The sequence below is a fragment of the Carassius auratus genome, unplaced genomic scaffold (genome assembly GCF_003368295.1).
Source record: "Carassius auratus strain Wakin unplaced genomic scaffold, ASM336829v1 scaf_tig00216050, whole genome shotgun sequence".
NCBI classification, from domain to species: domain Eukaryota; kingdom Metazoa; phylum Chordata; class Actinopteri; order Cypriniformes; family Cyprinidae; genus Carassius; species Carassius auratus.
The window spans coordinates 1-118,454 of NW_020528381.1; the positions used below are offsets into that span (position 1 = coordinate 1).

Sequence of the window (118,454 nt, forward strand, 5' to 3'; positions counted from 1 at the left end):
TTCTTGTGGCACTAGAACTGATTTATGACTTCCTGACGGAAATTCAGCTCATGTTTCAATGCACACAGCTCTGAAAGACCTCTTTGATTTGTCTGATTTTGACTCATCCTCTCTGCTAATATATCCCCTTTCGATCGGCGAGGTGTTTAGGTGAAGACATCGTCGATCGCTGGAGAAACAAAGGCAGAAGAAGCAACAAACACAGCAAACAGCAAGACAACACCTCCATGACAGTTACTGTACTGGTGCAGGCATCAGGTTTATTAGGTACACGTGGTTAAGTTCAATTAGTCAATGTAGTTTAGCACATTGAGGATAGTTTAGATCGTCTTGGAAATTGTTTTTATTTTGATTCATCAATCAAATTTGTGGTTAACTTTGTTTGGTTCTTCTAGGTTGTCTTACTTTACATGTTTACCATTAGTTTTCTAGTAATTTCTTTTCAATTCAATGAATTGACCTATCATGCATGGAGCTCCTCTGGCTTCCATTCAGTTTAGAGTGGCTGGCGGATATTAGGTGTTGCGAGTCATCCTAATATCAGACCTTCGACCCTCGCAGGGTGTCTAGGCATTTCACTACTCAGGAAAGAGGGGAAAGGAGAAAGGATAGGTAAAAGAAGAACAAAACAAAACAAGGCTGCTGTGGGTTTTCCTAGCATGTGTTACAACTACTATTGAGCTAGGATGTCAGGTGCCAGCTAGTGTGTCGTGAACCTTAACTTAGTGTCAGGTGTTCTACCTATTGTGAGGATGGCTGCACGTTTCCTCATGGATGGTATGTGTAACTTTGTTACGCTAAAAGTTGGATATTCTACCTGTGGGAAGAAATATGTTTGTTGACTGTGTTATCAGTAAGAATGTGTTTACCTCTGGGTGTAGGTAATGTTGTGTGTTACTGGTGTAGTGCATGTGTGGTCAGATCTGTTCAAGTCTGTGTTGTCTCCCCCTTTTTCTAGCATGTCACTGAAGACTGGCTCTCAGCATCCTTGGCTTGGATGAGGGCGTGTCCCATGGTCTAATGAGGGGTCAGTCCAGCAAGGCAGGAGGTTCTTTGGCAGACAGTCGGAGGCAGTTTTGGCATGGCTGTGTGAAGCTGAGTTGCAAAACTTGTCTCCTATGTTGCATTCTTCTTGTGATGCCTTCTGGCTGTAGCAGACTTTCTGACCTTCTGTGCTCTGGTGGTTGCTGTTGCACAGACAGGGAATTTGGAACTTGGAGTTGGAGTTCATTTGACAGTTTGTTAGTGACTGAGGTGATGTCCTTTAGTACCTCAGATTTTTCATCAACAGTTGGCCGTTAAAGACTTGTTCATTCTGGGTTGTTGTTGAACAGGTGCTTGTCATCTCTGATGTGGTGCACCAGGGGATCACCGGCCTTCCGTCTGTCGCTGGTCACAGCGAGCATGACTCAACTTTGTGGTCATATGCATGTAAATTGTCTTGAAGGAACTCTCTTAGTTGTTCCATGACTTGTTCCGTGTCTTCTAATGGTAAGCGGTTATGTTCTTGTGAGTACTCAGCACTGTGCATGTCTGAGTGGTGCTGAGGTGGGTTTTGTTGTCGCTTACCCACACGAGTTGCTCTTGGATGAGTCAGGTGATTACCTTTGGACATCTGGTTAGGTTTCCAGATGTTATCCTTTTGGTTTCTTGAGAAGCGTGGCTGGTCCCATGAATTTTTCCAGCAGTTGGGCTGAAAGCGGTCGTGGATATGGGCGTCACGTTCTCTGTGCTCTTGATGGAAGACTCTGGTGTTGTGATGCCACTGGGTGTCGTCCAGTGCAAGGCTTGAGTCTTTGTTGACAGAGTTCAAGAGTGTGGATGTTTTGTTACCTTTCTTTGAGGCCAACTTCTGCTTGTTATAGGCCTTCTGTGTTAGGTCACGCAACTGTTGGATGGTCATGGAGTTCGGACAGGCCATGACACCTAGATGGTGACTGACTCCAGGGTGCAGATTTCTTAGGAAGAGGCTTTTGAAGTTCACATCCTCTTCAAGGTCAGGGCTGTTGTGTGCACCAAAGTAGGATTGTCGGAGTCGGTTGTAATAAGCTTGTGGAGTCTCTTGATGACCTTGTTTGGTTTCCAAGGCAGTTAACAGTCCATGTTCAGACTCTGGGTCTGTAAACTCTTTAATCAGGACCTCACGAAGTCGCTGGTAGTTTGACTTTGTTTGACTGGGCTGTCGATCTAGAAAGTTTCGTACCTCGGAGCTGGACGTGGCTCTAAGGAGGTATAACCAGTCTCTGTCAGTCACATGAGGTCTCACTTCCAGGTGAAATTCGATATCTCGCAGGTAAGCTTGGATGTCGGGGCTCTCTGTGGAGTCCGGGTTGAACCTGCTGATGTTTTCAGACAGCTTGTTGAGGTCTTTGATTGTCATCCCGTGTGCAGCTTCAAGGTCTTGGACGGGAGGTTTTCTTTCGTTGGCAGGAAAGGGTTGTGTGGCGAAGGCAGGTGAGGTTTTGGGTTGTGGCCCTTCGCTCCTTTCGTCATATGCTAGTTCTTGGACGTGGGACTCTGCTCTGCTCAGCAGTGATGAGGCTAAGAGATGTTTCTCTTTTCTTGGCTCTAGTTTGTGCTTGTAAGCATTTTGGAGTTCTTTTCTGACCATGTAGAGCTCATCGTTGGTATCGTCTAGTTGTTGGGTCAGATTGTCCATTTCAGTTCTGTACCTTTCAAGGTGGTCTTTCAAAGCACTGATTTCAGAGTTTTTGTTTCTGATGTCTATCTTGGCTTTCTCTAGTAGCTGTTCGGCATACTGGAGTCTGTTTACCAGGTCTTTCTGAGCAGCCGTTGTATGTTGCTGGTCGAGCTGAGCTGCTGCCAGGGCTGCTTGGAGCTTCATAACTTGTTCTGTTGTATCCTGCTCCCTCTCGCTGGGTGCTTTGAGTTGATTTTGAACTTTCACTTCCAGCTTGTCTATGCGACGTTGAGCACGTGTCAGCTCCTCTTGAAGGTGGGTGATGTGCTTGTCGCTCAGTTTCAGCTGGGTTGTGAAGGCATAGCTTAGTGAGCTCGTGATCTTGACTAGCTCCTCGTGGTTGTTGTTCTGGCTTGAATCTTGTGTCAGGAATCTTCTCAGGATTAGGATTATTATTAAAAATAATAACAGTTCAAATGTCTTTGGAGTGAGGCTGTCTGTTATGCCTCTCAGCCAAATGTTCACATCTTCCCCATGGGCAATGGGGTCTGCAGTCTGCGGCATGTTAGCACGCTGGGGAGAAGAAAGACTGACACAGATCTGTGTGGAGTAAAAGCCTATGTGTGGTGGGACAACTAAGTGTTGTATCAGTGATTGTGAACCACTAGTGAAATGTGGTGATGACTGTGTTGGTCTCAGGGTGTCTAAGTAGACTGGAGATGCGAAGACTTTGTCACTCTAATGAGGAAGAGGAAAAGAGAGACAGAGGTGAAAAACAAATTCAAATGACAAGCAAAATTTCTGTTTTTCAAATGAGGAAAATTATTTTTTCCAATTAAATGTTATCAAAAACGTAAATAATATTATTATATTTCTTGCTTTGGACAAAAGAATACAATAATAATTCTGATATCTCTTTTCTTAGTCTGACAGGATTGACACCGTACAACTTTCAGTTGGACCGCTCACCAGGGAGTCAGCGAAGGCGACAGTTGCTCAACACGTATCTCTATTAAATTGATCTCAACGATGGATGAGATGCTAAAACTTGGATTGCGTTTCCAAATGTAGGGAGGTGAGGAAGAACAAGTGAGAGGATGATTACAATCAAATTCATAAGGATGATTCGTCGTCTTTGGCACGATTGTGTATTTACTTCACTTAGAATTGATTGATGGTTCTTACATGTCCTACAAATGTAAAAAGAGAAGAGGAAAGTAAAGGAGAGAGAGGACGGAGATGGTAAGTCTCAGTAGCGGTTATCTCAACTACAAGGAGAGCGTTGTGTTAGTTGCTGCACAACTAATCATACAAAATAAACTTTAAGTGAAAGAGAGTTGTCTTTCTTATTTATTTGAACTCGTAGTGAGGGATAACAATGTCTCCTTTTAGGGCTCAGGTTTGTCGTTCCCAGGCTAGGATACACAAAAGAAATGGTAAGAAATAGGAAAATTAAAAAAAAAATAATAAATGGGCAAAATATGCAAAAATGAAATTAAAAAGAGGAAATCAATACGTAAAACAATAGTGGTTAAGTGTATAACCAAAACAGGAAGAGGGGTAAAACGCATTCAAATAAGTAAAGGTCTGAATAGCATATATTCAGATGGGTAATAAATAAATTAGGAAGAATAAGTTTACTTTAACTTCCAAAGTTCAAGGCTTATTCATTCCTAAAATAATTAGACCCAAAAGAGAATACTAGAAATAAAAGATCATATGAAATGATCTGACAGGGAAATTTTAAATGATTCAAAATAAATTTAATGTTTCAATTAAATTTCAATTTGACAATTAATAATTGTGAGTCAGTATTTCCCTTTCTAGTAAAATGAAAATAAGTGGTCTAGTGAGAAAAGAGAGCGATAAAAAGAAAGAGACTAACAAGTGTTAGTTAAGATGTTTAAAATGGTTAAATCACGTCAGCGTTGCCCAAACACACATTATTCTACCACTGGATGGTAATGCTAACGGCTAACCTTCGAGGCTAGTGGCTTTAGTATAGACTTCAATGTAAATGCAATGGTTTCGTTAGCTTAGCGAAACCGCGGAGTTTGTGCGCTGCGCGTGCACAGTTCAGAGTTGCTCCGGAAGTACGTTAGGCTTCCGGGTCACGGTCGTCACTATGGCAACCAAAACACATTCTAGTGGATTAGCACATGAATCGTTGCATTGTTGCAAATACAGTTAAGCATGTTACATGAAATGTCGGCTCATTTCAACACTGTACAAATAACAACACCGCCTTTCAGTTGGTTTTGCGATGTGGCACTTAAACTCTCAGTTTGTATAGAGTTAAATTTATCTTAATTCAAATAGCAGCTTCCTGCTGTAGTTATTATATCAATCTCAGCAATTTGAATCTCCGTGCCAGTTTTTCTGGACACAAACATAAAAGTTTTCCTTCGCTGTTGGTACACAGTTAAAATTTACTTGATCAAGCTTTTAAAACACTCCCATTCAAATTACTCCCGGACACACGCCGTGTTACGCGAGATTGCATTCACTTTGTGAACGGTGTCACGGGGTGAAGAACCACTCGACAAGAGGTACGTGAAATCAAAAGCCCCGGAGGGTGGGTTTATTGAAAAGTGAAGGGTGCCTGGTGAAGTGTCCTGATCTGCTTTCCGCTGGTTGGTGCTCCCCTTGTGCTCTCCGTGCTCCTCTGTGCCAATCAAGGGGAAAGTGGGTGTCCAGACGTGCTCCAAAGGGTGTGGGCTGTCGGTCACTCGCTGCTTTCTGTGGGGATAGGAGAGAGGGGTTAGTCCAGCTTTGCGTTCTGTTTGAGAACCTCTTCTCAGTGCAACATGTGCTGCTTTTCAATGTGCTGGCTGATGGGGAGCAGCTGTGACCGATCAGCCGGTGACGAGGACGTGCAGGTGTTTTGGTTTGGTTTCCAGGGCGACACTGATTCCTCTGGGAGTGCTCGTCACAACGGATACAAATGGGCAAACATTGTTCTCTAATGTTTAACGTTAACTTAGGGGAGTCGAATATCAAATTTGATTCGGCAGTGGAACACGCACTGGCAATCAAACTATATGAAATATGAATACGGGGACTTTGATAAATAGATTGAGGAACCCGCTCAAAACTATTCTTTATTCACCGATTTATATCCCTTTTGAAACACTAACAGTTTAGCTCCGTTCAGCAAACAGTGACTGAGATAGCGTTTGAGACACTGGAACACGCAGTGAAATCAAATCAGCTATAAAACAAGGCATTACACAAATGAGGAACACGCTCAATTTCTACCTTATTGTACGTTCTCAGATGTTTACTTTTAAGTTCACTTACTGCTGTTAACAACGGGGAGACGGACTCGAGTTAAAGTCTCCTCTAGCTCCTTTCATTCAAGCGGGAGGGTGCGCGCTGCTTACGTCACGCGTCACACACACATACTCAGGTCTCGCATGCTTCTCATCTTTCATTCCTTTAGCAAAATCAAAGATTAAATAACTTGGTTTATGCTCACAATTTAGATTAAACTGCCCGCAATCATTCTCCACCATTATAAATGTAAAGGGAAACAGGTCAATTTAGCTCAAAGGGAATCATTTAAGATTTTAAAGGGAATTTGAACAGAATCACTGTTTCACGGCTGTTCACGGAGACGCGCCTGCGGTTCAGTGAACGAGCCGTTTAACATCAAATCTGCGCTGGATACTAATATCCAAACTATAGTGAAAACTCTATCAATTAGCACAGTAACAAGATCGGCAGTTTAAGACATTAACTTGTAAGCACAAAACACAAGATACTTCTCTTTTCAATATGAATAAGGCTTTATTAGATAAATCTAAGACATATAAACTAATCTAACACATAAACGCACGCACACACATTTTCACACAAGTTGCAGGAAGATCGAAAGTTAGGGAAAGATGAGTTTAAGAGAATGGAAATATGGAATCCCAAGTTTACAGCAATACGTTAAATTGCATAGACATGAACAACCATCAATCACGTAATTAGCCCTTGCATTGAGTTCCTCAATGTGACTAAAATTATATTAGATACACCAGCACAACAAATATCTGGGGATACGTTGCCTTAGTTTCCTGTGAAAGGGACTCCCGTTGAAAGGGGTATCCCGGTGTCGCTGATTGGCTGGAAGTTCAGTTGGCTGAAGTGACGTCTTGGGGAGCCCATGCTTGGGCGTTGGAGTTGGAGTTGTGTGGCTGGTCGGAGTTCAAACGCGCAGACGAGGTCGACGTTACAAAACTTAACTCAGAACACGAAACTCTCAAACGGAAAAGAAAAGAAATAAAGTTTGACGAGACTAGGTTGTGTTCCTTCTCATTGTGGCATAAGTAGCAGCAGGCAGGCACGCTGGAACCGCGCTCGAAGAACCATGATGACTAACCACATGGCTAGATGCTACAAGCTAAAGCTAGGTAGCAAAGCTACAAGCTAAAAGCTAAGAGCAGGCATGACTGATAGCACGAGCAATGCTAGAACTAAAAGCCGACATGGCTAATAGCAGCAGCTAGACTAGAACTAAAAGCAGACTAAAAGCCGACATGGCTAATAGCAGCAGCTAGACTAGAACTAAAAGCAGACTTTCATGGGGTCCAAAGTATTTAAAACTTCCTTGTTGGCCACCCCTCAAATGTTGCCTTGACCAATCAGATATGTTCTTGGGGTGGGTATCATAAATCATTTGTTTATCTTACCAAGCATGTGGTTCTTGCCTCACAGGGTCTAATTTTGGACATGATTCCTATAACATGATTATGATATATTTTACAAATAAATGATTGTCAGGACAATATCAAGCAAGAAAATGCGATTATTTGAATACTAGACATGACTAGGTATCCTATAGTTATCAAAAGACATACACAATAAGTGATTATACATGATAGTCAAATGTGTGGGTTACACGTAAATGAATATGGAGTTAAGCAATGGAATGATTCATTTATAAGTCTTTTTGAGTTCATTCTGGTCCATATATAATGTATAAAAAGCAGTTTCTTTGCCATTCTCTGGCAAAGGGACTTTTCTGTGAAGACAAAGGTTTAAAGCCCCTCCCCCTTAGGAATTTCAGTCTGGTTTCACTGGCTGGGGGGGGGGAAGTCAATGCAAGTATTTAACTTGATCTCCTGGGTTTACATGTGATGTCCAGCGTTGCATTCCAATCACGAACAATAAATTTGACAATCTCTTCTTCTAATTAAAATTGTTAATAATTGTTCTATTGGTGTTAATGTTGAAAGCTGTTGTGTGAACAAGTTGGTTGGTTGGTTATCTTGCTTGGTTCTTGTGGCACTAGAACTGATTTATGACTTCCTGAGGAATTCAGCTCATGTTTCAATGCACACAGCTCTGATAGACTCTTTGATTTGTCTGATTTGACTCATTTCTGCTACAACATATTCCCAAGCATTGTTGTTTTGCTGGTGTTGTCCGATGCAACCATGAACCATGAAATGAATTTGAACATGCTTTTATAACAAGTTAAACGTGCAGTATGGAATTTTTGGCCACCAGGGGTCACTCAATCAAAATAATAACATAAGACGTACTTTGATGACGTCGGGAAAGAGCATAAGGCTCATGGGAGTTATTGTTCATTGGAACATGCGCTATGTCGCTCCCTATCATTCCTCACTCATTCTAACTTAGTATTTTGACAATCACGTCTTTTCGAACGGAGAGATATAGACGGTTTCAACGGCAACAACATAAACAAACGTTACTGTGCATGAGCGCTTTTGTGGACCTAACTTAACTTCCGTTAGACTTCCAAATAGAATCAATAACAACAGCCAAGTCCCTCTAGAGTAGATATTTTTTGATAAGAAACAAAATGTTTGCTGCGTGGATCAGGCGGACTTAATGAAAAGGCAAATTCATTATTTGCCAACAGGAACTGTGTTTTAAAGCAGAGACATAAAGCACGAGAAATAGAGGTTTCTCCAGTAACAGCTGTAAACGAAGCAGAGCTGGTACACTCACACGCTGCTATCAGGCATATAACATGCACGTCTTCCTTCAGAAATACAGCGATATAAAAACACCTGTGCCTCGCTTTGATATTTAAACATATAAATGTAAGGAATTATTATTATTATTAAACGTGCAGTACGTAACGTTACTCATTGAAGCCTTTTTGAAAAAAGATCAGTTTTAAAATTGTGGCGAGTCTCCAAAAATAAATAAATGTATGGGAAACACACCCCACAGCACATCCACCTGAGCCCAACTTCAGTTTACTCATCACCTTGCCTTTAACTGCGTTTGTAGAAGGCACCGCAGCCAGACCGATATACACGACCGTGCGCCCGATGAAACCGTCTATATGAATTATGAGACCCCTATCAAATCAATATTCCATCTAGCTAGTAGTAATATATGTTAAAAAACACGATCGCATTTCGTTAATAATTATAATTACGTTATACTATGATATCGAACAAGTTAGAGAACTGCATTTGAAGCTACTTTATTCAGCTAGATATAGAACAAATGTAGATTTACATGAGAGCTAGTCCGTCTGCGTTTTACACAAGACATCATCGTTTCACAAAATATACGGATAGATACAGTTAGCTGAATGGATGCATACCTGTTTATCAGAATGCAAGCGAGTTCAGCATTTCTCTGTAGTTTCAGCTTGTCACGAAGCTCTCTCTATCTTGGAAATGCAACTCCAATATTTACCCGTGTCTTATGCTTCTCTTGTCCCAAAACCATCTCGGGTCATTCATTTCACCCGTGCGTTTGCGCTTCACAGAACGTGCAGGCAAAGCATAATCATGATCCATAACTAAGTTATTGATTGAGGTTTAAATACGAATATAAATATAAAATATAATAGTCTCAATAAAGGCTACTACTTTTTCTTCTTTGTCTCATCTTTGTTTCTGTTCACCTTTGTATTTGGCGGTTCCGCAGGAAGTTAGATAAACTAGAGGGGTCAAAGTTTATATGACGTCATAGACGGGCGACAAAACTGAAATAAAGAAACGTGCCGTGTCTTCGAATTAAACTATAATTTTCTCCGGATTTGAAAGTTCGTGGAAACTGTCGGGATGATGTAAGTACACAACTAAAAAATATATATAACATAGATATAGTGATTTCTGCTATTTTTAAAGCAGAAAAATTACATATTGCGCCTTTAACGTTACTGCTAAACCCAATCGAAAAATGATTTACATACATTTATGAAATACATCACTTACTTTATGCACTTCTCCAATTATAAATGTATAATAATAGTCCTGTATGCTTCCAGTTAATAAAACACGCTTCTTCGTTTAAGTGGCGATTCAAATAAAATGGCGTCAGCGAGAAGAGTTTTGGCTGGTTGAAGCACACACCAAATAAATGTCCCGGATGTGTAATCACACTACCAGTGTTAATGAGCTCAGACTCTCAGTAGTTTCACCAGCCAGAGTAACCTTTTTTACACCATCAGTGTTAATTCAACACCATAACATTAACACTTCACTCTAGAACACCATAACACCAGGATTTTAACTTTGGTGATTTTGCTGTGTAGCTATATTTATGTATATTTTCATCTGTGTTGTTTTCTTTAATAATTGCACTGTCCATGGAGCGGACCTGACTCACATTTCACTGCTGGTTATATATGCTATATATAATTGTGTTTGTGACGAATAAAAATCTTGAATGATATTATCTGTCAGAAACATTCTCAACTTATGCTAAAAATGGTGCTAAAACATTCATAAGAGCACTAGACAATCATCTATACAGCAATTATTATTAATGAAAACTATAAAAGTAATATGTATTGTTGCATGAAAAATTAGAAACTGATACAATTATCCAACCCATAGTAAGGTATTAACCAATTTTTATACAATAAATAGGGTTTAAAAATGATCATCCCTCCAAAACAGAGAAAACATTTTCCACAAACATCTACATGCCTGTCTCTTTTAAAGGGTCTATGGTGTGTATAATGCATTGTATTTGTAGGAGTTATTATAGCACAATTCTTTAACACCACACTTCCACCTTTCATTCAGTCCAGACAGAGCGGTGGAGTTATGAGATTTTACTGCCAGTTTGAGCGGATCCAACAAGATTTAGTCACAAGCTCTTTTTTTAATACCCATCACTGGCTAAATATTTGTAAAGACAGACAGACATAAAGGGTGACCAATAGCATTATTTTACTGAAGAAGAAGACAGGAACTTCGAGTGTAAGGGCAAAAAGGCCATGTGCTCAGCACAGGTTGAGCCCTACCTGTGCAAATTTAATTGAGAAGTATATTGCCCAATCTTCTGTTATCCATGTAGAATGTCAGTTATTTGGTTATAACTGCAGGGAAAATTAATTGTAATTTTAATTTAATAATAAAATGATCTTCACAATAATAATAATAATAATAATAATAATAATAATAATAATAATAATAATAATAATAGACCTACTAATAAAACCTACATGAATTGGAAATGCCAAATATCTTAACATTGGCAACAACTGATGTTAGTTGTTTTAGAGTAGACAATATCTCTGGCTATCATGGATACCTCATCTTTTGGTGCAGCCCACAAGGAGAGGTTATCATGGGGGCCACCCACTAACGTTACGCCACGGGGCAGACAGCACGCCAAACGCAGTGGCACTGAGAACATTACATTTTAAACACAAAACAATTTAATTATCCAAATGAAATAGGACTAGTCCAATGAATCAAATCTTTCAGTTTGTGATGTGTACCGAACCATTATATGCATCTGTTTGCGTGTGGTACTTACCCAAAAAGGTTATATCCCAGTTATTTCTATCCTTTGCTGTAGTATGTCAGTAGGTAATTTACATTAAATGCTGAGATTTAAATCAGATTACATTTCAAAACACTTATTTTGCCTTTAACTGTAATAATCTAGTGAGATTTTCTGTCAAATAAAATTAACACCCTACTGAAAAGTAGTCCTAATTCTTATAGTGAGAATTCTTCAATCTTTTCACAAGGCTGGCTGTTGTTCAGTGTAGCTGCTCAGAAACAGTCTGTGGAGGGGAAGGGTGCTTTATAATCCCCATTGCAGAGAAAGAGCTCACACGTTGATCCAAAGGAAGCTTTCATGAGCCGATGTGTTGAAAGACTAGAAATATTATTATTGTTTTTGTTGGGGTTATTATTATTATTATTATTATTAGTATTATTGCTGTTAGAATCCACTCAATACCGCTCAAAACTGAGTTTGTATTCAGCGCTAGGGTTCACACACGCCGAATCACATAGTAAACACGATGTAAATAAGAGATGTGGCTTGCAGACACCTTCTTTGTGACGTGAGTTTTAGCAGGAGTGAGGAACTCCTTACATAATGACAGCTACATTAAATTCGGAACGCTCCTTGCGGGTTTATATTTATTTATACAGAACACTGCATTCACAGTTTGTTTTTCATGTTTGCATCGGCCACTTACACACTACAAAGCGTCAGGAGTGTCACAGCATTAAACGACGCACACAATCTTCATGTTTCGTTAGGTTTCTGCAGGCAGAGGCGAGTAGTGCATGGGGACAGTTTGTGCTGCTTGCTTCTTACGCGAACATGTCACACTGTTAACAGGGCACATTCATTACATAGGAAACCGAAAGTGTTTCACTTCATACTTTTACTTTCACTTTTAAAGCTCGATAACTCACATGTCTGAATGTATGCAATTGTTTAACTGTGAGTTCATCTAAAATTTCATTTCTTTAGCACGAGCTTTATAGAGTAAACATAGGTCTTATAGTGTGTTAGAACTGCTGTTTGTATGTGACTGCTGTTATGTTGTAGATTGATGGAAGACAGGTCGAGGCACATGCGACTGAGAGAATGGCTCATAGCTCAGATAGACAGCGCTAAATACGCTGGACTGAGCTGGGAAAATGAGGAGAAAACCATGTTCAGGATCCCCTGGAAACACGCGGCCAAACAGGACTACAGACAGAACCAGGACGCCGCGCTGTTTAAGGTAAACACACGGTAGAGTTTTACCATCAAAGCTACTTTCAACTGAGGCTTTAAATATCTGTCCGAACGGACGAAGCTGATATAGCGCACGGGCTTGATTGCTGGGAAGTTATAAGCTTATATCTATACGTAGCTTTTCATTTGAATCATTCGAAATACATCTCATTGTATCTCCCATTTAAGTTCATTAAAAATTATATATATATATATATATATATATATATATATATATATATATATATATATATATATATATATATATATAGCTGCTATAAACCAGTAATACATTTATTTAGACAGAAAACAGATTAAACACACACACACTCTGTCTCAGGCATGGGCAATGTACAAGGGTAAGTTTCAAGAGGGCAGGGACAAAGCAGACCCCTCTACATGGAAAACGCGTCTGCGCTGTGCCCTCAACAAGAGCACAGACTTCCAGGAGGTTCCTGAGCGCAGTCAGCTCGATATCTCTGAGCCGTACAAGGTCTACCGTGTCCTGGACGACACGGGGAGAGCTGCAGGTACTATGACAGATCTAGACTTGTGTTCCTCAAACCTCACTTCCCCATTCATATAAACATTTACACACAGACACAGTCATACTCAAAACCAGCTTCAAATATAAGCTACTCCTTGTGTCTTCCAGAACCTGCTGGAAATCCAGTCATATCACTGGACAGTGACTGCAGCCAAGCCTTGAGAGAGACACCTCTGCCCATGCAGGTACTGTTCAGTGACAACTCCTGTGGAAATCCCCACACGCACTACACTGACTGCTGGATGACATTTCTTTTTCTGCCCCCTACTGGACGGATTGCGTATGTTTTGTGTGACATGAAATAATCGTTTATTTTCACATCCAGCAGGACAGTTTGCTTGGTGACTCAAACAGAGCTGCTGGATGGAGTGGTTAGTGTTTTACTTTCAATATCAATAACTGACTAAAAACAAACAGACCAACAAAAAGGTTTCTTTGTGAGTTACACTAAGTGTATGTGTGTGTTTGCAGTGAATGGCAGGGCGTATGCTTGTCCCAGTACAGGCACTGACTCCATTCCTCTATACCCGTCTCAGGTCTCCATAACTGGTGAGAGAATTCCTAGCAAGCTCATCCTCTAATGTTCCTCTTTTTATGAAGTACCAACTTGAAACTAGATGTCATTTTACACCTACATTGGGAGGAAAACAATGTTTAACATTAGGTCCGGGCTATTTTTTCATGTGGATGCCTGCAGACTTCCGCCTGGAGGTGACTTTGTTCTATCACGGGATCTTGGTGCAGAAGCTCGTCACTACGTCTCCAGATGGCTGCTTCATTCTGCAGGGCTGCGCTCCAGTTGGGAATGAGCGCATTTATGGGCCCTGTGAAGCCAAGAAGGTCTTCTTCCCCCGTCCAGACATCATACCCCTGCCCCCGGGCATCGCCGAAGCCATGACCCGTCTTCTGCCGCACCTGGAGAAAGGTGTGCTGGTGTGGGTGGCCCCAGACGGTGTGTTCATCAAGCGCTTCTGCCAGGGCCGCGTGTACTGGGACGGCCCTCTGGCAGAGCACAGACAGAAAGCAAACAAACTGGAGAGAGAGAGGACCTGCAAACTCCTGGACATGACCATCTTTTTGCAAGGTGAAGAAGGGAGGGGTATTAGCCTGGCCAAACTAGTGCTTTTTTGCATTTCAGTGATACTTAAGTCCTCACGCTGTTTGTTGTGTTCTTGGCAGAGTTACAAAACCATCGGCAGGGCACTGGTCCTGAGCCACAGTACACAGTGGACCTGTGCTTCGGAGAGGAGTTCCCTGACCCCAGCCAGCCAAAGACCAAGAAGCTCATCACTGCACAAGTGAGTGTTCAGTAGCATTGTATACGCACCAGTTCTACTGCAGCAACTGAAGATGAACTGCGTGTTCGGATGGTAAGCGGTGACTTTCATCGCCTGTGCCACCCTTCACAAGCACATGTATTGAAGCCTATACATTGGCCATGATTTTGCCTAGTTTCGTTTAGTTTATTTGACTAATACAATACTCCACAACTTGTTTGTCCGTGGTAGTACAAGAAAAGACTGAAAATGAACAGCTATGGCAGCAAAACATAAACACAGATAACATCATAAAGAAACTTTTACGGCTCAATCTAAAATATTTAACCCTTTGATGTGCATGATCACAGCAGCTTGATTAGAGTATTAAGTATCAGCGTGTCAACTGCTGAGTTCAGATCTTCTTTCGTGCTTTGGCTGACAGTTTGGTTTATCCTTTTCTGGAAATGGACACCTTTTTTCAGGATTCTTTTCAGTTTATAATTAGTAAAATATACACTGATGTTTATAGAAGAGTTTATAATGATCCCTTTAAAACAAGTTTTATTCACATCATTGTGCATTTTGTAGGCAACTCACAAGTTCACTCTCTATTTTTTTTTTCTCCCAGTCCACTAGTTACTAGGCCTGGGTGACAAAACGGTATCAGTATTTATTGACAATACACCTTCATTGATAACAACAGAAAAAAAAATGTTCAGTATAGCACACAATATAGGTGTGTGCTATCAGTAAATGGAATAAAAAAAAATGAAGCTCTTTTAACTTTACATTGCTTTATTGCAAAACTGCGCAGAACATGCTTTCTGTGTGAATGGCTTGGTTTCGGTTTTAACCTAACCAAGATTAGCACATCTCGTGGGTTCAACTTGACAGGCTAACTAAAACGATAAAGTACAACAATGACACTTACATCATCATCTCCACTGCGTCTCGTGCACCTCTCGTGCAAGTAAAATTACACAAAAATATAGATTTCATTGGACAAAAAAAAAAAAAAAACACTACTAAAGAATAATATGTTATGCATGCCAGGCCAGTAGTTGGCGATCATGAAACACCCTTCAAAAACATTATATGCATGCACATGACATCAACCTTTTTACATATTCACATTTTTGTTGCTTACATAAATATGATAAAGGCAGCACGTTCAAAAGGTTGTAAGCCCCCCAAAACAAAGTTATTGAAGACACCTAAAGTTCACGAACAGAATCACTGAAGGAAAAAAAATTATAATTTGCTTACCATTGTAGTGGTCAGTGTTTGCTTTAGTTGGACTCTTGACCCTTAAAGTTTTAAACACATTTTCTTTAATTATTAGTTGTGATACAGCAGCTAGATAAGCCAAGAAGAAAATGTGACCATGTGGTGTTTTTGCATCATCATTTGGTCTAAGTTGGGTGTGTTTTATCAATGACAGGTGTCGTGTGGTTGGACAGTATATGTTTAGGTGTCTTCAGCATTATCAGAGAAACTGTTAGAAGCCCCACTGATCAAAACCTTTTTAAAAAAGAAAAGTGTTTTCATTTAGGCACACAGACATCAAGAATCAGCATGAGAACCTCAATAATGGTGACCATCAAAAAGCATTTTGCACTGCATTCTGGGTGCCACCAATCAAAACTCAATTTATGGCTCCCATCATGCTTTGCGGCATAAATAAATAATGAGCAACAATTCTATAGTAGCTTGTTTTGTGATTCTTACAGTTCGTCTGAATATGCTGTTTGTCACCATTCTTGAGATTCATACGTTGTTTCTTGATGTCACTGTTTGCCAAAAGACTCTCAATCAGAATTCTTAAACTCTTGATTACACTGAAAATTCCAGGTCTTCTATTGTTGAATTACAGAGCTGATTCAATGAATTTTGAATGTAACTCAGAGATCAGGCTCTGAATGAGTTCAGATATTCAGGTTAGTGATGGGATTTATGGCTCTTTAAGGGGATCCGGATCTTCGCGATCCGTTCCTTTCAAAGAGCCGTTCAAAAGAATGGCTCTTTTGGCTCTTTTTAAATATTTAGTCAGTTTTAAGAAGCCAGCTTGGGAGCATCTCAGTTTATCCTGGAAATAATCACTGGGAGGTATTATGAGGTGAGATTTGTAGTCAAATAATTAAAGCTCAGATATCACACACCAATATCTGAGTTTGAATTATTCTGAAATATTGATTATTACCTCATTTCTCATGTGTCGACTATATTCCATAGGGTTGCACAAATCCCTCTGCTTAGACAGTGACATCATTATTTTGATTTACCTTTAGTACAAAGTGTGTGTGTGTGTGTGTGTGTGTGTGTAAAACTACGTTGACTTATGTTATTCATACAATACCTACTCACAAATAAACATAAAAAACAAAGCCGGCTGCAATGAATTTCTGTGCAAAACAGCTTTTACTACAAACACTTCCACACAAGAACATTGTTATCACACAAGAACATTTTGATAGAAAACTAATTTTTTTTTTAAGTAGATAAAATTAGAATAAATAAAATGGAAATGTCTACATACTACATACTATTACTACTGTAAACTTTGCAAATAGGACATCAGCCCCTTCAAGTCAATGAACAATAACAAAGTGGGCTGCAATGAATGTCTGTGGAAAACAGCTTTTAGTGAAACATTTCTATACAAGTACAGTATCACAAAAGAACATTTTTAATGATTTTAAAATAAGTTTTAAATGAACACAAAATGCAATGTAAATGCATGCACAACTAATAACTAATATCATCACGCTATAAAGGGTTGGCCTGCGCTGGGTGCGCCCCTCCCCCTATAACTGTTCTGTCTCCTGGAGGAGCTCATTTGTATGAACACGCATAGGAAAAAAGAACGATAGAAAGAACGGCTCCTCTCCAGTCGCGACTCGGCTCCCATCGTTCATGTTTATGAGCCGTTCAAAAGAATCGGTTCGTTCGCGAACGTCACAACTCTAATTCAGGTAAAATAAAGATTATGTAAAAGCATAGCCAACACCACCTGATCATCTTTTTTCTCAGCTTGACTAGCTGTTATAACTGAGTTACAACAGCAATGCAAAAAGTAATGTTAAAACATCAAGGGTCAAGAGCACAACTAAAGCAAACACTGACCACTATAATGGTAACCAATAATTCACCCTTTGATTCTGTTTGTGAATTTTAGGTCTTCAATAACTCTGTTTTGGGGGCCTTAAGACACAGACTTTTGAACATGATGCCTTTATCATATTTATGTAAGCAACACAAATGTGAATTTGTAAAAAAATGATGTCATGTGCATGCATATAATGTTTTTGAAGGGTGTTTCATGATCGCCAACTACTGGCCTGGCATCCATAACATAGTATTCTTTAGCATAGTTTTTTTTTGTTTTTTTGTTTTTTTTTTATTGAATAAATATAGAGAATCACTTTTTACAGTGTAGGGTTTTTTTGTTTTTTTGTCCAATGAAATCAATATTTTTGTGTAAATTTTACTTAATTTTTTCATGTTATTCTACTCATTTTGAATGATTATTTCTACTTAATTAACATGTCTTAAATTTAATTAATAATATTGCTTGTAAATTTTTGACACAATTTTATTGAATAAATATAGAGAATCACTTTTTACAGTGCAGAAATGAAATTCAAATTTTTTTATAATTTTCACTAATATGAATTTTTCTCATTCACAATCTCTTAAACACAGACAGGCCACAGCATTCATTTTAACGTGTGCTTTTGTTTTGTGAATTAAATACAGTTTGGATGATTGGCGCTTTGGATTTTTGTATTAAGCTATGCATACATACATGATGGTTTTTTGTTTTCAATAATTACGGATACCGACTGATATTAAACATAATATTGTGTTGTTGTTTTTTTGCTATATCACCCAGCCCTACCAATTCATGCACAGCAAAAAATTAACTCTACTGGGAGTACATGTGAGACCACACTCAAGAGTGTGAAAGTGTTAAATTAGGAGTGTTAAATTAACACTGAAGCTGAGTTAAAGTTAATGTGATAATTAAGTGATGATTGACGAGACCTGATGTTAACATGCAGAATAAACGAAGATGAAAATCACTATGTTTATGTCACCATTATAGTGGTCAGTGTTTGCTTTAGTTGGGCTCTTGACCCTTAAAATGTTGAAGTGAGATTTGGTTTGGCTGTTACAACTGAATTGTAACAAACAAACAAGAAAAAAATCAAAACATGGGCATTTGACCTGAATCACAAAACTCAACTAAAGCCTAAACAGATTTGGTTGACCTCATTGATTATAACAACCCTGTGTATTGTACAGTACCCGCTAATTAAAATTATTTCATGAAAGTTGCTCTGATAATTAAAGAAAAAATCTAGTTTTAGGCACACACATACATCAAAGATTAGTGTTGGAATCTCAACAACGGTGACAAACCACATATTCAGAAAAACAGAACAACTCTAAACATTAGAAAACAAACTACTAAAAGTAACATAAAAAACAAAAATAGAATAGTAAGAATAAAGGAAATTACTGAAACAATTCAGCTAATAATTTATTCATGCCGCAATGCATCATGAGAGTCATGGATTAATTTTGACAGGTGGCACCCATAATGCACTGCAACATGCTTTTTGGATTTTCACCATTGTTGAGATTCACAGGTTGATTCTTGATGTTTGCATGTCTAACTTAAAAGACTCTTTTGAAAGAGTTTTGAGCAAACGACTTTTATGAAATTCCTCAGATTGTATTTAAAATGCTGGAAATACGATGTTGAAGAATCACAGGGCTGCAATAATCAACAATGTAACTTTAACTCAGTAATTCAGGAATAACAATAGTCTTTGCTTGTCCATCAGTTTTATAACTCAGTTATAACTGACAATTAAAATCTGACTTTAAGATTCTGTTGATTCTGCATGTTAACATCAGGTCTCGTCAATAATGGTCAATCATCACTCAATTAATCACTTAATTATCTAATTAACTTTAACTCTGCTTCAGTGTTAATTTAACACTCCTAATTTAACACTTTCACACTCTTGAGTGTGGTCTCACATGTATTCCCAGCAGAGTTAATTTCACTTAGATTTGTTTTCTGTGTGGGTTGTAAATCTGACTGCAGCGCAAACGAACACAGCAGCACATATTACCCTTTAGAGAACAACTGACATTGTCATTATTAAGGAGTTTAAACAACAAAATGCATTTACTTTAATTCACATATTTGAGAATAGGAATATCAGATATTTCACTTTCTTTATGGATCTTATATGTTTTGGTTAACCAGACGTAAACATCTCAGATTTCATTAAAAACATTAAAACCACTTGCTCTAGAAAAGAAAAGCTGTGGACTTTTCTGAACGTGTCCTGTGGAATCTGGCATTAAGGCATTAACAGCAGATCCTTAAAGTCAAGTCAAGTCAAGTCACCTTTATTTATACAGCGCTTTCAACAAAACACATTGCGTCAAAGCACTGAACAACATTCATTAGGAAAACAGTGTGTCAATAATGTAAAATGATAGTTAAAGGCAGTTCATCATTGAATTCAGTGATGTCATCTCTGTTCAGATAAATAGTGTCTGTGCATTTATTTGCAATCAAGTCAATGATATCGCTGTAGATGTAGTGACCCCAACTAAGCAAGCCAGAGGCGACAGCGGCAAGGAACCGAAACTCCATCGGTGACAGAATGGAGAAAAAAACCTTGGGAGAAACCAGGCTCAGTTGGGGGGCCAGTTCTCCACTGACCAGACGAAACCAGTAATTCAATTCCAGACTGCAGCAAAGTCAGATTGTGCAGAAGAATCATCTGTTTCCTGTGTTCTTGTCCTGGTGCTCCTCTGAGACAAGGTCTTTACAGGAGACCTGTATCTGGGGCTCTAGTTGTCCTGGTCTCCGCTGTCTTTCAGGGATGTAGAGGTCCTTTCTAGGTGCTGATCCACCGTCTGGTCTGGATACGTACTGGATCCGGGTGACTGCAGTGACCCTCTGATCTGGAGGCCAGGGTGACCTTGGAAGAAGAAAGAAACAGACTAATATTAGCATAGATGCCATTCTTCTAATGATGTAGCAAGTACATCAAGTCCTGCAAGTTGTGAGTTGGGGCCTCTGTGGATCACATTAACTGGTCCAGCACACCCCTTATATCAGAGCCGGTCTTAAGCTTCTGGGTGCCCTGAGCAAAACTTTGTCAGAAGGCCCATGTGTTCATAAAGTTATTCAGTGAAGAGCTGTGGTTCTCTCGTTTTCTTTTGTTTGATTAACATTAAGTAACTTTAAGACCAGCTGACAGATCAAATAAACACACAAGCAGTCAATTATTTTCCACACTGTTCATGTTCACTTAAAGGTATGGTTCACCCAAAAATTATCATCAATTATGCATTAATAACTCACTCTCATGTCGTTCCAAAACTGTAAGACCTTTGTTCATCTTCAGAACACAAATGAACATATTTCTGATCAGATCCAAGAGCCCTCTGACCCTCCATAAATAGCAACACAACTGCTATGTTCCCAAGTCCAGGAAAGGACATCTGAAAAAAAGTCTATGTAATTTTACAAAGATCAAGGAATACTCTATGATTGCGAAGAAAACTAAACAAAATAAAAAACTTTATTCAACAATTATTCTCATGTACTGAGGCATGCCACCGCAATTTTTGGGTGAACCATCCTTTTAAGACGTAACTGAGTTAAAGTGAAATCCACAAGACATAAAGACAAGACATTTTGACATAAATTTGTGTGTATTTGTCCGTGGAAACTGCGTCTTTTTCACAGCTCAATATGCTTTTAGTACGGAGAACAGAAAAGCATATACTGTACTACAGGGTTCCTCAAATCTTGTCCTGGAGGGCCAATCTGCTGCAGAGTTTAGCTCCAACCTTGATCAAACTCACCTACCTGTGATTTTCTAACATCTAAAAATGTTGATTGGCATTGGTTAGCATGCGCAGGTGTGTTTGTCACTGTAAAGTGATTATTTCTTTAGTAACGGAGTAATCTAACGCATTAATCTAGAGTATAGTTACAAGCCTACGTTACCACTGCATTATATTGCTGACAGAATGCAGTGTTTTATAATCCAGAGATTGTAAAAAGGATGTAGCACAAACACTGATGAGTCAAGTGCCAGTGGATTAGAGACCTGATGCAACAGAGAACAGCGCGTGGGACAAGACTTGATAGAAGAGTGCAGAGACTCGTGTGTGTGCGAGATTCGGGAGAATAAAATGATTCACGGGACTCCAGTAAAATAGAAATATCTAAACATAAAATATATAAAACAAATAAATTGTTACTCATCTATTGCACAAAACCAACATGAACTACACTGTAAAACCCGACAAGTAAACTTAACTCAAAGCGTTTGAGTAAACAGATTGAATTGATTTAAACCATGTAAGTTTAAAAACTTTTCAATTAAGTAATTAAGTGATTAACTAAGTGCTGATTGAGAATTAGTGATGAACAGCTGCTGTTAACAAACAGAATCACTGAAGAAAAGAGAAACACAAGAACTACTACAACTGACTTCAGACACAGACTTAGATGAAATCAACTGAAATAAAATACATGAAATCTCTCAAGATCTGATTAAACAACCCCACAAACAGCATCACCAGCTCCACTTATTAATAACCAGACTGACTTTATTTCTGTCAGACGTCTACAGAAGATCTTATTGAGAATGAACTAAGGTTTAGATGTTGATTTATTGTTTCATTTGAAGTAACCATGTTAGAGATCAGTGTCTGCTTTAGTTGGGCTCTTGACCCTTGATTTCTGTCTTAGTTTATTTTTTCTCTGGCTGTTATAACCATTTGTTTAAAAAAAAAAATGTTTGTTATAACTCAAAAATTACTTATTGCAATGTATAGCTTCTTTTTATGATCTCAACTGAATTAAGTTCAGATTATTTAAATGGTTTAAGGCAATCGGTTTCATGAAACGGTTTGAGTAAATCTAATTTGTCATGTTTTTAAGGATATCTTTTTACTCAAATGGTTTGAGTTAAGTTGCTTGTAGAGTTTTACAGTGTAACGTGGCCACTCCTTCAAATCAAAACAGTTTTTGTCCATTTTTAAAAAAAAAAGAAATTCATTTATTTAGATGCGGAACCGCCGTAACTCTTTAGGCTATGACCACATCAAACGGGAGAATTTTTAGACGTACACTTGAGCTTCACCTCAGCATCAGGCGCGAGTCAAACGAGCGCGGAAAAGCTACAGCAGCCAAATCAGCTTTGGTAGAACAACTGTAAACTGCGGTCTGATGAGATATTGTTAGACTATTTGTCAGTAAAACACACTTTCCTGTCCCATCAGCCATTTTACTGTGCTCACAGCACACTCTTCAACAGTACACAGATATGTGGCGCTCACTCTATATCACTTCATCATAAATAACCCACACAAGAAACTTTGAGCATAGGCTACATACCTCGTTCTGTCATTAGCTATGTCATGAAACCACCAAAAAGATGATTAAAACTATAAACTGCATCAGAGACAATTTATAAGAGACATGCCACTTCCTCAATCCTCCATTCAACTATATAAGGAAAACCCCTAACGGCAAAGATGGCGGTTGTGTGCACATATCTCGCCCCTCCTGCTGGAAAGCCAATCATCTGCTTTTAAAAGTCAAGCTGGGAAACATTTAAGCCTATCGTCTGGTTCCACTGACATACGCGTACAGTTGAGGAACCCTAAGGAACCCCAAGATGGTGTCCGAGTGGCACGACTTGCCTAAAAGGACTTTGACTGCATGTACGCAGCACACAAGAACGTCTCTCAAATGCATGTACTAAAATATATTCTGCAATTCGAGACTGTATGTATTTTTTATTTGTAATTTCATGCACAAATAAATGTGACCACTGCACTTATACTAGAAAATATGTGAAAATGAAAACATTTATATGCATAAAATAACTACTTTTATATTCTGGCATTTATGACTGTTGACTTCGGCCTCTTTAAAATCTTTATCACTATCTGCATGCCTCATTCAGGAGTATGCAATGTTGGAGATCAAGCATTTTGGAGTTTCTAGAAGCTGAATATTATAAACAATAAAGCTATAGTGAGCTCTATCACGAGAGCACATAAGCTTTTGCGTTGAGAACGTTTGGAAGCTGTGACATTACCGTGAGGAAAAAAACATCATCCAAAACAAACCATGGCTTACAGTCAGATTCAGCGTAAATTTATGATCCAGAATCAGATCCAGAGGCTGAAATTGAACGAGAGCAGCAGCAGCAACAACAACGTCTCTATGTAGTATGTACTGAAACTGTATATATTTGCTTAGCGGTTTTGGAAAATGACTAAGTTCCACTTTATGTCGTCTTTTTTTTTCTTTAAATGTGTACAAGGTTTACTTGATGTGCTTACGCGTCGATAGCTGAGTTAACAACACAGAGATATTTGAAGCAGTTTTACTCACCGCCTGCAGTTCCAACACACGATCGTGACCCTTTTTCGTTGGGATTGCATTATCCTTAAGAAATAAACGATACGAAAATCCGGTGTCAAACTGGGCCTTGTTTGTAAAACAAGCATCTTCGAAATGCAGGGAACAAACACAAACACTTGCACAACTCCGTTGATGCTCTGTAAAAATAAACTCCATCCACTGGTCCCTTAATGCTGTTTCTCTTTTGGTAATCTGTGCAGGGTTGTCTTGCCCTGGCAACCAAAAACACACTCCTTTTGTGACATTTGGCGCCGCTCTCGCTCTGATCAGTGAATGTCTGTTGTGCTCTCAGTGCTCTGCTATACGGGAGCGCGCGCTCTTCCGGCAGAAGTGCCTCAGGACCCATATAAGGAAATTCCGCTCCATCTAACGTCACACAGAGCCATACTCGAAAAAAAACTTTCCGAAACTTGTGACAAACCGGAAGAAGTATTTTTGGAACAAAAATACTCCTTCAAACGTACAACTTAGTTTTTGAAACTTTGTCCATGTTTAGCATGGGAATCCAACTCTTTAACCGTGTAAAAAACTCAGTATGCATGAAATAGCATTTTACCCCCCCTTTAAAATACCTGGAGGTGATGATTAATACAAAAATTGTCATATTCACCCAGTATTACTGGATCTAATTTACAAATATCTCAATTACAGTTAAGTAGAAATTAGTTGTACTCAGTTGTGTTTTAGGCAATAAGGGCCCTATAATAAATCTGGCACAATGCGACGCAAGGCGCAGCACAAGTGTGTTTGCTAGTTTCAGTCCGGCGCCATTCATATTTTCCTGTCCAGCACCACGTCCTTTAATTAGCAAATATATATATGCATTCTGTCTTTGCGCTTGCCATGTAATTAGCAAATCTGTCATGGCATGAGCGCAACTGGCTCTTAAAGGGAATGGAAGATGAGACTCTGATTGGTTTATCGCACGTTATGCCCAAAAAACACCCATTACTCATTAAGAGAATAGGGACAACCCATTTAGACCATAATAGCAAAAGTGGATTTGGACACGCCCTGAGTACACCTGCGCAGTGCGTTTTACACTTTGTGTTCTTAAAATAGGGCCTTAAAACAGCCAGCACATTATAATCAAACATATTTTTATATTGAACTAATGAAGATTTCTGTGCCACTCCAGACTGTTTTTTTTATGGGACATAATATATATTTAAAGAGATTATAATTTAATAATAACGTCAGAATTTTTTAATTATATAATATTTCCTTTCCATGATTATTTAAACAGCGAATACATTATATATAGATAGTGGCATTATCACTAACATTAATCTTGAGTTTAAATGGTAACTAATCCCTAAGCCAACTTTTTTTTAGTTAATGATCTGTAAGAATGGGGCTTTATTAGTGCTGTTCATTGATTTGAGTAACTTTTTTGACATTTGAGTATAAAGTGTTTTAATTCTACAATATATTGTGTAAAAATGTATTCAGGTTGAATATAGGGGTGCGCCAATCGTTATGCGCATCTCGTCAGTAAAGCCGGTTCTCTAATCAGCGGTAAATTCCCTCAGGTGCGTGATTTCACATAGAGCAGCTGTCACTACACAGAGCCGTTGTTAACTGAGAAGATGCGCCAATAAACGCTGAAAATGAAGTGGATTTGCGCAGCTTCTCTATTAACAACAGCTCTGTGTAGTAACAGCTGCTCTATGTGAAATCACGCACCTGAGGGAATTTACAGCTGATTAGAGAACCGGCTTTACTGACCAGATGCGCATAACGATCGGCAGATCGTGATCGGAGCACCCCTAGTTGAATGGTGTCTACTGCACTTGATTTTTCCTATTGGATGTTGCGGTGGTACGTGACGTAAGTGGTGGCAGGTGACGTAAGCAGTTTCCAGCTCACCACGCCCTTGGTACGAGCTACCACGCCCTTGGCAGTATAAAAACATCTTGTTCCGTCAAAATCACTGTAGTGAGTCAGGAGTTGTGATTGCGAGTATTGAAAACGATCAGGATAGAGTATTTTAGCATCTATTTAGCATAGCATTAATATAGTTATTTAGATCACTTTGTGTAGCCTATGTAGTTAATTAGCATAGTTGTTAGTGTAACGTTACTATTGTTAAAGCATAGTTAGTTAGTAGCATAGTATTGCATAAGTTAGGATAGCTTCAAGTTGGCGTAGATTTATTTACAGTGGTCAGGATGGTACGTAGGTGAAGTGTGGCTGGTTGTAACAGCACTGCTGGACTGCATATTTTTCCAGGACACTTGAAATTTAAGCGCCAGTGATTGCATGCACTAGGCCTGGAAGACTGTGAGTTCCTGCCTAGAGCTGGAGTGTGCAAACTGTATTTTACGCGGGATTGCTTCTCCAATGCAATGGAGGTGGAAATGGGTTCTCCACACAGCTCGCACTGAAAAGCGATGCAGTGCCTTAATCAGAGACTGGCCTCATTCTCTCTTGTGTGGCTGCTTCGCTAGCATCGTCGATCGCAATGCGGAGATAAGACCGCAGTTTGAGCCAGCAGCTAGAATTGATAGGCTCAGGCCCTGGCCCTGTGTCCACAGACACCTCGACATCATCCACTTCAGGTGAAGGTGGGGGAGAAAATTCCTCTACTTCAAATGAACGCTCTGTTGCAAAGCTACTTTCTGCACTACAGTCACTCTCTATTTTAGCAACTCTGACGGCAACTATCAATCAGTCTGTCACTGCAGGTCTCAGGTTCACGCCCCACCCACTCAGCCCCGCCCTCGGTTCATCCCCTCTATCTCCGCTGTGATCTGCCCACTTTTCAGCATTTTTCAAATATTGCCAGTGGGTGGAGTCAGGCTCTCACCAGGGGTTTAGTTACCCTTTAAGCACTCTCAAGATTCAAGCTTCAAGTTATTCGTATTGTTATTGTATTGGCTGATTTTCTCAAAAAACAAAACAAAACTTTAATCACTAAAGCTGTATAAACTGTGAAATGAATCTCTTACCTTGTACATCTGCGCTTTGTTGTTTATGATGAGGGAATTCACACGAATCCAGAATTCAGTCAGCGAACGCACACACTCTCAACAAAAATTGTGAGCTTCAGTGAGGACTCATCTGAATGCTTCTGTTTTGCCATTGCATTGCTAAACTCAGCAGAGTTGTGTGTGATTGTTTAAAATGCGCAACACTTTAAAAATGCATAAAAATAAAATACACAGCAACATGAGATCTTAGCAACAGACATAATAGATTATATTTGTTTGTGCAGGGGCATTTTTTTATCCAATTAAGCGGCATTTTTTCCCCAACTCCCCATACGTGGCCGCAGGCTTACACACGCTCCGCCTATGACTGAGATGTCTTTTAAAGATTATAAATGCAGTGCTCTTTGCTTGTATCCTGCCAAACCATGCACACAGCAGCTGCTTGCTTTAGTTAATAATATCAGTGTTCTGTCAATATTGATGCTTTAATAACAAATATTTATTGGGAGCATGTATGCTGGGAATTCATAAATTTCATAGAGAAAAAGTATTGTAACTAGTTACTTTTGAAATAAAGTAATCAGAACATTAACGTGATTACCTTTAAAAGGAGTAATCAGTAATTTGATTACATTTTCAGAGTAACTTGCCCAACACTGGTTAGAGCTAAACTCTGCACTAAAGTGGATCTCGTGGGCCAGATTTGAGGATCTCTGATATACTATGACGGCAATGTTACTTAATTTAGACTGATTACGCAGGAAGGGTGACACCATGCTACTTTAAAAGAAAGGAATGGGATGCGGCATTGTGCTTTCATAATCGTTGGAGGCAAAATCAAAAATGAAATGCGTAGCACAGCACTGAAATCATTTGTGAAAACAAGGAGGCCCCCTGGTGGTATAGGGAGGACTGGCAATGCCATAGATGCTCAACTGGGTTAAGATCTGAGGAATCTGGAGGCCAAGGTAACACCATGAGCTCTTTGTCATGTTCCTCAAACCATCCGTGAACAGGTTTGTGTGTGTGTATGTGTGTGTGAGACAGGGTGGCATTAGCATGCGGAAAGAGGTCACTGCTTTAATTTGTGTTATAGTAGCTCTTCTGTGCGATCAGTCCAGCCGGACTAGCCTTTGCTGCCCATATGAGCAGATGAGTTCTCCCATAACTCTAACAGTGATTCACCCATTTTCCTTCCTTGAACTGACCGTTCACTCGCTGGCTAATATTTCCCACCTCTTGACAGGTGCCACTGTAATGATGTAATCAATGTTATACCCAAGGGCTGTTGAATGTTTGATTCTGATGGTTAACCAATATTCTAAAGCATGCAATTACTTTTACGGAAATCTGCCGGTAGTGGTTCATGTTTATCAGTAGATAATAGACAGTTAAACTATAATAGCAGCTACACTATAATTGCATTTAGAGAACATGAGAAACACCTTAACAGTGACCATAACAAGATGCTAGTTGTCAATATATTTAAGTTATCTTTATTTAAGAAATCATCTTTCTTTCCCTGTTGGTTGCCTGGTGTTTTAAAATAATTCTGCCTTGAATTTCGTATTTGCTGCCCTCTTTAATATTCACGCAATGTCACATGCTACTATAAAAATAAAATAATGCTGGAATGTCTGTAATTAACAAAATTAACTTAAAAAATAAATCTAAACTTATAAAATTAGGACCAGAGGTAATCTTTTGAAATACATGTGTACTTATTGACAGCCACACGGGCATCTAAACCATGCCATTACATATGGATATTATCTTTCTGGCCACCAGATGCCTCTAATTTGCCTCTTTGCATTGGAATTAAAAAAAAAAAAAAAATGTATTTCTCTGTTTTTAACCAGAAATCCTACAAAAATCTACTCAAAATGTAGAACTGAATTGATAATTATTATTATTTAATTGATTAAAAGTTACACTTAAGGTGTTCGGCAACATTTAACTGCCCAGGAGTATGAGAACATTAATGCTGTCTCTTTTTCAGACCCCAGGTTAAATGTGATTGTAAGGCATAGTCAGTGAGGTTAACAATGCACAATGTATATGTAATACATTTTATCAAACAAATATTTCTTGCTGAACCTACTTTTTGTAATCTCTGTTTGATGCTTTGCACAACAATGACTTTAAATTATCTTTCCAAATTTGATGTGCGATTAATTAGATTAATTAATCACCATTTTTTCACATCACATTTTATTTTATTTTTTACATTTTTGCTAACTCTAAGTAACTATGCAACTACCTGTCAAGTAACTAATAAGAAGGTTAGGGTTAGTAATATTAAGTTGTTCCCGTTTTATTTTAATGTCCAATTCTCACTATTAACAAATATTTAACTACGACTTTTACCTCAGTAAACTCCTAATTTGCTGCTTATTAATAGTCAGTCAGGTAGTTGTTAAGTTTAGGCATTTTGTAAGTTTAGGGATGTAGAATATGATCATGCACAATAAGTGCTTTGTTAACTCTAATAAATAGCCAACGTTAATAATAGGCATTCTAATAAGTCTGAATAGTTAATAGTGAGAATCAGTCCCATTACTAAAGTGTTACCAAAAAGTTGACATTTACTTACAAAGTTGTAAAATGCAGTAAAATGTCTGTTGGGGATCCATAAAATAAATTGTTGGCAGATATTAAGCAGCCAGTTTAATAATACTCTAAATAGTAGTAATTGGCATGTAGTTGTAGAGTTAGTTACTTGTAGTAAGTACAATGTCTAAAGTAGACTTTTAAAATAAAGTTTTATCATATATATATATATATATATATATATATATGTATATTCAATTCAAAACCATTTAACTTGAAGTTATTCACATTTTTTTCTTATGAATTTGCCTATTCATTATTATTATTTTTAATTTTTTTATCTATTTTATTGACCATGAAACACAACTTTGTAAAATCTAAACAAATGTATGCTGAAGTATGCTAACAATGAACCCCTTTCAAACCATTGACTGATAAGATTTTGTTGTTGTTCTAGCCCCAGAAGTATTTTGATTCAGTATTTTTTGAAAGCATCAGTTGACTACCAGCAGAGGGCATTGTGGAATAATCACACCGTAAATAAATCTTTTCTTTCTTTCTCTCACTCACTCTGTCTCTGTGTGTAGGTGATTCCTCTGTTTGCTGTAGAGTGTCTCCGCAGGCATAATGCACCTAATAATGTGGAGATGAAGCAATCACCGCCACACAGGAAAACCAATGAATAAACATACCTTAATCAGAACAGCACATGTTTCACCATCCCTGTGTAGGAATTCACCAACAATGATATTAATAAATGACAATTATAATAATAAAAATAATTATAATTATAATACAAATGGAAATGTATGTATCTAACATCAATAGAAAGAAGAAATCTACAATGTTAACTTGTTCATTGACTGTATTAAGCTTTATGTCCTTTATAGTTCTACTAATATTACTAACCATGATACTGATTCAATTAGATAATGATCTTTTTGTAAAATTCTGCTTCAAAAATTACATTAAAATAAAGAGTTTGGTTAGTCTTCTGTATCACCTGGTTATTTTAGAAGTAAAATATGACTCATGCTAGACACTTCAGCTTGTACTGAAGAGAACTCATATCACACTGAATGCAGCCATTACACACAGGCAGTGTTAAATGCTGTGAACTTATGAGAGTGAAGAGCGACTTGATCCTTCAGACCCTTCAGAGACGGCAAATCGAAAATTGGGAATCTTTTTTCCACCCTTGAAATGATAAATAAATCAAATTTAAACATCCTGCCCAAGGTTATCCTGATGGCTGGCCATATCCCAGCTGTAGATTTATTATGTCATTGTATATTTAAATAAATAAATTGTATTTAAAAGAGAGTAATGATGATATTCACTGTGGCATGATTTCTGCACATCCTCAAGGCAAGCCAGCATTATGAGCTTAATTTACATTTACTTAATAAACATTGCCCAGGTGTAATGACTGCATGATTTTTTCCATTCACTTGACACGTTTCCAGACTGCTTATAGGCCACGAGATGTTCACATGTCTTTAACCTGGAGTCAGAGTCATGTCTGAAGTCGTTACTACTAGAGTTTGAGTCAAGTCTTGAGTATTTGGTCACGAGTCGAGTCTCAAGTCATTTAATGACTCGCTAAAAAAATCCCATTCTGAATCCTCATGTATTGAAGTCTTCCTATTTACAAAGCTGTTTTATAGGCTATAGACAAAATATATGATTTATTAGGGGTGTGCAGTGAAGCCACAAGTTGGTTCTGTATTTGTATCTGTTACAATCACAAAATTATAAATTTCTGTGTTCGGATAAACCGGAAGTAGACAGAGCTCGAACCGTAACTTCTTACAGTTTTACATGATAAGACTGCTATGTCTATGGTTTGATGACCTTTCTTTTTTAGTAGTTATCACTGAACAAATATGTTGTGTTTAACTAAAATATATTTTTCATAATTATAACATTTCTTTAAATTCCTTCTAACAGTCTGAGCCAATACCCTTGTATAGGCAGTGCTTCGGGTGACGTGAGTACGAGTCCCAGCTTGGGGACCTTTCGTGATACCTTTTGCAAACCACCAAAAGACAAAGAAGCAAACATGTATGTCTAGTAGAAAATATCTATGTATTTAAGCTGGTTATTAGCCTACTCTTGAGAGAGAGATGGTTTGGTTTTTGTAGGACATGCAGAGATGGCAACGCAACTGTTTGATTGAAGATCATGCTGTACTTACTCCATTCATTGGTGTATCATACACTGTAAAAAAAAAAAAAAAAGGTTGCGTCAACTTGCAAGCGCTTTTTTGAGTAAACTTAACAAACACTAAAGTCCACCCTACTTAAAATAATAACTTAATATCAAATTAATATTACATAAATAGTCATGTTAACCTAAAAAATATCAGAACAAAATATTTTTCTTTACTGAACACAAGGCCTATTTATCTATAAGCTTACACAATTTTAAAGTGACATGAAATTCAGCCAAGTATGGTGACCCAGTCTCAGAATTCATGCTCTACATTTAACCCATCCGAAGGCAGTTCATGATTGAATTCAGTGATGTCATCTCTGTTCAGTTTAAATAGTGTCTGTTCATTTATTTGCAATCAAGTCAATGATATCGCTGTAGATGAAGTGTCCCCAACTAAGCAAGCCAGAGGCGACAGCGGCAAGGAACTGAAACTCCATCGGTGACAGAATGGAGGAAAAAAACCTTGGGAGAAACCAGGCTCAGTTGGGGGACCAGTTCTCCTCTGACCAGACGAAACCAGTAGTTCAATTCCAGACTGCAGCAAAGTCAGATTGTGCAGAAGAATCATCTGTTTCCTGTGGTCTTGTCCTGGTGCTCCTTTGAGACAAGGTCTTTACAGGGGATCTGTATCTGGGCTCTAGTTGTCCTGGTCTCCGCTGTCTTATAACTTTTAAGTCAAATAACTTTTTTTATTATTGAAAGTTTGTGTCCAAAGCACAAGGACATACCAAGTATTGTATATTAACTTCTTTACTCAATGCATTTTACACTGAACTCAACACATGGTACATAATGCATGTTAAATAAATCCACTGTTAATTATACCTTCATACGTTAGCAGTCTTGTGGCATGAAGTCACATGTATTTAATATTTTTGTTCGTTTTTAAAGGAACTATTACGTGAAAATTACTATATTGCGTATTTTAACATCAACATAACCCACTGGGCAAAGTTACGTCCAGTGGACGTCTTTTTTATGTCTTTGCAGATGTTGAAAAGATGTCCACTGAGGAGACAAGATGTTTTTATGACGTCTTTTTTTTAAATGGTTTTTATGTCTTCTGTACATCTGATATAGAAGTTCACAGATCCTCCTTACAAGGTTCTGTGACTTTGGACACAAACTTTCAATAATAAAAAAAAAAAAGTTATTTGACCCGTCTTATGATCTTTTATTTATTTAGACCACTTGAATAATATAAAGTCGTGGCCTAGTTGTTAGAGAGTTTGACTCCTAACCCTAGGGTTGTGGGTTCGAAACTCGGTCCGGCAATACCACGACTTAGGTGCCCTTGAGCAAGGCACTTACCACCAACTGCTCCCTGGGTGCCGGAGCATAAATGGCTGCCCACTGTTCTGTGTGTGTGTGTGTGTGTGTGTTATCACTGCTCTGTGTGTGTGCACTTTGGATGGGTGAAATGAAGAGCATGAATTCTGAGTATGGGTCACTTTAAAGCTGTGGTAGGTAACTTTTGACGCTCTAGCGGTTAATAAACAGAACTGCTTGCGGAAGAACATGGTAGCCGGAACTACTTCTCTCTGTTTATGTCTATGAAGAATCACAAAGGTACTGGGTTACTCCGCCGCGTTACCCCCGAAGCAATCTAAAATAGTCCGAATATAAACACTTATTATAGGTGCACCCTAGTGATTCAGGACAAGCCAAAAACACGGTTTGGAAAATGGATTCATGGTGTACTCACTTATTATATACATTTTTTTACATTTTGAACACAAACAAAGTTACGGACCGGAGCTCTGATTGGTTGTTTCTTACCGGGAGCGCATGACTTTCTGCAAATGGCAATAGGACGACTGGGAGGAGCCAGAGGAGCTTGATTTTTTCACAGATTATCTGTCTCATATTCTACTGTCAGGACATAATGACAGGTTTAACAAATATGTAAAAAATATATTTTTACAAATGTTATCTACTGCAGCTTTAAATTTGTGTATGCTTATAGATAATAGGCCTTGTGTTCAGAAAACAAAAAATATTTTGTTCTGATATTTTTTAGGTTAACATGACTATTTATGTTGTGACAACTTGTGATATTAAGTTATTTTAAGTTGGGTGGACTTTAGTCCCCGTTTGTTAAGTTTACTCAAAAAAGCGCTTGCAATAAATTGCCGTATTTTTTTAAGTTGACGAAACTTTCTTCTTTTTTTACAGTGTAGCTTACATAGCCTGTAAGGTTTAAATCATTGCCTTTTAATTCTACACAAACAGTAGAATGTGTATGATATATTATTTTATTTGATATCACTCATGCCGCGCTCTGATTTCTAAGAGATGCACAGAGGGGCAACAGCAATGCGGTTTTTGATTTGCGGTCTTTTTTTTTTTCATAAAGCTTATACATTCATTCACTTCACACTATTATTCATTATTGCGTAACTTTAGAGGTTTATTTAAATATTGCGCTGATCCCCTGGCTCACCTGTTATCTAGCAAACACCACACTGTGCAAACACTAGAATGTTCGGGCAGAATTATTCGTTATCCGTTATTCATTTTAAAAGCCATTGTCTGTGCCTTTCCGAATAAGGCGTTCAGCTTGGGGCACACCCCTATTATCTATGATCTGCTTTGTAAAAAGGGATGTTAAGATGTAAGGTTAATGTACATCTAGACTGTTACTTGTTTTAATCCATTACCATGTTCAAAACTGTTTCTCTGTAATCAAATTCTAAAATAAGAGTCTGATCTAACACAATATTACAAAACCATACAAAAAAAAAAGGATTTCTTCATGGTATAAATCAAGAGTATTCAATTAAAATTCAAAGAGGTATATTTTCCTCCAAGCAGGGGTATGGACAAAAAAAAATGCAACTAAACAAAACATTTTTTTACATGCATTGTATTTTTACATTTAGATACATGCGAGGCCATTTGACGGAAAATTTTCTTATCTTGAGCAGAAAAAAATATATCTAGCTAAATTTAAGTTCTATCCATCTTACAACAATTTTCAGATTTATAATTATAAGATTTTTTTTTAAATGTTCTTCATTTTGAAATGTCACATCTGGTTTGAACAGTCAGAGTCATAGGTTTTAGATAGATAAATAAATAGTAAGATAACTGTATTTGAAGCATTGATGTTTTCTACTGTGTTTTAGGGAAAATAATCTATAATTTTGCTGCTCACAATGTTTCTATTGTTGTTAAAATAACCATGTCATCCGCAGCTCTTAAACTTGGCGCCGGCGTGCGTCTGAGAAGACTTCAATAAATCATGTTTGGATTTAGATAAAAATACTAGAGAATATAACGATGAAAGAACGCTTGTTATGTGATCCGCTCCGCTCACATAAACTGGTGTTGTGTTACGGCTCGCAGTCCGGATGGATGACGGGGTGCGGATGCGGTCAAGTATCACTATGTACTTAAGGATAGTATTTAAGGATAAAAGACTCAAGTTGCTTTTATAATTTCCTCGAGTACTTTTCCTCGAGTCGAGTCAGGCCTGGGGTCATTCCAGGTCAGTCTGAAGTTTATAAAAATGCGGCCTTGAGTTCCCATCTCTGGTTCACACAGCAGCAGATTCCGTTGTGTTCACACATGTTTCATTTGCTTACAGGGATGAGGACCAAATATATGATAACTGTGGCTTCAGTAATTCGCAGATATGAGCTGTGTGTCATCTGAAGGTTTGGATCCAGTCGCTGTTCTCCACTGGACTCAATTGCTCCGCTCTTTACTGAGAAAGAAAAGCTGCCATTTATTAAAGATTCAACAGATTAAATGTTACCACTATTGAATTTATGCTGAGCCAAATGCGAGATGACAGATGCATTTTTTGCACATCGCCGTTATTGATATTTACTTAGCCACCTACACTATGGTTACAGGTAATAAACACAAATAGAATACACAATGATACAGACAGTGTTCTACTCTGGTAAGCTGCTGTGAGAACAGGACATTTCACACTAACAGTGTGAAAGTAGCCATAGTAACATCTCAAGGTTTGGTATTTCATACATCAGAAAATTGCGGCAATATCATTCTCATTTCTCATCTCATTAAGATGCTAAATATAGAATTTGATATAAATCTAGAAAGCTGTTCTTTTATTTCTAGCGAACATTGTATTACAGTCTCACAACTTTAAAAATATACATTTTTAGAGCAATTAGAACATTTATGAAGAAACAAAAAACTAACAGCGAACATTATTTGAGAAACCACAGAAAAAAGAGGGAAAAATAAAGTGATAGAGTGTGCTTAATCATGAGTAGATATACCCGTATATGATTTCAAAACACTACATTTCTGTCCTTTTTCACAAGCAAATGTCAAAGGGAAACCCACAATCAGCAGAGGACTTTTCTGATGTGTCATTAGCACCATCACTCTAAAAACACCAGGCCCAGGTTCGAGTGTGCTTTCATTCCCACATTAGTGTCTCTTTCCTTGGTAAGAACAGGCTGGAGCGTAATGCTAAAGTGAACTAGCATATTGACCCCACACTGAAAGCCTGGCTGAAGGCTGCTTAATACATTCAGCTTGCCCGCTAGACTGAAGGTACGTACACAGTTCAAAAACGAGACATCATTACAAATTTAACAGTAGACTATTTCCTGTAGCATATTCACAGAACACTCATAATATGATATATTCTCATATATTTGTGTACTTTGTCTTTTTCTTCCAGTAGTATTGGTTTGTTTTAATACAGTAGGGCTGTCCAATTAGTCACATGCGATTGTCATGTGCATCTCGTCAGTAAAGCCGGTTCGATAATTAGTAGTTAATCGCCATAACCTGCTTTCAGATGGAGCAGCATTTAATACACCGAACTGTAGATCACTGACAAGCAAGTCAATATCACGTTCATAATCGCAGATGATGGCGATTTACTACCAATCATGGAACTGGCTTGACTGATGAGATGTGTTTGACAATCGCATGTGATTAACTCATGCCCTGTAATGTGGATTAAAAAGACATACCTGCAGAAAAACGCTTGAGATTAAAATAATTTAAAGGTGCGTGGCATCACAAAGAAGTGATTTTTGATTGTCTCACTGTGCTTTTTTGGAACTGGTTATCATGTGTATTTCTACATTCTGTAATCACATTTACTAGCTATTCCATGGTATCTGTGAGGTTATCAATAATCATACTCTAGACCTTCCTGTGGTGTCAGTTTGAAACCTTACTGCTGTCTCTCGTGCTTAGAGCCTTGAGGTAAATGGGTGCTAGTCTTGATTCCTGGCTGGAGCTCAGGGGCGGACCAGCGTCTCTTGCGGGCGCGGGGCCGTTCACTTCGCAAACTGGAAGGAGAAGACTGTCCCGCTGGTGGAGACGAAGGTGCAGGGGCATGGGGCATCCTCTCCACCATGTCCTCTGAGTGTATGTGTGGACGCTGCACCTGACTGTCAGAGTGAGGTGAAGCAGGTGTGGGAGTCAGTGCCAGACACACATCCCCTGTGCTGAGCTGACGGCACTGCAGGCCATACAGCTGGGCGCTCCGCTGGGGACTGCAAGAAGACCAGCCGCGGTCCTGAACGAAAAATGGATACTCCGCTAAGACTGTGAGCAGCTCCTGCCAGAAATGGAATGCACATTTCGGTAAGGTCACACAAAAAGATTCACACTCAGAGAGAGAAATACATCAAGATTTTGTATATGTGCATTGTATTTGAAAAACAGTAGCAGTACTTATCAGTTCACGGTTAGCTCAACAATCCTTTGTCAGAAAACTGAATTAGTTCACAATGCATTTCTTTTTGACCTATGAATGCTATGGAGTGTTATGACAGCCAAAACTATCTGACAAAACAATGTTGTGATTTTGTATTGTTAAAAATCCTTTATTTTGTTGCAAACTCCAAAAAAAAAAATCACAAGTTCAAAGCATTCACAATTTACACTTTTTCTCTATCACTAAAGCTCAAGGACTATGATGACATCATTCGGAATCATCCCACCCCTTACATTATAAGCAAAAAGTAAAGCTTCCTCTGAAATCTGTAATTTATCAAACATCTACTATGTTCTATAATTATTTAGGCCACTTCAACATGCATAATAATGTAAAAAAATCTTCTTTTTAATAGGTTGTTTAAAAAGTTTAAAAGTGAACTGTCATAGGCGTTGTCCACAATAATGTTTTCTTTAAAAAAATCATCATTTTCTCAGTTTTGGCCTTCGGTCCACACTGAGACAGCGTTTGTCAATGAAAATGCTCTTCAAAATGGATGAATTTGAAAACACTGCTTTCCCGTTGTAGTGTAGACTGTGAAAATGGAGACTTTTAAAAACGATTAAGCATGTAGACATCTATGATGTCTGTAAGATGCATGTTATGTGCTATTCACTTTCACATTGTTGCAATTGATTATTATAGATGCTACTAGGTATATAACAGTCCTAGTTCCCTATAAAATTTACTTGCAATTGCTGTTTTGCTGCAAAACATGAGGGCCGTTACATTTTAGATCAGACACATAATTGTGAGTAAAGGCGACATGGATGTGTCAGTGAATGGCGAGATATGTTCGCCAATAAAATGATCCTACCAGGAGAATTGCATGAAAACTTAAAGTTTTATGTCTGTCCAATCTGTATTGTCTCAGTGAGCTTTTATAAGGCTTTATGCAAATATAATGTTTTCTGATATTTCAGTGTGGTTAAGAAACTTTTTGTGTGGATGGAGAGCATTTTAAAACAAAAACACTTTCAAAAACATTTTTAAATGAATCCAGGTTAATGTAGACGTAGTGATAATTAAGTTGTGTTAGTTTAACTGGATGTATTTTATTATATCCTTCCTTATCATCACTTTGTGTATTACAGCATTGACCTTGACTTGACAGGAAATTTTGATTTATGTACATACTTCTTGTGCTAAACTCACCTGAGTGTTGCGGTCTGTGAGCAAGACCTGCAAGTGGTTGAAGCCGTACGTGGGTCCGGGTGAGATTAACAGAATAGTGCAAGTGCTCAGGTGAAACTCAGGCAAGGTGTCAGCACTTTGCACGAAATCCTCTGTCTTCAGCTCCTCCACCCTCTTCAGATGGCCACCAGCCAGCTCGATCAGGGAACCTTTGGCAAAATGAGGTAGGACTGCAGAAGGAGGTGGGTTAGGGCCAGTGAGCACAGCGACGGGAGGGTGGTAGGACCCTACTGAGGGATCCCATTCGGTCTCAACCTCATGGCTGTTGTGTTGGCTTTGCAGGAAGTGCTGGGACTTTCTCTGGGAGTAGGACACAGAAGGACTGAGCTGTGGGTACTTTGGAGAGTTATGGTGTGCAGATTGGCAAAGGGACCCCACAGCATAGTAGATTTGAGCTCCAGCCTGAGAGGAACTACCACCGAAATGATCCTGAGAAGTGACTGCCCTTCCTATCTTTGCATCTGGTGAGGGGGGTATTGGTGTTTTGGGTGTTCCCAGAGGGTCCCTGTCCCACGGTGAGGAATGTGCACTTGTGCTCTCTCGTGGCAGAAGGCCTCTTCCGGTGGTCTGTCTTGTTGTGTTCTCCTGTCTTCTCCTGCCATTGGCATGTGGACCATCTAACCTGGCCACATTTTCATTTCCGCGGCCATCGCAAGAGGCCATCCTTCTGCTAGGCCCAGACCCACTGTCTGTGCCTTCAACACCATTGGGCCGTCTGCCTTGGTACCTGAGTCTGCTGTCAGGCAGGGTGTCATGGGGATACACTGTAGGCTGTGGAAAGAGATGAGGGGAGAAAAGAGATGAGCTATAGTCTCGTCGACTGGGGCCGTAGGACCACATTTCTCTGGATTCGGCTGTGTAGACACTTTTGAACATGGGCATAGAGATGAGCGGTTGCACACTAATTGGGGGGATGTCACTGCTCAGCCAACGAGAGTGATGGGCAATAGTGTGCTCCAGTCCTCCGTCCATACCCCGTCCACACAATGTCTCTCTCCAGGATGCCGAAGCTGACCCTCGCCTCTCTCCCACCTGGACCGGAAGGAATGAAGGATGCATGGAGGGGGTATAGGACACCTGCCAAGGCAACGGCAGAGGAAGGGGTGGCAGCGTGGGTGGAGGGGGTGGTAGAAGATCCCTGCTTTCTCGGTGACTCTCCGTGGAGTGGTGCTGCCTTCGGCTTCGAAAAGGGGCAGGAGGTTTGAAGTCATCCTCTGGGGCTGGCTGATCTGATGAGCCCTGTCGGGAGTCCCGCTTTTTGGGGGGGAGGCACTCCTTGCTGCGGTCTGGGCTTGGATTCATGGGACAATCCCCCGGGCCTTCTGGGCCGCTCTAGGTTACATGGGCTGGGAAGAACAAAGGGCTAGGAGAAAGACATGTTCTTCTGCTGATCAGCATCACGCACACCACTTGTCACACACTGTCACGTTCAGAACCCCTGCTCACCTGAGAGAGAAAAGGGCAAATATGTATGTATATAAAATAAATAAATAAATATTTCAGTAACTAAATAAAAATAGTACTGACCTATTTCAGTAGCCCTAGAAACTTGATACAAAGATCAAACTTATTTCTGAATGTCACTGCAGTACCTAAGCAGATTAACCATAGATTTAGTTCATCAAACATTTTAAAGAGTGTCCATAAACTTTCAGAGGCCAGCTCTCTTTTTTTTTGTCTGTATCCACTAAGGGTCTGGGAATCATTTGATTTCACTGTATGTGCTGTACAGATGTATGTGGCAGATTTAAAAATAAAGCAGACTTTGACTATGACTTCATTGCTAAGTTGCAGACAGGAACATCTGAGAGCTTTATATTGGAAAAAAAAAAAATGGTCCAACTGTTCTAAATATAACTTTCAAACAATTGTCTCTATATTGCCGTTATGCTACCAACAAACACATAAAAACTTACACTAATCGAAAAACACACAAGATTTTCTCACCCACACACAAGTATTGCAAGAGACTACATGGCAGTTCTTAAATAGGTTGCTTCTGTTTACTTATCTGTGATGGGAATCTCCGGACTTATTCCAGAATTTACTGTAGTGATTGGGAAAGTTACCTAACAATAGATCACTAATGCAGAGGCATTTAAAACAAACATGCACATGCAAAAGAAGGCTGAAAGGTTTAAAGCAGTGAAACTTGCTTGTTTCATTCACACCTTCCTGTGGGGAACTTTCTCTAATGTCAATCCAGCACTCTAAATTAAACCCTTATATTTGACTGAAATACACTGTCAGCACATCTGGTCTCTTTCTCAACGCCTCTGTCTACCACACTGTCTACATGGATTGAACTCAATACCCTGCTGTTGTCTCCATGGAAACTGAGTCCATACATCTATAGTGACCAAAGAGAGCTGAGAGGGTTATATATGGATTTTATCAGGAAATGTAGTCCGACAAACTGTACTCATCACACAAGAGCAAGCTTCTAAAACAACTTTAAGCAAAGTTAGACAAAAAGGAGACATTTCTGTTTATTCTCACAAGTTCCTTCTATTTATGTGAACCTAAAGTGCTAATGCGAATTTTATGGAGAACATATAAAAAATATGTTGCGAGCCGAGCATTAGTATCATAAAACACAATATGGTTTGTCAAATGATTCTCAGTGCTCTGTTATTTCTGAAAGTGTTTACACACTGTATTTGTATATCACAGGTTACATGCTGAAGTATGTAAAGGAATTAAATTGCACATAATGTTTATCTCTCAATGCTGCATAAATACATTTTCATGATGCAATACTTGACCCAAGTAAGGAAATCATAGAATAAACATAATCATATTACTAAATGAATGAATGAATAAATATAAAAAAGGGTAATTTTTCATTCTAAACAGAAATGGAAATGTTGCAAAACAAAGGCTAGACATAGAAAGTAACTTAAATTATGTAAACAAATATTTATGTATCTTGAGTTGTTACTATCGCTAGTTAAAGAGTTTATAACTACAATTTAAAATGTACTTACCTCTTGACAGCTGTAAACATGCCACAATTATTTTGTTTTTGTAAGTTGGCTATAAATATATTCTACACCACAATCCCTGTGCTTACTCCTAATCATTTTTACAGCCCTGCTTGTTTTGACAAATTAAACATCTAACGTGATGTTTCTGGATCATGTACTGAAAATGGGGGATAGTTTTATGTGATCTTTGGAAAGCTTAAAAAGAAAAAAAAATGAATCACAGTAGAAAAAAAAAACACTGACAGAATCAATCTGATAAACACAACTAGCCTATAAGAGGTGCATTTCAGGCTCATTTAATTATTTCAGAAGTTTAATATCTGTTCATTCTCACCAGGATCTTCTTTTAATACCAACTCAAGTTCAAGTGCAAATACTTTGTGCCATGCACACTAGTGGAAAAACACACACATATACATTATATATATATATATATTATATATATATATATATATATATATATATATATATATATATATATTTAAAATAATGTAAAAATTACACATTGAAAAACACAGATTACAGAAAAATAACATTTGTTTTCTGATTTACAGGCTTGTCTCAAGCACACGCAAGGTAAGCAGTTTAATGAATTTGAGATCAACATGAAAAGCACTGCTGACCTGATGCGACTGACCTTGATGGGGTGTGCTGAGCAGATATCCATGTGACGCCACTTACTTCTGCAGTCCATCACACCTGCAGCTCTTCTACACACACAGACACACAGACACACCAGTAAGGCAATGGTGTGTGCAAATCTACGGGCAAAATGTGGTGTCACACCATGTCGAAAGGCTGTGAGGCTGACTGTGAAAAAGTGTGAGAGTTTGTGCGTGTGTGTGCATGTACACAAGGCTGAGGAAATGAGTAATATCGTGCAGTGTGAGGCATGTCTGCTGTGCAACAACACACAGGCAGACCAGTTGCTGCTGTCGCCCACTCGCCTTACTCACTGTGAAAGGGATAAACACACACACATGCAGTAACAGACGGGTAATTACACACACTCCCACTCATGCTATTGCTCTCAAACACACACTCTCAGCCCTGAGCATATGCATTTACATACGTGATAAGCATGTAGATAGATAGTGATATATACTCCGGTTTCAAACACATCATTACTCTATAAACAACTTAAAGGATTTTAGATGATTTTCTGACCATAAAGAAGAATAAGAAGAAATAATATAATCAAGTCCTTTGGTGAAACAAGGCCATGTTCTGACATAAAAAAGTCCAACTTTATTGCTTTGCATTGTGGAATAATCAGCTGTTTCATAAACATCAGTAATATGGTGGCAAGTGTCCATTCTGGCAGAGCATTTTGACGTATTTACTTTTATTTTTATTATTTTTATTTTATTTTATTTTGTGTTTTGATTTTAAAACACAGTTATGTGTTGTGTAACATAGTTTAATGATTGTCTCTAACCAGTTGTGCAATGTTAAAGCATCTCTTCCATGTTCACTTCAAACTACATTAATTAGCGTTTGTGTATTAACCAGCTAAAACAAACCATGAGAGACATTTTGTCATGATTAGTTTCTGTGGCGTCATACTGGGTAGTCTCATATACACTGAAAACCCACTGGATCACACATAAAAAAAAAATGGAGGATGTGGAGGAAAAACTTGTGGAACCCACTTCAGATGGTTGGAAGCCCAATGGAATCACACTAATTTATTGGTTGATGTCGCTAAAGAAATGCTACCAAGGTGCTACGTGGTAGCTTCCATATAACTTTCTGCTCGGAAGCATCAAACCTCCAATTTTCAGAAGTCAGACATGAGCCTAAGGAGCAAAAGAGAGTGTAAAAGCTGCTTTGCAGAATCTTGTTCCCATTCATAGAAACAGAGTAACAGTAATTTAAATATTTATATATAAATAAAAGTTAAGAATGAACATTATCTGTACCATTGACTATTTTGGTTGTCAATAAACGCATGAATAAGATGAAGATGAATGCAAATAGTCTTTAATAATCCACAAGAGGTTAGATACAGGACGGACATAGTAGACCATACTGAAAAAATAATATATATATAAAAAATATAATAATAATAATAATAATTAATCAGCCCAATAACTGACCATCAACTATGTTGTGTAGTGTAAAGCAAAAGGCAAAGCTAAATAAAAAAATAAAATAAAAATAGAACAAGTGATTTAACTGAAATTCTATTCAAATATATATCATGCCAGTAAACGCTTCGACTTCTGCTGAAACTTGCGATTCAGAAAATGAAATGGGCCATCCATCCATCTGTTCTCTAATAAATCAGTGCTTTTATATATAACATACAGAAACATTTACTATGCTGATATGTGAGGGTTAACATTTTATAACATTTTTAAACTGTTGTGAAAATTGTCAAGTTGTATCTATTTCTTGGATAACATTGTTGTCATAACCATACTGTAAAACTATTACTAATGATATTTATTTGCCATTGAACCCCCGCCCCCACACACATGTGTCAAAGGAGAAGCATGTTTATGCATGAGCTAATGCTAAATGACCAGAACTATGAAAAAGAAATTAGAAAAAAAATCTGAAATTTACAAGAATCTCTTACATATTTTTATGAATTGAAGCACAGTAATTGCTTAATCTGAAAGACAAATAAAAGGCTTTGAAATACTATTTGGGTGAGCTGACCTATTAGTAGAAGAAGAAAAAGGCCAAGACGGGTCTGCAATAAATACAGAAAAGAATATCCTACTGTAATGCAGTTACAGCTAATCGTTGTAATCCTACAACACCACACTATTACAGAACTGTCATTTCCTCTCCCTGTTCACTGCATACAGATGTCAAGTAATTGCAATGAACTACATATGTGGAAATGAATGAGTAATTATAGAGTACAACAACTAGCAGACAGGAATCAACTAAATTCACACAAAAAGTTTTTTTGTTGTTGTTTTGTTTTTTGTAACAGTGGTAACACACGAGTGGGAGAAACTGAGATATGAAGCTACAGTGAGAAAAAGTGCGAGAGTTTGAAGATAAAAAAAAAAAAAAGTTGTGTCAAAGGAGAAGGGCAGAATAAGAAAGAGACGGGAGTAGGAGAGAAAATGTTAAAGAAGACTCATCCTACACAAACCCTCTATCTCTGAGAGCCTGTGGTGTCACAGAAACCTCTGAGTCAAACCAAAACTCTACACTACATCGCTCTTTCTCACCACACACACACACACACACACACATACATCACTCCTGTCCAGCAGATGCAGTGTCAGCGTTCTCTTTGAAGACGAGAACACTGGCACACTCTTTAAATAGATACTTGTTAGGATGGGACTAGATTGAATTGCAAATCACTGGAACAGAACTGCTGTGTTGCTTTTCGATTACAATTATGGAATTTGAAATGTTTTAGAGAGTTTCAAACAATTTAGACAGGTGATGTTATATGGATTAAGTCATTTATGACCTATTAGGGACAGTATATGCATTAAAAGTAAGAAAGTAAGAAATAGCTAATAATTTCTTTTGTCTTTTTCTTTTTCATTGCACATATGTTTACCACATAATACAGCTATTGAAAATTCAAGAAACAGCATACTATTATTAATAAGTAAAGTCATGTCTTATTAACTGAAATGTTAAATGGCGCAGCTACATTTCTGTGCAGTGTATGAATCATTTTTCCTGTGTGCAGCACTTCTTTGGGCTGATCATGTTTCTGAGCTCTGAAATCTTTATGATGCAGCAGAACTCTCCGGAAGACCAGCGGAGGTGAAGGTGAGGAGGAGAGAGCGGGCCTTGTCCTTTCTCTACCTGCTCCACAACACTCATCACACACGACTTACTTAAAAACATAACACAATACAATACAATGGTTTTTATTAAATAATTTGTTAATTAGCAATTAATTAACATTTTTATTTTAAAGTTATGGTTTGTCTTTCCTGGTAAACGTGGCAAATAGCTGAATACATCATTGAATCATTTCAATACGTTTTCCCTGTGCCTTTCTACTTTACTACACAGAACTTATTTGTTTTGTTTTCTTTGTATGTATGGATCACTTGGGTTGTTACCGACATGTGATATCAACGGCACCTTTACAAATATATTTACTGAAAAAATTCTGATGTGTTCAAAACTTATTTTACCCACTGTACAAAGAAACAGGGCATCATTGTCCAGTAGCTCATTTGGAAAACTCCCGGTGCTTCAGACGGCAACACACATTTTATTTATTCATTTATATGTGACAGTAATAGACATTACCAAATACAGTAAATATAAAATGTCTACATGCCCTGTTTAATGATGGAAAAAAATGAAAATATAAAAACACATTTACACATAAACAAAAACAACAACATTGTTGTCTATTTATTATATCTATTATTCATATATCTATTATCCTGCACTGAAAACCCTAATAAGTTGACTCAACTAAATTTATTGAGTAAACTTGTTGCTTCAATTTAATTGAGTAATGGAGTCTCCCAAAACTTACATATTTAAGTTTATTTAACTTGACGGTTTTGTCAGAGGTTTAAATGTTGATACATGATTCATTTGAAGTCACCATCGTGGTGGAAAGTGTTTGGTTTAGTTGGAATCTTGGTCCAGTTACTTCTTGTGTTAATTTGTCTCCTGCTGTATTGGTGTATTTTTGTGGTGAAAAAAGACAAATTTAAATGAGCTCAGGTGTTATTTGATGTTTTTTGTTGATGAGAATGTCATCACATAATACGTATTTGAGATCATAAAATAAGTTTTGTTTGATATTTTTAACAGGCACCAGGAGTAAAATACTTATTTTAAAGATGGACGAAATGAATGTGTTTGAAATAATTTGAGTAAAAGAATCAATCAAGTACTCACACACACAGACTTCTAGATGTAGCATATGCATCACAATAATGGTGACAAACAAAAGAGCTCCATAGCACAAACTCATCCTTATTTTCCAGCCTTTTTTGTTCAGATTGTCACCATGTGATGCATATCCAAAATCTTGATGTCTGTTTGTGACGACATGATCGGTTTTCTAAAAGTAAGTACATTATTTTATCTACAAAGTTTATATCCATAAAAGTATATCCATAGTTGCAGCAATACATTTTATTTTACTATAATTAGTCACCATTACAAGCAAGATATGTGTATGTTAGATCTCAACTCTCTTTGCCACAGTAACAGTGTTTTACAACACACAATTTACAGCAGCAAGAGACAAGATAACACCAACCAAGAGCTGATAACACCTGAGCTCTTTTAAACTTCATCTTTCTTTGCCACAAAAACAGCATTTTCAAATATACTGTTATAGCAGCAAAAGACAAGTGAACATAAGAAGTATCTGGACCAAGATCCCAACTAAACCAAACATTTTCCACCACAATGGTGACATCAAATGAATCAAGTATGCACATTTAAACCTCTGTTAATTCTCAATAGGAGCTTCTCTAGATGTCTGACAGAAATAAAGTCACAGAACCTTGTAAGGAGGATATGTGAACATCTATATCGGATGTACAGAAGACATAAAAAACATAAAAAAAAGACGTCATAAAAACATTCTCTCCTCAGTGGAGGTCTTTTCAATGTCTGCAAAGACATAAAAATACTTTTTTTTTTACAGTGCAGTATAGGGTTTACTGTATTTTCATAAATATTGTGACAGTTTGTCAAAAGGTCAAAGTTTAAATATGCTGTTATTTGTTTTACTTCAGTGTGTAAGAACATCATTTTCAGTTAAATTTACATGATGAGTTAACTTAAATATATAAGTACACTTGAAATTAGCACCAAGTTAAGTGAAGATAATTGTTTAAGTACATTAAATAAGCATCAAGTTTGGTGAACTGAGTGATTTAAGTACAATCTACAAAACCGTCAAGTTAAATAAACTTAAATATGTAAGTTTTGGGAGACTCCATTACTCAATTAAATTGAGGCAACGAGTTTACTCAATCAATTTAGTTCATTCAACTTATTAGGGTTTTCGATCTAACGAGTTAAGCAGTAACTTTAGCTGCCATGTTCTTTCGCTCAAAGGAAAACAATTGGGCCACTTCATCAAATACTTAAGTTGTCGTTTCAATAATCATCTCAAAATCACATACCACAAGGATTTAAATTAACATATTTCACCAGTAGAAATCATGCAAAACAACTTTATATCTACAGAATTTTAGTCACCGAACATAGTACACAAAGAAAAACTTCCTCTTGAATTGTAGTTCAGCAACCAAACAGACCAAAAGGACGAATTTTGTAACACACCAATCAGTGCTTTTGTTCTCTTGTTGCTAGGCAGAATTTCTCCCATGGCCAATCACATTAAAGGAAGAACAGAGTGACGTTGAGTTTTTCGAAAGGATTACTCATGATTTTGAGCTCACAACACTTGAAATCTTAAGTTTATGCATTTTGAAGGTAAATTAGTTAAATTAACTCTAAATTACACTAAATTTTAAGTAATGTTTAGTCAACATTACTTGATTTTTTAAGTCAAGGCAACATTAGGGTTTACAGTGTGCAGTGGTGGATGAAGTATAATGCATAAATCAAGTACTTGAGTAAAAGTACAGAAAAGTAAAAGTACTCCATTGTCAATTTTACTCAATTGAAAGTATAAAAGTACTAGATTTTTTATGTACTTAAGTTTCACGAGTTCACACTTATATATAATTAGCTGAAGTATTATAATGCATATTTGGCGTTCTGTCTGGAAGCTCGGGAAGTGCCCCTGCTAATCAGTGGGCAACCAGGGCAGAAAACTAACCGTGAGGACCCATGAAGCCTCCGACTGGAGATCAAGACTCAGGACGACGGACGTGTAGGTCCTCTCAGTTGAGCAGATAAACAGGCTTTGGGCCGCCGACAAAGAGGTCTCTTGCGACACCCGACGGGAGATCAATACTCAGATGGATAAGACCTGTTTGTGGGCAGCAAGTAAAGAAAATCCAACCGGGAGCACTCTCGCCGACATCTGACACGAGCACCATACTCAGTAGCATCAGACGGGTAAGCCTCGCCGGCCGGGGAGCGGACAACAAAAGGAAAACCTGAATGCCCGGGCATCCGATGGGAGATCAGGACTCAGAACATCGAACGGTTAAGCCTCACCAGGCAGGGGGAAAACATTTGGACAGAGTTTTGGTGGGAGGTCTAGACTCTTGTCGTCGTACAGAGAGCATCGTTACCCGTCAAACAGGAATGAAAAGTTAGGTGGACGTGAGACTCTCGCTGACGTCCGATGGGAGCTCAATACTCAAGGTACCGAATGGGTAAGCCTCGCCAACCATAGATAGGAAAAGCTAAGGTTGTCTAGCCAGGAGGCTCTCGCCGAAGTCCGACGGGAGCTCAATATTCAAGGCAACGAACAGGTAAACCTCTCCAGATGTAAGACAGAAAGGTAAAGTTGTGTTGCCAGGGGGCTCTCGTCGGCATCCGATGGGAGCTCAATACTCACGTCATTGGACAGGTAAGCCTCGCTGACTATAGGAGGTTAAGGTAAGGGTATGTGACCCGGGAGGCTCTAGCCAGCATCTGATGGGAGCTCAATACTGACAGCATCGGACGGGTAAGCCTTGTTGACCATAGGATGAAAAAAGTTGTCTAGCCAGGAGACTTTCATCGACATCTGATGGGAGCTCAATACTCACAACATCGAATGGATAAGCCTCACTGACCGTAGAAAGGAAAAAGTAATACTGTCTAGACGGGAAGCTCTCATCGATGTTTGATGGGAGGTAAATATTCACAACATCAAATGGCAAAGCCTCTCTGAATGTAAGACGGAAAGGTAAAGTTAAATGGCCAGTATTTGGCCAGACAGTGATGGATGTTTTTTTTTTTTCGCGTCTAAAAAAATAGAGGTTCGTGGCAGGATTTTATCCGAGAAAATCTAAGGAGGAGGTATTCGAAGATGAACTAGTATGGTTGGATTGGAGAAGAAAAAGTCAGTTGTCTAGCAAGGAGGCTTTCACCGACATCCGACGGAAGCTCAATAAGCACTGCATCAAACGGGTAGCCTCACTGTTGTAAGACAGAAAGATAAGGTTGTGTAGCCGGGATGCTCTTGCAGCCATCATATGGGAGCTCAATATTCATGGCATGAATGGTTAAGCTTCATTGGTAGTCGGATGGAAAGCCCATGATTGCTTATCCGGGAAAGCACTTGCAATATCTCACATGAGTTTTATACTCGCGACTTCATAGGAGTAGGCTTTGCTGGTAGTTGAACGCAAAAGGCGTAGGTTGGCTCAACCGTGTGCACTCTTGTAGCGCCTGACAGGGAGTTCAATACTAAGAACAATTTGGTTGTATACAAGGGTAGATGCTATGAGGATTACTTGCATAATTGTTTAACAAATCCAATGAGCTGCTTCTGATAACAAGTCAGAAATTCTTGGTGCAGTCATTGTATTCGAAAATTAAGCCTACGAAAAATAAATTGAATTTCCTGTGCCAATGTACCTCAATTAAGTGCCATGAATCAGCGATATGGTAATTGTCAAATCGTGTGAGATCGACGATACATATCAACAATGTAATCGTGCATGGGTGGAGTAAAGATAGACTCTTTATTCTTGTCATAGCATAACTATTTGCCATTTTAAACCATTCAGGTGCACGAAAGAGCATATGGAATCACAATCAAAAAAATAAATACAGACGTACTGATAAACTGATGTTAAATATATACATACTAAATTTAAACAGATAGTTCATGTAGTAGGGCACTATTGTAATCTCGCTTGTCCTGTAACTGTCACGGTTCGTGAATGCACCGTCTCCAGCTGTAGTCATGTTGATTGTTTCATGTGGGTGTTGCCGCTGATCGCCTGATAAGCGGCAGGTGCGGCTCATTCTAACAGACTATATAGCGCCCTGTCTTTCGTCTCCTGTTTGTATGATCGTTGTTTGTAGATCCTGGTGTTGATGTCGTGTTCGTGTAGTTCCTGCCTTGATTTGTCTTCGTACTGGTTTTCTGTCGGATCCTGTCTTCACACACGGAATATACTCACCACCATTGGAGTTATCACCACTATCATTGTCATCAGCGCACTCAACTTCTCAACTCACCTGTCTGTGCTGCCATCGTGGTTCCTGCGTCACTCTCCGGCCTTCCATCATCTCATCCTATCAATAAACTTCCTTTTTACTTGCATTTGTCTCCTGTCCTCCATAGCCGCCGTTACAGAACGATCAGACCACAACATGGAGGCAGCGAGTATTCAGTCGTCATCTCTGGAGGAGTTTCTCAGCGCCAGTGTTCGGAGGATGGACGCCCAGGAGAGGTCTCTTAACGACACTGGTCGCGCAGTCCAAGCCCTGGTGACGCAGGTGTCTGAGCTCACTCAGCAGTTCTTCGAGCATCCACTTCGAGCACCATCTTCTTCGAGCACCCACTGCGCCACCCACACCGCCCGCTCTCCCGATACCACCAGTGACCGCCTCCCAGCCGGAACCACGACTTCCCATCCCGGAAGCCTACTCGGGTGAGCCCAGCTTCTGTAGAGCATTTTTGATCCGTTGTGATATGCATTTTGCTCTTCAGCCTAGAACATTCGCCAATGAGAGAGCTAAAGTGGCGTTTGTCCTCACGTTACTCTCTGGGAGGGCGGCACTATGGGGGACGGCGGTGTGGGAGAACCAGGACCCATGCTGCGACTCGTTTCAGGTGCTCTCCGCCGAGATGAGGCGGGTCTTTGATCGGGCCATCGCAGGACGGGAGGCGGCCAGGATGCTGGCGGAGTTACGCCAGCAGGAGAGATCCGTCTCAGACTTCTCGATTTAATTCAGGACCCTGGCGGCAGAGTGCCATTGGAACGAGGAGGCGCAGTGGGACATGTTCCTGCATGGGCTGGCTGACCGCGTCCAGAGGGAGATCTACGCCCTGGATCTGCCCCCCTCTCTTAATGGACTCATTGAGCTAGCGTTATGGGTGGATGCCCGCCTCACTCGGATGGAGAGGAGGGGGCTGCTCAACACCCCATCCAGGGGCCCGGCAGATGGGCGATTCAGCGGCGGAGATGTGGTCAGTCCCACCTACGATCACGAGCCCATGCAGGTAGGGCGAGCTCGGCTTTCCCCGGAGGAGAAGGAGAGGCGGAGATCCCTCGGCCTTTGCATGTACTGCGGGGGAGACGGACATCAAGCCCATACCTGTCCAGTAAAAGGCCAAGCCCGGTAGTATGCATGAGGCTACTATCGGGTGGGATCTCTGCCGAGAAGACCTCATCATCACCATCATCTACGCTCCTTCTGGTGAGACTGCGGTGGTCAGCACAGACACACCACTGTCAGGCACTACTGGACTCTGGGGCAGAAGGTAACTTCATTCAACTACTATTTCTCATAGTACTGAGGACATCACACTCATCACTTCTGGCAATCACTCCGAAACTATCTCCTTTCACATCCTTGACTCTCCCCTGGCACCCATTGTCCTCGGGCATCCTTGGCTCCTTCTCCATAACCCCAAAATAGACTGGTCATCTAATTCAATTTTTTCTTGGTCTCGAAAGTGTCATGAGTCTTGTTTAGTGTCTGCTTGTCCGTCTGTGTCTGTGTTACAGGAGGAGGCGGTGGATTTATCTAACATGCCCGCTGAGTACCTCTACCTGAAGGAAGTGTTCAGTAAGTCTCAAGCTGCTTCTCTTCCTCCGCATCGTCCTTACGACTGTGCCATAGAGTTATTGTCAGGTAAGTCTCCGCCTAAAGGCAAACTTTATTCACTTTCTGTCCCAGAGAGGGAGGCTATGGAAAAATATATTTCTGATTCTCTAGCTTCCAAATTCATCCGCCCTTCCTCTTCTCCTGCGGGGGCGGGGTTCTTTTTTGTGGGAAAGAAGGACGGATCACTGCGACCTTGCATTGATTACCAAGAGCTGAACAACATCACGGTAAAGAATACTTATCCTTTGCCGTTGATGTCTTCAGCCTTCGAGAGGTTGCAGGGAGCGTCTATTTTTACAAAACTGGACTTACGCAGTGCGTATCATTTGGTTCGGATCAGGGAGGGGGATGAATGGAAGACCGCGTTTAACACCCCCAGAGGGCACTTTGAATATTTGGTCATGGCCTTCGGGCTCTCCAACTCCCCAGGGGTCTTCCAGGCACTCGTCAACGACGTGCTGCGAGATATGATTGATCAGTTCATTTATGTCTACCTGGACGACATATTGATTTTTTCTTCCTCTCTCCAGGAACATGTGCAGCACGTCCGACGAGTGCTTCAGAGGTTGCTAGAGAATGGGCTTTTTGTCAAGGCGGAGAAATGCGAGTTTCATGCACAGTCTATTCCATTTTTGGGGTTTATCGTGTCGATTGAGGGAATACGCATGGATCCCGAGAAGGTTAAGGCTGTGGTAGAATGGCCAAGCCCAGATTCTCGTAAGGCCCTACAGAGGTTTCTGGGGTTCGCTAACTTCTACCGGCGTTTCATTCGCAATTTCAGCCAACTAACCGCACCTCTGACCGCCTTGACCTCCGCCAGAACTGCGTTCAGGTGGTCAAACACAGCGGAAGCTGCGTTTGCTAAACTGAAGAGCCGTTTCATTTCAGCTCCCATTCTGATAACCCCTGATCCTACACGTCAGTTCGTGGTGGAGGTCGATGCGTCAGAGGTGGGGAGCGGTGTTATCTCAACGTTCTCCCTTAGACGACAAGGTCCACCCTTGCGCGAATTTTTCATATCGTTTATCTCCTGCAGAAAGTAATTACGATATTGGTAACAGAGAATTGTTGGCAGTCAAGATGGCATTGGAGGAATGGCGACACTGGTTAGAAGGATCAGGGGTTCCTTTTATAGTATGGACTGACCGCAAGAATTTAGAGTACATTAGCACCGCCAAAAGGTTGAACTCCAGGCAGGCTCGATGGGCACTTTTTTTCGGACGTTTTGACTTTACTATTTCGTACCGCCCGGGTTCCAAAAATATCAAACCCGATTTTTTATCTCGCATCTTTGACCATTCCGAACGCCCATTCCACTCCCGAGTGTATTTTTCCTGAGACATTAGTGGTCTCCACTCTCACATGGGAGATCGAATCGAAGGTCAGAACGGCCTTAGAAGGGGTAACGCCTTCGCCCGGGTGCCCACCGAACCGCTTATTTGTGCCGGAGGGATTAAGGTCCAACGTTATCCAGTGGGGACATTGCTCTAATGTGGCTTGCCATCCAGGGGTTAACCGTACTAGATTTTTAGTCAAGCAACGATTCTTGATTCACCACTCTTATACATTCGTGTCTCGAAGAGCACTAAGACCAGTTACTTTCTGGTCTTAGCCCTCCACAATCAGCCCACGAACCCATGCAGCTGGATAGCGCATCGTTGACTCACGCAGAACGTCAGAGTCGGATGACTATTTGTGATGAGTCCTTCTGAGAGTTCTCGGTTGGAAGGTTACAGTATGAAGAATTTCAGTCAGGTTTCAGGCGCCACCATAGCACAGAAACTGCACTTGTTAAAATCACAAATGACCTGCTTCTTGCGTCTTGTTTACTTAAATGGGGAGTCATCTCATTTATTATCAGTAAAATATGGAGTGCCACAAGGATCCGTCCTAGGTCCCCTTCTATTTTCAATATACATGTTGCCCCTTGGTAATATTATTAGAAAATACGGAATTAGCTTCCACTGTTATGCTGATGATACTCAGCTATATAATCTCAACGAGACCAGATGAAAAGTCTAAATTATCTAAGCTAACAGAGTGTGTTAAAAATGTAAAAGATTGGATGACCAATAATTTTCTCCAATTAAATTAGGATAATATTAATTATTGGACCAAAAAACACTACACAGAATCTTGTAGATTACAATCTGCAACTAGACGGATGTTCTGTTACTTCTTCTACAGTCAAAAATCTGGGTGTTATATTAGAAAATCATATTTCCCAGGTTACAAAAACTGCATTCTTCCATCTTAGAAACATTGCCAAGCTACGAAACATGTTGTCTGTTTCTGATGCAGAAAAGCTAGTTCATGCATTCATGACCTCTAAACTGGACTATTGTAATGCACTTCTAGGTGGTTGTCCTGCTTCTTCAATAAACAAGCTACAGGTTGTCCAAAATGCAGCAGCTAGAGTCCTCAGCAGGTCACGAAAATATGATCATATTACCCCAATTTTAGTCTCTGCACTGGCTACCGATTAAGTTCCGTATCGGTTACAAATGATCATTACTTACCTATAAGGCCCTAAATGGTTTAGCTCCTGCGTACCTAACTAGCCTTATACCACACTACAACCCATCACGCTCCCTAAGGTCACAAAACACTGGACATTTGGTAGTTCCTAGGATAGCAAAGTCCACTAAAGGAGGTAGAGCATTTTCACATTTGGCTCCCAAACTCTGGAATAGCCTTCCTCATAATTTTTGGGGTTCAGACACACTCTCGGTTTAAATCTAGATTAAAAACACATCTTTGTCGCCAAGCATTTGAATAATGTATCTTAAATTGTGAGTGTAGTTGTATCTGATCAAATGTGCATTCTTATTCTTTAGCTTGGGTTAAACTAATTAATTTTACTTTGTTGGAACAGCAGCTATGCTAATGATGTCTTTATTTGTTTCTAAGTTTTGCCACAGGATTTACATCCCGTGGTAACTAGGATTTACACAAGCTCCAGTCTGGATCCAGAACACCTGAGAAGAGATGATGCTGACCCTCAGAGGACCTCAGATGATGCTAACCCTAAATCAACAACAGATCCAACTAATATTGCTACAAGTGTGACTGCATCATAATAATTATTAATAATGTTCATCATCCGGCTGACTAAGTCTTGTATTAAAATTTTACTACAAATCCTGTCATACGTGCACAAACTGACAGTCACCACTTATAAGCTATTACTAAATATTGTAGAAACATAATTTTCTGTAAAGTTGCTTTGTAACGATTTGTATTGTAAAAAGTGCTATACAAATAAACTTGAATTGAATTCCATCCGCTTGCAGCAGCCAGAGTGAGAAATTGCAGAGCATATTCACTCACAGTCATGGAATTTTGCCTTAACCGACACAGTCATTCTCCAATTGATGAATCCCAGGTAGGCATTCCAAAAACTTCCTTGAAGTGAGTTAGGAAACTGGAAATAGACTGGAGTATGTCTCTTTTCTGAGACCAGAGTGATTCAGCCCAAATGATCGCCTTACCATTCAGTTGTTATATCATGAACGCTACCTTTGAGAGGTCGTTCAGATACAAGTGCGGTTGCATCTCAAAGACCAGTGAACACTGTAAGATGAATCCGTTGCAATACTCCGCCAATACTGAGAAGGGCGCTGGTCGGGCCATGCGACTGGCAATTGATGGTGGAGAAGAAGCCGCAGCAATGTTAGCAGAAGTAGGTGCTGGTGGAATAGGAGGAAGTTCCTGACTGACATTGTCCGCGATGTCACTGAAGTGCCCATGGATGCCCATGATGGTGTTCGTCTTTGTTTTTTCTGTGGTCCGGTATTCTGTTACAAGACAGAAGGGGCAGACACACAGATAAAAGGTAATGCAAGGTTATTTTGAACAACCAAATGAGTGATCGGCAGTGAAGGGTATTGTGAGTAGGTGAGTGGCGATCCAGTTAAGATAGACTTGAGAGGCTCAGATCATTACTTGCAGATGGAGATTGGATGGAGACACACAGTACTGGAGAAGACTCAGGAGCACACACAGGAGACGAGGAACAACGAGGAAGACTTGGAGAGAGTGCAAGGGAACAGGCAACTGCAATGGAGTTCTAGAGGTAAGCACAGCGTTAGCAGTGAGAGTGGTGCTTAAATGCTGGATGTAATCGCTGGATAGATGACGTGCAGGTGTGTGTGATCAATACACAGGAGAGGGAGTGCGCTGTCAAGTCAAGTCACCTTTATTTATATAGCGCTTTAAACAAAATACATTGCTTCAAAGCAACTGAACAACATTCATTAGGAAAACAGTGTGTCAATAATGCAAAATTATAGTTATGAAGGCAGTTCATCATTGAATTCAGTGATGTCATCTCTGTTCAGTTAAATAGTGTCTGTGCATTTATTTGCAATCAAGTCAACGATATCGCTGTAGATGAAGTGACCCCAACTAAGCAAGTCAGAGGCGACGGCGGCAAGGAACCGAAACTCCAGTGGTGACAGAATGGAGGAAAAAAACCTTGGGAGAAAACGAGGCTCAGTTGGGGGGCCAGTTCTCCTCTGACCAGACGAAACCAGTAGTTCAATTCCAGGCTGCAGCAAATGTTGGGCTGCACTGTATTTGAGTTGGGGTGGAGTCTGGCGTGATTGTGACACATAGGGAATGCATAGCATTTTAATAAAACTGTTAACATTATGACAGTGGGCAATTTTAATGTGCATGAGTTACTTTATCTAATCTGTGTTATTGTAATGTGTTTTTATTTATTTATTTTATATATATATATATATATATATATATATATATTGTTACGGCTGGCTCCCAAACCGCAACATAAAAGAGGCCAACAACAAATGCTTTAACAATAAACCAAATTTATTGTCAAACAATTAAACAAACAAAATAAACTGACGTCTAGGGGAAAAACAACACGCGCGTGTGGTTATTAAATAAACAAACAATATCTGACACTAACAATAACAATAAGAAAATGATATATATATATGAGCAAAATATGTATTAAATAAAAGAATGGGAGAAATGAGAGAGAGAGTTCACTTGGAGGTGCACTGATCTTTATACTAATACTGATTGGGGATTGAATACACCTGTTGCCCAACTAACGTCTGCACTGTGTAGCAGAGCCAGCAGAGGGCAAACAGGCAGGCGTAACACCTCCCCCACAAAAGTATTCCTCTAAGGAATACTAAAAAAACATCAAAATTTCCACCGATGATCCCACTCCACTTGGTTCCGGATTCCTGCTTCCTGGGCCCTAGGAAACAGGATAGAAAGAGACAAGTAAAGGGGAAAAAAAAAACAAAACAAAAAAAAATAAGACAACAAAATATACAACCTTTATGTTCGGGATAGGGCATCGGCAATGACATTGTCACTGCCCCGGATGTGTTTAATGTCAAGGGAAAATGGTTGCAAGAAGAGACTCCACCGCATTATCCTCTGGTTACGATCTTTCATTCGGTGTAAAAACACCAAAGGATTATGGTCGGTATAAACCACAATCGGACTAGCAGATGATCCCAGATAGACCTCAAAGTGTTGGATAGCCAGAACAAGAGCAAGCGCCTCCTTTTCCACAACAGAATAAACTCGCTGGTGGACATTGAATTTTTTTGAGAAATAACAGATTGGATGTTCTACTCCATCCTGACTTTTCTGTAACAGAACAGCTCCCGCTCCAGTGTCGCTGGCATCCACAGCTAAACAAAAAGGTCGAGAAAAGTCTGGTGCAAGAAGGACAGGAGCACTAGCCAACAGTGCTTTGGCTCCATCAAAAGCCTGTTGAGAAACAGTGGTCCAATGAAAAGATACTTTTGTACTTATAAGATCGGTCAAAGGTGTTACGATGGATGCAAAGTTTGGGCAAAACCCACGATAATATCCGGCCATTCCCAGAAACCTACGCAACTCTTTGCGATTTGAAGGCACTGGAAAAGCACAGATGGACTCAATCTTAGCTTCAATGGGACGGACATGTCCATTTCCTACTATTTTACCTAAATAGGTGACAGTAGCTTTCCCAAATTCACATTTTGCCAGATTTAAAGTTAAAGAGGCCTCAGTCAAACGAACAAATAACTCTCTTATTTGGACTAAGTGATCCGACCAAGATGAACTGTACAGAACCACATCGTCCAAATAAGCTTCACAGTCAGATAATCCAGACAACACCCGGTTTACAAGGCGCTGGAAGGTGGCTGGAGCATTTCGAACCCCAAACGGCATAACACGATATTGGAGGAAGTCATCAGGTGTCACGAATGCAGACAGTTCTCTTGCCCTAGCAGTCAGTGGAACCTGCCAGTACCCTTTTAACAGGTCAAATTTGCTCACAAACTTTGCAGACCCCACTCGATCCACACAATCATCTATGCGGGGTAAAGGGTAGCAATCAGGCTTAGTGAGGGAGTTAAGCTTGCGATAGTCTGTACAGAATCTGTAGGATCCATCAGGCTTATTAACAAGGAGACAAGGGGAACTCCAAGCACTAAAGCTGGGTTCAGCCAAGTTGTGATCTAATAAGTAACTAACCTCCTTCAACAATTCCCGTTTTATGGGGTTTACTCTGTACGCATGCTGCTTAATCGGTAAAGCAGAACCCACATCAATGTCATGTTCGATCACTGTAGTACAACTAGGCACATCAGAGAACAAGTTGGGAAACGACTCGACCAACTGAAGAATGTCTTTCTTCTCAGACTGCGATAGATGTGGTAAATGATGGGCTAACTGTAGATACATCTCAGAATTATTCAATCGTCCTTCAATAACTCCTCGAGAAGGAAAGTGAACACCGTCATCTCCATCACAACTCAAAAAGGAACTCTTTGAAGAGGAAGTCCCCTCCCCAGTCAAATGTGAAGAACCATCTGGCACAGTAGTTACTAAACCCACCGAAGATGCAGGAGGAAAGTAAGGCTTTAAAAGATTTATATGGCAAACCTGCACTCCCTTGCGTCGTTCGGGGGTTTTCAAGAGATAATTCTGTCCAGAAAGGCACTTAAGAACTGGATAAGGACCTGCAAAACGGGCTTGAAAAGGGTTACTTGCAAGTGGCAACAAAGCTAATACTTGGTCTTCGACCTGAAATTTACGAGACACTGCTTGTTTGTTAAATAACCTCTCCATCTTACTCTGTGACTTCCCCAGTTTTCTCTGAGCAATTGCTCGAGCCTCATGCAGCCGATATCGAAAACCACTCACGAAATCCAAAACATTTTTGGAGGGTTCAGAAGGGATCCAGTTGTCAGCTAGAACAGCAGTTGGACCACGAACTTCATGACCAAACACCAAATCATTTGGACTGAATCCAATGCTCTCCTGAGTAACCTCTCTAACTCCCATAAGCAACCAAGGCAGCCCCTCCTCCCAATCAGACCCAAGCTCCACACAGTATGACCGTAGCAAGGACTTCAGGGTCTGATGAAATCTTTCAAGGGCCCCTTGACTCTGAGGGTGATAGGCACTGGAAATGTTATGACTGATTTTTAATTGTCGCAAAGCTTTAGCAAACTAACGGCTCATAAAATTAGAGCCCTGGTCAGACTGGATAACTCTAGGAATGCCAAATGTTGACATAAATGCAGTTAAAGCTTTGAGAATAGATTTGGTAGTGATGGACCTGACAGGATACGCAGCTGGATACCGGGTAGACAGACACATAACGGTAAGTAAATACAAATGACCGGTCTTTGATCTTGGTAGAGGACCTACGCAGTCGACTTGTAAATACTCAAATGGTTTTGAGATCGCTGGAATAGATTGGAGAGGAGCCACAGGGATTTTTTGGTTTGGCTTACCAGTGAGTTGACACACATGACAAGTTCTAACATACTTTGCTACGTCTCTTTTTAAACCAGGCCAAAAAAACCTGCGTTGCAACCGATCGTATGTTTTCCTCACTCCCATATGTCCAGCCATTCTATCATGAGCTAACCTGACCACAGACTGCCTGAATTTAAGAGGGACTACTACCTGCACATAAACTTTAGTAATGGGTTCAGATTCACTGACCCACCGTCTAAGCAACATCCCATCTTTTAGAAAGTAACAAGAGGGTAGCTGGGTCTCAATATCTCTCTCGATACAAACCATTGAGAACAAAGGTTTAAGAGTAACATCAGCTAACTGTTCTTGAATCAAGTTCTCTCGAGAGACATGAAAAATAGAGGATAAAAGATCCTCTGATACTCCCTTCTCCCGGGATACAAACTCCTCAGAAAATAAATCGGATGAATCTGAAATCATGTCTTTTGTCAAGGACATACCAAGTGGTTCACCTTCGACTGTCCCATCATCAACCTGATCTGATGGAACAAACGCACCCCCATCTACATCATCCTCAGAATGAACAGGTAACGGTTTCTCCATGGTTACCTCACTGTCAAGATGTAAAGAAACTTCACCCAGCTGGTTAGCTTTAAGTTGTTTTCCTCTGGCTCGGGTGACAGCACAGGAAGGAAACACATGGGGAAATTTCCAACCACATTCATCAGGAACATCTGCAGACACAGGCGAGGAGACTACAACAGTAGATGGTACAGGTTTTGATGTTCCCCAGACATTTCCCTGAGCAAGATCATTTCCCAGGATAAAAGAAACACCAGGCACAGGAAGGGAAGATCGTACTCCAACAATAACATCACCAGTTACCAGATCAGATGTAAGATGTACCTTATGTAAGGGGACTTTTAAAAAAGTCATTTCTATTCCCCTAATCAATACATCCCTCCCGGTTGCAGTCTGACCTGAGAGTGGAAGAACTCCCTCTAGTAAGAATGATTGAGAAGCTCCGGTATCTCTCAGGATCCTCACAGAAACTTTTCCTTCTTGACCTGGCAGAGACACAATGCCGCTAGTAAGAAATGGAGCATACTCTGTATAATTATCCCTTACATCTACCTGTGTTGAGATCCCCTTCCTAATCTCAGAGTTCTGTTGATAAGCATGACTCTCCAGTGGTTCAATTCCAACCAATCCAACTGGCTTAGCAGATTTCTTTAACGAGTTACATTCAGAGATTTTATGCCCAACTTTGTGACAGTAAAAACAGATCACCGTACCTTTCTTATCTGATGAAAAATTCTGACTCACAGGGGGCACCCTTGACACAGTGTTTGATGTACTCACTGGAGGTGTCCACCGATTCTGAAATGACTTTCTACTCTGATCGCTTGAAACTCTATCAGGAAAAGAAACTCTGTGAGTAAGAACAAATTCATCAGCCAACACAGCTGCATTAGCTAATGTAAGGGCCTTCTGTTCATTCAGATAAGTAGACACAGACACTGGTACACAGTTTTTAAATTCTTCCACAAGAATTAACTCCCTCAACTGGTTCAAGGTTTCCACTTTCCGAGACTGACACCACCTGGTAAACGCAATATCTTTTTCGCGAGCGAATTCAACATACGTTTGTTTCTCAAGTTTCTTATAGCTACGAAAACGTTGGCGATAAGCCTCTGGTACTAACTCATACGCTCTCAAAATGGCTGTTTTTACTTGTTGAAAATCTACACTCTTTTCTTCAGAAAGAGAAGAAAACACTTCTTGAGCTTTCCCCGTCAGAACACACTGCAGAAGCAACGTCCAGACTTCTTCTGGCCATTTTAGAGAAGAAGCAACTCTTTCAAAATGGGCAAAATACTTGTCAACATCACGTTCACAGAATGGAGGAACCATCTTAATGTTTCGACCAACATCAAAAGAAGAGTGCACAAACTGAACAGATTTAGAAGCTTCAGCTTTCCTAACTTCCAATTCAAGTTCTAACTTCTTCATCTCATACTGCCTATGTTCACGTTCACTCTCACGTGCATACTCTAACTTTTTCAGCTCCAATTGTGTACGTTCACGCTCCTGTTCAAGCTCTAATTTTTTTAACTGAATCCGGTTTTCCCATTCCCTATCTTTTAATGCTTGAGTACCTTCTAACGATAGTCTCTCAGTTTCAAACTGTGTTTGTTTCTCTGTGAACATGACATCTCTCTCCATAAGTGGATATTCTCCTACATCCAGAATTCCTTTGGCTATCAACTGGCTTTTAACAGCCCTCAACAAATCCTCCTTGCGTTTCTTATCATTACTATTCAAAATGAGTGCATGACTCTCTGCGATTTCTAAAAGTTGTTCTTTGGTGCACCTATCTAGAAATTTATCAGAAAGTTCTACATTCAATTCCTCAGTGGACGTCATTTTGAACAAGCATACGATTAACACAATGAAGATTTAGTCAATAAATTGACTACAATAGCCCAAATAATTCTAACAAAACCTCCCAACGAAAAGTGTCAGAAAAACAACCTAGCTCAATCCACTATAACACTAGAAACACTATAAAAGATCAAGTGAATAATTAAACAAGAAAAAAAATCTTTCTACTATTCAACGTAATCACACAGACCTTAAAGTTACTGCAACCATTTCAGTGTTATAAAGAGGACAAATCAATGCACATTTGTAATAGGAATGTGTAAAACCCTGCATAACCACTCAATGCAGTGCTAATTTACTCACAGTAAACAACAATCGGTCTTACTAGGCCACAACAGCGGTTTCAAACTTATTTACGAATCACATCAGCTGCTATTGTCCCCAAGATTTTCATGTAAACAAATCAAATTGTATTTAACTAGTCTACACAAACATCCACTTCCTATATAAAATGGCAAAATGAACATAACCACACGTACGCGAAAACACGCTCTCTTTATAATCAAATTAAGCAAAACCAAGGGAGAAAAATGTACTCACCAGGATTTCCATTGGCTTTTACATCTCCGATATGCCTGCCTGTTGAAACTAACTAACCTAGCTAGTCTTCAAAGGACTGCCGGGCTCGAGGCGACTTGAAACGCTGAACCTCGTAACAACCGTTCTCCAAATGAGATCAGCTGCGCGAGAAGCGTACCCCCACCCAGGATTTCCTTCCGAAAACTCCAAAATAAAATGCAAAACAAAATCAACAAAACAACAAATAGTGTTCCGATGGAAGGGCCGCTCACGCGCAACCCAGCTGAAACACACTGTCTAACCGGAGTGAAAGCCAATTCTCACAAGAAATCCTGAAGAGACTAAAAAAAAAAAGAGTCCCTCAGAAACAAATGTTCAAAATCCGGACGAGACTCCCATTTTTATGTTACGTCTGGCTCCCAAACCGCAACATAAAAGAGGCCAACAACAAATGCTTTAACAATAAACCAAATTTATTGTCAAACAATTAAACAAACAAAATAAACTGACGTCTAGGGGAAAAACAACACGCGCGTGTGGTTATTAAATAAACAAACAATATCTGACACTAACAATAACAATAAGAAAATGATATATATATATGAGCAAAATATGTATTAAATAAAAGAATGGGAGAAATGAGAGAGAGAGTTCACTTGGAGGTGCACTGATCTTTATACTAATACTGATTGGGGATTGAATACACCTGTTGCCCAACTAACGTCTGCACTGTGTAGCAGAGCCAGCAGAGGGCAAACAGGCAGGCGTAACAATATATATATATATATATATATATATATATATATATATATATATATATATATATTTTTTTTACCTAAAACATAGAGACATTCATTAATATGTCTGCTTCGTCTGCATTCAAGCATTTCAGTGGGCTTAAATAGATCACTCTTTACAGCAGATTTAGTTTACATTAATAACTTACTTTTAACAGCATCAGACGTCTGCGCACTCAGAGGATCTCCCGGTTCTTACTTGTGAATTCAGTTCACTGGAAACTCGCACAGTTCATTTGAATCAGTGAGTTGTCGACTCGAGAACAGCTGCAATTGAATCATTCTAATTCGTAAACGAATGGTTTGGACTCATGAAAGTCTCATGAATCAGAAACCGCTTCTGAGTGTCAGAGCACGTGACATATTACAAGGAGTAACGATATGTTTTATGAAATGTAGTGAAGTAAAAATATGACCTTATGCTGTGGAATGTAAGGAAGTAAAAGTAAAAGTTACTAAAAATAAAACCACTCCAGTAAAGTACAGACACTTGAAAGTTTACTTAAGTACTGTAACGAAGAAAAGCTACTAATTACTGACCACCACTGATTTCCCTCCAGTGTGTGAAATTCAAATAGTTGAACAGCTTGTGGGAATACCGCACCCACATTGACTTTGAATGAAGTGAAGTGAAGTGAAGTGAAGTGACATTCAGCCAAGTATGGTGACCCATACTCAGAATTTGTGCTCTGCATTTAACCCATCCGAAATGCACACACACAGAGCAGTGAACACAAACACACACACTGTGAGCACACACCCGGAGCAGTGGGCAGCCATTTATGCTGCAGCGCCCGGGGAGCAGTTGGGGATTCGATGCCTTGCTCAAGGGCACCTAAGTCGTGGTATTGAAGGTGGAGAGAGAGCTGTTCATGCACTTCCCCCACCCACAATTCCGTCCGGCCAGAGACTAGAACTCACAACCCTTTGATTGGGAGTCCAACCCTCTAACCATTAGGCCACGACTTCCCCTACACTGGTACACTAAACTAAGTGGGAATTGGTCATCTAATATACTCATAACAACACCTTGAGTGATGTGTGATCCAAACAGCACAATGTGCTTGGTGACATGAGTCTCACTTACTACACTCCTGAAGTACATAGACAATCTTCATTGGCCTCATCCATTAAAGTGATGGGTCTGCATACTGACAGGGCGTTGAATGTCAGGCTGTCTGTTGCAGTCATGATAACCTGTAGCTGAACATGCTGAAAATAGTGTAAATGGCCATCGAGTTTGTCCTGTGCTCATCTACTCATCATTCTGGATGCAAAGACCAAATAAGACATCAGAAGACTACAATGAACAGTTCAGACTGCTTAGACATCACAAGACTACAATTGACAGTTCAGACTTCTGAATGGATCACTGTGGCTCCCCTGCTCACCCTCCAGGATCTGCATACTTCCATAAGTAGTAATAAAATGAAGCCTTTCAGTGATGACTAATCCTAATCATGAACTTAATCGTTTATGAGACTATTAATTTGTCAGGTTATTTCAAGTCAGGTTTTGGACTTTAATCCCCACTTTTCTTAGCATTTTTTATGAAACAGCCACCAGGTGAGTGACAAATGGATGGGTTTAGTTTCAAATCAACCAATCAAGTTTAACATGAATGCTCAAAAGGGGAGGGGCACAGTGTCATGAAGGTATGAATTCCCCCTTCATTTAGGGGATTTCTTGCAATGGCAACAAATGGCTGTTGCAACCTCAGAAAACAAACATCCCAATGGGTACATTTATGGCAGTATACAGACCCATGGTATTTCCGTGTCTGGGCAGTAATACTCCAAGATTTGTGCAAAAAAATCTGTGGTGTGTACAGGAGTTTACTGGTCCATATACAGCTCTTTTCATGCAGTGATCAAAAAGAAATATTATGTGATAAAATAATCCATTTGAAACCAACGTGAGTTACAGTCCCATCTGAGCTCAACTATAATGTGAGGATGCCAATGCACATTGCATGCTATATGATCACATCATATCCATAAACAACGAAAGATTCAAGTTCATCTAGGCTACTTTTTGTTTTTTTGGAAGAAGACATACTGTGATAAATGAGCTGTGAGGAATAAGAATAAATCTGTCATTAGTTTTTACTGTAACATAAACTTGTGCACATTAACTTCTTGAACTTTTCCAAAACTGCAATACCAGACTTAGATATGTAGAGTGCAACATTTTGAAATATGATAGGCAGCCTTGACTTATCTGCATTTTAGCTTGCATCCTGTGGTTATTTACTAAAGGGCACACTGACGCGCAAAACATGATTTTTACTTCATATTTTTTTACCACTGCATTTGTAAATTAATAAATGTAATTTTAATGTAATCTTGAGTACCTATAGAGTAGTACTGCATCCTTCATAACTCCAAAACGTATTTAGTTTTATTATATTCATAAGAGAAAGATAGTCTGTACCGATATTTCCCAGAAAAACACGACCAGCTGGAGGCGTGACGTGTGGGCGGAGCTAAAAAATCACGAGCGCCAGTAGGCTTTTGCGTTGAGAGCATGTGGAAGCTGTGACATTACAGTGAGGGAAAAACCATCATCCAAAACTAATCAGCTGTTTATTTGTGATCAAGAATCAGATCCCGAGGCTGAAACTGAACGAGAGCTGCAGCAGCAACGACTCGCTCCGAGCGGGGCTCGAACTCAGGTCTCCGGCATGGGAGGAGGACGCACTAACAAGGAGGCAGAGATATATTAAGCAGTTTTACGCACCGCCTGCGGTTCCAACACATGATCGTGACCCTTTTTCGTTGGGATTGCATCATCCTTAAGAAATAAACGATACGCAAATCCGTCGTCAAACTGGGCCTTGTTTGTAAAACAAGCATCTTCGAAATGCAGGGAACAAACAAAAACACTTGCACAACTCCGTTGATGCTCTGTAAAAATAAACTCCATTCACTGGTCCCTTAATGCAGTTTTTTTTTTTTTGGTAATCAGTGCAGGGTTGTCTTGCCCTGGCAACCAAAAACACACTCCTTTTGTGACATTTGGCGACGCTCTCGCTCTGATCAGTGAAGTCTGTTGTGCTCTCAGTGCTCTGCTATACGGGAGCGAGCACTCTTCCGGCAGACGTGCCCTTAGGACCCATATAAGGAAATTCTGCTCCATCTAACGTCACACAGAGCCATACTCGAAAAAAACTTTCCGAAACTTGTGACAAACTTGGGAACAAAAATACTCCTTCAAACGTACAACTTAGTTTTTGAAACTTTGTCCATGTTTAGCATGGGAATCCAACTCTTTTACAGTGTAAAAAAACTCAGTATGCATGAAATAGCATTTCACCCCCCCTTTTAACAGTAATGTCTGGAGTTGTTCACTTCATGCCTGCCAAGCCAAAGCCTGTTCACGTCATGTCTGCTACACCAGGGCCTGCTCACATCACGCTTGCCAAGCCAGAGCCTGCTCACCTCATGTCTACTACCCCAACACCTGCTTACAGAATGTCTGCTACGCCAAAGACTCTGCTGGAACTTAGGCCAGGACTGAAAGGACTGATTGCAAGTGTGATGGATCCAATGGTCATGTGCTGCCCGTTCTATTTGCCTCGTGAATTTACATCGCCACAGCTGTTTACATTCCACCTCAAGCAGACGGAGATGTGCTTAGTGTCTGCTTAAACAACCACCTGGACGTTGCCATCAATGTTAGCGGGGACCTTAATAAAGCCAGTCTTAGACATGTAATGCCAAACTTTTACCAGCACATTTCCTGTCCAACCAGAGGGAGGAATGCATTGGACCACTGCTATTCTCAATTCAGGAATGGCAATAAAGCTAGCTCGCTACCTGCTTTTGAAAATCTGACCATACCGCCATCTTCTTCATACCCAAATATAAGCAAAAGGCAGCTCCAAAGTGGTGGGTGGTGAAATGCTGGTCCACTCAATCAGAAGCAGCATTACAGGACGCGCTCGATGACGTGGACTGGGACATGTTTCGGTCTAGCTCCACTGATGTCAGTGAGTTTGCGGATGTAGCTGTCAACTTTGTGGGCACGCTGAATTAGGAGTTTACACAAACCATAACAGTAAAAACTGTCTTAAACCAGAAATCATGGGTTGATGAATCAATCCGGGCAGCGGTGAATGCGCACATGGCTGCGTATAATGTGGCGCTCATGTCGGGAGACATGAGCAGACACAAAACTGCCCGTTATGCTATCTGATGCACTGTGAGAACACCTAAACAACAGTACAGAGAACGAATGGAGTCTCGTTTACAAATGAATGATTCCAGGCACAAGTTACTATCAGTACTTTTAAAAATAAACCCTCTGTCATTGTGAGGGCTGACTCTTAACTAACCAATGAGCTGAACCTCTTTTATGCACGTTCTGAAGCAAACCGCTCTGGCGATTTGAACAGTCTGCCAACGTGCACAGAGGAAAAGAACAGCTACGTCAGTGATGTATGCAAAATCACTGTATCGAAGGGTGAGGTTCGTCGAGCTCTGAAGTGTGTGAACAACAGGAAAGCGGCTGACACAAACATAATTTCCAATCATGTATTGAGATCATGCAATGATCAGCTGCCTGGATTGTTTACGTCCATCTTTAAAGAGTCCCTTGCGCAGTCAGTTGTCCCTACATGCTTTAAAAAATCTATCATCGTTCCTGTATCAAAAAACACTTACATCACTAATTATGAAGGTTTTTATATATAAAATATCAATTTAATGTAGTGTGGCAGGTTAATTATTCTATCTGCTGTTGGCCCCGGTTGGGGTGTGATTGGCAGACCAATGAGGTGAAAGTGTCCATGCTATTTAAAGACTCTTATTTTGATTTGGTGTGAATTTAGGTGGGTTTAGACGATCTCTCGAGTTGCAGCCGGCCTGCCTTGTTCCCACTAAGTCTGGTCCTGGAGAAATATCCTTATAATCTTTTGGGTATGTTCCTGGGAGAGGAAATTTTATTGATGCTCGTATAATAAAGTTTTTTTTTTATTATTGTTACTCAATTGGTAATTGACTATAGTTATTGGGAGTATTTCCCTGGCCCCCCACCAGGGTGGCAAAGTCGGATGAAACTAGTTGTGATTTAGAGTCTCCTTAGACCTATGTGAGTGCCATGTTTTGGCATAGTAGGATTACCTGGTTGGACAGGGATTTTTGAGTGAGATATGAGCATAATTTTGCGTTTTATTTATTTTTTCCCCTTCAGAAGCAGAACAGCAGCGTCCGTTTCAACCTTTTGGGCAGGTTGTATTCCCTTTATTAGTGGGCATGACAAGTATAGAGGATGAGATACAGGAGTTGCGAGAATTAGTGGCACAGTTGGAAGCAGACAATGACCGTTTGTGTCATGTAAGTAATCTGGCCCTAGTACTGTTCCTGTTGCCACAACAACTGAATTTGGCCCACCCCAGCCAGTTGAGGCTGATTAATACGTACCAGAATGGTTTGTTTTTGTACCCAGCGATAGAAGGTCTCCAAAATTTACTGGCAAATCCTGTATAGGTATTGATGATTGGGTGGAGGAAACTGAGACTTGCATGTGGGCCCGGCATTTGTCTAAAGCTGACAAAGCATTTTTTCTCTTTGAACACTTAGAATGTGAAGCGAGGGAGGAGCTCAGACATTGCCCCAGTTGGGAACAGGGAGATCCAGATACGATTATTATGATTTTACATGAGCTGTATCGCTGCTCTCATTCATATGTAGCACTCCAAGAAGCATTTTTCTCCAGGAGACAACAAGATGGGGGATCTCTGTTAGAATTTTCCCTGGCTTTGATGACCATCCTGGAGAGGGTCAGTCCCAATGGGTTACGGCATCCAGCATGGGGTGCACAGGTATTCTCAGTCAGAGTTGAGGGAGCTGCAGGAGATGTTAAAATCACAGCAGCAACAGCAGCAGCAGTTGTCATGACTCCGTGATGTCTGGTCCCCTGCCACATTTAATGGTGTCATGTCCTCACCTCATTGTTTGTATGGGAGGCGCACAAGTAGAGCTGTGGTCAAGTCCAGCTTTGTCGAGTCCAAGTCAAGTCCAAGTCCAGGACTAGTCGAGACCGAGTCAAGACCGAGTCCAAAGAGGTTCGAGTCCAAGTCATCTCCAAGTCCAAAAGTTTCAAGTCCAAGTCCAAGACCGAGTCCAAATGAAAGAAAAAAGGGTCCTCTTCAAGACCACATACTTAACTACTGATAATGTTTGTGATGCGAGAGAAAGCATATCTCCTATTCTAAGAAAATCATTTTACATTATTATTTGTAATGATCAAAAAGCATGTGCAAAGTAACAACTCTGTAGGACAGGGGTCTCCAAACTAGATCCTGGATGGCCAATGTCCTGAAAATTTTAGCTCCAACTAGCCTTAAAACACCTGGAAGATTAGTGTGTCTAGTAAGAGCTTGATTAGGTTCAAGTGTGTATTATTAGGGTTAAAGCTAACAGGGGCGTTACACAAGATCCCGGGCCCTATGCATAGGCGATCCTGATGGGCCCCCATGCCCCCGACCCATGAAAATATCCAGGTAAAAAATATATATTTCAGATTCATACTTTTTAAGGGCCCTCTCTTCCTTTGGGGCCCTGGTAATGAGTACTGGTTTTACCCCCAGTCTGACCCTGGGAGCTAAACTTGGATAAACAAACAAAGTTTGGAACTGTAAGGTCAAATAATTTTTATGTACTTTATTTTTTGTTGACATTATATCTGTGGTCAAAAATGTATATGACAGATGCCTTGGCACAGTGCACAGACACGCGCAAAGCTCGGGATATGACAAATGTGCGCAGCAAGGCTAGAATGGATACATTTGGCTCTACTGGACATGCGCACATAAATACAGCTAAATTTTTGTCATACTGTACTAGGGCTTGCATAGACTAGTCGAGCACTGTCTGAAACAATCGATTACTCCAGCATGCATTAACCATAATGAATACAAAGTGTTTGCAAGTACGACGTGAATTTTAGAATTACAATATTGCGTGGAGCTGTTACTATATGACCTTATCTATGTTGCATGTAAAAATAAAATATGTAATGTAATAATTAGGGTTGTGCCTGAAGCTGAATATGGCACGGATAATGGCTTTAAAAATGAATAACGCACAAGGAATAATTCTGCCTGAATACTCTGCTGAAGCTGACACAGTCTGGTGTTTGCTAGTTAACAGTTGAGCCAGGGCATCAGCGCCAGAAGTGAATGAATGTAAACTTTATGAGTGAAAAGAGCGCAAATCAAACACCGCATTGTTGTCGCCTCTCTGTGCATCTCTCAGAAATCAGAGTGTTGCAAGAGTAATTTTACCTATAATAATACATCATAGCTACACGTTATATTATTTATATATATTTAAAAGGCAAATATTTAAAGGGTAGGCTACGATATGATACGAATGAATGGAATAAGCACAGCGCGCTCACCAATCAAACAGCCGCGCGTCTCAGTCTCTCAAAAACCAAATCAGTTTTCTCTCAATAGTAGGCTAATAATCAGCTTAGATACGGATACATTGTCTACTTGTCCTACATGTTTGCATCTTTACCTTTTGCTGGTTTGCGTGGCACACACACACATCTGTTTACTGAAGTTCATTAACATTAAGACTCGCTCAAAGTGTTCTGTAATGAAAATGTGTGCATTGAATGGATTCAGTCGTGTTCAAATGATCACTAAACGTTTGTCATGACTCTCTGCTTGCATGATAAATATTATTTTAGAAATTAATAATTATTTCAGTTTAACACGACATACTTGTTCAGTGATAACTACGAAAAAAAAATATAAAAAGTCTTAACAGTCTTATCAAGTAACTGTACGAATGCAGATAGGAAAGATTTTGTGATTGTTACAGATACAAATACTGGCTGTTACATGAAAATGTAAATATGTAATGTCATAATTATAAAGTTTTTAAAATTTACATTTGTAATTGTTGCATAAGGCTATACATTAATATGCGTTTATTGATTAAAAAAAAACTATTTAATGTGTATTCATTTACAATAGCATGAACCACGAGTAAAGCCGAGTAACTCAAGCATTTTTTATTAAAAAAAATCGACTAGTAGTAATCAGTAGTCTTGCAACCCCTATACTGTACAACAATAATTAGTTTTTCGTTATTGTAAAGGATACGTTTAAGGCTATCTAGGTGTAGACGTAAATAAAACACAATCTAACAGGTAGAAAATTAAATTAGAAACATCTAAACTTTTCAGGTCGCAGTAAGTGCACCGCTGGTTATGCACATCCTTTCCCGGGAAAACAATACTGAGAGCTAAGATGGAGAAACAGATGATCATAGTTGTACAAGGATAGCCATTTTTTAAATGAACCTATTAGCAGAGCTACTGCAAGTGATTTTAAGTGCTGGAATTCCATTTATTCTTTGCTGAAACTTCTGCGTCATCATGGAGAGCGGGTCATGGTTGCCCAGCAACAGCAGACGCCACTGGAGCGCGAGCGCAGATTACAGAGTGCTTTGGAAAAAAGGAGAGCGGCGCGCCTAGCGTTTTCCACACGTTTTCAGTCGCGACATTATGCAAATGTGGTTTTGTTTTGAAGGAGAATTTTTTATTTTATTTTTTTGCTGGACTTGGTCGAGACCAACTAGAAGACTTGGTGAGTCCAATGGCCAAGTCCGAGACAAGTCCGAGACGACAGACAAATGTCTGGAGTCCAAGACCGGACTCGAGTACTACAAGCCCTACGCACAAGTGCCCTGTTTAGTTGATACCCATCTCTTTAAACTGGCATACACATAACATACTAATATGCTTTTAATATCCAAATCCGTTAAAGGATTTTTAGGCTGCATTAATTAGGTAAACCGGAATCGGAAACACTTCACATAACACCCTATGTACTTGCTACATCATTAGAAGAATGGCATCTATGCTAATATTTGTCTGTTTCTCTCTTGTTCCGAGGTCACCGTAGCCACCAGATCCAGTCTGTATCCAGATCAGAGGATCACTGCAGTCACCCGGATCCAGTACGTATCCAGACCAGATGGTGGATCAGAACCTAGAAAGGACCTCTACATCCCTGAAAGACAGCGGAGACCAGGACAACTAGAGCCCCAGATACAGATCCCCTGTAAAGACCTTGTCTCAGAGGACCACCAGGACAAGACCACAGGAAACAGATGATTCTTCTGCACAATCTGACTTTGCTGCAGCCTGGAATTGAACTACTGGTTTCGTCTGGTCAGAGGAGAACTGGCCTCCCAACTGAGCCTGGTTTTTCCCAAGGTTTTTTTCTCCATTCTGTCACCGATGGAGTTTCAGTTCCTTGCCGCTGTTGCCTCTGGCTTGCTTATTTGGGGTCACTTCATCTACAGCGATATCATTGACTTGATTGCAAATAAATGCACAGACACTATTTAAACTGAACAGAGATGACATACCTGAATTCAATGATGAACTGCCTTAACTATCATTTTGCATTATTGAGACACTGTTTTCCAAATGAATGTTGTTCAGTGCTTTGACGCAATGTATTTTGTTTAAAGCACTATATAAATAAAGGTGATTGATTGATACTGACTCAATGGTTTCAGAATAATCACAGAACATTGTTTTGTGGAGCTATTTGCACTATGGGGCCAGGATCATCTCAGGGCATGTCAGTGGTTGCAGCTTCATGCAGCCAACGAAACGTCGATACCATATGTTGGCTATATCGAGTCGGATGTTGAGCTTTGAAGTCAGGTAATACCAGGACATGGCATGCTGGTTATAAGAGATCGAGATCATTCCAGGTGGCACAATGAAAATGGTGGCTGCCACTTGCTCTGTGAACTTTGTTCGAGAAACTGTGGTCTTTGAACCCCCCAAAACTGGGTTGCCTGCAGGTCATTGCATCAGTTGCATTAATGCGAGTGACCCATCATTAATGTAGGTACGACTGATCTTATGCTTTTTCGGAACTCTGTTTTGGGCACCCTCCTTTCTCATGGAATCCCTTTGACTGATTCAGTCCCAGTGCAACAACGGTACCGATGGATACCTCGATCGAAGTATGACATGGTAAAAACGCATATAAACCAGTTGCTGGAAATGAACATTATTAGGGAGAGCTGTAGTCCTTACACCTGCCCCATTGTGTTGGCCAAAAAGAAGGATGGCACGTTGTGTATGTGCGTAGACCATCATTAGCTGAATGCAAAAACTCGAAAATACGCTTTCTCTCTGCCACGTATTGAGGAAACTTTGGACTCACTGACAAGGGCTCGGTAGTTTTCCACCATGGACCATGGCCTAGGTTGGGGTGTGATTGGTAGACCAATAAGATGAAAGGTCTAGAGACGTATTTTAGAATCTGAATTTATTTGAATTTGAGCGCCGTGTTTTAGATTGATGTAGGCTGTTGTGCATGAGAACTATGGGCGAGAAGCTGCTAAAGACCTGAGACTAGAGCGCAGCATTCAAAACATTGGGTAGCCGATTTACATTGAAATACAATGGAAAAGAGCAGCAGTGGAATGAAAAATGTGTTCTGAGTGAATTAACCTATTAAAGGCTACTTCGCAAATAACAGATGGCAGAGTATTGAATAAAACAAAAACAAGCTCATTGCGATCAATTCCCTGATATAATATATTAATTGAGACCCATTTAACAGATGCATAATTTTAAGTTAGGACAACTTGAAAAGCAACAAACAATAACAATACAGTGTAATAATTAAACTTCGATTATCTAGCCCTCTATTAAACAATAAATATTAAAATATTCATCATAGCTTACTCAAAAATGCTGCTTTCTTAGTTAATCTTAGCACCACTTTCGCGGGAATTTGTGTCAGAGTAACGATTAAAATGTGACTTTGTGAAACGGACTGTCCTAAATTGTTGCTATAGTATCATATTAATGCTAGAAAGCTTTTTCAATTATAAAACACTAAACAGAAACTCAGACATCATATAAGTGATTTATTTGAGCAGTAGAAAAATACAATACGAATAATTTGAGTAAGAAAAATAAGAAAAATAAAAAAAATATTTAACTTTGTATGCCAATTACAGAACATCCTGAGATTGCTAGAAATGCAGCATTTACAATGAATTACAGTGAAAATACATACTGATGTGCTGATTTATATAGAGAATGCCAGTTATAGAGATGGTAATCATATAAATGCGCCATAAAGTCAATAAACGACTCTCTATTCATATAGATGGATTTTACATTGATAGCTGTGATTACACAGTAATAGCGAGCTGATTTGGACTCAAACAGATGGTAATGATGCAGATACAGACACATTCAACATAAAACACACTCACACATACATAAAATTTGTTGAAAAATAAATAATGTCAGATGTACTGCACGGAACGGAATGTACTGCATTTTTGTTCTTCATGTTTTGATGGGTACTGCTTACACAAATTTAGCAAATGCATTCTTTTTAAGATTTCCATTGAAAACAGCGATCTGTCGTCAATGCTTGAGTCTAAAATATTTATAACGATGTATAGTTTGTCAAGATTAAATGTGTCCCGTTTCATTGACTCTATTCTTAAATATTGACACGTGCGAACACTTGGAGTTGAGGACCCCCATGTCTGGGTGCAGGCTAAGAGGTTAAAGTTTGGGCTCAAAAACATTAGTTCACCCACTCCCAAAGCAGTTATTGTAAATGAAACTCTGTGTGACTGAAACCTGGCTAAAACCAAATGATTTTTTTGGTCTAAATGGGTCTACTCCATCAAACTACTGTCCCGTTAGACTGGTCGTGGCGGAGGTGTTGCAAAAATATATAGTGATATTCTCAATGTTACCCAGAAAACAGGATACAGGTTTAACTAATTATAAATACTTCTTCTTCATGTTACACTGTCAGATATGCAAAAGAAATCTATTGTATATCTTGCTCTGGCTACTGTGTATAGACCACCAGGGCCGTATACAGAATTCCTAAAATAATTAGCAGATTTCCTCTAAGACTTTTGGTTACAGTTGATAAAGCGCTAATTGTCAGAGATTTTAATATTCACGTTGATAATACAAATTATGCATTAGGACTTGGGTTTACTGACCTAATAAACTCTTTTGGAGTCAAGCAAAATGTCACCGGGCCCACTCATCGTTTTAATCAAACACTAGATTTAATTATATCACATTGAATCGATCTTACTGATAAAGACATTGTACCTATAAAGTGATAATGTTACAGACCATTTCCTCGAATTGTGCATGCTGCATATCACTGATATCAACTATATGGCTCAGTATTACCTTCTGGGCAGAACTATTGTTCAAGCCACCAAAGACAGATTCACAAATAACCTGCCTGATTCATCTCAACTGCTATGTGTACCCAGAAATTCACATATGGACTAGACAAAATGACTAGCAACATGGACACTTTATTTTCTAATACATTAGAAGCTGTTGCCCCCATCAAATTGAAAAAGATTAGAGAAAAACACACTGTGCCATGGTATAACAGTAATACCCACGCTCTTAAGAAAGAAGTTTGTAGTCTTGAGCACAAATGGAGAAAAACTAAACTTGGCAGTTTTTAGAATTGTGTAGAAAAACAGAATGTCCAGTTACAGGCTCTAAAAACTGCCAGGGCATATCCACAAACAAAATTGAAAATAACCAAAACAATTCAAGCTTTTTATTTAGCACAGTGGCTAGATTAACAAATAACCAAATGCCACCCAAATTAAATATTCCATCAATGTTTAATAGTAATGAATTTATGAATTTCTTCATTGATAAAATAGATAACATCAGAAAAACAATAAGAAATGTTGACTCTACAGCGTCTAATACTTCAGCTTCATTCATCGCACCCAAATATAAACTGCAGTACTTTACAACTAGCACTAAATAAACTTTTTAGACAGAAAGCACTAAATAAACTTATCACTGCTTCTAAACCAACAACAATGTTTATTACAGTAGATCCGGTGCCCACTAAATTACTGAAAGAGTCCTGAACAAATTTGTCTTGACACGCCTGCGGGTGTCGCTGTTGGACAGTGTTTTTTCTACTTCCTGTTGGCCTTCTGTAGCTAATCGTAGCTCCGTGTAGCTGTTTTTATTTTATTTTTTTCTCTAGAATCTTTATCTTACTATCACTGTATGTTTGTTTGTTTGTTTGGTAAGTGGTAAAATATAACTTAATTCACACCATATTTCTGATATTATCGATCAGTCTTATCAGATTAACTTTGATCGTTCACTTTTCCGTGAGTGCAGTACACCTGCAAAGCGTTAGCACTCGTTAGCTTGTCATTAGCGTTCTTTTCTCCTCTCCTCTCTCTCGCTTCAGTTTTTCACAAGTTCATCAAACAACCGCAGTAAGAATATTTCATCAAGCACGGTGAGTAATGGCTTCTCCTGCTATCGTTATTTGCACCTCTTGCCACATGTACAGTTTATCTATCTCTGTCGCAGATGAGGGATTCACATGTGATAAATGCAGGTAAATAGTTAGGCAGACAGAGAAGATTTCAGAATTAGAGAAACGCATACAAACTTTAATTGAGGACAGTAAGAATGTTAGGGCTCTAGATATGGCTTTGGATGCGTCTAGCTCAGGGATTCCTGTACATTGTCCGGTTCCAGCAGAGCCCCTGCAGCAGGGCAACTGGGTGACGGTCAGGCAGCGTAGTCATGGGTCAAAACACCGCTCTTCTGTTCCAAAACATTTAACAGGTTCTCCCCACTCAGTGATGCACCCACTGAGAAACCTGATACGGAACGTGAATATACAGACACCAGCCACCATAATCAAATGTTACCGGGAGCCAGAGCGCATGGCATCTTGGCAAATTTAAAAGTGCTGGCTAATGCTAAACGTAAATACAGTAAGATTGTTATTCATGCTGGCGCTTATGATGTTCGACTTCGCCAGTCGGAGATCACTAAAAATAACTTTAAAGAGGTGTGTGAACTTGCAAGCACGATGTCAGACACTGTAATATGCTCTGGTCCCCTCCTTGCTTACCGTGGTGATGAGATGCATAGCAGATTGTCATCACTCAATGGCTGGATGTCTAAGTAGTGCCCACAGAATAACATAGGTTTCATAGACAATTGGACGAGCTTTTGGGGCAGACCTGACCTGTTTAAAAGAGATGTTCTTCATCCCTCCTGGGGTGGCGCCACTCTTCTGTCTAGAAATATGGCAAATAGTCTTAGAGTTCATACTTGACTAACTGGGGCCCAGGTCAGGAAGCAGACAGACCGGCTAAACCGACCGTCTGCTAGCTGCCTCCCATCACAGAGGTCAGTTAATTTTCAGCACATAGAGACTCTTTCACCTAGATATCACTCTATAGAGACTGTGTCTGTTCCCCGAACTAGAAAATACAAAAAACGTCCAAACCAAGTTAAGGTTAACAATTTAAATGAGGTTCAACAAATAAAAAACAAATGCAATATGGATAAACAAATGATAAAGATTGGCTTATTGAATATCAGATCTATTTCTACGAAAACACTTTTTGTAAATAATATGATAACTGATCATAATATAGTTGTGCTCTGTTTGTCAGAAACCTGGCTAAAAACCTGATGATTACATTATTTTAAATGAGTCCACCCCCCAAGATTACTGTTATAAACACGAGTCACGTCTAAAAGGCAAAGGAGGAGGAGTTGCTTCAATTTATAACAACGTTTTCAGTTTTCTACTGTATACAGGCCACCAGGCCACCATACAGACTTTATTAAAGAGTTTGGTGATTTTACATGCGAGTTAGTTCTGGCTGCAGATAAAGTTTTAATAGTTTTAAAATGATTTTAATATCCATGTTGATAATGAAAAAGATTCATTGGGATCAGCATTTATAGACATTCTGAACTCTATTGGTGTTAGACAACACATTTCAGGACCTACGCATTGTCGAAATCATACTCTGGATTTAATACTGTCACATGGAACTGATGTTGATAGTGTTGAAATTATTCAGCCAAGTGATGATATTTCGGATCATTATTTAGTTCTGTGTAAACTTCATTTAGCCAAAATTGTAAATTCTACTTCTTGTTACAGGTATCGAAGAACCATCACTTCTAACACAAAAGACTGCTTAAGTTATCTTCCTGATGTATCCAAATTCCTTAGCATATCCAAAACCCCAGAACAACTTGATGATGTAACAGAAACTATGGACTCTCTCTTTTCTAGCACTTTAAATACAGTTGCTCCTTTACGCTAAAGGAAGATTAAGGAAAACAGTTTGACACCATGGTATAATGAGCATACTCGCACCCTAAAGAGAGCAGCCCGAAAAATGTAGCGCAGCTGGAGGAAAACAAAACTAGAGGTATTTCGTATTGCTTGGCGGGAAAGTAACATATCCCACAGAAAAGCATTAAAAACTGCTAGATCTGATTACTTTTCTTCTCTTTTAGAAGAAAACAAACATAACCCCAAGTATTTATTCAATACAGTGGCTAAATTAACAAAAAAATAAAGCCTCAACAAGTGTTGACATTTCCCAACACCACAACAGTAATGACTTTATGAACTACTTTACTTCTAAAATCGATACTATTAGAGATAAATTTGCAACCATTCAGCCGTCAGCTACAGTATCACATTAGACAGTGCACTATAGACCCCCTGAGGAACAGTTCCACTCATTCTCTACTATAGGAGAGGAAGAATTGTATAAACTTTTTAAATCATCTAGACCAACAACATGTATGTTAGACCCTATACCATCGAAGCTCCTAAAAGAGGTGCTTCCAGAAGTCATAGATCCTCTTCTGACTATTATTAATTCCTCATTGTCATTAGGATATGTCCCCAAAACCTTCAAACTGGCTGTTATTAAGCCTCTCATAAAAAAAACACAACTTGACCCCAAAGAACTAGTTAATTATAGACCAATCTCGAATCTCTCTTTTCTGTCCGAGATACTAGAAAAGGTGGTATCCTCACAATTATATTCCTTCTTAGAGAAAAATGGTATATGTGAGGATTTCCAGTCAGGATTTAGACCGTATCATAGTACTGAGACTGCTCTCCTTAGAGTTACAAATGATCTGCTCTTATCATCTGATCGTGGGTGTATCTCTCTATTAGTTTTATTGGATCTTAGTGCTGCGTTTGACACAATTGACCACAGCATTCTTTTTCATAGACTTGAACACTTTGTTGGCATCAGTGGAAGTGCATTAGAATGGTTTAAATCGTACTTACATGACTGCCATCAGTTTGTAGCAGTGAATGAAGATGTATCATATCGATCACAAGTGCAGTATGGAGTACCTTAAGGCTCAGTACTAGGGCCGCTACTCTTCACGCTTTATATGAGACCCTTGGGAGATATCATCAGGAAACATGGTGTTAGTTTTCACTGTTATGCTGATGATACTCAGCTCTATATTTATTCTCGGCCCGGTGAAACACACCAATTTGAAAAACTAATGGAATGCATAGCTGATATAAAAAATTGGATGATGAGTAATTTCTTACTGCTAAATTCAGAAAAAACAGAGGTTTTAATTATAGGACCTAAAAACTCTGCTTGTAATAACCTAGAACACTGTCTAAGACTTGATGGTTGCTCTGTCAATTCTTCGTCATCAGTTAGGAACCTAGGTGTGCTATTTGATCACAATCTTTCCTTAGAAAGCCACGTTTCTAGCATTTGTAAAACTGCATTTTTCCATCTCAAAAATATATCTAAATTACGGTCTATGCTCTCAATGTCAAATGCAGAAATGTTAATCCATGCATTTATGACTTCAAGGTTAGATTATTGCAATGCTTTATTGGGTGGTTGTTCTGCACGCTTAGTAAACAAACTACAGCTAGTCCAAAATGCAGCAGCAAGAGTTCCTACTAGAACCAGGAAGTATGACCATATTAGCCCGGTCCTGTCATCGCTGCACTGGCTCCCTATCAAACATTGTATAGATTTTAAAATATTGCTTATTACTTATAAAGCCCTGAATGGTTTAGCACCTCAGTATTTGAATGAGCTCCTTTTACATTATACTCCTCTACGTCCGCTACGTTCTCAAAACTCAGGCAATTTGATAATACCTAGAATATCAAAATCAACTGCGGGTGGCAGATCCTTTTCCTATTTGGTGCCTAAACTCTGGAATAACCTACCTAACATTGTTCCAGAGGCAGACACACTCTTGCAGTTTAAATCTAGATTAAAGACCCATCTCTTTAACCTGGCATACACATAACATACTAATATGCTTTTAATATCCAAATCCGTTAAAGGATTTTTAGGCTGCATTAATTAGGTAAACCGGAACCGGAAAAACTTCACATAACACCCTATGTACTTGCAACATCATTAGAAGAATGGCATCTACGCTAATATTTGTCTGTTTCTCTCTTGTTCCAAGGTCACCGTGGCCACCAGATCCAGTCTGTATCCAGATCAGAGGGTCACTGCAGTCACCCGGATCCAATACGTATCCAGACATGATGGTGGATCAGCACCTAGAAAGGACCTCTACATCCCTGAAAGACAGCGGAGACCAGGACAACTAGAGCCCCAGATACAGATCCCCTGTAAAGACCTTGTCTCAGAGGAGCACCAGGACAAGACCACAGGAAACAGATGATTCTTCTGCACAATATGACTATGCTGCAGCCTGGAATTGAACTACTGGTTTCGTCTGGTCAGAGGAGAACTGGCCCCCCAACTGAGTCTGGTTTCTCCCAAGGTTTTTTTCTCCATTCTGTCACCGATGGAGTTTCGGTTCCTTGCCGCTGTCGCTTCTGGCTTGCTTAGTTGGGGTCACTTCATCTACAGCGATATCATTGACTTGATTGCAAATAAATGCACAGACACTATTTAAACTGAACAGAGATGACATAACTGAATTCAATGATGAACTGCCTTTAACTATCATTTTGCATTATTGAGACACTGTTTTCCAAATGAATGTTGTACAGTGCTTTGACGCAATGTATTTTGTTTAAAGCGCTATATAAATAAAGGTGATTGATTGATTGATTGAGTTGTTACCTGTAGCAGAAGAACTGCCTCCCGATATTATTAACTGAACATTATCTTTAGGTCACGTCCCAAAACCATTCAAGCTGGCGGTTATTAAGCCTCTTATTAAGAAACCACAAGTAGATCCTAGTGAACTTGCAAATTATAGTCCTATTTCAAATCTTTCATTTATGTTGAACATTTTTGAAAAAGTTGTATTTGCTCAATTGTGCTCCTTCCTACAAAAAAAAAAAAAAGGTTCAAGGATCTGTATGAAGATTTTCAGTCAGGTTTCACCCCCCACCATAGCACACAAACTGCACTTGTTAAAATTACAAATGACTTGCTACTTGTGTCAGATCAAGGCTGCATCTCATTTCTAGTTTTACTTGATCTTAGTGCTGGTATGACACCATAGATCATGACATACTCATAGATCGATTACAAAGCTATACAGGTATTCATGGACAGGCTTTAAAATCATTTAGATCCTACCTGTCTGATCACTACCACTTTGTTTATTTAAATGGGGAGTCATCTCATTTATCACCAGTTAAATATGGAGTGCCACAAGGATCTGTCCTAGGTCCTCTGCTATTTTTCAATATACATGTTGCCCCTTGGTAATATTATTAGAAAGTACGTAATTAGTTTCCACTGTGATGCTAATAATACTCAACTATATATGTCAACGAGACCAGATGAAGAGTCTGTTAAAAATGTAAAAGATTGGATTACCAATAGTTTTATCCTATTAAATTCAGATAATACAGAGATATTATTGATTGGACCAAAAAACAGTACACAGAATCTCGTAGATTACAGTTTGCAAATAGACGGATGTACTGTTACTTCCTCTACAGTCAATCTGGGTGTTATATTATACAGAAACTTGTCTTTTGAATAGCATATTTCCCATATTACAAAAACAGCATTCTTCAATCTTAGAAATATTGACAAACTACTAAACATGTTACCTGTTTCTGATGCTGAAAAACTATTTCATGCATTCATGACCTCTAGACTGGACTATTGGAATGCATTTATATGTGGTTGTCCTGCATCTTCAATAAATAAGCTACAGATAGTCCATACCAGTCCTTACCAGGTCAAGAAAATATGATCATATTACCCCAATTTTACAGTCTATGCACTGGCTACCTATTAAGTTCAGAAATAATATTATTACTTACCTATAAGGCCCTAAATGGTTTAGCTCCTGAGTACCTAACTTCAAATAATGCATCTCATAATTTTGGAATTCAGTTTTATCTTATCAAATGCACATTATTATTCTTTAGCTTGGGATAAACTAATTAATTTTACTTGGTTGGAACAGCAGCTATGCTAATTATGTCTTTATTTGTTTCTCAGTTTTGCCACAGGATTTACATCCCATGGTAACCAAGATTTACACAAGCTTCAGTCTGGATCCAGAACAACTGAGAAGAGATGACACCAACCCCTCAGAGGACCTCATATGATGCTTACCCTGAAACAACATACAGAACTACCAAATATTGCTACAAGTGTGATTGCATCATATAATAATTGCTGTTAATAGTGTTCATCGTCTGTTTGACTACATCTTTTTTAATTTTTCTGAAAGTGTCTGCTATATGCACATAAACAGACAGATAAGCTACTACTAAATATTGTAGAAACCTAATTTTCTGTAAAGCAGCTTTGCAATGATTTGTATCATAAAAAGTGCTATACAAATAAACATGAATTGAAATTTATTAGAGGCTTATCAAGAACACAATCTGCTCCTGATATATATATGAGAGATTGAATAGGCCAAACATAAAATGACAATCTGCAAATGGCAAAGATGTTAAGACGGCCTAGGAAGATTCTGATGTGGAAGCCAAACTCCAGAGTGCCCCAATACAGGCTGCATGCCTCTTGTTGCACATTTGCTGAAGAACAAGTAAAAAGTGTAAAAGTTACTACCACCAAAGGATAGAGAGATTTTATCTTGGTGTGCCTTCCAAATGCTTACACAAATTTAGCAAGAGAGAAAAGGAATTTGGAGATAGTGACAGAATCCTTCAAGGTAACTAAGAATGTCTCACCATCCAGAGAATGTTGCAACTATTTTTAAGGGAATGGAATTAACAGGCAGGCCATGTCTTTGATCATAACTGACAATATTTTGCAGCAAGATGTGTTTCAGACAGGTGAGGACTACGTTGCAAAGCACTGGTTGAAGTTGCTACAGGTGTAGCTATGTATACTGTAAGTAATATGATGGAGGCCAAACTGCAGAAACCAGTGAACAGTTGGTAGAGGGAAATGCCGAGGTAATTTATTAATTAAGGTAAAGATTGTAAATCTGAGCTGTTGTTTAACTTCTGGAAATTAAAATGGCCACAAACCATTTACTGTCTCTTTTGACACTGACTGCTCCTTATATATTCTACTCTTGTGATGTTCCATGGCCAGAATGATCAAACTTTTCACAAATGTTCTTATAGATTATGTGCTTATGTTGCTGAGGTGTTTTTTTTTCTCCTTGCTTCCCTAATGTTATGCTGTATTTCTTCCTCAATTCCCTGTCTTCCTGTTCTGTCTTCCCCTTGTCATATTGTATGTATGTATGTACTGTATGGACAGGTTGATGGCTAATTTCAATGGTACTTGTGACTAGTGACAATAAAGGGCTACTACTGCTACTATTTTGCACTATACAGTATTCGGCAGGTGGATTTAATGTTGTGGCTGACCAGTGTAGCTATATATATATATATATATATATATATATATATATATATATATATATATATATATATATATATATATATAGAGAGAGAGAGAGAGATTTTTTTTCTTCTTATAATTTTTATCAGGGTCCTATGTGTAGGTTCGGTAATTTCACTTAAACTGGATAACTGAACATTAACATAGGAGGTTGGTAAAAATGCTAATTTTAAAAATGCTAATTCATTTTTTTTTTTGCATGGGCCATAGGCTGATGTCATGTGGTGAGTTTTCTTGTGTTGTAGACATCATTTTGTTGACTGGTGCTCATAGGTACATTCTGGGTCACACTTTAAGGTCCAGTTCTTTCCATTAAATACAGCATTTGTCTCAATAAACTCCTAATTTGCAGGTATAAAGTAGGATTAGGAATGTATAATATGGTCATCCAAAATATGTGCTTAATAAGCACTAATAAATAGTCAGTATGCTAATAAAATGCATTCTTATAAGCAACTAGTTAAAAGTGAGAACTGGTTCCTAGACTAAAGTGTTACCATATTCTGTGTACAAGTGAGGTCTGGTGAAAATACATCACATCTGTTTTTGCGAGCTCATAAAATTGCACAAGTGATCAATTTTGAATATTCTTCATGATATATTGCATATACTGCATGATTTGAGGCGTAAGTCATGTCTGTAGTACAAACAGTGCAGGAAAAGTTATGTGCCAAATTGAATGATTAGTATCAGGAGTTTGTCTCAAATCCTTAACTTCTTAATTGCTTAAGAAGAACCACTATTAATTAGAATAATATTTTATAAGCAGATTATTTTGATATATTACTAATAAATTTAAACAAGTTAAGTATCAAACAGATTGACTTGCACTGAAATAATCAATGATCCATTGAGAGGAGAAGAGATAGTGAAAGAGATAGCATTGCTAATCCTCTGACAGTTGAAAGGCCAAAGCCAGATTAGTTGAGTTCTGTGTGTAAAGCTGTCTTCAAAGCACAGGGCAAGCCATGTTGGTATAAATAGGGCTGCAGCATCTAAGCCATCTTTCACGAGTCGGTTAATTTCATCCTGGACTGCTGCTGATTAAGGTTGAAGAATTACTTTTTTTATGACAAAAGTCTTTATATGTTATTTAATTAAACTTCATGCTGTGTCCTGATCCCAGAAAATGTCACTTTTCACTGAAAGAAAACAGTAAGATGAGTTAATGTCCTAACAATCCACATAACTTCATTTATTTTAAAACTCATCTGTGTGATATTCTCTCTCTATTCTGCTGTTTTTAATCAAGCGAGGATTTGCATAAATAAGAAAGCTATAAACATCATCTTGTTTCAACTCCATCTTCCCATACAGGATTAGGGGAAATAGTGCTTTGGCACATGCACAGCCAATCTACGCTCCTAATCTGAGGTCATTGTGGGTATAAAGGAGGGGATGAATGTGGCGAACAAAGCTGTTAGCTCAGAATCCAGACACCACTATAAAATATGCTCACAACCTATAGTGCTTGAAAATGTATGTATTCATCAAGATTTCTTCTGTTTTTCTGATTATGTAATACCAAATAAAATATAGGGAGAAATTTTGGACACTATAGCAGTACTAGGTGGTTATTGCTGATGGGTTTAAATCAAGTGTGCAGTACATACATAGAATGAGAATTGATTACACACATGAGTGGAATCATACATATGGTTGGGCAAGCTTTTCAGTTCATTGTGAGTATTGCTCAGTACTCACAATAAAGTAACTTCTCAGAGATTACTACGATGTTTAAGGCCAAAAAACAAATTAACAGCAGAGTGATAACAGACAGATGTATGGGACACAAGCAAGTGTAATTGTCTGTTTAGTAAATAAAAACAAAATATTTGTATTTATATGCCAATAAATTGTCTGTAGATTTTTGTAATACAGCTTCTGACTAGCTGAGGACATGCTGTAAGACATACGAGACAGCATGTCAGCAGCTGAAGATGACTGACATAAATCTGATTTGCTGATGATACTAAGCAAGAATATGAATGGTTAAAGATGCATAACAAGCATCCAATTGCTTGCAAATGTGTAAGAAAGCATGTGGAAAACTGAAGTATTTTACATGGAACAACTAGGGAAAAGTTAACAACTTTAATTGCAAAAGAAATTCAATAGGCTCTAAGAATGATTGAATAAGAGTGATTTTGATTTCTCTCTTAATGACATGGTAGCCCAACATATGTTTCTTTATTTACAGTTTTATTTATAAAAATGTGTTTTTCATGTATACATAAAAAATATTTATATATTCTGTGATTATATTGTGTATTAAGAAATGTTTAGTAATGTATGTGCAATGAATGAATGAATGAATGAATGAATGAATGAACGAACAAACAAATGAGTAAGTTAGTAGTAGTTGAATGAGTAATTAAACAAAATGGAGGATCTACATTGGTGATAAAAGTATCATTCTTCTAAAACAATAAACTAGAAATAATAAATGAATGGAAATACTTTATTTTTAAGGACCAAATCTTACTATCAACTAGTAGCTTATTAGCATGAATATTACTAGCATGGTGTCTCTTTATTAAATAGCCTACCTGTGGTACCTATACTGGCACATATTACTGTCTTATTAGATCCCTTAATCTACCTCATACCTCCTAATTTAACAACTACCCTTAAAGGTGCTGTAGGGAACTTTTGTAAAAAATTTGCAGAAAGTCATGCGCTCCCGGTAAAAAATAACCAATCAGAGCTGCGGTCCGTAACTTTGTTTGTGTTCAAAATGTAGAAAAATGTATATAATAAGTGAGTACACCATGAATCCATTTTCCAAACCGTGTTTTTAGCTTGTCCTGAATCACTAGGGTACACCTATAATAAGTGTTTATATTCGGACAATTTTAGATTGCTTCGGGGATACTGCGGTCGGAGTAACCCAGTACCTTTGTGATTCTTCATAGACATAAACAGAGAGAAGTAGTTCCGGCTACGATGTTCTTCCGCAAGACGCAAGCAGTTCTGTTTATTAACCGCTAGAGCGTCAAAAGTTCCCTACCGCAGCTTTAACAACTAACTATTATTTAGCAGCAATTTAGGAGTTTGAGAAAAAAATTCTGTATTAAATATTATGCATCGTTACATTGTGCACATCTAAAACATATTCTTCTTTTTAAACTCTAGTTACAATCCCCCTGAATGTGTATTCACACAGAGAGAGAGAGAGAGAGAGAGAGAGAGAGAGAGAGAGGAAAACAAGACAAATCACTGATTCAAATAACATTAAGTAGTCTTTTATGAGTGAGTCATGAGCCATGAGACTGGACTAACCTGCAGAATGAACGATTAACTAACCAGCAGACACTTGACAGCCTAAGTCTGTAATAGAGAAGCACAAACCAGAATAATTACTCTATTCACACACCCACAGACTCACTCCTGCTCCCTCCACCTCACTCTCTCTCTCTCTCTCTCAAACACACACACTCACACGTGTGTGAATGCTACTGTAAAAATAGACATCTTAAAGAGGCAGCAGCTGCCTGAAAATCACTGACAGTTAACCGACAGTTATAATATCTTATATTTTTTTTAAAACGAAGAAAACAAATCTATAAAATATCCCAATATAAAAATATTGAGATTCTTGTGATTGATACAAACTAAGTTTTGATGATTCAAAAAACAAATCACTATGCAAAAATGGCATTTACATTATATACAGTGCATCTGAAAAATATAAAAGGCTATCAAGTGTAAAGTATAATAATAACAACAAAATTTATACACATACTGTACATAAAACATTTTTTCTGAAAGGCGTGTTCTTGAATGCCTGACGATGGTCAGATTTAACATTTAAAGGGTCAGAGCAATTTGAAATAGATCATACGATAACAAGTGTGTGTTTCACTCTGACTGTGCAGAACTGTAAAACAAAACACACTGATCAGTCATGCCTTGTTTGAGAGCAGCTGAGGCCATCAGCTTGCTTGTTTCTAACAGTTTCAGTGCTATCCTCTAAATGCGGTAAATCACAAACGCTGTCTCTGTGCTTTTTATGTAAAGCTGGTGACTTTGAAAAACATACTCACACACACTTAAACATTGTCCTGTCATTGCTCGAATACCCACACCACATGCCTCACACACTCCCGTATGTCTTGAAGACACTCAGTAAAACTTATCAACATGAGCACACACATTCAAAAGTGTCCTACCTCTTTGGGTGTCTTTTTATGGTGAGTGATCATGGGAAAGCAGCTGAAGCATAGCAGGCAGAAATATCCAGCATGATGCTGTAAACTGTCTTTTTCCTTATCTTGTCTTCACCTAGTCACTCATTTGCTGTATCTTCTGTATTCTCACCCGCTGCGAGCAGTCATTTTCTCTCTCTACAGCTCGCTCTGCTTTCTTTTGGTTTCATGCACACACACACACACACACTTCAGCTCCTTCACCCTTTGTGACCCCCTCCTGTTTCTCCCTCTTTCTGTGGGTGTATAATTAGACACAGTCCTGTTGTGATACAGCTTTCACTCATTGTGGGAACGTCTCTGAGCTGCTGGACGTGCTGGCAGGAAGCCGAGCAGCTTTGCTCATTAACCTCTTAAGAGCTGGGGAATGTACCGGCACTGCATGCCCACCATTGGCCACTTCCTCCTCCTAGCCCAGCCAAGGGCTGCTTTGATTGGCTGCTGCACTGCATGTTTCAGTACAGCAACTCATACCATTGGCTTAAAGTGCCACATGCACCGGCTTGCAGCTTGTCTACATGCCCTGCTTTTCATTTAACCACCAACTTTTTAAATACTTATCGAACAACAATTAGTAGTAAAATGCCTTCTAGTTTTGTTGTCAATCGCTGCTTGCAAACTATTATACTAGAATGTTGTCACCTTTAAAGCCATTTTATTCCTCACATGATTGATGCTGTTTTAAAATGTAAAGTTAAAAAGCAAAGGTTTCCCGTGCATGAAGGTTCCCTTTGTTTTTCCCATTTGCTGTATAACTACACCGTTACCTATGAAGTCATCAAAACAAACAAATTATATATATATATATATTCTTATCATGTTGAAAATCATAACAATCAAGTTTATTTATTACTAATTTTATTCATTTATTTGTTTTAGATTTATTTTATTTTTTGTGTATTCTGAGTGAACTTGTGTTTTGAGTAGTTTATAATTTATAGCTTTATGGCTGCTTCTTTAAATGTTATTGTTTATATATATATATATATACATATATATATATAAGATACACTGCATCTTAAACTTGATTAATCGGGTAGGAATGATGATATAAATAATAATAAAAATATATAAACAAACTAATCCTTACTTTACAGAACTGTAATAAATTTATTTTATGTGTGCCAATATTACCAGTGTAAGACAAAACAGTCCTTAAGTGTTTATTTATTGTGTACTAAATATTTGCAAGAGCAAAGTACCACACAATTCTGAAATGGAAGTAGTTTACCAAATAATGTCTGGTGGCAACATCCTGCTCTGATCCAGCCAAAGCCTGGACATCCCTGGAGAGACCTGAAAATTACAGTCCACTGACAGAACAACTTCCAACTGGTCAGAGCTTAAAAGGTTCTGCAGAGAAGAATAACAAAATCACTGGCAAAGATGCTTCAACAAAGTATACCGATTTAGGTGTCTACAGTAAATACTTATGCATTTGTATTTATTTATTTAGAGGTATGGTGTGGCAAACAAACAATATATTTGTGTGTACACACACACATTGAAAATAACACTAAGTTTTCAGTGATTTATGCAATGTCACTGTGTGACTGTGTCATGTTTAGTGGAACTAGAACATGGTCACCAAGTCACATGCTATTTGTGTGTGTTCTCTTGTGAGCATTGGGGCCTATTCTCATTTCCTCTCTGTCTCTAACACTCTCACTTCTGTCACACTGTGACATTATCTGACTGCTCACATGCACACACGCTCCTTGTCAGCAGCCAGACAATCACAAAGGCTCCCAGCTTGTATTTATGCATACACACACTTTCTGAGGAAGTGGTCAATGCAAGCAGAACAGAGGGCATGGCTGCTGTGTCTCTGACCCATCAATAGCTGTTCCTTGAGGATGTTCTCTAGTCAACTAATTGAGAAAGCATGAGAAAAGATCCATTTCACACACTAGAGAACTGCTCACTGTGTGCTTTCTACAAAAGGCAGCACAAACTACGCATTTCAAAATGATGACAGGGCTCGGTGATGATAGTTATGTGTGATGATGGTGTAACGATGATAGTGTTTTGTGGGGATCAGTAAAGCACAGTATACACTTTACAGTTTCTCTGAGTTTGGATTGATTAAAAAATGCTTTTATAATAGTTCTGTGCTCATGTTTTAATGTATGGACTTTTACTTTATAGACCTGTTCCGTTCCTGTTTTCTTAAAGGGGACCTATTATGCCCCTTTTTTACAATAGGCTTGTTTGAGATGCACGTCGCCTCGCCTGAAATGAAAGCGAGAGCATGTGGCTGCAGAGAGGGTAGGCGTAAAATAAGTGCAATTCTGACCTTTGTGGAGCAGATACCTACTATAGCAAAGAAGGATATTGTGTTATTCTCATTCATGCACTTTTTTATTTTATTTTAATGCAATCATGTACAGGTCCTTCTCAAAAAATTAGCATATTGTGATAAAAGTTCATTATTTTCCATAATGTAATGATAAAAATTTAACTTTCATATATTTTAGATTCATTGCACACTAGGGCTGGGTACCGAACTTCGATACCTTTATGGTATCGAACGAAAAACTTCGATACTATGAGTATCGAAAAATTATTTATCTTTCGGTGCCAAATTTCGGTTCCAAAAAGCAAGCGGCCGGGGTTTTTTTTTTTTGCCAAGCGGCTGTGTCTGTGTGAGCTTGTAGCATACGTGCATGTAAGGACCTAAATTCGCCGTGAATGTCTGTCGACCACCACGTGACTTGACGGGGAGGATTTTTGAAGATACTCGTAGTCACACAACAAAAGTGTAGTTGTTTTTTTCTCAAAACATTTCCGTTTTACAATGTCAAAAGGTCTAAAGTGTGGCTACACTTTATAAAAGTGGATGCCGAGTCAGCAAAGTGCAACATATGCGATAAGAGTATTGCAACCAAAGCCGGCTTGCCCTCCCTCCCTGTTTAGTTTGGTCTACTTACTCCATTGCGTATCTTGAAACATGCCCCCTATCACGTTGTCTAAAAAACAGAGAGAGAGACAGATTTATCCGGTACAGCGAATTTCTCTAAGCAGCAGGCCACTGTATACGTTCACTTAAAACATAACCGACTGTGTTTACGAGAATACTTGCAGAGACAATTATTTTGATATAATTGTGTGTATGTGTTCATTCAGAAGCTACGATACGCGAAAGATGAATTCATTATCTGTACACGCATTGTCTGAAATGCTGCTCGTAGCGCATGCTTTGAATGAGTGAGCGCAAGCTCAACGCGCGCGAATTGTTTAAAACGCTTGAATCAACAATATTTAGAAACGAGTGCAAACGATCAGCTACGATCCGTTTCATCCCTTCAAGCGAGCGAACAACGCGAATGAAGTTAGGAATTTTACATCACTATTCACGATAGCCCATCGGACTGGAAAACACAATAGCCTCGGGACGTGGGGCTAGCGATTTTGCGAGCCCTGCACCTCAGATCTATCCAGTTTGTGAAATACTGGTTTCCACACTGGTTTTGTTAAACAAAATAAATAATTATTTTAAAAGATTGACTCAAAAGAATCATCGGTTCACTAATCGGATCATGAACTTGCCAAAGATTATCTATTATTGAACATCTCGAATGAATAAAGACTTCAAGTTCATCTGTAAAGCACAAAAAGCTATTGTTTGAGTTTATAAACTTCCATTTCATGCATGATTTGTATGGACCTGATAACTGAATGCAAAGTGTGAGTTCTAGAATAATGTTTGTGTCTTGATGAGCATGTATAGCTCACTAGGAGTCGCTAAATGAACAGCTGTTGTTCTTTTTTTTCTTTTTTCTTTCTTTTTTTTTACGGAGGATCAGTTGCCATATTGGTTCAAATCCCCAAACTGTTTACTTAAATATTAAATTAATAAATGACATCAAAACAGGAGCGTTTGCGTTATGATGTGGTGGGCTGCTGTGGGCCAGAAAGTCCAGGGCCACTTTTTGGTCCCAGCCTGCCCCTAAATGGCGCACCCCTATCCAAAAAGCACAACCAGTTGTATTAATAATGTTATCCTGAGTGTCGTGTTACCAGAAATTGTTTTAATTAAGGTGAAAAATAAAAGTTTTGTGTTTCATGTATTTGTGTCGGGGAAGTCGTGGCCTAATGGTTAGAGGGTTGGACTCCCAATCAAAAGGTTGTGAGTTCTAGTCTCGGGCCGGACGGAATTGTGGGTGGGGGGAGTGCATGTACAGTTCTCTCTCCACCTTCAATACCATGACTTAGGTGCCCTTGAGCAAGGCATCGAACCCCCAACTGCTGCAGCATAAATGGCTGCCCACTGCTCCGGGTGTGTGCTCACAGTGTGTGTGTGTGTGTGTGTTCACTGCTCTGTGTGTGTGCATTTCGGATGGGTTAAATGCAGAGCACAAATTCTGAGTATGGGTCACCATACTTGGCTGAATGTCACTTCACTTCACTTGATGTTGAAATGGATTTTAAAACATATGGTATCGAAAAAAGTATCGTTAGGAACCGTCATCGAAACTGAGGTATCGAAATTGGCACCGGATCGAAAGATTTTGAACAATACCCAGCCCTTTTGCACACCAACTGAAATATTTCAGGTCTTTTATTGTTTTAATACTGATGATTTTGGCATATAGCTCAGGAAAATTCCTATCTAAAATAAATAGCATATTTCATCCGACCAATAAAAGAAAAGTGTTTTTAATACAAAAAAAGTCAACCTTCAAATAATTATGTTCAGTTATGCACTCAATACTTGGTCGGGAATCCTTTTGCAGAAATGACTGCTTCAATGTGGCGTGGCTTGGAGGCAATCAGCCTGTGGCACTTCTGAGGTGTTGGCCCAGGATGCTTCAATAGCGGCCTTAAGCTCATCCAGAGTGTTGGGTCTTGCGTCTCTCAACTTTCTCTTCACAATATCCCACAGATTCTCTATGGGGTTCAGGTCAGGAGAGTTGGCAGGCCAATTGAGCACAGTAATACCATGGTCAGTAAACCATTTACCAGTGATTTTGGCACTGTGAGCAGGTGCCAGGTCGTGCTGAAAAACAAAATCTTCATCTCCATAAAGCTTTTCAGCAGATGGAAGCATGAAGTGCTCCAAAATCTCCTGATAACTAGCTGCATTGACCCTGCCCTTGATAAAACACAGTGTACCAGCACCAGCAGCTGACATGGCACCCCAGACCATCACTGACTGTGGGTACTTGACACTGGACTTCAGGCATATTGGCATTTTCTTCCCAGTCTTCCTCCAGACTCTGGCACCTTGATTTCCGAATTACATGCAAAATTTGCTTTCATCCAAAAAAAGTACTTTGGACCACTGAGCAACAGTCCAGTGCTGCTTCTCTGTAGCCCATTCCCTGCACACGCCTGTGCACGGTGGATTATTTGTTATTATTATTAGGGCTCAAGCCCGAAGGGGCGAAGAGCCCTATTGTTCTTCTAAGGATTATTCTTATTATTAGGGCTCAAGCCCGAAGGGGCGAAGAGCCCTATTGTTCTTCTAAGGATTATTCTTGTTAGGGCTCAAGCCCGAAGGGGCGAAGAGCCCCCTATTGTTCTTCTAAGGATTATTCTTCTTCTTATTATTATTTTTTTTATTTTTTATTAAACCTTCCGGGGGTTTTTGGAGGCCTTAACATGCTCAAAAACTCTTGAAAATTGGCACACACATTGGAATCTGCGGCCATCAGGACGCCACAGAGACTGGGACCCGGGCGTGGCACAGGGGCTCTACAGCGCCCCCTGGAACACAGTCAGAAATCTTGAACCATAGCTCACACACACTTTCATGTATTTATATGAAACTCAGTACACTTATAGATCTCATTGAGCCGAACAACTTTCGCACTCTATGTCATAGGCTCCGCCCAACAGGAAGTCAGCTATTTAGGGCTGTTTATAAAAAGCATGCTCTGGAATTTGATATACTTGTCATAGGTCTTTTACTTGATTGCCACCAAACTCGGTCAACATGATCTCAAGACATTGGGGATGGAAAATTGCGGGGGGATTTTTGATATCTCGAACGGTTTGCCCGTGGCGAGGCGTTGAAATTATGGCGAGAAATAAGAAACAGGAAATGTCTAATAACATCCACATACATTTCCTGAATTTGATCAAACTTCATTGGTTTGTTCGTTGTATGATACTGATCGTATATATGTGACTATTAAGAGTCAACATTATAGCGCCACCAACTGGCAGCAGGAAGTGTGTCATTTTCCAAATGCTTTGAATTCAGCATCTTATTTTTACTCTATTTACTTAAAACTTCATCAGAATAATGACAAAACACGGCCGATGTAAATCTGTTGTGGGGATATTGATATCTGATATAGTGTTGCCATGGCAACGTGTCAAACTTGAATGTTCTGTTATGGTGAGTTTGAGGCAGACAACAAGCTCAGATTTACATGAAACTCAAAACACATATCAGTATTAGTGATAGCTAGACAATGGCAAAAGCTTTTAAAAGGGCGTGAAGGAGGCACTCTATAGCGCCACCTTTTGTCAAAAGTGGGGGGGTTAGTTTTAGCTACAGACACCAAACTTGGTACATAAATTGTTCTTTTCAAGACGGACAACTTTCTAATTCACAGTCATCAGCTACGACCAACAGGAAGTCGGCTATTTTGATTTGAATATTTAAATTGAGCTCTGATTTAATGCATACTCCTCACAGGAAATGTTCACTATACTCACCAAACTTTGTCTACATGTTGAAAAAACATTGAGGAACTTAAATTGCGAACGGATTTTGGTTAGCTTGAACGGTTTTGTCGTGGTGATTTTTTGAAATGACAGTAAAAAGGGAATCATTAATTGTCTTGTATTGTTAAATTGCAGCTTCCAAACACTTAAAAAAAAATCATACAGAGATCAAATCATTCTGAGGACATATGCATAGTTTCATGACTTTACAACACTGACTAAAAGAAAATAAAAAAACTGTCAGACATCTCAACTCACTCTGTCCCTCTGTTTGAGGAATGTATGTGTGCTGACTGAGTGTGTGTGTGTGTCTGTGAGTGGGGGATGGGCATGAGCTGAGTGGCAGACACAATGAGAGAGAGAAAGAGAGAGAGAGAGAGAGAGACTTAATCATCTCTTTAATCACCAGAAAAAAAATGTATTTTAAATTGTTATTTTTTGTTGCTTTTGCTAACATTGCTGTTTTCATTACAGCTTAAGAAATCTCTTAGGCCTTATCCTTTTCTGACAGTTTCAGGAATTAAAAACAAAATTATAAAAATACTTATTTGTGCTGCAAATAATCATTTCAATCTCATTTGATACTGACCTATTCCATCCTGTGACATGACATTTATCTTAATTTACATAATCTCATGGATGTAACAGTAAAACTGTTCAGTTCACAGATCAAGACTAAGCTGTAATGCAAGCAGAACTTTAACAAATGCTTATAAGTCATTAAAGGATTTTATAACACTGTAAAATAATGTCTAATTTGTTAACATTAGTAAATGCATTGGTAACACTTTATAATAACTGCACTCATTAGTAAATAGTCAGTTCATGCTTTATAAAGTCTTGTCCCAACTTAAATAGTCATTAATAAGCAGCTTATAAATACAGCTATAAATAGCTTGATCTTGGTTTATAAGCACATTTATTAAAAAGGAGAGTAAAGGGTCAGTTATCTTCCTATGAAAAATAAAAAAATGAAAATAAACAAACAACAACACAGATTGATACAGAACTCAGAAATTTTATTGTGGATTTATGATCAAATCAGCCTGTAAATGAATCATACTCCTCCAAGAAGACACAAGTAGTTTACACCAAACTTTTTCAACATGATGCCAATATACTGAAGATGTTAAATTGCGAATGGGTTTAGGATACCTTAAATGGTGTGGCCATACCGATTTATTAAAGTAACATAAAAAAATACAATAGTTATTTTACTATATCTTTAACATTCTTCATTCCAACTCTTCATAATTTTTTATATACGTAGAAGTCATCATTTGAAAGAAGCACAGCAAGTTTCATAGCTTTATCATTTTCAAGAGCCAGCTTAAAATTAAAACTATCATAACATATAAATCAAGCTTGCAATTCTTAGTACCAATAATGGCCACCAGATGGCGCTATATGATTACTTTTAAATAATTATTGTAGAAACAAGTATGATTTAAATCATTTATAGAAATCTTTCAAAGAAAAATAATATGTGTTTTACTGATAAAATGACCCTCACTTAATTAGAATAATATGCTGAAGTATTGTGAAATACTGTGTATTAAGAATAATTCTTTATAGGCTTTATGGACAAGATGAGTTTGGAGTGACTCTTGAAGGATCAGCACCACATCCTCTTTTACCACTGTTTAAAGAATTTATCTTACAGAACAGGTGCGAATTAATTTTGGATAGCTTGAATGGTTTTGTCATGGTGATTTTTTGAAATAACAGTAAAAAAGGAACCAGTAAATGTCTTTTATTTTTTTAAGTGCAAGTTCTAAACAATTCAACAAAATGTACACATAGAAGACAAGTCATGCTGAGGAAATATGCATAGTTTCATGACTATACAACACTATATGGATGATAGAAAATTAAAAAACTACCATATATCTGATGTCACTCTGTCCCTCTGGGTAATGTGTATGTGTGTGTGTGTGTGTTAAGTGTGTGTGTGTTAAGTGTGTGTGCTGAGTTTGTGTGAATGTGTGGGAGAGGGGATGGGCTTGGTGTCAGAGAGAGAGAGAGAGAGGGAGACTTAATCATCTCTTTAATCACCAGCAGAAAAAAAAGCAATTTTGTGTTGTTGTTTTTTCATCATTACAGCTTAAAAAATATCTTAGGCCTCAACATCAACTGTTGCTAGCCTACTCCCAAAATTAATAGTCATTAGTAAGCATTTTATAAATACAGCTATAATTAAATTGTTCATGGTTTATATGCACATTTATTTTGAGGAGATTAAAGGCTGTAATCTTCCTAAAAAAAAATAAAAAAAAAATAAAAATAAACAAATAAACAAACACAGAACTCAGAAACATTTATTTCAAGATGCAATAAAAGAAAACTGTACACTATATATATATATATATATATATATATATATATATATATATATATACAATTGCATAAGTTTATATTGAATTTTTTTTATCAAGTGTACAGCTAATAATAATAATAATAATGCATTTTATTTAAGGCGCCTTTCAAACCACTCAAGGTCACCGTACAACAAGTAACAACAGTAACAATATTAAAACAAAAAATAACAGCAAATAACAATGTCAGTAAAAAACCACAATAATATTAGAATAGCACAACATATTGTGGAATACTATATTAAGACTTTATATATAGGCTTTATGAACAGATAGGTTTTGAGAGATTCTTGAAGTACTAGCATCACCTCCTCTTGTATGATGATTTGAGGAATATATTTTCCAGATAGTACCGCCGCTCCCTATATGCAGAATACGCAGTCTTCGTAGGGCACCAACTCCCAGAGGGGGCACCATCCCAGTAGCTCAAAAAAAATAAAACATGCGCCATTCTCCCATCCGCGCTCGCGACCGCTCTGACATTTGCGGATGAATGTTCGTAATTGATGGATGGACATCTATGCCCGGGTAAAAGACATCAGCAATCCGGCACAGAGAAAAGAAAAATAAAGTAAAAAAACAAAACAAAAACAGGCATAACCGGATTAACCCTTTAACTGCCATATCCCTTAAAATTTGATTGCCAGAGGGTTACTGTAAATGCTTATGCCCGCTGGGCACAGTTTTCCCGATGCCACCGGGGTGGTGTTGCACTGACGGCTTGAGCCCGCCATCGCTGCTTGCAGCTATATTTATTATTATTTTTATTTTTTATTAAACCTTCCGGGGGTTTTTGGGGGCCTTAACATGCTCACAAACTCTTGAAAATTGGCACACACATTGGAATCTGCGGCCATCAGGACGCCACAGAGACTGGGACCCGGGCGTGTCACAGGGGCTCTACAGCACCCCCTGGAACACAGTCAGAAATCTTGAACCATAGCTCACACACACTTGCATATATTTATATGAAACGCAGTACACTTATAGATCTCTTTGAGCTGAACAACTTTCACACTCTATGTCATAGTCTCCGCCCAACAGGAAGTCAGCTATCCAGGGCTGTTTATAAAAAGCATGCTCTGGAATTTGATATACTTGTCATAGGTTATTTACTTGATTGCCACCAAACTCGGTCAACATGATCTCAAGACATTGGGGATGAAAAATTGCGAGGGGATTTTTGATATCTCGAACGGTTTGCCCATGGCGAGGCGTGGCAATTATGGCGAGAAATGAGAAACAGGAAATGTCTAATAACATCCACATACATTTCCTGAATTTGATCAAACTTCAATGGTTTGTTCGTTGTATGATACCGATCGCATATATGTGACTATTAAGAGTCAACGGTATAGCGCCACCAACTGGCAGCAGGAAGTGTGTCATTTTCCAAATGCTTTGAATTCAGCATCTTATTTTTACTTGATTTACTTAAAACTTCATCAGAATAATGACAAAACACGGCCGATGTAAATCTGTTGTGGGGATATTGATATCTGATATAGTGTTGCCATGGCAACGTGTCAAACTTGAATGTTCTGTTATGGTGAGTTTGAGGCAGACAACAAGCTCAGATTTACATGAAACTCAAAACACATATTAGTATTAGTGATAGCTAGACAATGGCAAAAGCTTTTAAAAGGGCGTGAAGGAGGCACTCTATAGCGCCACCTTTTGTCAAAAGTGGGGGGGTTAGTTTTAGCTACAGACACCAAACTTGGTACATAAATTGTTCTTTTCAAGACAGACAACTTTCTAATTCACAGTCATCAGCTAGGACCAACAGGAAGTCGGCTATTTTGATTTGAATGTGTATTTTTGAGATTTTACAGTTGTGAATTAATGCATACTCCTCACAGGGGAAGTACACTATACACACCAAACTTTGTCAACATGAAGAAAAAACATTAAGGAACTTAAATTGCGAACGGATTTTGGTTAGCTTGAACGGTTTTGTCGTGGTGATTTTTTGAAATGACAGTAAAAAGGGAAACATTAATTGTCTTGTATGTTTAAATTGCAGCTTCCAAACACTTCAAAGCATTTTTTCATACAAAGATCAAATCATTCTGAGGAAATATGCAGAGTTTCACGACTTTACAACACTGTATGGATAACAGAAAATTAAAAAACTGTCAGACTTCTCAACTGACATGATCTCACTCTGGCCACTCTGTCTGTGTGAGGAAAGGGAGGGGGAGAGGGAGGGGGAGTGTGAGGGGGTTGGTGACTGTGAACATTTGGTGACTGACAGTGTGTGTGGATTGTAGGGAGGGGCTGTCTGGCAGAGAGAGAGAGAGAGAGAGACCTAATCATCCCTTTAATAATAAGGAAAAAAAATCTGTATTTTAAAATTTTATTGTTTTTGTTGTTGCTAATGGTGGTGTTTTTTCCTTTCATTACAGGTTAAGAAATCTCTTAGGCCTTATCCTTTTCTGACAGTTTTAGGGATTTAAAAACATCCTAAGAATCCTTATTTGTGCTGCAAATAATAATTTCAAACTCATTTGATACTGACCTATCACAACCTGTGACGTGACATGATATTTATTAATCTCATGGATGTAACAGTAAAACTCTTCAACTGACAGATAAAGCTGCAATGCAAACAAAACTATTTCACAAATGCTTATAGGTAATTAAAATCATTACAAAACACTAATAAATTATTTAAGGATTTGGTAACACTGTAAAATAATGTCTAATTTGTTAACATTAGTAAATGCATTGGTAACACTTTATAATAACTGCACTCATTAGCTAAGCATTAGTAAATAGTTCATGATTATAAAGCCTTTTCCCTTAATAATAGTCATTATTAAGCAGTAATACATCTATAAATAAATTGTTCTTGGTTTAAAAGCACATATATTACAAAATAGATTAAAGTCTCAGTTGTCTTATAAAATAAATGAATAAACACAACCCAGCTTGATTCAGAATTCAGAAATATTTATTTCAAGATGCAATAAAAGGAAACTGTACACTTGAATAGCTTTTGAGCGATTCTTGAAGGATTAGCATCACCTTCTCTTGTACGATGGTTTGAGGAATATATCTTCCAGATAGTACTGCCGCTCCCTATATGCAGAGTATGCAGTCTTCGTAGGGCACCAACTCCCAGAGGGGGCACCATCCCAGTTGCTCAAAAAAAACAAAAAAAAAAAACATGCGCCATTCTCCAATATGTGCTCGCGACCGCTCACACCTCATGTTTGCGGCTGAATGTTCGTAATTGATGGATAGACATCTATGCCTGGGTATAGCACATCAGCAATCCGGCACAGAGAAAAGAAAACTAAAGAAAAAAAAACAGGCATAAAGTTGTCTTGACATTGGACATTCGAGAGTCTCAAATTTAGGGCCGGTCTCTAAAGTTACATGTGATATTGTTATACACTTTTCTAACGTCAGTAGCATTTGAAGAGAATGACTTACAGTCATAAAAACAACTGTAATTGTTCATCTAGGTGACAGCTATAATGCACAAATAATTTGAATGTTTGATATTTATTACAACAAACTGTAAGTCATATGTAAATTATGCTACTTTTTCACATGGGCTCAAATGCAAATTTGAAGCTCAATAGCATTTGAGAAGAAAGACTTGCAGTCACAAAACAATTGTAATGTGTTCATATAGGTGTCAGCTACAATGCACACCTTATACATTTTTTATAAATATAAAAATAAAGTGTTACTAAAGTTATATATATATATTGTTCTGTGTATGTGATTTCAAAGTCTAGATTGGTCGGATTAACCCTTTAACTGCCGCATCCCTTAAAACTTGATTGTCAGAGGGTTACTGTAAATGCTTATGCCCGCTGGGCACAGTTTTCCCGATGCCACCGGGGTGGCGTTGCACTGATGGCTTGAGCCCGACATTGCTGCTTGCAGCTATATTTAGGGCCCGAGCACCGATGGTGTGAGGACCCTCTTGGAATTGCTCCGTTTATTATTATTATTATTATTAGGGCCCGAGCACCGATGGTGTGAGGACCCTCTTGGAATTGCTCCGTTTATTATTATTATTAGGGCCCGAGCACCGATGGTTTGAGGACCCTCTTGTTTCTGTGTCGTTTATTATTATTATTATTATTATTATTATTATTATTATTATTATTTTTCTGAAACTTTCTCGAAAAGTCATGAAACTTGGCACACACGTCAGAAATGGCAAAAGATTAGGTATGCAATGGTTTGCTAAGGTGGGTGTGGCAAAATGGCTCGACAGCGCCACCTATAAATTTTCAACGAAGTGCATCTTGAGCTACGTTTCACGTACTTGTACGAAAATCGTTACACACATGTAACACACCAATATCTACAAAAAAGTCTATTGGTACGAAATCCAAATCCCAACAGGAAGTCAGTTATTATTTTTTTCTCATCAAAAATTTTGTCGTTTTTGCAAATTTTCGGGGGTTGTACTTTAACGAACTCCTCCTAGAGATTTATTCAGATCAACACCAAAGTTTGGCAGTGTAATCTAAAGGCCTTTGCGATGTTAAATTGCGAAGATCTAGAGTTTTCGTTTAAGGGCGTGCCCGTGGCGGCCTGGCGAATTTCGATGATTTGCCATGAAAAATTAAGTTGCTATAACTCAGACATAAAATGTCCAATCTGCAACAAACTTCACATGTTTGATAAGACTCCTGACCTGAACAGATCAACATTCCCAAATTTAGTTATAGTCATAGCGCCACCTGCTGGCAACAGGAAGTGAATGCTTTACGCTGCAATGAACTACTCCTAGAAAACTAATAAAATCAAAATTGTGTTATGGTCAGTTTAATCTAAAGGCCTTTGCGATAGTGAATTGTGAATATCTTGAGTTTTCGATAAAGGGCGTGTCCTTGGCGACGTGACAAAGTTTGATGTCTCGCCATGGGAATAAAATTTGTAACTCAGGCATAAAATGTTAAATCTTCCCCAAACTTCATATGTGTGATAAGAATCCTGGCCTGAACACATCTGTAGGCCAATATTCCATCGGGTGTGGCAAAATGGCTCGATAGCGCCACCTATACACATTCAATGGAATGCGACTCAAGCAATGTTTCACGTACATGTACAAAAATTGGTACACACATGTAACACACCAATACCTACAAAAAAGTATCTTGGTACACAATCCGAATCCCAACAGGAAGTCGGTTATTTTGAATTTTCTCTGCAAAATTGGTGTTGTTTTTGCCATTTTCAGGGGTTGTACTTTAACGAACTCCTCCTAGAGATTTATTCAGATCAACACCAAACGTGGTCAGTGTAATCTTAAGCCCTTTGCAATGTTAAATTGCGAAGATCTTTAAATTTCGTTAAAGGGCGTGTCCATGGCAGCCTGACAAATTTCGATGTTTCGCCATGAAAAAGGAAGTTGCTGTAACTCAGACATACAATGTCCAATCTGCCCCAAACTTCACTTGGTAGATAAGACTTCTGCCCTTAACAGATCTACTTGCCCATATTCACTTATAGCCATAGCGCCACCTGCTGGCAACAGGAAGTGTCATGTTTTACGCTGCAAAGAACTACTTCAAGAAATTTAATGACATCAACATTTTATTTCAGTCACTCTAATCTAAAGGTCTTTGCAATTTTAAATTGTGGAGATCTTGAGATTTTGTTAAAGGGCATGTCCATGGTGACGTGACGAAATTTGATGTATCATAATAGGAAGAGAAGTTGTTTTAACAAACTTCACGTTCGATAAGACTTCTGGCCTGAACACATCTGAAGGCCAATATTCCATTATAATGATAGCGCCTCCTGTTGGCAACAGGAAAACTGGCACATATAAATGACTTTGACATATTCCACTTATATTAACAATTTGAAATGCATATCTCTCACCGTTCACCTGTTTACAAAAGCCAAACGATGGAAGTGAGCCCGGGTGCGAAGGCCCGTTCATCGCTGCTTGCAGCTTTAATTAGGGCCCGAGCACCGATGGTGTGAGGACCCTATTGGAATTGCTCCGTTTATTATTATTATTATTCCGCTTCTCCAAAATGAATCGCATTTTTGAGGGCCTAAACATGCTCAAAAAGTCACCAAATTTTGCACACTCCTCCGAACTGGCGAAAACTTACGTCTGATATGGGTTTCAGAAGTGGGCGTGGCTAAATGGCTCGACAGCGCCACCTATGCACGTTCAGCGGTGTGCGCCTCGAGCTACATTTGACGTACATGTATGAAAATCGGTACACACATGTAACACATCAATACCTACAAAAAAGACTCTTGGAGCAAAATTCTAAACCCAACAGGAAGTCGGTTATTTTTTATATTTAATAATATATGTATTATTTTATATTTTATATGACTTTGACATATTCCACTTATATTAACGATTTGAAATGCATATTTCTCACCTTCACCTTTTTACTAAAGCCACACGATTGCTGTAAACCCGTGTGCGAGGGCCCGTTCATCGCTACTTGCAGCTATAATTAGGGCCCGAGCGCCGATGGTGCGAGGACCCTCTTGGAATTGCTCCGTTTATTAGGGCCCGAGCACCGATGGTGTGAGGACCCTCTTGGAATTGCTCCGTTTATTATTATTAGGGCCCGAGCACCGATGGTGTGAGGACCCTCTTGGAATTGCTCCGTTTATTATTATTAGTGCCCGAGCACCGATGGTGTGAGGACCCTCTTGGAATTGCTCCGTTTATTATTAGGGCCCGAGCACCGATGGTGTGAGGACCCTATTGTATCTGCTCTGTTTATCAGGGCCCTAGCACCGAAGGTGTGAGGACCCTATTGTATCTGCTCCGTTTATTAGGGCCCGAGCACCGATGGTGTGAGGACCCTCTTGGAATTGCTCCGTTTATTATTATTAGGGCCCGAGCACCGATGGTGTGAGGACCCTCTTGGAATTGCTCCGTTTATTATTATTATTATTATTATTATTATTATTATTATTATTATTATTATTATTATTATTATTATTATTATTATTATTATTATTCTCCAAAATGAATCGCATTTTTGAGGGCCTAAACATGCTCGAAAAGTCATGAAACTTTGCACACACCTCAGAACTGGCGAAAATTTACGTCTGATATGGGTTTCAGAAGCGGGTGTGGCAAAATGGCTCAACAGCGCCACCTATACACGTTCAACGGTGTGCGCCTCGAGCTACGTTTCATGTACATGTATGAAAATCGGTATACACATGTAACTCTCCAATATCTACAAAAAAGTCTCTTGGAGCAAAATCCGAAACCCAACAGGAAGTCGGTTATTACTAATATTATGAGCAAATTTTGTGTCATTTTTGTCATTTCCATGCGTTGTATTTTAACGAACTCCTCCTAGAGATTCATTCAGATCAACACCAAATTTGGTATGCCTAATCTGAAGGCCTTTGCGATGTTAAATTGCGAAGCTTTTGAGTTTTCGTTAATGGGCGTGTCCGTGGCGGCCTGGCGAATTTCGATGATTCGCCATGAAACAGGAAGTTGCTATAACTCAGACATACAATGACCAATCTGCCCCAAACTTCACATGTTTGATGAGACTCCTGACCTGAACAGATTGACATGCCCATATTCAGTTATAGTCATAGCGCCACCTATTGGCAACAGGAAGTGACATATTTTACACTGCGATGAACTACTCCTAGAAATTTTATGACATCAATGTATTTTTTGTGGTCAGTCTAATCTAAAGCCCTGTGCGATGTTAAGTTGTGAAGATCTTGAGTTTTCGTTAAAAGGCGTGTCCATGGCGCCGTCACGAAGTTCGATGTCTCGCCATGGGAATAAAAGATGTTATAACTCAGGCATAAAATGTCCGATCTTCCCCAAACTTCACATGTGTGATAAGAGTCCTGGCCTGAACACATCTGAAGGCCAAAATTCCATCAGGTGTGGCAAAATGGCTCGATAGTGCCACCTATACACTTTCAACAGAGTGCGCCTCGAGCTATGTTTCACATACATGTACAAAAATCGGTATACACATGTAACACACCAATATCTACAAAAAAGTCTCTTGGTACGAAATCCGAATCCCAACAGGAAGTCGGTTATTTAGAATTTTCTCTGCAATATTGGCGTTGTTTTTGCCATTTTCAGGGGTTGTACTTTAACGAACTCCTCCTAGAGATTTATTCAGATCAACACCAAACCTGGTCAGTGTAATCTTAAGCCCTTTGCGATGTTAAATTGCGAAGATCTTTAGATTTCGTTAAAGGGCGTGTCCATGGTGGCCTGACAAATTTCGATGTTTCGCAATGAAAAAGGAAGTTGCTGTAACTCAGACATACAATGTCCAATCTGCCCCAAACTTCACATGTTAGATAAAACTTCTGCCCTTAACAGATCTACATGCCCACTTTCAGTTATAGTCATAGCGCCACCTATTGGCAACAGGAAGTGACATGTTTTACGCTGCGACAAACTACTCCTATAATTTTTTTGAGATTAACATATATTTTGTGGTCAGTCTAATCTAAAGGCCTGTGCAATGTTAACTTTTGGAGATCTTGAGTTTTTGTTAAAGGCCGTTTCCATGGCGCCATGACAAAATTTGATGTCTTGCCACAGCAAGAGAAGTTGTTGTAACTCAAGCATAAAATGTTCAATCTTCCCCAAACTTCACATGTTCGATAAGAGTCCTGTCCTGAACACATCTGAAGGGCAATATTCCATTATAATGATAGCGCCACCTGCTGGCAAGGGTAAGATTGGCACATATATGGGATATACTTTGATATATTCCACTTATATTTAGGACATTAAATGCATTTTTCTCAACGTTCACCTTTTTACTAAAGCAACACGATGGCGGTGAGCCCGGGTGCGAGGGCCCGTTCATCGCTGCTTGCAGCTTTAATTATTAGGGCCCGAGCACCGATGGTGTGAGGACCCTCTTGTTTCTGTGTTGTTTATTATTATTATTATTATTATTATTATTTTTCTGAAACTTTCTCGAAAAGTCATGAAACTTGGCACACACGTCAGAGCTGGAAAAATATTAGGTATGCAATGGTTTGCTAAGGTGGGTGTGGCAAAATGGCTCGACAGCGCCACCTATAAATTTTCAACGAAGTGCATCTTGAGCTACGTTTCACGTACTTGTATGAAAATCGGTACACACATGTAACACACCAATATCTACAAAAAAGTCTCTTGGTACGAAATCCAAATTCCAACAGGAAGTCAGTTATTATTTTTTTTCTCATCCAAAATTTTGTCATTTTTGCCATTTCCGGAGGTTGTACTTTAACGAACTCCTCCTAGAGATTTATTCAGATCAACACCAAAGTTTGTCAGTGTAATCTAAAGGCCTTTGCGATGTTAAATTGCGAAGATCTAGAGTTTTCGTTTGAGGGCGTGTCTGTGGCGGCTTGGCGAATTTCGATGTTTCGCCATGAAAAATGAAGTTGCTATAACTTAGACATAAAATGTCCAATCTGCACCAAACTTCACATGTTTGATAAGACTCCTGACCTGAACAGATCAACGTTCCCAAATTTAGTTATAGTCATAGCGCCACCTGCTGGCAACAGGAAGTGAATGCCTTACGCTGCAATGAACTACTCCTAGAAATCTAATAAAATCTAAATTGTGTTATGGTCAGTTTAATCTAAAGGCCTTTGCGATAGTGAATTGTGATTATCTTGAGTTTTCGATAAAGGGTGTGTCCTTGGCGACGTGACCAAGTTTGATGTCTCGCCATGAGAATAAAATTTGTAACTCAGGCATAAAATGTCTGATCTTCCCCAAACTTCACATGTTTGATAAGAGTCCTGGCCTGAACACAACTGAAGGCCAATATTCCATTGGGTGTGGCGAAATGGCTCCATAGCGCCACCTATACATTTTCAACGGAGTGCACCTCAAGCTATGTTTCACGTGCATTTACAAAAATCAGTACACACATGTAACACACCAATACCTACAAAAAAGTCTCTTGGTACGAAATCCGAATCCCAACAGGAAGTCGGTTATTTAGAATTTTCTCTGCAAAATTGGCGTTTTTTTTGCCATTTTCAGGGGTTGTACTTTAACAAACTCCTCCTAGAAATTTATTCCGATCAACACCAAACTTGGTCAGTTAAATCTAAAGACCTTTGCAATGTTAAATTGTGAAGATCTTGAGGTTTCGATAAAGGGCGTGTCCATGGCGGCCTGACAAATTACGATGTTTCACCATGAAAAAGGAAGTTGCTGTAACTCAGACATACAATGTCCAATCTGCCCCAAACTTCACATGTTAGATAAGACTTCTGCCCTTAACAGATCTACATGCCCATATTCAGTTATAGTCATAGCGCCACCTGCTGGCAACAGGAAGTGACATGTTTTATGCTGCCACAAGCTACTCCTAGAAATCTTTTGACAGAAATGTAATTTTTTTGTGGTCAGTCTAATCTAAAGGCCTGTGCAATGTTAAATTATGGAGATCTTGAGTTTTTGTTAAAGGGCGTGTCCATAACGCCTTGGCACAATTTGATGTCTCGCCACAGCAAGAGAAGTTGTTGTAACTCAGGCATAAAATGTTCGATCTTCCCCATACTTCACATATTCGATAAGAGTCCTGGCCTGAACACATCTGAAGGCCAATATTCCATTATAATGATAGCGCCACCTGCTTACAACAGGAAAATTGGCAGATATATGGAATAAACTTTGACATATTCCACTTATATTTCTGAGTTTAAATGCATATTTCTTACCGTTCACATATCTACTAAAGCCACTTACTGCCGGTGAGCCCGGGTGCGAGGGCCCGTTCATCGCTGCTTGCAGCTTTAATTATTATTATTATTATACTTCTCCAAAATGAATAGCATTTTTGAGGGCTTAAACATACTCAAAAAGTCATGAAACTTTGCACACACCTCAGAACTGGCGAAAATTTACATCTGATATGAGTTTCAGAAGTGGGTGTGGCAAAATGGCTCGACAGCGCCACCTATACACGTTCAACGGTGTGCGCCTCGAGCTATGTTTCACGTACATGTATGAAAATCGGTACACATGTGTAACTCTCCAGTACCTACAAAAAAGTCTCTTAGAGCAAAATTCTAAACCCAACAGGAAGTCGGTTATTTTTAATATTATGAGCAAATTTTGTGTCATTTTTGCCATTTCCATGCGTTGTATTTTAACAAACTCCTCCTAGAGACTTATTCAGATCAACACCAAGTTTGGTATGCCTAATCTAAAGGACTTTGCGATGTTAAATTGCGAAGATTTTGAGTTTTTGTTGAAGGGCGTGTCAGTGGCGGCCTGGCGAATTTCGATGATTCGCCATTAAAAATGAAGTTGCTATAACTCAGACATACAATGTCCAATCTGCCCCAAACTTCACATGGTTGATAAGACTCTGAAACTGAATAGATTGACATGCCCATATTAAGTTATATTCATAGCGCCACATATTGGCAACAGGAAGTGTCATATTTTACGCTGCGAAGAACTACTCCTAGAAATTTTATGACATCAATGTCTTTTTTGTGGTCAGTCTAATCTAAAGGACTGTACGATGTTAAATTGTGAAGATCTTGAATTTTCGTTAAAGGGCGTGTCCATGGCGTCATGTCAAAGTTCTATGTCTCGCCATGGGAGTAGAAGTTGTTGTAACTCAGGCATAAAATATCAGATCTTGCCCAAACTTCACATGTTTGATAAGAGTACTGACCTGCACACATCTGGAGGCTAATATTCCATTCGGTGTGGCAAAATGGCTCGATAGCGCCACCTATACATTTTCAATGGAGTGCGCCTCGAGCTACATGTCATGTACATGTACGAAAATCGGTACACATATGTAACACACCAATAGCTACAAAAAAGTCTCTTGGTATGAAATCCGAATCCCAACAGGAAGTCGGTTATTTTTAATTTCCCCTGCAAAATTGGTGTTGTTTTTGTCATTTTCAGGGGTTGTATTTTAATGAACTCCTCCTAGAGATTTATTCAGATCAACACCAAACTTGGTCAGTGTAATCTAAAGCCCTTTGTGATGTTAAATTGCGAAGGAATTGAGGTTTTGTTAAAGGGCGTGTCCATGGCGGCCTGACAAATTTCGATGATTCGCCATGAAAAATGATGGTGCCATAACTCAGACATACAATGTCCAATCTGCCCCAAACTTCACATGTTTGATAAGACTCTTGACCTGAACAGATCTACATGCCAATATTCAGTTATAGTCATAGCGCCACCTATTGGCAACAGGAAGTGACATATTTTACACTGTGACAAACTACTCCTAGAAATTTTATGACATTAATGTCTTTTTTGTGGTCAGTCTAATCTAAAGACCTGTGTGATGTTTAGTTGTGAAGATCTTGAGTTTTTGTTAAAAGGCGTGTCCATGACGCCATGACGAAGTTCGATGTCTCGCCATGGGAATAAAAGATGTTATAACTCAGGCATAAAATGTCCGATCTTGCCCAAACTTCACATGTGTGATAAGGGTCCTGGCTTGAACACATCTGAAGGCCAATATTCCATTATAAAGATAGCGCCACCTGCTGGTAACAGGAAGATTGGCACACATATGGAATAAACTTTGATATATTGCACTTATGTTTATGAGTTTAAATGCATATTTCTCAACGTTCACCTTTTTACTAAAGCCACATGATGGCGGTGAGCCCGTGTGCGAGGGCCCGTTCATCGCTGCTTGCAGCTTTAATTATTATTATTATTATTCTTCTCCCCAATGAATCGCATTTTTGAAGGCCTAAACATACTCAAAAAGTCAGGAAAATTTGCACACACCTCCGAACTGGCAAAAATTTACGTCTGATATGGGTTTCAGAAGTGGGCGTGGCAAAATGGCTCGATAGCGCCACCTATACACGTTCAGCGGTGTGCGCCTCGAGCTACGTTTCACGCACATATATGAAAATGGGTACACACATGTAACACGCCAAGACCTACAAAAAAGACTCTTGGAGCAAAATTCTAAACCCAACAGGAAGTCAGATATTTTTTATTTTATGAGCGAATTTTTTGTCATTTTTGCCATTTCCATGCGTTGTATTTTAACAAACTCCTCCTAGAGATTAATTCAGATCAACACCAAATTTGGTATGCTTAATCTAAAGGCCTTTGCGATGTTAAATTGCGAAGATCTTGAGTTTTCGTTGAAGGGCGTGTCCGTGGCGGCCTGGCGAATTTCGATGATTCGCCATGAAAAATTAAGTTTGTATAACTCAGACATACAATGTCCAATCTGCCCCAAACTACACATGTTTGATAAGACTCTGACCCTGAACATATTGACATGCCCATATTCAGTTATAGTCATAGCGCCACCTATTGGCAACAGGAAGTGACATATTTTACACTGCGACAAACTACTCCTAGAAATTTTACAACATCAATGTCTTTTTTGTGGTCAGTCTAATCTAAAGGCCTGTGCGATGTTAAGTTGTGAAGATCTTGAGTTTTCGGTAAAAGGCGTGTCCATGGCGCTGTGACGAAGTTCGATGTCTCGCCATGGGAATAAAAGATGTTATAACTCAGGCATAAAATGTCCGATCTTGCCCAAACTTCACATGTGTGATAAGAGTCCTGGACTGAACACATCTGAAGGCCAATATTCCATAGGGTGTGGCAAAATGGCTCGATGGCGCCACCTATACACTTTCAACGGAGTGCGCCTCGAGCTATGTTTCACGTACATGTACAAAAATCGGTACACACATGTAACACACCAATATCTACGAAAAAGTCTCTTGGTACGAAATCCGAATCCCAACAGGAAGTCGGTTATTTAGAATTTTCCCTTCAAAATTGGTGTTGTTTTGGCCATTTTCAGGGGTTGTACTTTAACGAACTCCTCCTAGAGATTTATTCAGATCAACACCAAACTTGGTCAGTGTAATCTAAAGCCTTTTGCGATCTTAAATTGCGAAGATCTTGAGGTTTCGTTAAAGGGCGTGTCCATGGTGGCCTGACAAATTTCCATGTTTCGCCATGAAATAGGATGTTGTTGTAACTCAGGCATAAAATGTCCAATCCTCCCCAAACCTCACATGTTCGACAAAAGTCCTGCCCTGAACACATCTGAAGGCCAATATTCCACTATTATGATAGCGCCACCTGCTGGCAACAGGAAGATTGGCACATATATGGAATAAACATTGATATATTCTACTTATATTTATGAGTTTAAACGCATATTTCTCACCGTTCACCTATTAACTAAAGCCACTCGCTGCCGGTGAGCCCGGGTGCGAGGGCCCGTTCATCGCTGCTTGCAGCTTTAATTATTATTAGGGCCCGAGCACCGATGGTGTGAGGACCCTCTTGGAATTGCTCCGTTTATTATTATTATTATTATTATTCTCTATAATGAATCGCATTTTTGAGGGCCTAAACATACTCAAAAAGTCATGAAACTTTGCACACACCTCAGGACCGGCGAAAATCTACATATGATATGGGTTTCAGAAGTGGGTGTGGCAAAATGGCTCAACAGCGCCACCTATACACGTTCAACGGTGTGCGCCTCGAGCTACGTTTCATGTACATGTATGAAAATTGGTATACACATGTAACTCTCCAATACCTACAAAAAAGACTCTTGGACCAAAATTCTAAACCCAACAGGAAGTAGGTTATTTTTAATTTCATGAGCAAATTTTGTGTCATTTTTGTCATTTCCATGCGTTGTATTTTAACGAACTCCTCCTAGAGATTTATTCAGATAAACACCAAATTTGGTATGCCTCATCTAAAGGCCTTTGCGATGTTAAATTGCGAAGATTTTGAGTTTTCGTTAATGGGCGTGTCCGTGGCGGCCTGGTGAATTTCGATGATTCGCCATGAAAAATGAAATTGCTATAACTCAGACATACAATGTCCAATCTGCCTCAAACTTCACATGTTAGATAAGACTTCTGCCCTTAACAGATCTACATGCCCATATTCAGACATAGTAATAGCGCCACCTGCTGGCAACAGGAAGTGTCATGTTTTACACTGCAAAGAACTACTCCAAGAAATTTTATGACATCAACATTTTATTTTGGTCAGTCTAATCTAAAGGTCTTTGCAATATTAAATTGTGGAGATCTTTAGATTTTGTTAAAGGGCGTGTCCATGGCGCCATGACAAAATTTGATGTCTCGCCACAGCAAGAGAAGTTGTTGTAACTCAGGCTTGAAATGTTCGATATTCCCCAAACTTCACATGTTCGATAAGACTCCTAGCCTGAACACATCTGAAGGCCAATATTCCATTATAATGATAGCGCCACCTATTGGCAACAGGAAAATTGGCACATATAAATGACTTTGACATATTCCACTTATATTAACGATTTGAAATGCATATTTCTCACCTTCACCTTTTTACTAAAGCCACACGATTGCTGTGAGCCTGGGTGCGAGGGCCCGTTCATCGCTGCTTGCAGCTTTAATTAGGGCTCAAGCCCGAAGGGGCGAAGAGCCCTATTGTTCTTCTAAGGATTATTCTTATTATTTTTTTTATTTTTTATTAAACCTTCCGGGGGTTTTTAGGGGCCTTAACATGCTCAAAAACTCTTGAAAATTGGCACACACATTGGAATCTGCGGCCATCAGGACGCCGCAGAGGCTGGGACCCGGGCGTGGCACAGGAACTCTACAGCGCCCCCTGGAACACCTTCAGAAATCTTGAACCATAGCTCACACAGACTTGCATGTATTTATATGAAACTCAGTACACTTATAGATCTCATTGAGCCTAACAACTTTCACACTTTATGTCATAGGCTCCGCCCAACAGGAAGTCAGCTATTCAGGGCTGTTTAAAAAAAGCATGCTCTGGAATTTGAAATACTCCTCTGAGGTTTTCAACCCGTTCGCCACGAAACTCGGTGAACATGATCTCAAGACATTGGGGATGAATAATTGCGAGGGGATTTTTGATATCTCGAACGGTTTGCCCGTAGCGAGGCGTGGAAATTATGGCGAGAAATGAGAAACAGGAAATGTCTAATAACATCCACATACATTTCCTGAATTTGATCAAACTTCACTGGTTTGTTCGTTGTATGATACCGATCGTATATATGTGACTATTAAGAGTCAACGTTATAGCGCCACCAACTGGCAGCAGGAAGTGAGTCATTTTCAAAATGTTTTGAATTCAGCATCTTATTTTTACTCTATTTACTTAAAACTTCATCAGAATAATGACAAAACACGGCCGATGTAAATCTGTTGTGGGGATATTGATATCTAATATGGCGTTGCCATGGCAACGTGTCAAACTTGAATGTTCTGTTATGATGAGTTTGAGGCAGACAACAAGCTCAGATTTACATGAAACTCAAAACACATATCAGTATTAGTGATAGCTAGACAATGGCAAAAGCTTTTAAAAGGGCGTGAAGGAGGCACTCTATAGCGCCACCTTTTGTCAAAAGTGGGGGGGTTAGTTTTAGCTACAGACACCAAACTTGGTACATAAATTGTTCTTTTCACGACGGACAACTTTCTAATTCACAGTCATCAGCTACGACCAACAGGAAGTCGGCTATTTTGATTTGAATATTTAAATTGAGCTCTGATTTAATGCATACTCCTCACAGGAAATGTTCACTATACTCACCAAGCTTTGTCTACATGTTGAAAAAACATTGAGGAACTTAAGTTGCGAACGGATTTTGGTTAGCTTGAACGGTTTTGTCGTGGTGATTTTTTGAAATGACAGTAAAAAGGGAATCATTAATTGTCTTGTATTTTTAAATTGCAGCTTCCAAACACTTAAAAAAAAAATTCATACAGAGATCAAATCATTCTGAGGACATATGCATAGTTTCATGACTTTACAACACTGTATGATTAAAAGAAAATTAAAAAACTGTCAGACATCTCAACTCACTCTGTCCCTCTGTTTGAGCAATGTATGTGTGCTGACTGAGTGCATGTGTGTGTGTGAGTGTGTGTGTGTGAGTGGGGGATGGGCATGAGCTGAGTGGCAGACACAATGAGAGAGAGAAACAGAGAGAGAGAGAGACTTAATCATCTCTTTAATCACCAGAAAAAAAATGTATTTTAAATTGTTATTTTTTGTTGCTGTTGCTAACATTGCTGTTTCATTACAGCTTAAGAAATCTCTTAGGCCTTATCCTTTTCTGACAGTTTCAGGAATTAAAAACAAAATTCTAAAAATACTTATTTGTGCTGCAAATAATAATTTCAACTCATTTGATACTGACCTGTTCCATCCTGTGACATGACATGTATCTACATTTTTAAAATCTCATGGATGTAACAGTAAAACTGTTCAGTTCACAGATCAAGACTAAGCTTCTTTCACAAATGCTTATAAGTCATTAAAGGATTTAATAACACTGTAAAATAATGTCTAATTTGTTAACATTAGTAAATGCATTGGTAACACTTTATAATAACTGCACTCATTAGTAAATAGTCAGTTTATGCTTTATAAAGCCTTGTCCCAATATTAATAATTAGTAGTAAGCAGTTTATAAATACAGCTATAAATAGCTTGTTCTTGGTTTATAAGCATATTTATTAAAAATGAGAGTAAAGGGTCAGTTATCTTCCTATGAAAAAAATAAAAATAAAAAAATAAACAAACAACAACACAGATTGATACAGAACTCAGATATGTTATTGTGGATTTATGATAAAATCAGCATGTAAAAATGAATTCATACTCCTCCGAGAAGACATAAGTAGTTCACACCAAACTTTTTCAACATGATGCTAATATACTGAAGATGTTAAATTTCAAATGGGTTTAGGATACCTTAAATGGTGTGGCCATAGCGATTTATTAAAGTAACATAAAAAAATACAATAGTTATTTTACGATATCTTTAACATTTTTAATTCCAAATCTGCATAATTTTTTATATACGTAGAAGTCATCATTTGAAGGAAGCACAGTAAGTTTCATAGCTTTATCATTTTCAAGAGCCAGCATGAAATTAAAACTATCATAACTTATAAATCAAGCTTGCAATTCTTAGTACCAATAATGGCCACCAGATGGAGCTATAGGATAACTTTTAAATAATTATTGTAGAAACGAGCATGATTTAAATCATTTATAGAAATCTTTCAAAGAAAAATAATATGAATTTTATGTATTTACTGATAAAATGACCCTCACTTAATTAGAATAACAAGCTGAAGTATTGTGAACTGTATATTAAGAAATAATTCTTTATAGGCTTTATGGACAGATACGTTTTGAGTGACTCTTGAAGGTTCAGCCCCACATCCTCTTTTACCACTGTTTAAAGAATGTATCTTACAGAACAGGTGCGGATGAATTTTGGATAGCTTGAATGGTTTTGTCATGGTGATTTATTGAAATAACAGTAAAAAAGTAACCAGTAAATGTCTTTTATTTTTTTAAAGTGCAGCTTCTAAACACTTCAAAAAAATGTACACATAGAAGACAAGTCATTCTGAGGAAATATGCATAGTTTCATGACTATACAACACTATATGGATGATAGAAAATTAAAAAACTATCATACATCTGATGTCACTCTGTCCCTCTGTCACTGTGGGTAATGTGTGTGTGTGTGTGTGTGTGTATGTGTGTGGGTGTTAAGTGAATTAGGTGTGAAACTATCAGGGAGCATTTAGTCTCCAGTGCCAACATTTTACAGAACTGCCACTTTCCTGGAGTCTCCAGAATTACTCTGTGTCAGGTTCTGAGAGATCTAAGATTCAAAAAAATTATTTGATTAGAATACCATGAAGTATTGTGAAATACTATATATTAAGACTTTATATATAGGCTTTATGAACAGATTGGAGTGACTCGTGAAGGACCAGCACCACCTCCTCTTGTTCAATGGTTTGAGGGATATATCTTCCAGAATCCGGGATTAAGATTTAGGAGTTCATTTTTATTCCACCTCCTTTCCTGAAAGTCTGTCTTGCAGAATTGACTAAAAATTAATCTTCACATTAATTCCTAATTATTTTGCAATTCTTTTTGTCAGTTCTTCTTGACCTGTTTTTTCTTCTTCTTTTCTGACCTCATGACCCAGTCAGCATTTTTTGTACAATGGCCAAGTCTTAACTTATCCATTTCTGTATTGAATTTGTGTTTGATATTTCTCATGGGCTTTACAGTTTGAGTTAAAACTCTTTTTTTAGCGCATTTCATCTGTAAAAAAAAACATGCCCAATAATTCTGCACACATGAATATAAGGAGTTTTTCTCTTCCAGCTTTCCTGGACTATTGTATAGCACTCATAAATGATTAAATAAAAAATAATGGTAGTTATTAAGATTGATATGGTTTGGAATTGGTAAAATGTGCTTGGAAAAAAAATCACAATAAAACAATGTTTTAATGTTTAAGTTTGGAATATTAACTGACATGAATGAATGCTATATAAATATTGTTCATGTTAACATAATGTTTAGAAATGAAATATTATTGTAAAGTGTCACTAAAGTTATATATATTGTTCTGTGAATGTGATTTTAAAGTCTTGATGATTCTGATTAACCCTTTAACTGCCTTATCATTTAAAACCTCACTGCCAGAGAGAGAGAGAGAGAGAGAGAGACCTAATCATCCCTTTAATAATCAGAAAAAAAAAATCTGTATTTTAAATTGTTATTGTTTTTGTTGTTGCTAATGGTGGTGTTTTTTCTTTTCATTACAGGTTAAGAAATCTCTTAGGCCTTATCCTTTTCTGACAGTTTTAGGGATTTAAAAACATCCTAAGAATCCTTATTTGTGCTGCAAATAATAATTTCAAACTCATTTGATACTGACCTATGACAACCTGTGACGTGACATGACATTTATTAATCTCATGGATGTAACAGTAAAACTCTTCAACTGACAGATAAAGCTGCAATGCAAGCAAAACTATTTCACAAATGCTTATAGGTCATTAAAATCATTACAAAACACTAATAATTTATTTAAGGATTTGGTAACACTGTAAAATAATGTCTAATTTGTTAACATTAGTAAATGCATTGGTAACACTTTATAATAACTGCACTCATTAGCTAAGCATTAGTAAATAGTTCATGATTATAAAGCCTTTTCCCTTAATAATAGTCATTATTAAGCAGTAATACATCTATAAATAAATTGTTCTTGGTTTAAAAGCACATATATTACAAAATAGATTAAAGTCTCAGTTATCTTATAAAATAAATGAATAACACAACCCAGTTTGATTCAGAATTCAGAAATATTTATTTCAAGATGCAATAAAAGGAAACTGTACACTTGAATAGGTTTTGAGCGATTCATGAAGGACTAGCATCACCTTCTCTTGTACGATGGTTTGAGGAATATATCTTCCAGATAGTACTGCTGCTCCCTATATGCAGAGTATGCAGTCTTCGTAGGGCACCAACTCCCAGAGGGGGCACCATCCCAGTTGCTCAAAGAAAAAAAAAAATATGCGCCATTCTCCCCATCCGCGCTCGCGACCGCTCACACCTCATGTTTGCGGCTGAATGTTCGTAATTGATGGATGGACATCTATGCCTGGGTATAGGACATCAGCAATCCGGCACAGAGAAAAGAAATCTAAAGAAAAAAAACAGGCATAAAGTGGTCTTGACATTGGACATTCGAGAGTCTCAAATTTAGGGGCCGGTCTCTAAAGTTACATGTGATATTGTTATACACTTTTCTAACGTCAGTAGCATTTGAAGAGAATGACTTACAGTCATAAAAACAACTGTAATTTTTCATCTAGGTGACAGCTATAATGCCACAATTAATTTGAATGTTTCATATTTATTACAACAAACTGTAAGTCATATGGAAATTATGCTACTTTTTCACATGGGCTCAAATGCAAATTTGAAGCTCAATAGCATTTGAGAAGAAAGACTTGCAGTCATAAAACAATTGTAA

The 118,454-nt window shown here is 38.8% G+C and overlaps 2 protein-coding genes across 8 annotated transcripts; one reads left to right on the top strand and one right to left on the bottom strand.

Moving 5' to 3' along the window:
• The first annotated feature begins 12,183 nt into the window (after positions 1-12,183).
• irf10 (interferon regulatory factor 10) lies at positions 12,184-31,595 on the top strand. Of its 3 annotated transcripts, none has more exons than XM_026262180.1 (9): positions 12,192-12,319; positions 12,428-12,605; positions 12,939-13,128; positions 13,254-13,330; positions 13,474-13,516; positions 13,617-13,694; positions 13,843-14,229; positions 14,325-14,443; positions 29,956-31,593. In XM_026262180.1, exons 2-9 carry the CDS (start codon positions 12,432-12,434, stop codon positions 30,052-30,054), a joined length of 1,167 nt encoding a protein of 388 aa, XP_026117965.1. In that variant the 5' UTR covers positions 12,192-12,319; positions 12,428-12,431; the 3' UTR covers positions 30,055-31,593. The 3 variants fall into 3 exon arrangements, with proteins under 3 accessions (XP_026117964.1, XP_026117965.1, XP_026117963.1); XM_026262178.1 differs by having other exon boundaries at positions 12,194-12,319; positions 13,471-13,516; positions 29,956-31,592; XM_026262179.1 differs by having other exon boundaries at positions 12,184-12,605; positions 13,471-13,516; positions 29,956-31,595.
• Positions 31,596-35,341: 3,746 nt separating this feature from the next.
• LOC113096963 (ataxin-1) lies at positions 35,342-88,567 on the bottom strand. 5 transcript variants are annotated; one of them, XM_026262185.1, is made up of 4 exons: positions 88,517-88,567; positions 42,123-42,195; positions 38,460-39,944; positions 35,342-37,145 (listed from the first exon to the last, which is right to left on the bottom strand). In XM_026262185.1, the coding sequence occupies exons 3-4, from the start codon at positions 39,798-39,800 to the stop codon at positions 36,756-36,758; spliced, it is 1,731 nt and encodes a 576-aa protein (XP_026117970.1). In that variant the 5' UTR covers positions 39,801-39,944; positions 42,123-42,195; positions 88,517-88,567; the 3' UTR covers positions 35,342-36,755. The 5 variants fall into 5 exon arrangements, with proteins under 5 accessions (XP_026117970.1, XP_026117967.1, XP_026117966.1 ...); XM_026262182.1 differs by lacking the exon at positions 88,517-88,567 and adding an exon at positions 40,026-40,090 and having other exon boundaries at positions 42,123-42,226; XM_026262181.1 differs by lacking the exon at positions 88,517-88,567 and adding an exon at positions 40,026-40,090 and having other exon boundaries at positions 42,109-42,190.
• Between the last annotated feature and the right edge of the window lie 29,887 nt (positions 88,568-118,454).

Bases quoted from the DNA above. Each gene is read 5' to 3' on its own strand.
- irf10 (XM_026262179.1), top strand. From the start codon at position 12,432: ATGGAAGACAGGTCGAGGCACATGCGACTGAGAGAATGGCTCATAGCT. The intron at 13,129-13,253 runs GTACTATGACAG...TGTGTCTTCCAG, and splicing joins CGACACGGGGAGAGCTGCAG to AACCTGCTGGAAATCCAGTC. The intron at 14,230-14,324 runs GTGAAGAAGGGA...TGTTCTTGGCAG, and splicing joins CATGACCATCTTTTTGCAAG to AGTTACAAAACCATCGGCAG.
- LOC113096963 (XM_026262185.1), bottom strand. From the start codon at position 39,800: ATGAATCCAAGCCCAGACCGCAGCAAGGAGTGCCTCCCCCCCAAAAAG. The intron at 37,146-38,459 runs GTGAGTTTAGCA...CATTTCTGGCAG, and splicing joins TCACAGACCGCAACACTCAG to GAGCTGCTCACAGTCTTAGC.